The 106,798-nt window shown below is 38.8% G+C and overlaps 1 protein-coding gene across 1 annotated transcript; it reads left to right on the top strand.

Annotated features, from left to right (window-relative positions):
• Nucleotides 1–631: 631 nt before the first annotated feature.
• Nucleotides 632–92,781, top strand: GALNT2 (polypeptide N-acetylgalactosaminyltransferase 2). Its single transcript, XM_065631163.1, has 16 exons — nt 632–804; nt 50,733–50,823; nt 56,971–57,124; nt 61,852–61,950; nt 62,530–62,597; nt 63,504–63,569; nt 66,972–67,093; nt 73,046–73,133; nt 76,823–76,910; nt 77,683–77,786; nt 80,837–80,963; nt 85,092–85,184; nt 85,383–85,466; nt 87,261–87,387; nt 90,879–90,998; nt 92,297–92,781. Exons 1-16 carry the CDS (start codon nt 688–690, stop codon nt 92,450–92,452), a joined length of 1,704 nt encoding a protein of 567 aa, XP_065487235.1. The 5' UTR covers nt 632–687; the 3' UTR covers nt 92,453–92,781.
• Nucleotides 92,782–106,798: the final 14,017 nt, after the last annotated feature.

Here is a 106,798-nt window from a genome sequence, read left to right as displayed (position 1 = left end):
AGAGAGCGCTGGACGGGGTGCAGCCGCAGCCGGCACCACCCCGCACGTCAGAGGTGCCGCTCCCGGCGCTGCCCGTGCCCCAGCCCGCAGACGTGCGGCCACAGACACGTTCGGCCGGAGGCAGGCGGGGGTGGGAGGCGGCGGGCCGGGCTCCCCGAGCAGCTCCGAAACCCCACCGCCCCGCGGCACCCGCTGGCCGCCGCTCCGGGCGCGGGCCGGCTACTGTCCCCGCCCGCCCCTCGGCAGGCGCAGCGCGGGGCGGCCCCGCCGTTGCCCCTCACCGCCCGGCCGTTGGCCGCGAGGCGCGGCACCCGCCTCACCGGGCGGCGGCAGCGCGCGCCCCTCGGGCAGGCGCTGGGGATCGCGGCGGCCGGCAGGGCGGGGCCGGCCGGGCCGGCCGCGGGCGGGCGGGAGGGGCGGGCGGGGTCGGGCCGTCCCGCCGCCGCGGGGGGCGCGCCGCCCTCGGCCCAGGCGGGAGGGGGCGGTGGCCCGGCGTGCTGCAGCCATGGCGACGCCGGTGGCCCCGCCCCGCCCCGCTCCGCCCCCCGTGGGGCCGGGCGGCGCGGGATTGGTCGGGGGGCGGGCGTTCGCCCTCTGCCCCCTGACCCTGCGCGGCGGCGGCGGCAGGAGCGGAGGCTGCTGCTGCTGGCCGTTTCCTGGTGGCCTGGCGGCGGCGCGGGAGGGAGGATGCGGCGCAGGTCTCGGCTGCTGCTCTGCTTCGCCTTCCTCTGGGTGCTGGGCATCGCCTACTACATGTACTCGGGCGGCAGCGCCGCGCTGGCCGGCGGCGGCGGCGGGAGGAAGGTAAGAACCCAGCCCGGAGACAGCGCGGGGCAGGCGGGGAAGGTGCGCCCGCTCCGTGCCCCGGCGGCGGGGCGGCTCGGGGCGGCGCTGCCCGGTCCTCGGGGCGGGGGCGGCGGGGAGGCGCTCGTTTGCAGGCGGGGTGAAGCTCCCCCGGGCTTCTCCTTCCCCCCCCAGCCCGTTTCCCGGAGGCAGATGGCTTCTTTGTGGACTTCAGACCGGTTTCAGCCTCGTCACGTCGCTCCCTGCCCAACTGCGGCCGGCCACGTCCCGGCCCGGGGGAAGTTGGTGTGGGAGGGGAGAGCGGGGCGGGCCGCGGCGGGGCCGGGGCTGCGCTCCCGGCACGGAGCGGCTGCCCCGTCCTTCCCCCGCCCGCACCGGAGCCGCCGGGGCTCGTGTTCCCTGCCCGGGAGTGCGCGGGGATCCGAGCCGCGAACGCGGTTTCTCTCTCGGATGCACGGTGATTTCCTCTCTCGTCGCTACGCCTGCGAGACACCCTTTTCTGATCGGTTTTGCAATATTTCGGGAAATAGCTGGATTTGTCACGTTTCACATCTGCGGTGTGGAAGGTCCGTCTTCTTCTTTTTTTTTTTTTTTTTTTTGTTAAATCGGCTCCGTTAGTAAGGCTCAAGAAGTTGTCTATTGACAGTACAGAATAATTTTTCTTTATTCTGCCCATCAACTTATTAAGTCCATTTTTCAGTGTGTTGTAGTAATTCATTGATCAGGAAAACAGCTGGGAGTTAAGTTCATCATAGTTCACGTTTTTGTCAATCACAGCACGTTTTTTATGGCATGATGTGGGAAATGGCAACTTTATATGCTAACTCTGTTTAGAAAAATTAATTATGAATAAGTGCTTTTTTGGTTTTTTTTGGTGGACTTTCCACCCGCCCCCCCCAACACTAGCAAAACCAAGAGCTTTTAGAAACTCTTGTTTAAGCCTTATATTTTGGAATAGGAAAGGTGAAAAGGCACCTCATAATAGCATAATTTTTCAAAAAAAACCCCCAAACAAACCCAGAAGTGGGAAGAAAGCAAGTGAGCAAAGTGCTCCGCAGTTAGGCAGTGTTCTTTGCTAATAAATGTTAGTCTCCTGTTAAATGAAAAGTAGTGTTTATTGAGTCTAGCGCTGTGTAAGAAGAGGAATCTTTTTGTATTGCATCGATGCAGTTTGGTTCATTAATGCATGTATTTTCAGTAAAAATCTGCTGATGACAGGTTCCTGTGGCAGGTTGTGGAAGCAAATACTTGCATGATTATTTAGAAGATTACTTATGTGAGCAAGGGTCTAGAAAGTGAGTTGCTTCTTGACGATAATTGGCTCTCTGTTCGGATGTGTCCTGTTCTACTTTCGCCTTGTAGCTTAGGAATGTGTTCAACAGCAGCTTTTGATGTAATGTATTAAAGTGAGTGTTAAGTGTGTATTGCTAAATACAAAATCTTTGTCCCGCAAAGTAGATAGGTAGCAGAAATAGATCAAGCATGTGATAAAAAGTAAGGCAGTAGTGTAAACCCTTTCTTGAAGAACCACTAGAGTGTATTTAGAAAGTAAAAGCAGTCTTACACTGTTGCTGATGTGTAATGGGATAAAGAAAATCTACGCAGGCAAATATATCTGCGGACAGGGAAATACGTTTTTAATTCTTATGGTGTGTTTCATTTGGGGTTTCCAGGCAGATTCGCAACTCTGTTCAATTAATTTTTACTGCTGGGGAAACTGCAGTGTGAGGATAGTGATTTACCCAAGGTCATCTAGAAGACTAGGTGAGAATAAAATAGAAAAGAAACAAGATATTCTGAGTATGAGTCTGGTACTTAATCTACTATAACCTTCTGCTGTTTACTATTGATATTAGTAGGAGCTTTTATTATGGTTTCAAGAGGCCTGTGACCATGATACTTGCTTTGATAGTATAGTTTGTTATTCTGTATAAAATTTAGTAAACCTTACTAGTCTAGGTAATAGGGAGAGTTTAGTAAGGATAATTTAAAGAAAATGAGACATTTCATAGGCCTGAGTTGGAGCTCAGTGCTAGGTTTAAAAATATGAAAGTTTAAAGTAAGTCTGTGGTAAGGAAGAAAATAGGTACTGTGACCACAAGAAACAAATAGGGAAATTAACAATTATGTGTGGATTGGTGATTTAGGATTCTATTTTCTGTCAGTGAAGCGCAAAATTTAATCTTAGGCCTCAGCATAGGTTAGCAAATGCAAGTAGAGCAAGATGTGTGTAATGTAATAGCTTTTGAATCTCAATAAAAGGCTTATTAACTTAGTGTCAGACCCTGGTATAAAGCAAAACCACGAACTGTCTTAAATGTACAAGCAGAAAACCTGCTGTAGTAAATTTCTGGGTGTGTGTGACTTCATGTAGTCCTTATTACTTGCCCACTATTTCCATGTAATGGAAACAGAGTTGCTTACAGAACTTGACTTTTAATAAATTGAAGTCTCTGCCATGTTCAGTCTATAAAATTACAAAAACCGGGAGGGGATAGTTCTTAATTTGTTTAAGTAATTTGCATGTTAATTACAGACCTGGTTGTACAAACAATGTTTTTTTTCCGTAAGGATGATTTTTTTTTTTTTCCCCAAACACAGACCTAGTGTGTTATCCAGACATGCTGGACTTGTGTGGTACAGCAGCCAGTCCTGAGTAAGAGGAAAGAGTGATTTTTGGTTTATTTTTTTTTCTCCTTGCTTTCTTTATTAGAGTAGTGACAGAGTTAATGTAAACTTTTACTTATTTCGATTCTCCATTTGCAACCTTTCTAATGAGATCTATGGAGCTCTTTAGATATTGCAGTGTAAGGTGCAGCTTCGCTCAAGTTTTTGGCCCCTGGCAACAGTAGGAGAATCCATAGCCCTGTGTGCCGTGCTCTGGCCTGGTAGGAGCTAAACAAGCATGAACGGGTAGAAGCTGTCTCATTGGTAACTGTGTAAATAATAATAAGAGAAAATATAGAGAAGTGCAAAGCTTCTCATCCTGGACCTAGGCATAAGAACTGTAGTAGAAAGAAATTACATCTTCCACATCCAGGCTTTAGGGTGTGTCAATCTTTTTTTTTTTTTTCGAAAAGAAGAAAAGGGTAGAGTTGAAGCCTTTCATTCAAAATGTGCTTGGAGGGGGCAATGTATTTTTTTTTTCTTTTCCTTCTTTTTTCCTTCTCTCCAGTGAAAAATGTGGAGTACTTTTGTGTTCACTTAATGTATTTTATATTAAAAAGCCTTTGGAGTGGAGACTGGCACTTTCCTTCTTTTTGTGGATGAATTTCCTAACCCATAGCAAGAGTGGTTCATATGCTATGCCTCAGACTTGCGTAAACGGAAGCTACTCATACCATCCGACGCCAAAGTCATCCTGATGATGTGATCCCCTCCTAAGACTGGTGTGAATTTGAATTTTTGTATTTGTCACACAGGTTTTGATTTCTTTAACCACTAAGCTCTTGCACAACGGAGTGACTGGGTTGGAAAAAACAAAAAAAACAACTAGCCGAAAACCCCAGCTGTTTTCTGAAGAACTTTTAGGTATTAAGAAAGTAGCCCCTGTAATTGAGCCCTTGAGGCAGGACAGAAGAATGTCTGCATCTTGTTGAAAGCACCAAATACTTCATCCCTGCGGAGAGTGCAGTCCTCCTAGGCGTACCCTGAAGGAGAGTTGTGGGCAGAAAGGGGATTTACCTTTGAAAGCAAAGGCATCAAGAGAGGCCTGCTAGGTTAAGCTGCAGATGAGCCAAGGTTTGGAACCTTCTACATTTAGGTGCCAGAGTGCTGACAGGTTTTTGCTTTTGTTGCCATGTAAAGAATGTCAGTCATCTTCAAGTTGGACCTCTGTCCCCTCCCACACTATTTTGCTTTTAGCCGCCTCCTCTAGACAGCAATCTTTCAGTAAAAAGAGATGGATAACTTTTGCCACTGCTTCGTAAAGTTATGAACGTGTTTCTTTTTCATCAATTTCACCCCTCCCTCCCCCCCAAAAAAACCCAACAACCAACCCAAAACCCCAACCAACCAAAAACTAAGCCCCCAAAACACCTTGAGCTAGAAGCTTGTTACTTTCTTAGCCCACCAGATTTACTGGGTGTAATGGAATGAATTGGAGAAATCTAATTTACAGTTAGTTGAGCCACAAGGAGGCAGGCGTCTCCTGTGGAACTGGTTATTGCCCTGTATACAGTGTTATTTTTTTCTTTCCATATTCTAGTGTTTTTATTATTATTATTTTTCTTTTGGAGCAGGCTTTTGATAGGTAGCTGTACCATGGAGCTAGCTGAGATGAAATAAATCCAAAGGTAAAAGGTGATGCTTTGCTTTGAGTATGTGACTGATTAGAAGTAACCTGATCACTTTGGGGAAAGCAATGGAAAAAGAAGCAAGCTTTGTAAGTTCTTGTTCTACGAGAATAAAACTTCAGAATAACTCCTTTCAGCATACGCCAAGCTTTCTTTTCCTCACTCCTTTTTTGGAACTCATGAACTTTTACAGTTACTGTAAAATGAGGCTCTTATTGCCATTATACATAGTGATGTACATAGGAGAGCAAGAGTGCTACATATACTACAGATTCAGTGTGCTTAAGTTTCTTTTTGAAGGTTTAAGTAGGACGAAAAAGAAATGTGTTATAACTTTGGGTCCATTAACCTGTTTTTGTCTGTTTACACACTGTGGTGTGTAATTTCTTTCGACTTGTTTCTCTCAAGGTGCGTGAAGGCAGTAGAGCTGCTTTTTGGAAGGGGGTTAAAAGTAACCTTCCTAATAATGTTTTCTTTTGCCTGAGGAAGGCATTGCCTGTTTAATTGCTAGATACTAAGTTTAGTTTGCTGCATTAGTTTTAAATGTAACTTCAGTCCCTAATATTATGTGACACTGGATGTGATTTCTGATCCCTTGATCTTTAGGCAAGTGAAGATATCAAAGGTTAAAGTCAAATTATCATGTGTCTTTTCCATGGCATTCACTTCCTGGAAGGTGCAAGGAGATAGAAAAGGATGTTCCTCTATGTAACAGTTAACAGTTTCTTCTAATAGATGTTTTTCATTTATAGAATTCTGTAATAAATGGGAAAGAAATTAAATGCCCAGGCGTTTCAGCAATAGAGCTGTCCTCTCACTAAAATGTACAAATGAATCTCTGAAGTTTGTCATACATGTATGTTTTCTTTATCTGACATATGTCACTTGGCAAAATGACTGTCTTGGCAATTCACTCACTTATTTTTTGTAGAATACTTCATAAAATTTAACTTGGAGTGTGATGAAAAGACAGTTAAATGCAAATTTTTTGCAGTTTGTTTAGGTCTGTGGTTGTATTGGGCTCTTGCCTTTTTCCCCTCTGCTATTTGAAATGCTTCAGTGGAGATTTTTGCTGCTGATGTAGAGGGGTAGTGAGAAATTAATTCTTAGCTAAAAGACTGTGTTGTCCCCTGCAGCCTGCCAGATTAGAAACTGATGACTCTGGCTTTGGTGCAGATGCTACTGCTCTTAGATTACTGACAACTATTTTGTTTCACAGATGGAGAAGTGGAGCAGGGCTGTAGTGATGGCAGAAGGTATAGGGGAAACAAAAATGACTTCTGTAGTTTCATGTGAAACAGGGTAGTTAACCAGCTCTTCCCCTAGTTTTTCGCTTTCATGTGGGTATTATAGTAGTTTGCTGTGCTTTTCCGTGTTATCCTGTTGCTGCTGTGGTTTGCTGCTTACTGTGATCTCTGCATACAAAGTTTATAAGTTGTAGTGATGTCTTTTGACAGATATAATTTAAAAATTATGTAGTGCTCTAATGAAGTGTGCCATGTACCCTACCTGTTCTGTCTTGTCAGTCTTGTGTTTTGGGGTGTATTGCAAATAGATGCTAATTGTTCTTTCCATGTGTTCTAGATCCTTCCAAAAATACAACACTTTTTTCTAATTTAGAAAAGGCAGAATATTACTTCGTATGAAAAAAAGAATATTAAAGATCCATCTCAGTGGTGATTACCAAAATGCAATTGTCATCATTTGGTCTTTAGACCAACCTAGAAAAAACAAAATGTAAACAATTTAACATACATTAGAGAACTTTAATCTCATTTTTCAAAATTACATGATAATTCCACTTTTTCCGTAGAAATCCTGCTTATAGTGTCCTCTTTTGTCTTGTCTGTTCTTTTAGTCCTTTTCATTTTACAATGTTATGTGGTATCCAAGTGCTTCGTCTAACTGATACTGTTTTCTTCAGATGATGGTAGGACAGGTGAGAGATGTGCTATTGTCTGCTAGAAAGCTGCTCACGATACTCTACTACAGAATAGAAGCAATGCCTTTATATCAGTAGTGGGTATCGTGAGAGAGTAACCCTTGTTGCATGCCTAGAAATGGTTTGAAAATAATAATTCCAGTAGACAGCCTAGAAAGTGTTGTTTTTTGTTGGCTTTTTGGTAACTACATATAATTTATGTATAATTTAATATACAGTACTTCTGACTAAGTTAAATCTGTTTGAAAAGAAAGCATTAGGACACAGTTGATTCTGGGAAGCTCAGGTGATGAATGTAAGGTGTTCAAATGAAGTAAATGCAAATGGTAAATATAAACTTGTGTTTAAGTTGTTTTTGTCCACTTAAATCTTTTCTTAAATCAGTTAGAGACAGTAGTTTAGCTATAGTGGTACAAATCAATGTATAGCTAGCAGTTGTACAGGCTTTAAACTCCCTGGCTGTTGATAACTTGTTTCTGAATGCGATTTTTATTAGGACTTAGTGGAGAAGCCATTTATTGCTAATATGTTGGCAATGCCATGTGTTGGCAATACATTTGAATTCTAATAATGAATGTACAGGAAGCAACAAGACATTTGCAATTTTTTTTTTGCAGGAATATGGGGCTGAATGTCATTGCCCGAATATATTGAGGTAGTGTGGAAAGAGTGTATCGTTGTGGGCATTACAGAAGGAAGCGCTAAGCAGGTTGTTTTGTCGCCATCATGTAATGCAAAGCCTTCCAGTGTAGCTTGTGCAAATCACTCTCAACACTTTTTTTTTTTCACAGTTTCCTTTTCACTTCTGTCTAAACTGTTCATTTGCCTCACCATCCTTTTTTTTATACATTGGTTTTATTAATTGCCCAGGATACCTTTATTGTCATTTAAACAAATTAAAATATGCTAGTTCAAATAGCTCCACCACCTGACAGCACCTCTGTGTAAAGGAACTATCCAGGCAGATGTTAGTTTTGAGCTCAGCTTGTGAAATTCAAATGGGAAAGGAATGAAACAGTGGAAAAAAGTCTGAATTTTAGAGCATTCTGTATATCCCCAAAACTGCTATGTAGTGGATATCAAAGGCAATAATTTGGATCTGTCATCTTTATAACTATGCCTCTTATGGAGGGGAAAAAAAAGGAGCCTAATGAAAAGGTTGCAGGTTCAGTTGTTAAATAACTCTTCTGAAGTTGTAAAATTGTCATAAAACCTGGGTGCTTTAAGGAAAGCAGAGAATAACCAGAGATCGTGCTGAGTTTGGGCATTAGTGAAATGCAGTAGACTGTCTGTACTGAGTAACAGATCTGCTTGAAACAGAAACACTTTAGCCAAGGAAAGATTATGCAAAGAATTGGCACCCAGCTAATAGTATTATGTACAACTCCTCAAAGAGCTATGACTTGATGAGGAGAAAATGTTTTCTCCTTGTATGAAGTTCCAAATGTTTAGCCACCCTGGAAATAATCAGCACAGCTGAAATTAGATTTGGTTGCTAAAATAAATTTCCTCTAGATGGCCCGTTGGTTTAAGGATGGTCTATAAATATATGTGTGCATATATGGGTATAGGCTGTAGTGAGATGAAATGTTAAGGTTTTTACTTAGGTTGGCTTTTCTTTTTCTTGCTTTTCTTATGTGAAATGGAAAAGTCTGTTCATTTAGGTACACAAGTTCTTTCAAGACCTTGTTAAAGAAAAGGAAAATCTTCTCATAATTTCATTTGGTAGCAAACTGCTACCAACTAATGGTGGCCAGCCTATAAACTTACAGGTCTCTGCTCAACCATTGGAAAACATCCTTATTGCAATACTGCTACTGTCATAGGCAGAGTGACAAAAATGTGGGGGCAGTTCAATTACAGTATTTATCTGCTGGGGCATTTCACGAAGTCAGGGTTGTGTATGTTGTCCAGGTGGTGTAGTAAGTTCTTGTTATGGTTGGTGACATATCTTCTGCTACAGTCAAATGCGTCAGTCCTCCTGGTTATCACACAGACCATCCATCAGCAGCAGCCTTGCTAATTTTCTCCTGCATTATCTGTTTGGAGCAAACAGGGGTGTTCTTTAGTTGTCTGACCTGTGTGCTCTCAGCGCAGTGTGGGGTTTTACAGTGTTGCTTTGCCAACAGTCACTGACATGAAGATGTGCTATGTCATTGAGCCTCGACAAATTGGTAACTGACTGTTCTAGTATATGGAATAGTTATTGCCCATATACACTACATTCATACTTTAAAAAGTTTTAATTAAGGAAATGTTCTTTTTCATTCCACTAACGCAGCATCTGGCTTGCTTTTGGTGTTCTCTTGTAGATGCTGATGGTGAACAGGAATTGTAGCAAGTGCCATAAAGACTCCGTGAGAGAGCTGGAGCTTGGCTCTGTTACTTGGTGCACTCTTAAGCACTATTTTTAATACCTCTTAAACTGATAAATGTCTATCAAAGACAATCCCCCCCGCCCCATTTGCTAAGCTGTGTGTTTGCTGTTAATAAGCATGTCCTAAGAACTTGCAGGTCTCGGTAGTGAAATAAAAAGGCATTTGGAGTCTGAAAGAAGTATTTCAACTAAAAATAATGGGCAGTGGCCTAGCAAACAGTAGTACCTGTTTGCGTCCTTAGGTTTCATATTTAGAGTGGATGTGCAAAAAGTGAAGGGAGAGGGACACAGCTTCTTTGTAGTTAATCCATGGCAGCAAAAAGTGTGCCAAAAAGTTTGAGGGAACTTTTAAATTTCTTTTTCTTCACAGAAACATAAGTGCAAGTGTTGTTTAGCCTGGTATGTTCTTAGTGGGAAGATTGAACTGAGTGGAAAAGTGTTGATATCACCACTGAGGTATCACATTGGCTGGAATTAAATTAGAACAAATAGAAGCTTATACTGATCAAGGGAGAGAAAGATTTTGAAGGACTTGCCTGCAGTGACTGTCAGGTTTGCGAGAGACTCGGCAAGGATGCAGTATGTCTGGTTGAAGTGCAGTTGTACAGCTATTCCCCATACTTTCTGAATATTCTCTAGCAATAATAAGCAAGAAATTGATCTTGATGTTCACTTTAGACTAGACGTAAAGTACCTGGCTTTACACATGGCAAAAGCTATTTGCTTAAAAATCCATTTCAGTTACCTACTGAGATAACTAATGCATATCTGAGTGGCGTTCTAGGAAAAATACTATCTGTATCCTGGGAAAAATAGCTAGAAAATCAAATAATAAAACCATTCTATACTCATTTAATGTTTTTTCTCACGTGTGCTTGCAATCCCAAGAGCAAGAAATTGGGCAAAAAAATGGTTTTATACACATAGATGTTCTTGCGGTGTGATAATTAAAAAAAAATGTTTTATTTGTTGTTATTAGTTCTTAATGCTTGCAAATGTTTCAAATTTGGCCGTGATTGTGTCTGTCTTTAGTGATATGCCAAAATAGTTGTGTTCTTTAAGCATATATGAAACATTTTTGATAATTTCAACTAGTACATTTGCTAAGTTGTCTGTGTATAAGTAATTCTTTTCTTGATAAACTTTTCTGACAGTATTGGAAAGTCTAGTGAAAAGATACCACCACTTTTTCAGGAGAATGTTGACTGTTTGCATTATCATATTGTCTAGAGTCCTGGTTCTATTGTGCAAAAGATTCAATGATTTTAACAGGTTATTTCTACACCATGAGCTTAGAAAAGGGCTTCCTTCTGGTAGGTTTTAGATACCTGTGTGTGTTAGCTGTGATCTTATGGTAGAAATTCTTACGTGGTCATCTCTTGGTGTGGCCTTTCATTGAAAACCAAACTTTTTTGTCTACCTGTAGCTCAACAAGCTGTATTAGAGAATTGGCTTTTATTGATTGAAATTCAGTAATTGAATGGGCTTTAAGAAATGATCATGTCCCAAGTTATGTGTCATATGGAATAGAAAGCTGAAGCTTTTCAGTCTTCAGCATTGAAATGTGATGGGACCTCATGCTGCTAAGCTCGCTAGAATGTCTTGTGGGTCTGGATCTGATAGGGTAGTCAGGCTATCCAGTGAGCCTGATCTACTGTCTAATCGTAGTGTGGTTGATGTTTACCACTTCTGAAACCTCCGGTTCATGCGTGTTCACTTTTGTTTAGAATTGTGATATTCTAATGTTTATTTCCAAGAGCAGCTACAGCTCAGATGCAGGCGACAGTTTGGAAGTATCATGGCATTTGTTCAGATTAACTGTGATTGTGGCTGTCATCTTGCGTTATTGTTATCCCAGTTACTGAGAAAAGTTCCCAGCGACAGATCTGGATAAGTACACAAGAAAATTGATGTAAAAACTTCTACTCACTGAATGTTTTGTATCCTGTAATTATTATTATTTTTTTTAACTTACAGAAATGTCCTTGATGTTCCAAAAGCTTCATTAATAAAAAAGGAGCAGTTTAGGGATGTTGTTTGAGCCTTGAGGTATAGGAATAGTTTGCATGTTAACTTCCTTTGTATATTTTTACAATGCCTGAGCTGACTTCCTTAGAACCGTAAGTGGCTTTCAAGATGATTTTTGGATTCTAAGGGAATTGCTGGGTGAATGATTTGTTAAAGGTCTTGTGAAAACTTCTACAACTATGGAAAGAAACACAGGTTTTAGTGGACCCAGTTTGTGAGGAAAGCCAGTTCATATTGATGAATAAGCAAGGTGTTGAATGTTAGTGGGTGTATGTACTTGATTGTCTTCCAAGATGTTATCTTTTTGTTGTTGTTGTTTTAAAGATGTGACTAGTAGAACTTGAGGGGAGACCCTACACTTAAGATGGCAATTTCTGTTAAAATAATCCATAGAAGCACTGGAATTATGGCAATTCTTCAAAACTCTAAGCACTCATTTATGTACACAAAGCAGCTAATAAGTGTCTGCAGTTTATTTTGATTATTAATACTTTTCTGTTTGTGTTATGTAACATCTTATTTTGAGTTTATCCCTAATTCCCCTTAGCTATATGATTGTGTCACTTTCCTCTTATAATCGTATAATACTTTGTTAGAACATCACAACACATTTCTTAGGTAAGGCAGGTTTTTAGGTAGAAGTTCTATTTTATTGTACAAGTGAGGATAGATGTAAAAATGGTTTTGACAAAGTGCGTGTGAATTTTTTTTTAACTAAAGACAGTTGCCTTTTTGTAGATACTGATACTTTGCTACTGTTTCTCATACAATATTTGAACAAATCTTGACTTTCTTCTTTTTGCCTAGAAGTGTCAACTTTGCAGTGACACAGCTTGCTATCTGTAGTTTCAAGTGTGCTGGAGACATTTGTCTGCTTTTGTCTTCTGTAGGTTGAGGAAATGTGCTTCTTTTCCTGGAGGGAGGTGATAGAGAGGGACCATTAAATGATCAGTCTGTAAAAAATGTATTATACTTTCACATAAGCATCTTATCAGAATAATTAACAAGATGCTTTTTCTAGCTTATTGTGATCAGCTAGTGCTTGCGGATATCAGTTTTCTAGCCCTGAATTTGTTTAGCTGGCTCTTTTGTTAGCCGAAGGAAGAAGAGTCTCCAATTGGAGGGTTTTTTTGGAAGTATGTCAGTATAACTATTCTTCTGGCAACTGCACAATGTTTTCATTTAGACTGTTCTCATGCTCTTACTGGCAGTAGTCTGTAGCAGCTGGGATGTCAGCATGTTTGTGTTCTTGTGACATGGTTTAGTCTTCTTTTCCAGGCTTATCAGTTTAAGATAAAGATTTTGTAGTATTTTTTTTCTTTTGTTTGCCATTATACAAATAGTGAAGAAAATGGCAATGAAATGATCAGAAGTGCTAGTGCTGGCTTCCCTTTTGGTGTTGGAAGTTACAGTGGTTATTGCATACCTGAATGCTATTCTTTGCTCATAGTTCAGTGATCAAGCAGTTGATTCTCTTCTTTCCTCTCTGAATTCTGGGTTTTGCTGGGAAAATGAAGCTTTTCCCATCTGTGCCAGTAAACAGCAGTGGTTGCCAGTTAATGCAATGTTAGCATGTATAGAAGTACTGTTGAGATGGGAATTATCCCGATTGTACTGTTTGAATAGGTGGATATCATGAAGTGGGCTGTATTTCTACTCTTCCTTTGAGTGCTAGCATGCCTAAGTATGTCGTTTTAATTTGTCCATGTCAACTTTAATCCCCTAAATACTTTATCCAAGAGTTTTCCTGTTTGCTGTTGAGAAAATGGTAATTAGTGGCTCATGTATAGTAAAATGCAGATGCCTTTTAGCATTTTATAGTGGGAGTAATTAGTGCCTACCATGATATTAGTAATCACAGTTTTTATGTTTACTTCTCCTAGTATGATCTCTCTTACAGGTAGCACCATGTAGTTTTTCAACTGTTAACTTGATTCTGCTTTTTTTTTTTTTCTGGAAGTACAATTCTAGCTCTTTATGCCCATTCTGATAATAGAGGTGGTTTGTAACATACACTGCCCTCTTACTCCTTTGAGGATTGAAGATGGACAGCAGAAGTTGTATTAGTTCTATTTGCCCAATTTCTGCGCTGTGCTCTTGGGTTTGTATTTGAATCTCTAGTGGCTGTATTCTTTATATCATAGTTGAAATGAAGTACTGGGTAAATAAACTGTGTGTTCTCTTTTCCCTGCAAGTACAAAAAGCGGCTGCTCTTGACCTGACAGCATTCCTGCTGTTGAATAGAGAATGTATGGTGAATACTTCTTGAAATCTGCTGTCTAACTAGGATCTTATAAAGTTAGATGGTCACTTGGTTATTTTCCCTTAACAAGAACTTCTATCATCCTAGATTTAAGCATTAAATAGTTGGATACTGGCAGGATATGAAAAAAAAAAGCTCAGTGTTTCTCTTTCAGTAAGTAACTTAAAGTAGGAATTGGCTGCTTTTGTTTCTGATGCCGGAAACCAGTGTTTCCATGGAGGAAGAAGGGCTGCAAGAGTCTAATAATGTTGATAGTATCTGACACACACTTTATTTGTGGTGTGCAACAGAAAAGGGAAAGGTAATGGTACAGGCTGCTACTTTGTTTTAAAAGGCACAGTATCTGTTGCGCATAATTTTAATCGGTCACCAACAAAGCATCCTGTGTTAGAAAAATAAAGAAGCGGGGTGAAGATAAGCTGTGTATCAAAAAGCAAAGAAAGGTATGCTAAAGAAGTGTAGCCTTTACTTCTATTTTCTCTATCTCAGAAAATAATCTCAAGCCCTAAGAGAACAAGTGTGTATTTTACTTATCTTACCATTAGTATAAAACGCTGCCTGTATTACTTGGTTTCTACGTGAAAGTCAAATCCAGTTGAACTGAAGGAAATATGAGGAAAATCCAATGCTGCAGATGTTTTTTGGTTGATGTTAATTTGTACTAATGGCAACAATGTATAATTTTAGCAATTCTATTAAATTCACTTAGCGTTGAGGTTTACAAAACAATAGTCTCTGTGCTATAGAATAACAATGCAGGTATACCTGTTTACCAAGTTTACTTGTAGACAAAACCAATTATTTCCCATTAAGACCAAATATGAGTGGGAAGCTGTTCTCTTCATGTTTATGTGGGGTTTTTTTTGTTTGGGCTGTTGTACCCCTCTACTTGACTGTTTGGTTACTTCTTGACAACCTGACTGATTTATTTCTTCTTCAGTCACATTTGTGTTTAATGATGAAAATTGGGTTTTTTGTAGGCTATGAATAGAAACAGAAACTACATCCATTGTGATACTACAGTGTCTTTTTTTAGCAGGTAAAAAGTATGGTGTATAGAGAGAGAAATGAAATTTGTGGTGTAGGGATGTACAAAACTATGAAAAAAGATATGACACAGTCATAGTGCTTCATCCTAGGATGCCAGGTGATTTGGATTTTACCTGCTTTTTTTTTTTACATTAAAAAAAATCAAGTCACAGTAATCTATAAAAATCTGAGTTTTATGTAGCCACAAACCACACTTCAAAAAATCACTGGAAAGATTCAGTCGAGTGGGAGAACCTGCAAGTGAAGTTACAGCTCGAACTGTGGCAAAACTAAGGTACTGAGGAGGGTCAGTTTATGCTGTAACCATCACTGTGTCACCAACCGTTGAAATACTGGGCTTAGGTTATCTTTAAAGTTAGAACACACGTATGAAAGCTAAAATGAAGTTGCTTTTTTCCATTGGCTGTTTGAGAATTCATAGTAACTTTTGGTAGCATGGGACGCCCATGGCTCCCGCTGCATTCAGTGCCTCTCCATAGGACAAAAAAGTTGGCATTGAACTTTTATTTTTTCAGTCTTGGCACTGGCACTAGAAATGTCAATGCCTTTTTTAATGTTGCACAACTTCAGCTTATTACAAAATTGATCAGAAAGTGTTTTGAGAGAGCTGCAATTATGAAAACGAGGTGAAATTGCCAACTTAATTTTTTCCTGTGGTTGGGTGTCTACAAATTTTAACTTGTTTGCTATTGTACGATGTGGTTTTGAAATGCTGCTTCAATGGTAGGCTTGGGCTGTTTGAGAGAAGTTGTATATTTCACACCAATGTTCATTTGCCAAGGCTCTGGTTTGCAGCTGCCTTCTTAGAGATACAGCAATTCTGAATGTATTGCATGTTCAGCATCCCTCTCCATCCACCTTTTTTTACTTAAAACAAAACCTATCTTGTCACATCGCTGTAAAAGAAATTGGAATGGAGATTTCTGCTATTGCAACAAGAAATAACAAACACCATTTTTCAAAGTATTTTTACCATTTGATGTAACCACACTATTTTACTTTATAAACTGTCTTCATTGAGTGCAAGCGGAAAGTATTATGTCTTATAAATAAAAGCTAATTTAATCTACTTGTGACATTTTTGCCTTTGTACTGTGTGCAATCTCAAATATGCTGGAACTTGTTTCTTTTTCAGGATGGCAAAATGTGTCTGATTCCTTCTTTCACATCACTGTTTATGCTACAGTTTGAAGCAACAGGGGTGCCAGAGCCTTCAGTCTTCTACATAAGGCTGCAGACCAACACCTTATTTTCCAGATCTCGGGTTACTAGACAGTTGTAGTTGAACATGTTTTCCAAATCAGAGACATGTTGACCTGAAATGTCACAGAAATAAAGATATTGTAATAAATTCCTCTGTAAATGACTGACAAAGTAAAAGCCACGTGGACAGATGATTTGTATGTTGTTTTTGTTTATAGGAGGAAATGCACTGTTAATGAACTATCTCGTGGTACAATATTATGACCATATGGTAATGATTAATGCATAAGTAAGTGGTAACCATTGAGAGATGAAGTTGCTTCTGGGAGTCCTTGAAGAAGCATGTTGTTCTTTATAACTGAACAGCACCTTCTATATACAGGTGTCATAATAAAAAAATCTTGGTGTGTAGCCAATACTTGAAATTCAAGTAAGGTTTAGTAGGCTTTCTTTGAATCATTATATAGAAGTAGTACAGAGGCTACCAAACTTACAAGTTAAAATGAATATTCATTTTGAAGATGACACTTAAAAAAATAATTTTCCTGTTCAGAGGGTTAGTTCATTTCATTACCAAGGCACACAGTCAACTCTGCCTCAGGAAGGGACCTTTGATTTGGTTTATAAAGATCACTGAGTAGGTTCTCCTTCTGTTCTGACTTCGCTTTCTTTGTATCTGGTAACTGAGTATCTTCATACAATATTATGCTGGTTTGTAGTTTCAGGTTTTAAAGAATTTGGCTGCCAGTAGAATTATACTGGGTTATATATTTTACAGTAGTGCTTTTTCTGATGGCAAGCCACACGCGTAGGCACTGACTTAAAGGAAAATAGAGTTCTTGCCTGTTGAGGTTTTTCGGCCACCAGTGCAGACCAGTACCACTTGGGGGGGAAATTATGTAAAACATTGTCATAAAACAAGAATATTTTTTTCCCTTTTTGCTTAGAGAATCCTCAAATTAGTGTGAAATAGAGAAGTACAGAAACAAAGAAAAATAACATGGTTGTTTTCCTGCTGGAGGGGAAAGTGTGACACAATGCTGTGCTGGTGGTAACCAGAGCCTGAAGAATATAATGGTCTTACAAAAAAAGCAATTCTTTAGTGTGAGAGCGTGGGTGGTGGGAGAGTGGATGACAAAGCTTCAGTTTACTATGTCAAGCAATTTGATGTTTCAAACTGAACTTGTGTATGAATTTATATCAAGGCTTTCAAATGAAGGTTAACTTAAAGATGGTTTCCCAAGGACATTTTGAAAAACAGTTTCTGCCAGATCTGAATTTGTTGTCATTGTGGGCTTTCTTTTTCTAAAGAAATCTGCTCTGGTAGCAGTCTTGGAGCCTGTTTGTGTGGCATGGCATATCTCCAAAGGCTTGGGAATTTGTTTTTGAAGAGTGGTGATGTAGCTATTTCTTTATTCTACTTGCATACAAAATCAACCATCTTTGTTCTGCTCATTCTAATATATTCATTCCATAAAATAGATGTAACCATCAGTGTTTTTCCTTGAAGCTTCCCCTTCGTGACACTTTCAATTGCTTGACTTGAAGAACTGGTTTTCAAACCCAGGAGTTTGTATTTACTGAGAGGAGTATAAAACTTAACATTTCTGCTTTTCATGTCTGGGATTTGTCCATGGCAGGTACTGGTGACAATAGTACGGTATGTGAACTGCAGAGAAATATGCTCTGTTGGTATAGATTATCAACACAGATGTATGGGTAGAAATATTACAATGCAGAAACCCCCTCAAATTTAGCCTCTGATGCTGAAACTGTATGTCAACAGCTGGATTCAGAAACATCACTTGGTTGTTATAAGCAGTTGAGAGCAGCTGCTGCATTTTAAAATCTTATTTTAACATTTTTAACATCTTTGACTGTAAGCTATACCTTTGTACTTCTGTTCAGTGAAGCCAGTATTAGCATTAGTCTGATGTAAGAAAAAAGCAATCCACTCGGTAGCTTCTTTTTCTGAACAGAAACACACAGGAATTTTTGCCCGCTATTGCTCCCTCTATCCATGTGACTGCTGTTAAGGTTTTTTTGTAAATCTAGTGTGGTTTTCCAGTGAAAAGGTCATTTTTTTTCAAGCAGTCTTTCTTTCTTGTTACTGTAATAATAGTATTGCCATACTCTTGAGTGGCTTGTTTTCTGATGAGAAAGCAAGTCTTATGAAGTACTGCCTGGGTACTTATCTGTTAAATGGATGAATAAGTGTCCTGAATTTGTACGCAGAGCAAATAAACTGACATTGTTTTGTTAAGAGCCAGATTTTAAGTGTGTCCAGTTCACTGTAATTGCTGATTGGCCGGTTCAGTAATTGGCCACTTCTGCAGAAGGTGCATCTGGTAGCCTCAGACTGCTGGTGGGATGATCCTCATCTTGAAGTTTTGGGAAATTGGGAAACTGTTATGAGACTGAGAATTTTCTCTATATTTAAATTTCTCTTTACTCCATATTGTCCTTTATGGGAACAAGAATAGCTGTTTGTCAGTGCAGGCTATGTCTGAATCAAGTTTTTCTTTTGAGTCCCCATGTCCAGCCCCAAGTATTGTTATTCCCCCACACCTCCTTCCTCTCATTTTTAGGTAGATCGAATTGATTTCTTTTTAGCAGATTTTTTTTTAAGCTATAAATCTTTGTGATTTTTCCTGTACAGGAGGGAGAACATAAAGAGAGAGTCTGAAGAGGAGTGTTACTGAACTCAAAGGGAAATCCGGTGTTTAACTCCAGATAATTTTCCCAGTGTGTCTTGCCCAGACAGCTGTGCATGACAGACTATGTTTTTATAAGCAGCTATGAAGTTCTCTTCTTTTGAGGGGTGGAAGAGGCTGCATAGTTGCAGATATTCTTATTAGCACAATAATTTTTTTTTTTAATCCAAGCAGTGAATTTCAAAATTCAAGGGCTGAATCTGGCAACTAATATGGAGGGAGTTAGAACCTCTAAGAGTTCCTCCTGGGCAATCTGGATTTCCATTTACTCCCTGCTTTGGGGGTATGCAGTGTGACTGGCAGCATGTCGTACCTCATGTTTTAGTCTGTCTGGTTAGACCCCAAAGAGTAAGCTTATGAACAGCTTCACAATCCCTATGATATTTTGTATTATGTTGGGAGCTCTTTTGCTTTGAATCTAAAAAGTCAAGTAGTGAAGAAGAAATCCTCACAACCAGGCATACAAATAGCCTTTCTTCTTTGGTTTTGCTGTATTGTATAGTAATACATATAGCCTATAAAAGCATTCTGTTATTTCATAGCTCCTACTTTCTGTGAAGAACCTTTTTTGAGTAATGTGACAATTTTCCATTCTCGTATTGATGCTGGGATATGGATAGACTGTGAACTCCCTCATAGCTGCAAATGTCCTAAGTGAGTGCCATTGAGAAAGGCTGTTGCAGATGGAAATAAGTCAAAATCACTGCTGTTGCTTGCGAAGTTTGGCTGTGCTTTCTGTGAGATTTTATTGTTGAAAGACTGTGGGGTGAGTCCACAGTAGCGTGCAAGCCCACAGGACCACTGCAGCAGACATAGCTAGGACCTTAAAAACACAACAGTGTGTCAGTATCGCAGTGGAGATTAGACCTGCTCTTCCTCCTTGTGAATGACTGAGTACTGTCAGCCTTGTCTCTCTGAGGTGAATGGGATATGTTTTGCCCTTCCACACCACATTAGGATGGATTACAGGAAGGTTTTTGGGATGTGGCTTACACTGCCAGGAAGATTTGATGCTCTAATCCATGTTAAAAGACTGTATTTGCATGAGGGTATTATAGAAAAAATACTTAGCAGCACAGAGTAGAAGAGAGATTCTGGAAGCAACAAGGAAGTTTGAGGGGTATTCATTTTCAAGTCAAGCGAATAACTATAGCTCTTTATTCAGCTGTGCTCTGTGTGGTGGGTTAACCTTGGCTGGCCATGAGGTGCCAGCCAAGCTGCTCTGTCACTCTCCCTCCTTGACAGGACGGGGGGAAAAAATATGATGTAAAGCTCATGGCATGAGATAAGGACAGGGAGATCACTCTACAATTACCGTAGACTCAGCTTAGGAAGTGAATTTATCAGTTAATAGCAGAGTAGGATAGTGAGAAATTAGAACAAAACCTAAAAATGCTTTCCCTCAGCCCTCCTTCCTTCTCAGGCTCAACTTCACTCCCAACTCTTCTGCTTCCTTGTGGTTTTTTTGTCATGTAAGAGTACTGTAAAAATCAGTAGTTTTTTAATTTTCTGCTTGTCCAACGCTTAAGTAAGTAGGAACCCATGACATAACTTAAAAATGTGGAAAGGTAGTAAGGCAAGAGAGTAGTCAACAATCCTGGTGTATAGTTCATATGTACATTTATAGTGTAGTAAAGTGTGCAAGCTTGTCTTGAACACAGGAACTACAACTGGGGATAGGAGACTTTTGTGTCATTAACAGTGTGCCTAGGGATCTCTAACAACTTTGTACATTTTTATTGTAGGCAATGTTGGTACATGTGTTTAAAAGATGTATAATAAATGGCTAAACGAAGCAGCAGTGGTAATCAGAGCAGTAAGTGAATGTGTCAAATATAAAAAGATATGTTTGCTCTTACATTTTGGCGAAATAGAAGTGTACAGGATAGCACCATCGATATAAAATAGTTACTAGTCTTGCTAGAGGTCCAGTAAGCATGTATGTGAGACCTGTCATGTAATAACTGGGTTATTAGACAACTGCAAGAGAATGTGGTAAGCAGTCATTTCTCTACGGTGCCACACTGTTAAAGTTTTGTTGGATCACAGCATGTGTTGCTGACACTTATGTGGTTTTCTAAGAGTTTTGAGCCAGTGCCCTTTATTTTTGTCTAAAAATACTAGTAAGGCAATGCATTGTTTGGAAGCAAAGCGATACTGATGAGGAGACAATTTTCTGTTTACCTTGTGGCTGTCAGTCTAAGGGCAGTCTAGCTCATGTGTGAGCTGACTCCTCTGGACTTCTACAGGAACCCTTTTTTAATCAGCTTATTAACATTAATAGATTTATGTGGTATCAGTTACTGTGTATCAATACTTGGCAAGAACAGATAATGTAGTGGCCAGTACTGCTTGGCTAGTAAAAGAGACTTTGCTAGACTTGGCTATTTTGCAATCCCTAGAGCAAAGAAGGGAAAAAAGCAGAGCTGGGGGAGGGAGCATGAAAGAAGCTAAAACAAACAAACAAAAAACCCCACAACAAACAAACCAGAACAGTTATGGCTGAAGAAGGGCAGAAGAAGAAAATGTGAAAGGATGTCTACCAATGGGATATCGTCAAAACAGCAAAGTAGGAAGAGTTGCTCTGCTTTAGGAGAAAAGAGTTGGCAGAGCACAGGGAGTGGGCACTGTAGAGCTGAAGGAGCAGATGGGTCTTGGTGAAAAGAGGGTAGATCATAGAATGAATTTAAGCATGTTATTTTTGATCTCGTGCCTTTAAAGTGATAGTGGGTAGACCAAACACCTGTTCTTTATCATCACTTTTTAGGAAATGTAAATAAGCCTGAATGTTAATTCACTTTTAAACTTAACCTCAGCTTACTTCTAAAATATTTGCTGCTGTGTTTGTTCCATACACAGATGGGGTATTTTGAGGAAAAACAAATTTTTTGTGAAAACACCCCCAACCCTGACAACTTACTATAATGTAGGACAAGTTCAGGAGTTAGTTAACTTAGGAACCAATTAACTAATGTGAGTATTGCTATGTATGTAGTACTGATATAAGAAGTTGGTTGGGTGCATCTCTGTTGATCTGTGTGGTAAAGAGCAGCTGTTGACTATGTTCTACTGTGGTTTTAGGACTTCATATCTGCTTTGCATTACTTGTGTCAGGAAAGTTTGCATTAGGTGTCCTTGGAGTGCACTGTTCTTGTGGAGAGAGCAAACTGTTGGAGGATCTTGCATCTTTGTTAAAAGCGGGGAAACTACAGGTTGGGTCCTGGGGTAGGACTTCAGCTTTGGTTTCACCAGGAGAGGGGATGCTTCGAGTGTGCTTGGGATGTGCCTTAGTAAATGCTGCAAAACTCCAGATATAGACACAAAGCAAAGTTGCTCCAAGGAGTACAGTACCCTTTTGGCATGTTAAATCACTATTGTAGGTGCAGCTGGTGGGAGCAGTGTCTATTACTTCATTGTTGCTGTTTTCAACCAGCTGTAATGTGTTTACTGAGTGCTTAATTTGTTCCACATAAGTAAAGCAGGAGGACAGGGAGTACATAAGAAGTTTAGAAACTGTTGTGATGCTAATTCATACTTAATGGCACCAAATGCAGCATGTCTCCTTTCAAAGTTTAAATGGGATCCAGGTAGTTGGGATCTGCCAGAGCTGTCAGCAAAAAGTTGGTGCCAAAACAGTGTTGCTGGTTAGGTTTAATAGTTGCTTCTGTGCTATGAAAATATAGGCATTCCAGTCGAGTGCTAAATATTGACCATGCTGGAAATCTGTCTGCATTGATTATGTCATTGCATCTCCTGAAATCATGTTGTTTGGTATTTTCTTAGAAAGGAAATTGCATGACATAAATTTATGCAGGTCTCAGGAGATATGTTTTATTTGGTTCCTGACCAGAACTAAAGGGCACGAGGCTGGTCTGAACTCATGTGTATTCAGTAACTCTAAACAGCTCCATTTGTTTAAAAGAAAATTCCTTCTGGGGTTAAATCAGAAAGAAATTAAAACACAAACTTGGTGACTAACAAAACCCCTGAATGTAGGCCTTGCATGTTATCTGTGGTGTTTTTTCTGCATGTGTATGGTTTTTTCATCAGCCCTCAGTGTGTACATGAGTATAACCCTTGCAAATTTACATGAAGAAACAAGTAGTGCCTTTTTTATTTGTTGTTTGTTTGTGCCTTCAGAATTTCCTAGCACTAAATCGTTGCGCTAATTTCTGTGAAATTAGAACTCTGAGATTTCTATAAGGTACTGCTAGCTACACAACTTGAAGTTGCAATTTTTCTAGTCATTCTTGATTACATCTTCATTTCTTGCATGTCGGGGTAATTAAATGTTGACTAATTATAGTGCTTTAGATTTTTGCTGACAAAAACCTGCTTTACAAAGTGCAGATCCCTGTTCTAGTTATAGTTGTCGTCTTTCAGTCTATATTTTAACACATTAAAATATCACTTGGAGACTGTCTAAGCAAAAATGAAAGCAATCTGGATCACAGTGTAATTGGCTGCCCTGAACTACAGCAAGCTGTAGAATTAACTGCCTTGAAATGATGGTACCTATTGGACACATCTTTCTGTACAGTGGTTCTTTTATACCTGCCAGTCAGTTCTACACTTATTTTGCTGAAGTTGAGGATAGCAAAGGATTGGGCCAGAGCAACTGGATTTTAATTTCCATCAGCAGGACCTATAGCGTTGTCTTAGTAGAGAATTGGGTGGTTATGCAATGGTGTTTCCTACCAGAAGTTCAGCAATGTTATTCTTTGCACCATGCCATCCCAAAACACTGGACAAACCTCTTCTACCAGCAATCTTGAAATTCCAGATATACTTTTTTTTTCCTACAGATCAGTATTTTCTGCAGGGTACTTATTGACTAACTGAATTCAAGTGATGGAAAGTTCAGTGACATTTCACAAAGTAGCATATGAATTTGTGCCACACAAAGCCGGAATGTGGAGCAGCCATAAATGAGGTATCTAGTTGTGAGTTAGCAAGGTAACATCGCACTTTATTGTGAAAAGCAACTATCTGTGGAAACTGCTGGCAACTGATTAGTGTTTGAGGACATCTTTCAGAGATCTAGAAGAGGATGAAGTTGTAGTGATGCGTTTCAGCACTTCAGAGTACAAGACTTGCTTTTTGATATGCCAGCTGGCATAACTAACTTGTGCACCTGAAGTGAATCTCTAGAGGAGTAGAACATAACAGTTGATACTGCTTTTGTCAGTACATCTCTATGATGTTCTGTTTCTTAACTTGGCACACGTTTTCAAGTGTTACGATATAAACCGCTTAAGATGCACCTTTAGTTCTCCTAAACTAAAAGAAAGTTTTACGCAAGTTCAGTCATCAGTATCTCATGCACAATATAGTGAGTTATCATGCTAGACTGTCTTATTTTTTAAGTACTAACTCAATATTCCATAGTATTTCTGTAACAATTTCTAAAAAAGGATCACGTATAGTCCTACAGATTTAAAATGCTTCTTCATTTACTGTGAATATATAGGGTTATAATTTTAGATAAGGCAAAATATTCTTGGCACTTGTGATAATTCTTCTTTAGTTGACTTGGAAAATAGAGAGTTTGCACTAATTTCATGGCAGAGTGACCACAGAAAAATTATTTTTAGTACTGAAGTAGATCTTGGTTTTGGCTTTTTTGTCATTTTACTATAAGGCACACTCACAAGCAATTGTGAAAATAAAAATTTACTTATCTAGCCTGCCTGGTGTGTTAGAGGAGTAGTGATTGTTCTCAAAATTGATTTAGAGGTGCAGCTTGCTGCATGCCTCTGTGATGACTATATAAAATCTGTGGGTCTGCACCTAATTTTTTTTTTTTTTTTGTATTATAAACAGCCTCCTGACTCTGCTGGTGTGTGTTTTGCCCAGGAACTGAGCAGTGCTAGTGTGCCCTCTCAGCTTCTCAAGCTGGAAGGTTACAGTTAGTGCCATGTACTGCAATTTGTCTTTCCATTAATATTACAACCACTTCTATTCTACTTTCTTGTCTTCCATGGTATCTTAACTCTTCTCCTTACTCACTTTATCCCTTCCTCTCTGTCCTCTTACTGCAGGAAAAGCCTGGTAGATACATATAGTGGGCTCTGCCCTTGATTGACAGGTTATGTTGTTGCTTAGCATATTGGCTGTAAAAGCATCTGTGTTCAGTCAGTTCCCTGATACTGCACCTGCCAACTCCAGTGAATCTTTCACAGGCCTCAATGTTTCTGAAGACTCTGTTAGTAATCAGCATATTAAACAAAGGTGTAGTGTTCTGATTCTGGACTGTCGTTCTGGGCATAAATGGGTTTTACTGTCACGTCCTGCCTGCTGGGGCTCCAGAGGGCTCCGCAGATGCTGCAGTTTCTCTGGACTCTGGTAGCAGGTGTAGCATCCATCTGAGCTGCTACTCCATCTGAACAGGGAAGTGTGTTTTCAAGGGTAGTAGAAAAAGCTCTCTAATCTAAAACTGTCATTGTTTTTTATAGCTGTTGCTGCTATACCTAGTGGCCAGATTTTTGTAGGTTCCATAGTTTTCTAGATGACTAAATGTCTTTTTGGATAAGGAAATTCCCATTTCTCTAGTTGTTTGGGAAAGTTTTGAGCAAGGATATTGGGATTTGGGCAGGGATGCTTCACTGTAAACTTGCTTTCTCTTAACTCCTGAAAGATTATCTTTAGGAAAGGACAAATCTAATGTCTGACCCTCACAAAGGAGGCTGAGAAATACCCTGAGGCTTTGCCTTCATTTGAGGTGATACTCCTCTTCCTAGTGGTCTGCTGCTATTTTAGGAAGAAGTTTAGAGGAAATAGTGTGTGATCTAGATGGCAGCCCTAGCTGAAAATGACTCTAACATAGATAGGGATGTGCTTACTCCTGTTTAAATGCTCGGTGCGAAAGGCTTGTTCTATGTCTTCTAAATTTCTTTGAAGAATAACGTCTGTAGGAAATTAATTTCTAGAGCTATTTGAAGTTCTTTGATAATAATAGTTCCTTATGCTGTTACACTTTCATACGTTATTTCCCACAAATTATGTACAAGTTTTCCTGTACTTTCCTGTACTTTGTATAAATATACTTTTTTTTTAAACTAATGTGGATGCCACTTCCATGATGCTCTAAAGAAGTTATGGGGTTTTTTTAAGGCTGTTAGCTGCAAAATGATGTTTTTGAAAGTGAATTTGGGTGAGCAGAATAATGAAAGATGTGACTTCTAACAATTGTCAGATTTTTCGTGATGGAAGGAAACTTTCACAAATGTGTGAGAAACATGAGCGTATTCCTACTTTGTGTAAATAGTGTTCCAGGCTAAGCAGACTGTCTACTTAACACAAAGCTTGACAGTTCAGATTATCAGCTAATTAGGAGAAAAGATGCAAACAGTCTATCAGTTCAGTGAGAGGAGGAACGACTTCTTCCTGTACAGTTCAGTGAAGAAAAATGTTTTCTGCTGCTTTGTGAGGGTGCACTATTTTTAAGAGCTTTCTTCTTTGCCTGTGCCTTTTACTAAGATGTGGCAATTCATAGTCTATGTCCTTTGACGAATCTGAGACGACCAGAAGTTGATGTTTTATGCTTTGTTCTCTCATTTTAAAAACTTAGGGAAAACTTTTAAGCCAGAGAGCCATTTTGCAAACAAATCTTTTTTTTGGGTCAACTTTTAAGATGTTCTATAGAAAAAGACTTAACTTGGAAAAACTATTGTATCTCACTTCTTGCTGTTCTTTTATTGAAAGTTGTTGGGAATAGTGTTAAAGATATCTTTTGAAGTTTGTTTCTTTTTGAAGCTGTGAAATCTGCGGTGGTTTGGATTCCTAGTTATGAAAACATTTGTTCAGAGCATGGCTGATAAATTAAAACAAAGCTTCCTTCTTTAGCTTAAACAGGAAAGGAGTGTGATTACTTTTGAAGACTCAGGGGGTCTAGGTTAGGTGGCATAAAATGTCACTCTGAATTCTAGAGAGTTGCTTGCGAAGATGTTTCTTGAAATGTGCGTAGAGGAGGAAATACTCTTTTACTTGCAACTTTCTTCACTTGTGCCTGCAGGAGAAAAGTTGTTGTATATCAGGAGTTATTTTTTGATCTGTACTGAAACCTATGGCAAGGATTGTAATATTCTAGTGGCTCTCCAGAGCTTCTTTGTAGAAGCATGATAACTATTCACTTATATGGTATTTTGTACCTTTGTAGGTGCTGGATGCTTTAGACATCCTTCTGGAGTTAAAACAGTTTATGAAACTGCTGCTCAGCATTTCTGGACTGGAAACTTACATGTTTTATATGCATGCTTATAAATCTCCATGGTTATTTTGCAAAGTATTTATACTGAGACCGTGCCTTCTAAGGATCCATGGTATTGTCTGATTTTCTTCTGTTCCTCAGTTGTGAAGATTTTGAACTACTCTGAAGGCACCACAGAGATCAGGTTTTCCCCAAAGCAACTTTGCAAAACTGAGTTATTAGAAATGTCATTGTGCTAATCTTCAATATTGCTTTAGCAATTAGGGGGATCCTAAGTGCTCAAAATCCCTTTACAATTAATGATGACAGACTTCTGAGAACATGCATCTCTGAAAGGACTTTTATGCAAAGGACCTGCTTTTACATGATAAATTACTTACAATTGTCTTGCAGAGTAGGGTCTGGAATGGCTCTTATATAAAAGGTTTATCTTAAATTTTACCAAATAGGCCTAATGTACAGGGTACTTTATATATAGCTGCTTTTTTTTTTTTCCCTTTCCCCTAACTGTCAGAGTTCGAGTGTTGTTATTGTTTTGTGGCACTGATGAACACCGTTTGATAATGTTTTTCTGTGTGTGTCTGTGTAACCATATACCAGAGTTGCTTTGGCTTCTTTACTCTTCCCCAAAATACTCAGGATTAGCTAATAGTTTTAAAGTAGAGTAATTCTTATAGCTCTGCCTTTACTTCTATATCCCCTTCATAAATGACTTCTCTTCATCAAGAGCCCAGCTGTAGCAAATCCCTAAAGCTTTATTCCTTAGGCTGTTTTGTTAAATTTCATTTAACTTGATTTGTGTTTTACATGATACAGTAAGCCAAATAGTTAAGGTTTTCAAGCTTCAAACTTCTTACTGAATCTCAGTCCAAAAAAGTTTGATTAGGACTCTTGGTTTTGTATAGATAAACTGTTGGTGGAGAGGGAGGGAAAGTAGGGGCTTAGAGGATTGCTTGTTTAAGATGAGAAGGAGCTGTCTTTATTGACTCTGGTTAACTTTTTTGTCTCCATCTGTGTAATGTTGAAGGGGTTCTTAACTGACTTCTTAATTTTGTCTGTCTTTTATGAGAGGACCTGCCTGCTGTCTTGACTGTTATGCGATTTCTTTTCCTTGAAAGTATTGCATATGTATTTACAGTATAGTCTTCTGTCTTTTAATGCTATAGCATTTATTGTAATCAAGAGATCTGAAAATGAGGCTAACCCATTCTGCCTCCCCAAATCATTAATCATTGCAAGGAACTAATAGTCACATGAAACAGTGACGTTTGTCTTCTAAAAGTGCTGTGCAGCTTTTAAAGTAGTAAATGAAGTACTGTAATGCAAAGTTTATCTTTGTAGTACCTTTCTCTAAATTTGCAGAAACTTAATTCTGAAGAGTTTTAATATTTTGATAGAGTATTTCTGTGTAAGTACAGAAGTTTTGCCTTTATTAGGAAAGACTGGCTTCAGAAAAGTAATCCTTAGAGTAACTGAGAATTTCCTTTTGTCAACATGAACACATTATTTGGCTTTAAGCATTTGCTAAGTGAAATTAATTTAAATTGCACATGACTGTTTCCAAAATAATAATTTTGGATGTTTGACAAATGGAGTTGCCTTCGTTATCACACACTCATTCTGGGATAGTTTCCCATTAAAAATTAGAATAAGGCTGCCTGTGAATCTAACTGGAAGACTAGCAAAGTAGCTTTGTATTTAAGTATTCAGTAGAACTTAGGGCCCAGTTATGTCCTTAGATGTCATTTAGATTCTATAGCAATACAAGTTAAGAAAAATCTAATCTTTCATCTTTTGGCATGATACTTCACTGATTTGAGGTGACACCACAGCCCTGTGTGAGAACACACACTGTACAGTGCAAGATGGATTGCAGAACTGGCTGTTAGTCTTTCTGCTGCTTTTTATGCTATTTAGTTAGATATTTTTAACTTCCACATGTCAACAGGTGAGTCTGGAGGCCATCACTGGGGAATTGAAGGGTTGTCCTTTTTTGAGGCATGTTTATTCAGTTGCATGGATTGCAAGTAAGGAATGTATTTTCTAACAAACCGTTTTTCTATGATTCTGTGATTTATTGCTGATGTGGCTGATGAGCTGATCAGAAGTCAGGCTAAAGTCGTATTAGTCATGAATAGCCTCACAAGAGAGGCACGAAGTGCACAGCAAATGTAAGTGGGGCAGGCGTGTCCAGTCCCTTCTGTGTTGAAACAGTTAAATGTCATCAAAATCGCACATAATTGATTTAAGTGTGCCAAGTGTAGCAGTGGAGGAAAAGCTGATACTCCTTCTGACTGCAGTAAATTAGCGGTAGGAAGATACAGCTGGAGAAGAGCAATGCAGTCCACAGTGCTTGTTGCATTTAAAGATATTTTTAAGGAAGAATTGGTTATTGGTTGCTCTCTCCCATGGGCTTGTATGAGGCCACAGAGTATTGGCCGCCTGGCAGAGCGCAGGTCGAGCTGGCCGCTTGGAGCAGGTCTGTGGTGCAGGGGAGGGCCCGTGGCCAAGCAGCGAGCTGTGAGCTCTGGGGATCGTTCTTCTGTGGGTCATTGTGGAGGCACTGAAGTGAATTCCGCCCAAAACACAGCCTCTTGAATTAAGAGGAAAACTACCATTTACTCAAGCTCTCATTTGTGCTGGCAGATTGGCCGAGCAATTTAATTCAGTTCTCGCTCTTCAGTTAATGCCTCGGAAAGATATGAATCATGTTGCAGTACATGGCTGTTGTGCCTTCGTTCTAAAGTCTTAAAATTCTCTTGCAAAAAAATTAATGTCAGGAGTATCTGTTCTTCTTTGTTTAAAAAAAATCAAGGAAAATAGTATTAAACGTGGAAACATCACTGTTGGAAACATCTTGTGGAGAAGTGACTAAATACTTGATGCAGCGCTGAGAAAGTGAGCTAGAATCTATTAACTGCATGGAAAAGCTGGCTGCTACTGTACATTTAACAATACTGTAATATTATATCTTTTAGATAGTTGGAGTAATGTCCACAGTACGTGTTCTTCCAAGGGTTTAAAAACAAAAGTTGAAAATCCTTTTCTTTACAGTCACCTTCTCAAGATGGAAAGGAATGTTACTAGGTAATACTTTTATATAGTAAATTAGACAACTCTGACAGTTTTGCTAAGTTATTCTTCAGTCATCCATAAAACAGAATTATCAGACTAAGCAATGCCTTAATTGGTAGACCAAGAAGTATATCTAGTGTACTTCTCATAAATCTTAGTGTAAACAGAGTATTATTCAGAACAGGAATGTTGTCAACCCACAGATAAGCATTTGCACAGGAACTTTAGGGTTAGTATGTTTCTTGCATTTTCCCTATCTTATTTTGACAATGCACTTTTTCTTCTTGTTTACATGTATATAAAACTTATCAATAGTAATTTAATTAAAAACAGTTTAAAAGATGAAGATTTGTTTGGACGTGAGTCATTGGAAGACTAATACAAAAACTTGATAAGATCATGAGTAGGCGTGAAGATGAAGCCAAACTTGGTTTTGTTGTGCTGCAGTGAAACTTGGCAGCTTGAGAATTCTGGACTTCTCATTTCTTTATTAATACATTTCTCACGATGGATGACATGTGGTATGTTTTTCTAGGGTAAAAGAAGTATTGGCTGCCAGAACAGCTATTTCACTTTTTGTTCTCTACCTTGTAACTCTCTTTCCTGTGAAAGGAATGTGACCTTACAATTTGCTAGCTGTGCAACAAAAAAGCTGTTCATCTAATATTTTGTTGTTGTCCAGGGACTTCTTATGTATCTGCTGTGGTATTTGGCTTTATCAAAGTACTATGAGGAACCAATAGAAAAGGAGAAATATATTTTTTGTCAAATTAGTCAATGTTGCTGTGTAAGATGCTGTAGAACAACTAAGAATAGTTTCTCATAGCCTGTATTAGCTTCTGGAAGGGTAGGCCTCTGGGATGGAACCTGGTTTTACTTTTAAGCAGAAATCTTATCATGGAAATCTAGTTTGTTTCCAACAGATTCTTGTTTTGTTACAGAAGTTCAGTACTTAACTGCTCTTACAAGGAAGACCTTTTGAAACTTTACCTGTAAGTGGTAGACACCTGGAAATTTAATAGGACAAATGACATATTTTGAAGTTTTGTACCTTTTATAACTGTTAAATATGTACTGTGGTTTGATTTTTGCCCGCCCCTTCAGTTTCCATTGTTCTTGTGTGCATTAAAGTGTGGGTTTTTTAAAAGAAAAAGATTAAAGTCAAGGCAATTTTTGTGTAGAGAATAACATTCTGTTGAGAAAATACACCCCTTCTTTAGGTTCAGTAGGGATCACCAAAATGCAAGCGAATTTACTACCAGAAAATAGAATTTACTTACGTACTTTTAAATTGTATTGCACATCTCTGTTCTGGGTCAGCTTAATAGATGAGATTTAGTAGTTCTTCCAATGGCTGAAGCGAAAGAGAACAAAACTTCACAGGGTACAAACTCCTTTACTTCTAAGCATTCTGAGCAGTCAAGAGGGCTGTGCTCACAACTGAATTCTCCTTTGGATGATTCAAGCTACCTTGGCTGGCCCGTGTCTTCCCAGTACATTGTCCACATAGGCTATAATATTTTTGCTCAGATGTGCTGGCTCTGCCATGTGAAAAGGACTGGTGTAATTGTTCTAGCAGAATGGACATCTGCTGAGTGTCTGGGTTCACATCAGCACTTGCATGCTCTTGAGCTTCGCAGCTTTTACCTGGGTCGTAGGTGTTATAACATCGCTGTGCAGCTTGAACTCCAAAGTGTAATGCAGTGGTCACTTGGAGATGCCTGAGCCTGCCTTTAGTGGAAAATGAAAGCTGGAAAGTGGCACTTGTAAGAGGTAAAGTTATCTAGATGGAAGGCATGAGAAACTCTGCTTAAAAGTATTCTCTAAGAGTTTTGAGTCACTACTAGAAGAGCTGTATCTGTCAAAGCAGAGCTCTCCTTCGTTCTCTGTTCTGCAGAGCACTGATGAAGAGCTCCTGGACAGACATGGTCTTCTGTGTCTGCCAGCTCTGCTCCTTTGCCTTTATCTCATGTATATCCTTAGAACTTGCTAGTTGAGTTGGTCACTATTTGAAGGGACTAATCTTTTGATGGCATTGCGCATATGAGAAAACTAGGTTTGCTTTTCTGCATATGCAGAACAAGATATCTGAAGCTCATTAGAAATAAGCTTTAAGGTTTTCTTTGAACTGTTTTTCAGCTGTAACTAAACATTGCCAATGTGCAGGTATAACACATCCTTCGGTGCACTGAACCAACATAGAAAGTGGATTAAGAATACGAACTGCAAAAAGTCCGGTGCAAGAACAGGAAAGCTAATTTTAATCTAGTTCTTCATTGAAAGCCAAACAGGTCCAGTTTATCAGTAGTATGGAGGAGGAAGGTGATATTGTTTTTCCAGTAGCGCTCTCATTTGGGTTCCATGATACTTGGTGTTTTTCCTGCTTCCTATGCTCTATTTTTTTACCCTAGATACAGAAATTCTTGCTTTTAGTGTTTGACTGGCAATAAAGACATTATTTTCTTGAAAAGGTTACAGGATTTCAGTATACTGCCTAGAAAGTTCAGAGCCCTGCAGCTCATACTGATCTTCTCCAAGAAAATCTGTTGTCACCAGTGATGCAGTTCTCCTTTTAAGAGGATGAAAATGTGAGACCACAAAGTTAAGTAAAAATAACCTTTATTTTATTTCATCTCCAAAGAGATGATTTCATTAAGAGAACAAATATTTCCTTCCATCTGGAATATGTATTATTCATACCGTTATATAGTTTGTAGATATTCATGATTAAGATTCATTTTGGACTTCAGAGCAGGTTTGTTTTTTCTTGATCCTGCTCATGCAGAGCTCTAGGTTTCTTTTTATTTTGGAGGTTCATTCCTTATGTTCTCTGCTGCCTTCCAGGAGTTTGTGGTAGAAATAATCCCAAGGTGCTTTCCTTTTCCATAATTAAAGCTCTGTACACAGCTGCTTTTTTCTGTTCTTAGATGTGTGTGTTTGGGTTTTATGAGTAAGCAGTATACTATATAATTTTTTCCCCCTTTCTTCCAGAACATTTTTTCTGAAAAATATCTTGACTCTGCTTCTGTCAGTTCTGCAAGTTCTGCATTTTTCCTCAAATTCCTTTATCTATGCTCTTGCTACAGAGTTTCCTGGATTTTAACCTGGACAGATCCAAGTAGATACAAAGGACTAACCTGGTTAAAAAGTGAAAAGCATTATCTTTTGTACAGAAGAGACACAGTAGGAGGCTGATAACTTATGTTCTCCAGCTCTCCTTTAGTATCGATTCTCCTGCCCCACATGCTCACCCTCCTTCATATGGTCAAGATATTCAGTCTGAGGTGGGGGGGGGGCGTGGTGGTGGATATTCCCCAAAATTATCCTTGAGAATTGCCATCAGTTATGTAAACTGTTTGAGAGGTACTATTTTTCTTTGGGGAGGAGGGCAGGGAAGAATAAGCGTACAAAATAAAGAAATATTATAGAGGCAGTCTCTCTCTTTTATTTTAAATCACTTCATATAGAAAAGTGGATTTAAAAAAATAAATCAAAAAACTTTTTCAATTCAGAAAACTAACGGAGTGCAAGACGGTAGTAAAAATCCATTAACATGTAGGAAAACTGGGCTAAGAAATCTAAATTAAATGAGAGTGGAAAAACGTACTGCTTCAACCTGGAAGTGTTTAATGTGAGAAGATATAGGCATAGGTTCATCCCTCTGTAAAGGAACACTAAGAATTACAGGGTGCTGTTTGCAATTCACAAGGCTTAGTGTGGTTGCCAGCGAACTATTTCCGAATACTAAATTCAGTAGACAAGCCTTGAATAATTGTCATAAGACTTTGTATCCTAGGCTTAAAAAAAAATCTACTTTGCTTTTTACTTGCAGTGGTGTCAAGGGTATCTCATTATTCCATAAATACCATTCTACCAATAATTAAAGCACGTCTGAAAAACAGTGCAAAAGGGTATTTGAAAGTCTAAAAATTGAATAGCCTTGTTTCTCTTCAGTGATTCTAGCAGGAGTGGAATAAACTGATGCTTAAGATAGAATCAATACCTTCTATTAAAGTGAAGTGTAAACTGCAGTGTATGAGTTTTTGTGTTTCTTTGCTTCAAGTACGTTGATTTCATAAATGCAAGATCTTCTGGTGTCCAAAACTGATCAATAAACCTGTCTGTGTGCACTGCCTCAGGCTTACTGTAACCAAGCAATGAACCAACATTATTCTCAAAGTTGTGGTTTGTAGTCATGCATTTAATAAGATGTTTGTAGTATTGTATCTGAAAAGCATTTAAACTAATAGCCTGATTAAAAAACAATTTACTTATAAAGGTGTTCCTTAACAGAAAACCTATTGTTCTCATTGTAGGTCATGAATGTTAACACATATTCAATATTCTATTGGTTTTCACCTACTTAAATATGATTTTAAAATTCTTCCCACTTTTGACTGACAATTCACCTATCCCATCTTTAGCAATGGGCCAGTTTGTCGTTTTCAGTAACTTCAGCCAAAAAAGAGAATTCATTTGATAGTAATGAAAGCAGCTGATACAGGAATAAACCAAATAATCCCCTTGTGCAACAAGTATTCCAAACAAACTTATTATATTCTTGTGCTTATGAAGGGAAACTCTTTCCCAGTTGCTTTAATCAGGGTCATTTCTCCCTGTATAAGAAAATTCAGAGGCTACCTTTATATATAATCTCAGCATTATTTATAAATGTCATTGCAACAAATAGTTAGTATTGGATATGTAGCTGATAATGGTTTTTTGAGTGTTTGCCTTAAGTGCTGATGATAAGGGAGTTGCAAGCATGAGAAACTGTAAAATTGGTGGCTGCCAGGTATGTGGCTTTGAAGCAGTAGCAGAAAATATGTAAACAGTGTTTAGCACTTCTTTAGAACCAAGTATGGTCATCCAAATTAGAATATATAGGTTTTTCAGGTGCAGCTAATGCTGACATTAGGCAACTCCTTTTTATAAAGTCAAAAACGTTTGGAGAAAGGGGAAGGGGCAGTCTGTGAAATACAGGATCAGCCCAGGTTTTGGTGTTTTAAGGACTGATTTGTCCTCTTAGAGGGAAGCAGTGTGAGTGCATGAGTGAAACAGAAAAAAGGGAAGAAGGTCGTGGTCCCCAAGTAACATTGCTTGGGGCTGGCAAAAAGTACCAGATACTTGCTTTTGGAAAGTAGCATTCTCTAGGTGGAGAAGTTAATGTGTGTCTCCTCTTCCTTTGCCCTTTTAAATGATTTCTGAATGTTGCTTTTAGTACTTGTGTAAATTCAGGGGATTTTATCTTTCAGAATTTTCTTTAGCACTTCATTTTTTTCAACTTTAATCTCACCATGTGAATAATATCCATGAACAGAACAGCACATACTTTAAGAGCAGGTGTCTGTCTTTATCTGTGTTTTCTTGCAAGTGCAAAATAAATGAGTTTTCAAGGAGTCTGTGGTTTTAATAATAAACCTTTTAAAGTTGCTGTTATCTGAAACATATGTATCCAGCAACTGGAATTAAATGTCAAAGAAATACTTGCTTTGAATTGTTGCTTGGTGGTTCTGAAGTTTTTCTTAATTTTCTTTAGGAGTTTTTTTATCTGTGTGTGTCAGTGATGTTATTTTAGCCTTCTTCCTGACCTGAAAAACTCTTTTGATGAGCTGTCCTGTTCTTTCCTTCCTCCTTCTTCCTCCAGCTTTTGAATCTGTTGTTCAATTCAAAATAAAATTCACTATTTCGTCTTGTGTCAAGTTCTTTGAAGCTAGACAATGTAGTAGAGAAGGGCTGATCAGATTGACTTCGCTGAAGGAAAAGCTGTATTGTGAATTGAAATATTTGTAGCTCCTTGTGGGTTAAGATTACAAAGCCTAGTTTCTCATGGCTTTATCTTATAAATGCTGCTACTTGCATAGTTCTGTTATCTGTTCTAGCCTTACTGAAGTTTTAAATTAAAATGATGGTAAAGCTGAATTTAGGCTGCAACTCAACTATATATTAATCTGGCTACATGAATCAGAATTTAAGGAATTTTGACAAATCATATTTACTCAGTCTAGGAATAGCTTTTGAATTATTAGTCTGTGTAAGTGAGAAGTATGGCTGTGCTAAGTACTACCTCTCTGAAGCTCAGTTTCACTTGTGTGCTGTGGCTCAATATTTTGCTGCTTTTTTTCCAAAATACAAACAGAATGAGGTAAGAAAGTAGAGCAGTGTATGGGGTTTTTAAAATATGTTTGCTCTCTAGCTTTTGGATAGCATGACTGGTCTAAAAATTGAAGCCAGTTGACTATACTTGGTTTATTTATCCATGCTATTCAAAACAAGTCATTAGGAAGTTAAGACAGTCTCTGAGAACTTCTGACTCATGTCATTTGGATCCCTCCAAGTTTGAACAACTTGTTTTATATTCTCTCCTCTAAGTCTTTTAGGTGAAACAAACTGTTCTAGGTCTTAAGAAATATCTAGAAAAGTTGTTTTGATTTGAGTGTGGTAGGTTGCTTTTTTTGTTTGTTTGTTTGCCTTAGAGGATCTAGCTTTCAAGCTTGAGATACTGGATGGCTGCAGCTATAACCTGTTGCTCTCAGAAATATTATCATTCAACCTCGAAGTGAAAGAACTGGCCGATGAAATTGACACTTCAAATGCCTCCTTGTGATGAGAAATTACAATGATGCGAAAGAAAAATGATGAAGGAAGTAGTTTAAAAAGCCAGTGATGCAACTGTCTTGATGAGTAGTATCTTACCTTACTTCTTGTTCCCTTCATCCCTCTGTTTTCTGAACTGTTGGGGCTGGACAACTGTTCTATGTGTTTGTAAGGCTAAGCCTGCTTGAAGTTCTATGTAAAATGAGATTCTGTGTAAAGGGAGATTAAACAGTCTCTACAATCAGTTAAAGTGGAAAATACAGCCATAGCGATCTGCACAGTCCAGTGTTGAAAATTATTTTTGTGTGTGTGATGATGTCTGATAAATTTAGTCAACACAGTGGTGCTTCATAATGGAGTATGAGACTGATTTAAAGACCGCGATTGCCTTTCTAGCCCGAAAGAAGGTTGCTATCCCATAGAGATCATGTTCTAGTCAGATAACAAGTGGAAAAGAGTAGATGCATCAGATTTAAGGTGTGAAGTGGTGTTACTGCTGTGCAAAACGGATGACCACATCTGCAGTGTATGTGAAGGCATAAATAAAACCATATGTTCAGACTGATGCAAGGAAATAAAATGTCACTGTCTCAAATCATATATATCTTTTCCTGAGTATTTTGTGGAGTAGACAATACTAAAATAATCCTCACTCCTTTCCCGCAACACCAGCTATATCATTCTGTCAGTTCTGCTACTGTTTTGACTGTTAATGAAATAAAAAATAATGAGAAATAAGAAGTAGTATCCTATTAATGAAACAAACTCTTTATGGTCATGAGAGCTGTACTATTTTTTTAATTATTTGTAGTGTTAGATACTTACTGTGTTACCTGACTGTATCTTGCTTGATTGACCACCAACATATGAATGAGTCAGTATGTTCATGTAGAGTAATTAAAATGTTCACAGTGGTGCAGTGATCTTTCTCAATATGAAGACTGCTGTTCAGTACAAGCATCAGACTGGTAACTATATTCTTACTGGAGCTAATTTGTGATTTGGAGCTGCCTTTTGTTGTATAGGCATACACTGTCTTTCATGAGTATCATGTAGTCTTTACTCTCTCATCAAGAACTTTTCTAATCCCCATGACAATGTATTTTTCAGAAAGCTGAACACATGCTTTTATTCCACTGGCTAAATTTGAGAAGACTGCTGTGGCTTGGGTTCAAGACAGCTGATATTACTATTATTTTTTTTTCTCCTTGTTTTTTGTAAAATCTTGTTGCTTCTCTTTAGGTCTCCTCTTTGGGATAATGTATCTCTTAATTTTGTTGTTTGCTCTTGTGCTGTGGTCAGGATTTTAACTCTTCTTTCACTTGCTAGAGAACAATTTTTTTTTTCTTCTGTCTTCTACTGGTAGCTTGAATTACTTATTAGGATTTCTGTTGCACTTTTGTAAGTGCGCTTGGTCTCCCACCATGTGCCTGCTCCCATTTTTCTACCACAAAGTGAATCTGCGATTTGAGTCAACTTCTGGCCATTAATGTGAAAGGGTACTTCTCTTTGTGTGTATGTATGTGTGCACATATTTTTGTGTGTGCATATATATTAATAAGTATATGTGTAAGCATACACCTGAATTTAAGGAGTCTTTCTCTGCAAATACTTTTCTAATTTTCTCACTTACTTTGGGATTACTTCTGGTGTAAATGTCAGTGTATAGGAATATCTAGTGAGATGAGGCAGAGAGATCACTGTTGTAAATAGTGATGTAGTACATGTTGTGGAAACAGTAGATGAAAGGAGTGAAGTTTTGCTCTTTTATATACCATTCATGACTTCCAAAACAAATGATGACATTCACCTCATCTTTTGTATTTTCCAAAGTTGAGGCTAATATACCACTTCTAAGTTGGTAGTAAAACCCTTGTTTGAGCTAATGAGATTTAGAAAATGGTAGCTGATAAAATCCTGCAGAAGGGTTTAAATTTCAGCTTCTCAAAGTTTAATAGTCGATGTGTTAGGCAGCCTTAAAGTGGAATCTGAGTCATCTTTCCTGAGTTGTTAAATCCCAAGACTTTTCCTTATTGGTAGGTTTGAGAGCAGCACAAAAGCATTCTGTGCTGCACCTGGTGTAGCCGTCATGCTCGGATCAGCCTTTAGTTCTGGCTTAGGGCAGTCTCTATGATAAGGGCTCTTTGTGGAGGTTGTGTGAGATCTCCACGAAGGGTGCACAGTTGGTGACCTCTCTTCTGAAGGACTGCAGTTGAATAGGACATAACTTGAACACACATCAGCCCTGACCCTCTTCTGCTAGGCCTTAACATCCAGGAGGAGGTTTCCCATCTCTTTTTAGAATGAGATTAACTCCAGTGTGCCGGTATAGTGTGAAATTGCCTTCCAGCTTGCTACTTGCAAGTGTGCAGAATTCCTGGGATGCTTCAGTAAATTGCCCAGTCCTTTCTAAACATTTTCTCCTTAGTCCTGAAAAACTTGTTTTCCTATGAACAGGTTTGTGCATTGTTGGCTTTGTCTCACAGCTGAAGGCCATGTTCTCCCACGTCTCAAAGATATATTTGATACACAGTGGAAATCTTGAAGGTTTTGCACACAGGACTTAAATCATATCTAAAGAGCTCCATTTATACACTTCGTATAAAATTTAGCCGTATAAAGCTGCTGCTCCCCCCACTCATCACTATCTGCCTTTGCTCAGGACAGAACAAACGGGATCCCAACTGGAAGGAATGCGCTTTCTCAGAAAGTACAGACAAACTAAGGCAGAGCAGCTGGGAGGAAAAGCGGCGCTGTGTGCCAGGAGCAGAAGGCATAGCAGCAAGGAGAAATGCCTGATTTCCTGCCTTGTGGCTGTGGGTCTGTGTGTGGTCAAAATTTTACAAGTAGAGTGCTCTGACATTGGTTTCCTGTAGTAGCATCAGTTTGGGTGGTATCTTTCAAAGGTATAAAGTTGTATAGTTTTGTTCTGTGTTGAGCAGAGACACAAAGATCTGCATTGCCTACTTCAGATATGAATCTTAATGCTAAAATTTGGCAGAAAGAATTTGAAGGAAGTATAGATGTCCCTTATGTCTGTAGTGATTAGTATTTCTTCCTCCTCATGCAAGGGTCTGCCTTTTACACTTTTTGTCTGGTTTGTGATAGGCATTTGTTTTATTTGTCTGAGTGTTGCTTTGGTAGTCCACAGTATTTCAGATGAACAATGGTCTGGCAAAACTGAAAGATGTTATTGGCAATTATCTGTGTGAACTTTGTACTATGGAGCCTTTAATGTTTGAATGCATCAGTAGGTATCACTTATGACAATTTTTGGACTGTACTTAAACTTTACACTTGCTGTGGACAATGTTTCATTTTGATTTTTTTTTAGTAAGAATCTGCAGTTAAACACTGATGCTAAATAGTGGTACTACGTGATACTATGTCATGTGCCCAGAGATGCAGAGACTTGTCCATAAATCGTAGTATTGGGATGGACAGGCAAATATGCAGACTTATTGAAGGCAGAAGTCATCTGTCAAATACAAGCTCGTCATAAGATTCTTTAATTAGAGGAGTTACTAAGTAATTTGTCAGACTTCTGAGATTTATTCCATGTGTGTATAACCTCCTTGAAAGGGGTGGAAGGAAATAGTTCCCTTGTTTTTCAGTCTCAGTTTCTGAATCTGAAGATTAACCTTTTCCCCTTCTAAAAAAGATTTAAGATTTTGAAGTCAATCTCACTTTTTGTTTTCCTATTGTCGTCTTAGAGAACAAAGCAATGCTTTTGCGTGCTACAGAAAAGATCCAAGACATGGCAACTTTAATTCCCTTGTCTCAGACTATCTTCAGTTTCTTTCTATGCCTGTGATAACTTTCTGTTAGGGCTGAGAAAATGCAGTACAATGTTGTGTTGCTTTATTGCATCATAATCCTGCAGATCTGATCCAGCAAAACACTCAACCTGTTAACTGCCTCTCATGTTTCTTTGTTCTTTTTCTTTCTTTTTCTTTCTTTCTTTTTTTCTTTTTTTTCCTCATCCAAGATAGCTCTCTTGGATCCTATTTCTGTGTTGTTTCTTTATAATAGTCACCTCGTTACCTTTACTGATAAACTGCAGACGTGACTGGCACAGCTCTTTTACCTTTACATATACTTGCATTTCTGATATGTGTATCCTTTTGATATCAGTTGCCTTTGCAGATTGAAATATCTATAAAACAAAATTGAGCTGAAAAAGGTATCATTCTGATTGCTTTTTCTTTCTTCTCTCTGTGCTTCAAGATGTGTGTAAAGGCTATGGGAGTGGTTTGGTTTTTTTTTTCTTCCACTCTTCCCTTCTGCCCCTGGTTGTTCTTGTATTGCAGCTGAGGGATTGCCTACTGCTTCCTTCAGAAGTATATAGATGGAGAACTGGAAATACCTGGGTTATTGGAATACTTCAATTTACTTAAGTTATTGGATACACATTTTAAGTTGGGTTCTGCTTATTTATTAAATCCTTTGCTTTTCTTTCAATTATTTAACTCCAGTTTCCTGGACTTCCAGAAAATAGGAGACTTTCTCATGTGCATAAAGAATAAAACAAAGCACCACAGTCTTTGCTTTTGGTGTTGTGCCTTTTTTTTTTTCTTCTTTAGAGAGTCAGTCTTAGAGCTAAGAGCAAGCAGTGATGAGTTGAATTCAAAGAGGATTAGGGACAGGACTTTGAAATGCAGGCTAATTCATCAGACACTTCTGATATTGTAGAATTAACAAGAGATGGCATTAAATCATGCCTGAGCATTTGTTGGAGTAATTGCCTTCTTTCAAGCAGAAAAATATGTAGTGGTTTTGAGTGATGGGTGGTTTAATGTTGTAACTAAACTTGTAATCCTTTACTTGTAATCCTTTACAGCACTTTCTTTCCCTGCTATCCTGGCTGCTGCGTCCCTTGCATCAAAGACGTCAGGTAAACTAAAGGCTGATGTTGTAGTTCAAAAAAAAAAAAGCTCAAGTGGAATGATCAGTCCATCCATCCATCCTTGCCCCCAGCTCCCTGTCAAGTCAGCTGTATGAATCGGATCTACCGCACCAGTGTCTGTAAGGGGAGCAGTGGGGACAGACCGGCAGCTCAGGCTGGAGATGTGCTGGAGTGTGAGCAGCCCCTTTCGGCAGCGGCAGCTGGACTTGAGAGCAGCTGCCTTGTCAGGGTGAGCGGCACCAGTGACATGCTTGCTTTGCAAAGCATTGCAGCACTTTAAGATACTATCCTTCTGGTGTCTTCCCCTTACTGGACTAGTTGTTCTATGGGATCTGTAATCTACTCTTAAGTAAAATCAGCTGGGATTGTTAAACAGGAGTTTAGTCTAATCTTGTTAATTTTTTGAAAGACTGTGCCCACTGCATCTCTTGGTTCTGAATTGGAGTTTTTGTACTTGTATTAAGCAACTTTAATGTTCAGACTTAAGCAAGAAAATGAATATGCACAGTAATTCTCAAACGAGCTGTGGACTTCAAAAGAAGCACCATGGGTAGATACTGTTTGTGCATCAAGCCATGCCCTACTTTTTTAGGACCTGTTGCCACTTTTTTTGCCTTGTCCCATTCCAGAAACTGATCAGTTAAAACAATCAGACAAAACTTAAAATATTATTTGCAAACCTTATAAAGTGTGAGAAATGCAGTAGGTATGCGATAGGCACGCTAAAATTAATGCTGCTGCCTGAGTACGTACCTCAAAATACTTTTTAACCCATATAAGACATGATGACAAAACCTCCCTGGAGAGCGACGTACCAATAAGTTGTTTTTAACAGGTTGCATATGGTAAAGTTTTGTGACATCTTCCTGACTATTCTTTTTTGCTGTCAAAGTTGGTTTGTGGGGTTTTTTTGTGTGGTGGTGTTTTTTGTGTGGTGGTTTTTTTTTGTTGGTTGGTTGGTTGTTTTTTTGGTGTGGGGTATGTGTGGTGTTTTTTTTTTTTTTCCCAGGCACATGTATAGCAGATCATGTCACCTCGCTCCTTTTGATTGATGATGATTTATGATGAAATTATTCTTGGATTTTTTTTCCCAATCTAGAGCAACTAAAGGAGCAACATAAACAGTGTTGCTGCTGAGTGTGCACTTGCTGTGTAAAGTGTGGAACTATGCGCTGAGAAATTCAGAATAGAAGGCTGTTTTAAACATTATTTTTAAAAAGCCCCTGAATTAATTATTGAAAAAGTGTCTTATTTTGTCTCCATCAATCTTTCTTCTGGTAACTAAAATTGAGTGATAATAGACTTAGATGTTATTCTGAATTTGAATAAGCATTGCAAATATTTTCTGGCGTTTTATTTCCATAGTCTGTGGCAGGTAGTACAGACAAGTGATGATTTTTTTTTAAGACATGTTAAATTTAACATGAAATACTGGCTACTGTTTTTGACTCCCTGCTGACATCCCTAGAGAGAGTTTTTCCGCGCTTTCAAGGTCACTGGTACACTTGAGAGTTTACCCTTCCATCAGTCCCAGTACCCTTAAATGTTTCTCCTCTTTTTTTTTTTTTCCATCCCCACTCCTGCCATCCGCCCTTGTACATTTATGCAGCTTCATGAATCATGAGGATTGAATAGTCTTAGAAAAAAACAGCAAAGCCTTTCAATGTTTCCTCTGCAGAGTTTGAGTTGCATTAGTGTTCTCTCTGGCATCGATTTTTGCTCTCGCTTCTGCTGTTTCTGCGGAGACCTGACAGTCTCTTCCATGAGTCAGAGTGAGGCTGGGTTTCGCTTGCTGGTCCTTGGGCACGTCACAGAGGGTGCTGGTCCTACTTCTGTCTGTGGTGGCCTCTGCGGAGATCTGTGCTTGGCATGGTGGACTTGGAGTAGCTGATGTTGTCAGCAGTAGCCTCTCTGTTCTTATCCCCCTACACTTTATCTGTGCAGGGCTGTGTGTTATTGCACTGCCTTGACTGTCCTCTGAGTCTGACTGCTTCAGCTCCAACAAATTTTTTTAAACTGTACAGCTGAAGAAAACAAATGGCATGTTGTGTAGTTTTGGGGGTTTGTGGGTTTTGTGGGGTTTTTGTTTCTTTTTTCTGATGGTATATACTAGCTTGCCAATTTTGTAAGACAAGTAATGTTTGGTTTTCTATTTTCTTGGTAGGTTATAAGTTTGACCACGTCATTTAGATACTTATTACTAGAGTGAATGAAATCTGTAGGCAAAAAGGAACATGGTTTATTAGAAGTCACCTGGAGCTGTATACTTGAATTCTCATGGAGCTGTGTATGGTTTTTGGTGGTGTTTTTTTGTTTGTTTAAATAATACCTTTAAGATCACATTATATGATGTCAGATGCTTACAGAAGAATTTATCATTAGTTGTAAAATACTGAAATAGTGTAAAACTGCGTAGCATTTACAGATAATCAATTAACCCAGTGTATATTAAACTAATGTGAAGATTTGGGGGATGTCATGCTGTTACTTTTAGGTTACCTTCAAATATTGGTTAGTTCCCTAAAATATACTGTAATGCAAACCTATACTTAAAAGCTTACTACCTGAATAACCCTGCCTGCCCTACCTGGGGGTTTCTGTTGCCTGTTGGCTCTTGCCAGTTGAATAAGTTTACTGTGCCCAGAAATTTAAATTAAGCTGAACCAGAACTTCATTTAATGCCATTTGCTGTACAAATAAGTCTTCTGCTATAAAGCTGGATCAGACCTTCCTCAGCAAATATGTATACATATATAACAGAAATTTCAGATAAAGCATTATTTTTGTCTAGTCCATTCTGGATTTATAAAATGTCAGGTTTTATAGTTGTTTCGGTACTTCAAATAGCGCCTGTAAGCTCTAAAATATGTGCTTTCCCCTAAGTAAAGGTAAAATTTACAGAGCAAGTAGGGCACTAAGTAATTTAATTTTGTCTGGAGACTACAGCTTACAGTAGTTGACATTTTCGAAATATTCTGAGTGTATTCATGGAGAATATATCTAAACATATTTCCTATATATGGAGCCATCAAACTATAATCTCTATTACTTTTTCCTTTTTTTTTTTTTTTTTTTTTAGATTTTAAAATTACCTTCTTTTATGCATGAGGGATGTGTGTGTGTGTTTGTTACCCACTGCTGGAAGCTTCTGTTTTTGTTTTGAATATTCAAACATATGAAAGGAATGTACCTTTGGCATCAGTTTACTTAAACTGAGTAAAGGAATAAGAATGAAAATTAAATCATCTTTGCTGTAATAATTTCAGACATTACATCTAACAGTGGTAATCAAATATCATAAAATATGTGTTTTCAGTGGTTTGTGTGTTTCATGCTTTGCCTCTTAGTGTACTTGGAAATGTCTGTTTTACTAATGCTAAGCAAGTTGGCAATCAAAGGAAGTCAGCATTTGTTTATGGGATATTACCTGTATGAAGATAGCATTCCAGGCATTTTCAGATTACACTTTATCTCGGGTTCATACAAAATATTTTTGCTGATGAGGGAAGATGTGGGTGACCCGTAATATAATTACATTAAATTGCTAGAGGGCTTGTCTGGCACGTAGGAAAGCTGGATTCATTTGCTGCAGCAAGAGAGACTTGGAGTCTCGTTTCTGAAGACCTCTTGGAAGGCAGCGAGCATCAGGTCAGAAAGCAAACCACCGTGCTGGACTCTGTCCTCTGCTGGAGGTTCTCCTGGCTTAGGAGGAACTGGCACTTCAGAGCCTGCTTAGCTATTAGATAAGCATCTAATGTGATGTCTAATTAAAAGATTGTAAGCTGAATTAGGGGGGAAGGGGGGCGGGAGGAGGAAGATATTAAGTGCCAGCAGTAGCAAAAAAGATTGGGCAGGGACTGCGCCTGTGTCTTAGGCAGCTGCTTGACTCTGCTCAGCTCTGAGTCCTTTTCTTAGGTAACTGAGCTCTGTAAGGAGCCTTCGTTCTTGGTTTAGGCATCTGAATTGTAGCAGGCATTAAACTGGCAGTGTCAAGTGCTGCTCTACATGACATCAAAGTGCTCCTGTGTATCTGGCCCCAAGTACATGATCAGAAATATATGAAGTGCTGAGAGGGGTGTTGTCTGCAGCGAGAGCACCTCTTCCAAAATCATCAACTGGTTTGGTCTGTGCTGCATGATGCAGTGAAGTCTTGTATTAGGCCAGCTGGATCAAATTATGCTCTTTGAAGATGCTGCCAGTATTCAGTTTCCTCTTAGAAAATCATGAGTAGAAGAAAATCTGTCTGCAGTTGGCCCTTGGCCAACATCTTGAAAGTAAGTACCAAAACAGATATTAAACCTTAGTGTGTATTTTGTCCCATGAAGCCACATTTGTCAGTTGTTCTAAGTGAGTGCTACCAGGGCAAGTAGTGTAATTCCCCGCTTTGTATTCTGTGCGAACTATTTTCAAAAGTTATGCTGGTACATGATGATGAGCAAAGCGGTTGGTTTGACATGTGTCTAGGATGGCTGGATGACTTTAGCCCTTGGGTAGCCCTGTGCTTTAGCCTGTGAGATATTTTTACCTGGCTTGCTGCCATTTCCATGGAAGAGCTGGTGAGCAGCCATCCAGGTAGCACGTGGTGTAGTCACAGTTCCCAACCACCTCCTGTGCCCAGATGTTGCGTGTTGTTCAGCATCTGGGTTGTCTGTGAGAGGCGCGGCTGGTACGGAAGGCACACTCACCTCCCACTTCAGATGTTTTCAACCTCAAGAGCTTTGCTGAAGTCTGTGTTGACTCGCCACTTGTAAGGCGTGTGATGTCTTAATATATCTGATGATGTTACATGTTGGTAAGTTGTTCTGTTGTTGATAGGAAGCCGGCGTAGGATAGAAATCTCTACTATAGTGGGATCTAATACATAGCAGTTAAATGTCAAATCCATGATACACAAAACTTTAAAAGGAAAAAAAAAAAAGGAATGAAAGAAAGAAATAGGAAAAACAGTAGTGATTTATGTGTGTTTTATACAGGAGCAATACCTAGGGACTTGGATTAATTTAATATATTTTTTTGGGGCCAAGTGAAATACCAGTTGACAAAACCTTAATTTCTTTGCAATGCTTGTAAGGAGCATCGTATTCAATGCAAACAAATATATAGAAACCAGAAGGGTAAGTAGTTGAGAAGATCTAAATAATGGTAGTGAAATTATCCATTAATGCACATCTGCATATAATTACAGCTTTCTAAACTCAAATGGCACTGATCTTAAATTTATTGGTTAATATGATTGTATCTTGTTGTAGATGTGTGGAAATGCTATAAAATGTGTTTGAATCTTGCTTTGCATTTGTACTACCTCATCCTCCCTTTCCGCACCCCAGTCAGAGCAGCTGCAAATATGCAACTAATCATTTCATAAAACAAATTTTTTTGAGACTAGCTCTTCAACCCGGAGTTTCATATGGCGTCTTTGTCATATCTTAAAATCAATCTACAGCATAATCTTAATGGAGTGGGTGGGTTGAGCAGGAAAAGAAAAGTGGTAATAGCAAGATTTGTAGGCTGATGTAGGCTTTCTGGGACACAGAGTTTACCATATCCTTAAAGAAAAAGTTGCTGCTTTTCAGTGATTAATCAGTCTAAAAAAACCCCTACATTTTTCAATTTAACCATAATGAATTGTGGTTATGGCTTGTAAGGAATGTTTTTAACGAACTGGTAAATAAATGTGCATCACCTTAACTTCTGAGCTCTTCAAGTAGCAAAGCTATTTAGATAACTGAATTTAAAAATTACATTTAGTTTAGGTTTACTTGATACAGATTACTATAATACTGTTGTAAGATTTCCCACTGAATGGAGTTGAAACGTTGCAATTTTGTTTGTATGTCATCTGGTATTGAATTGGGAATTAATGAGAAACAGTGACATGATGTATAAAAGGAATGTATGCCAAATCCCTGCAACGTGTGCATTATAGCTGACATGTACTTATTTGATGTTGCCATATGTGTCCTGGCCTGAGAAAACTGCAGGAATAATGACCACAAATATATTACTCTAGTGGTGTGGTGTTCCATGTACATCTATTGTTTCATTAGTATCTCTGCTAGTTGGCCAGCTACCATTTTAATAAGCTCAATATGATTGTCCAGGTGTATTTACAGCATTTACATATTTAGGTTGTAGCCTGATATTGTCAGCTTTTATAGTATGTCAGGAAAATAGTATTTTTAAAGTATTAAGTACTTATAGTATTTTAATATAGAAAAAGGCATTAGCCTTTTCTTTTTAATTTTTATTTATTAAATTTCCCTTTTGTGCTCTCATGATTAAAGAGCCATGCCTCCTTTTGAACTGTTTCAGTTGCTTTCAGTCTTGCCTTAAGCTTAGCTTTTTTGTGTGAATTATTTCTGTTGGTACAAGCATCATTATCTTCTACCAAGATTACTCATCCAGTGCAAGTGGCTTTTTAAGATCACATTAGAAGTTGGGATTTTGTTTCACTCCAAGCAAGTCGAAAAAGCAACTCTCTCCTGTGATGATGACAACATAGGAATGTCATTTGACCGTATGATTCATTCATGTATTGCACAAAATTAAAATGCTGAATCAATTTACAGCTAGAGATGTAAAGAAACTGGTTGTATTTATGTCTTTGGCTTTAATGTATGCTTGGTTCTCCTTTTGTGAACTCAAATTCTCACTGAAGGATATAATGTTTTCTTTGCCCTTAAAAGACATGGGTTTCCCACATGTACTTTCCAGATGCTTTATTGGGTGAAAAGTTAGTGCACACAACAGAACATCAGTTTTAGCCAAGTAGTCTATAATAATTAAAATAGGCTTCTTTTGGAGAAGAAAAATACCACAAAGCCCTAATCTAGAACACAAAGGTTCAAGGTTAATATCGATACTCTGCCATCACTGTGCTGTTCTATAGGGAGTCCCAGGAGGCAAGTTGAACTTCCAGCAATCTGTGATGGGAACTTGCACCCTGGCAGCTTGGATCCCCTCAGCATGTCTGAAGGCTGGAGCCAAGTTGTTTCCTAGAAACCTCAAATTTATAAGAATTCAAAATCGCATTTAGCTATAAGATCGCTAAATCTAACTTTGCCTTTGGTAGTTTATGTTTACTAAAAAACCTAAATCACAACGATGAAACCCAAAGTGCAAGAACTTGATAAATAATTGTGTAATGGTATGTGCTCCTCAGTTAGGATCAACGGAAAGGCAGAGTTTCCCCCTAAAGACTTAAAGGGAAGGGAGAGAATGAGGAAGGACTTTTTTCTTTTCTTTTTTTTTTCTTAGTTGCAGGAGAAATCCTTGCAATTTTTTTTGGTTGCTCAATATATCTTTTGTGTTTACTTTTCAACTTATGTAGGTATTTTTTGACTCATTGTGTAATTTGGGATAGCGTAGAGCTTTGTGGAATTTTGCAAAACTCGACATACTTATTGGAAAGATTTTTCTTCCAGCTGCAGTTGATACTTGCACCTATTAAGTGTTTCCATAGTGTTGCTATCTTTAAAATGGTGCACAAAGCCAAGTAACTAGTGAAATACGGCTTTCCGGAACCATAGAAAGCTTCTGTTACAATGTGCTGATGGGACTTGGTGCATAGTGACAGATAATTTCCCTCACCAGCATAAATAAGCCATGATAATTTTCTCGAAATATCTTGCGTGTTTTTGTGGTGTGGTGGGTTTTTTCTTTTTTTTTTTTTTTTTCATTTGTGAATCTTTCTTTAGGCAAAGTTACTGACCTTCACAAGGCTCAGTGGCCCAAAGCATGTACCAACGTGGTGAAATGTAGTGTAAGAACCTGGACAAATTTCTTCTCTCTGGTATCCTCAATGGGTGATGCTATGAAAAGCGTGCATCAGTGGCGTTTCATTCTTAACTGATTTAGTGTTTATATGGCTGGCTTTCTCTGAAAATGGTTAATGATAACAGAAAAGCATCAGTATTCAGTTTCATATTTCAGTATTTTAGAAATCTGATGCCTTTTTTCAACATATCTCCAAATATTAGTGCCTACTTAATGTAGACACTTAAGCTGAATTTGCATTGGAAAATTCAGACATGCCTGAGGACATGCTGAAATGATATCATTTGTGGTTGAGATGTTCCTCAACATAAGTTTGGCCTGTTCCAACTACTTACTATTCTACCTAAAGAATTCCCAGATGCAGCTCAGGAGTCGGGATGGCAGGGATAGCTTGCGGTACCCAGTTTGTACACCCTGTGCTGGAGACTCACTGATTCCTACAAGAAATAAGAACTGTTCTGCACTGCTTGGCTTTGGCGCCTGGTAATTTTTATAGGTGCACTTATTGATTGGTATAGGCATAGTATTATATCTTCTAACATGATGTTGTAAAGGTGTTTTCTTTAGCAGCCAGTATTATGATTGGGACTTCTTCAGTGCGGATGTAGAAGAGGAAAAGGAATTTCCTTTGGCAAGTGTGCAAGAACTACAGAAGTCAATGGCACTTAAATCAGTTGGCTAAGTGTAGTGTGCAAATCAGCATACAGTTCCTAATTATATATATATATTTTTTAAAGTTACCCTTTTCTCTGCTTCTTCCAAATGCATAATGGGATAATTCAAGCTTCATATCTAGTATTTTTGTGGTAACGAGTGTGCGTGGTTTTCTGTTGATGAAAGGAAAATGAGATTTAAAGATTCAGAATAAATGTTGGAAATTGGAGGAGGGGGGGAGATCAAACTTTTCCCTTCTCTAAATAGATATTATCAATATTACTGGAATCACAAATATGGTGGAGTTGCTTGTGAAGCCCAGAATAAGCTATGCCAAAATGAACACACGAAAAAGCAACTTGAAGATATTTTGGAAGTTTTTTTCTTATAGTAAGGCTGCACTTTGGATATAACTGCTAGATAACCTGACTTCCCTTTTTCAGGTAACTTTCCTGTTTAGGCTGTTACTTGCTCGAGTAGGGTTTCCAGGTTTTGTTTATCTTTGTATCTGCATTGCTTACTTGAGTATTACTGACTTAAAAAAAAAGTGTATATATATTCCATCTTTGCGAATACATTTCCTTCATAAACATTTTATTTTCCAAATAAGAATTGATGCATAAATTAAGTGCAAAAGCCCGTCTTAAATTTTTGTACACTTTTTTGTTTTTCAAGTAATCGAGGAAATAATTATACTTTCTCTTGAAATCCAAAGCTAGAACTCTTGGACCGCTTCACAAGTTTTAAATCCACAAAACTTAGTTATTGCTGTTTGCTTTGAAAACATAAAATTAAAGCAATTAAAGAGACTATTTTAAAGATTATGTCCTTTTTTTCAGGAGGACCCAAATGATATCGACCCCAAAAGGAAAGATGTGCATGGCAATAATGGGGAGGACAAAGCACAAAGTGTGGAGACGCTACCTCCAGGTATTGCAGTAGTGTTTGTTATGAAAGATCCATAGCTGTGAAATGTTTATCCTTGAAAGCCATAAAACACAGCAGTTGTTCTGATTCTAGTACTTCTTTGTAGTTTGGAAGTGCTAGGATTATTTTAGCAATGTGTACTTCTCTATACTTAAAGCTTCAACTTCCTTAAATTTTAACTGCTTCACCGCTTCTTTGGGTTTAAAACCACAGAGAAAGTGACTCTTTGCTAGTACGTTTGTTTTGTCCTGCAGTAGGTTTGAGGTGCTATAAAAGCCTTTGGTACAAAAGTTGGTGCATTGCTCTCAGTGAATGGTGCTTGCAGGCAACAGACAAGTCTCCTCCAGACTCTGCTGCTGACTGAAGATTCAGCCAAGGTTCATACTTTCTTAGTCTTGTCTAGCTTTTGAGGTGGCAGACTCTCCTGAGTGGAGGGATGGTATACCTTATTTTTCCTCATACTTGCTCAGTATTTGTCACATGCTGGCAAATAACAGAGCAACATGACTTCTGTTTTATTTGAGGGAAATGGTCTAATGCCTTGAGGATGAGCTAGGAGATCAAGTGTTATGGAATCATTTCATGTGACTGCTTCCATCAACTTACTTTGAACTATTTCACATCAATGAGATTTAATATATAGCTGGAACTGAGGTACCATGGAATACAGAAATAGTAAAATGGATTTGAATATTTTACACTGTATTGAAAAAGTTTACCATAGAAGGACAACTTCTGATCAGATAGCTTCACAACATGTTTTATTCTTCTTCTATTAATCCTAATATTTGGCTTACAAATTTGTCTTAGCCAAACATTCGAAATACTATGAGGTCTTGAAGAAAGAGCTAACCAAGGTAAACTTTCCTTTAAGCAGCTGGAAACTTCCATCCTCAGTAACGTGTGAGGTATGATTTTTGTTTTACAGTCCTAGACTCCTTGTGCAGTATAAGCTGTTTGACATTCATGGCTTTTTTCCTGTAGCCTTTGGCCTACCTTGTTTTAACTGCTTTCTGGAGAGGGGAACCAAGACTCTGGCTATATATGCGTGCTTTTTTGGCAAAACCTTTGTGTATGAATTGGGAAAGAAATCCTAAGAAGTTGAAGAGTCTGGCTTATTTAACTTAGTTTCTGGCAGATATTCTCAAGTGTGGGTTTTTTTTTTTCCCCTTAACAGAAGCCTCTGCAAATATTGTTACTGCGATTATAGGTCAGCCAACTTCGCACTGTCCAGCTACTATTCAAATTTCCCCTTTTTGAATGTTTATGTATTCTGGGCCAAATCCTGTACAGTTCCTCTAAGACCTTCCTTTCCCAGTGGCCCTAAGTAGCCATTTGAGTATCAAAAGAAGTGGGAAGTGTCACAGGTTGAAAGGGAGAGATATCAGAAGCTGGAAGAGTTGAAGCTAGAAGTAAAATTAAGTGTAAAGTAGAGCAGGTCAGGGCTTTTTTCATTTCATCTGTTGATCAGGAATCTCTTATGGCTTTATTTTTAGCAGGCAGGAGAATCGTTACTGCAAAGTAGTATGAGAGTCTCAAATCAAATATCAAAGGCTACACATATGGAATTATGCACTCTTAAACCACTGGTTTGATTGTTTTCAATTTGTGTAAGCAAACTTGAATCCTTATAGCAATGAAGCTTGGAATTCATATTTCTGCAGATTCTTTGCATTGTTTTAAAGCAGAGTGATCAAATTTTAGGAGGGCTTTGTTTCAAAACTTTCTTGCTTTTCCACTGAGGTGAAGAGACCTGTATTTTAGGTTTCAGCATTATGCAGTGTAATATCTTTCAGAACTTCTCAGAGTTAAGTAATTGTTTATTATCTCTATCTTTAAAATGGCTTTGTATAAAGATAAAACTGTTTGTGTGTGTGGTGGGTTTTTTTTACCTTCTGTACATCAGAGTGTATCTATCCTTTGTCACTGGGTGACTTTTTTACATGCTGCAAAAGTCTGTCTTGTTTTGTGAAAAGAGTGATGTTAGCTCTTGTATAATAGTTAAAGACCAACCCTGAATTGTCTGCATGGGTAAATAAAGCAGAACTGCATAACCAGTTTTCTGTGATGACAGAAGTTTTAGCAGTTAGTCAAACAGCTCTCTTTGTTGTTTAATGAAGATTTAGAATCTCCTGATACCTGTTCGTCAAAATAATCATGTTGATATCAAGTATCCTACTGCTTTTCAGCTGTACCGAGTCAGTAAGAGGGAATGCAAGCTATTTAGGAGATTTTGTATCCATCTATTCCTATTCTTTGTTGCCTGCCACTTGGTTGCAAGCAGATACCTGTTATGCTTTTTTTTCCCTCTCTTATCTCACTTCAAGCTGCTCTTACTATTATCTGACTTTTCCCTAGAAGGTCTGAATCATATTGCACATGGTTAACAGGGCCTTCTGCTGGAGCTGGAGCCAGGCTTAGCCTCCTTCCTGGCTCCTGAAGCCAAGTTCACTTGTTCTTACATTCTGTGGAATGTCACTGCTTTTCAGTAAATTTAGCCTTATGAAGCAGTCTCCTTTCTTCTTGAATTTATGCTCTGTTTTCTGGACTAGTGTTTCATTTGCTGGTTTTAAAGTCTTTGGAAATGGTAAATGATACATTTTAAATTATTTATATCAAACTCTACTTGGATAGAAACTGGAATGGAGTAAAAAGTACCAAACTACCACTATTTTTTAAATACAGCTACTTATTACAGAGCAAAAAAAAAATCTGCTTCCTATTTGAAATCAATGAGCTTATTATTAAAAATAATAGCAGTGAATTACACTATTTTTGTTGATTGCCTTCCCTGAGACTTCAGAGTTGGGAAATACTTGGGACAAAAAGAAGCAGCTTTACTGGGTTTCACCTTTTCCTTGTTTCTACTCAGCCCCTCAGTCTCAGAGCAGTCTGTAAAATAAGCGCTTCTTGTCAAAACCAAGTTTAGCACTGCAGCATAACGCTGGTTCCAGGTTCTTAGCCAGTTCACTGATTTTTTTGTTTGTTTGTTTTCTTTCTTCCCTCCCACCCTCATGTAACTGTGGTAGCAAACTCTGCAGTTCATTTACTTTTGAGTTTAAAAGATTCATTTATTGTCATGTTAGGTCTTAGTACAAGTGAACACACATTTGCTTGAATTTGAAGTTACAAACTTGCTTGATATAAGTTTGAAAAACTGTAGCTGCACTTTCTGATTCTCATTCCACCTGGCAAAGTCATTGAAGCTTGGGAAACTACAGAGCCAGGAAACTACAGAGCCAGCCAACTCCCCAGAAGGAATTAAGTCAAACATGCTTCTATTTGTGTACCTCAGGGAAGCATACAACAGAAACAGTACCTATTATTGGAAAAGGTTTGTTACACCGCTTCTCACTTCAAAATTTCGTTGACAAATTGTCAGAAATAAAAGCTTTTTAGCAAAACTAAGACTGATCAGCCTTACATTTTCCAGCAGTTAACTTGAGCCTTTGGCACTTGTAACCATGCAGGGCGGGCAGCCCATTGCACGTTGTAGCTCATAGAGAGCACAACTTGTTTAATAAGAGTGACTGTGACACCATCACCCATATGTCTGTGATGCCCTCATGGCCTCTTGTGTTTTAGCTACTCTTTCCATGGGATGAAAGGCACCTGGAGGAGTGGATGGGGGGCAGTCCTGAGGCAGGCAGAGCATGAAATCTGTTGGAGTGTTTGAAAGTTGAAAGTCCTATATAAATGCATTTTAAGTGTGGATTATATTTTGTAAAATTCACTAGAATCTTTATTTGTAGACTGGAAACACAGTGACATGACATGTCCTGTATTTTAGAAAATATTCAACCTATGTTCCAGATTGAAGCTATATTATACACTAGAAGCACAGGTGATAATATAGTTTAGTTACCAACGAGGTTACAAAAGCTTTGAGAAATGCTAAGGGAGAGGGTTATACAGGTAGATGTTCTTGTGATCTTTGTTTCTTCCAGTTTCCTGAAACAAACCACTCTTGCATTTTGTATAGTTTTGTTGCAAGCAAGGTTTGGTGTAATTTCTGTAAATACCTCTGGATTGGGTTATTTGTAGTATGGTAGCTGCCTGACATGTAATCTTGTTTCAAAGTAAGTTTCTGGAAATACTTTGAAGAAAGAACTTGAAAGGCTAAGAAGAACTCTTGGCAGTCTGTGGACTACCAACAGCAGCTGCAAAGTTTCCTTTTTAGAGTTCTTTCAGTAACTGGAATTGGAAAATTGGTAGTTCTCTGTCTAGTTATTTTCCTATAGTTTTCCCTCGAGGCTGCTTCACCAAGTGTCTATTAAATCTTTTGCAGTCTGTCTGTGTTTAACTGTCTAGGTCTGGCTTCTGTGTGTGCATGTTTTAACTTCTTTAGGATGATAATTCAGATGTAAAAATAGTTATTTAGTATTAACTGGCTCGCTCTTAAACCAGTAATCCGAAAGTATGGGCACTTTTTTCTTCCTCTGACTTGACTTGGATGTTGGAAGTTTCTTGAAAACCAACAAACCCAAAATCAACTCCTCCCCAACCTTGATATTTTTGCCTTACAACCTCAACTACCATCTGATAACTAAATCATACCTTAGGTCCAAGTTGCTCTTGTAGATGAGGTCCTTGGATGATCCTGACATTATAGAGATTTTTAATCAAGTTGGTGGTATTTGTCTGGTTAAACAACATACAAGTATTTTGTTTAATGGTAGAAAGTGTTCTTTCAATACCAGAATATTCTAGTGGGAGTTAATGCACCATAGTTGGGGCATGGCCTATGGATAGAAAGCTGTAAGGGACACCTACCTTAGTTTCCATGCTGTGCAGGTTGAGAGACAAAGACAAACCTTGAAATGTCTGAGCAACCTCTGACTTTTGTGAACAGCTGCTTGAGTCATATTCCCTCTATGTATGTCAGCTTAGTTCAGTTTATATATATATATTTATTTATATATATATAAAGCGCCTATCACCATATCGATAAATATTCTTTGGAACCACTCTGACTTTTTCTCTAAAAGCTAAACTTGAATGGAGTGGCATCTCTGCAATCTGATACTTACTGAGCTTAATTGAAAGTAGCTCAAAAACTGTGTATGTGTAGTTATGAAAACAATGAATATGGACTCCTCTCATCTGTAGTAAACAGTGACCCCAAAAGACAGATTTTGCTTTGTATCTTTTTAATGCCAACAGCATACTGTGTTCAGCACATCGTGCTTGCAGGAGATTCTGATACACATCCATGTTAAAATGAGAATATCTGTATTGCATTAGAACTTGAGCTTCGATTTTTAGTTAAAGATGATATAAGTTTGCTGTAGGTAGCATACATTTGGTTGTAAATAGACAGAGGTAAGAACTGATAGTTTAAAGACATTTGGTAAATATACCATTGCTTTACACTAGAAGATGGCAAAAGTCCTGAAATTTCATTCTTGGGGCTGGATGCTAATTAATCTACATTTCTGTGTCAGTGCCACAACCAGTCACATAATACCACAGTCCTTGTTAAAGAGGGATTAATCTCTGAATCAGTTCTGAGTGTAGAGAAGGTTGCAGTTGTGTCATACTGGAGAGTCATCTAGTTCTCTGCCTACATGAAATACTGTTTTTTGAGAATAACCTGATCTTGTACTTCTAAAAAGCCTGATCCTCAAGTAGTTTGATTATAACTGACTGTATTTTTATTTATGTAATGAGACAGTAAATTAAAATGTAATGTCTTTGAAGCCTGGACTGAATCTTGAAAAGTAGATTCTTCTTGGATAACTTCATAGCCAGATCATCTGCCATATTAATGCCTGTCAATATGTGTTTGTTTTTGTGCATGTTTTTTTGTGTGTGTTTTTTTTGTTTGGTTTTTTAAATGGAAATTGTGGTAGCTGGCATTAAGAAAAACAACAAACAAAACAGACAAGATGAGGCACGGTCTGGTGATTACTTGTATAAACTGAGATCTGTAAATTGTTCAATTTTATATTAATTCGCAGGATGTTCTAGAGGAATTTAATATGCAAGAGTGACTGTTATACTGTTATTAGTAACAATGCTGGTGAGGTTTAATTACTTTGTTGCAAAATTTAAAAACAAGCTAATTCTTCACTTACGTTTGGATTGCTGTATGCTGTTCTTTGCAATATAAAGATTAAATTGGATATTTTCCTGTTTTTTCTATTGTAGGAAAAGTTCGGTGGCAAGACTTTGATCAAGATGCTTATGTTGGCGCTACCATGGTGCGATCTGGTCAGGATCCATATGCCCGGAATAAGTTCAATCAGGTAGAAAGTGACAAACTGCGAATGGACCGAAGCATTCCTGACACTAGGCATGATCAGTAAGTGCCAAACAGAGCCATGTTTGACTTGGATTAACCTTTTTGCTTTTATGGCTTTTGAGCAGCAGGTGGTTTTTCTAAAGCAGATCATTTCCAGCTTTCAAAATGACAGGAACAGTGAGCTGTGGTGCAATCCCTGAACAGTGGGTTAAAGAACAATGAATCTTATTCAAGTTTTTCTATTTCCATGACTTCCATCCGTGTGTATTCTATAATCCAAACTGGTACTGGATTTCGGTGTCTCTTTGTTCCTGTTTATCTGATGGCTTTTCTTGGTTTCTACATTTGTGTCTTTCACTGTGAGGGTGATCAAACAGTGGAGCAGGTTTCCCAGAGAGGATGTGAAGTCCCTAGGCTCAGGGATATCCGAAGCCCGATGCACAGCCTGCTGTGGCTGGCCCCGCTCTGAGCGGGGAGTTTGGACTACAAGATTTCCTGGGGCCCCTTCTGATCTCAGTCTCTCCATGATTCTGTTCTTTTAAGTGTGTGACATTGTCAACTCCAGACCTAAAAATTCATTTATGCACACCCTGGTGAATACAGGACAGAATCACACTTCAGATGCTTAAAAACTTAAGCTTGTGCAGATTCAGGAAGCAGTATACTTCAGAGTAAGGAAAAATATTATTTTCTTGTGGGTAGGGAAAACTTTAATTTAAAAAAGGGTTCGAGTGACTTACATTAACCTTGTTTAAGTAGAATTGATTAGTATTAAAGTTGCTCATTAGGACTTACATAACTTTAAAATAACAAAAGCAGGTTGAACTTGGTTTTAAAAACTAGGCAAATGTATTCTCAAAGCATAAAATTAGCCAGCTGTGCATAGCTAATTTGCCGAACTAATTCTGCAGTTTGAATGAACTTCACAGCTCTGTAGGTAAAAGTAGCTGAAGGAGACACCAGTCACCTTCCTTTTCTCTCTCCTTCTGGTTTTCCTCTATGAAGTTCTTTAATCAGGAATGGCATAGCACAGGAGATTTGTATAAAAACTCAGACACAAGGGTTTTAAAAATGACACATTATAATAGTATGGTTTTGGATTCCTTTAAGCAGATGATTTGTAGATAAAGCAAATATTGTATATTTTGCCATTAATTGAATGGAAAAGTAGGAAGAATCTAGTGTTTCACTTACTGCCATAAAAACAGTGAAAAGCATGATGCCCATGGTGTACTGAGGAGTTTAAAATGACTTTTGAATTTTCTTTGTCACATATACTTTTTTTTACAAGGAACACATTCTAACTTAGACCAGGTATTTTCCCACAAGAGCAGAGCTCAGCCACCAACTTACAGAAGCTTCTGTCATTCAGATATGCTGAATTTGGAGTTTTTCTAGGTATTAACCTCTGATGGGAATCTAACAGACAAATGCTCTCTTCTGAGAAGAATTTAAGTAAGAGAGATTACAAGAGACAAATTATGTTACAGTGGCTGTGTTTGTTTTAACTGTCTGTGTTATGATTATATGCTGACCTGCCTGTGATTTTTCACTAAATGGAACTGGAAAAGAACCCTGCAATAGAGAGAGACATGTTTCTGTGGAAAGGCTGTATCTGTGCTGTGATTATTACTTAGACTTTGCCATGGAGCAGATTTAAGTGCCCATCAGTCTGTAAATGGCCACCTTTTTAAAGAAAAAAAAAAAAAAACAACCAACCAAATCCCAAACTGAAGCAATTGTTCCTGCAAATTGTCCATGATGCTTTTCCTGCCATTTTGCAATTAGTTTTCCTTGTATTTTGGCAAGGACGTTTGCTGCAGAAACTGAAAAAGTCACATGAAATATTTGTTTGGGAACTGTCCAATGGAAAGATCAAGAGCAGTAGCTGTGGGAAGAATATGTTACAAATCTGAGCACATGACACTTGGGAGCATGTTATTTTCAATAAAATTGAAGGCAACTAGGTTAAGATTGAGATCTCTTATGGAGCTGCTACGATCTGTTTCTTTAAGGAAAGAAAAAACCTGTATGAGGATACACTTGTTTCTACTTAAGCAACTTTTCATTACTTGCGTTGATGTGTCTTAAGAGGCTGTTTGACTTTAAAATAACCATTTAATAATATTATTTAATTGCTGGAATTTTCTAGGCTATTTAGAAGCAGTTTATCAGGATTCTACATTAGATATGTAAATGTGTGTGCAATTATACGTATCTTTTAATACTGAATTGTTTAGTCTTTTCTACATTGGACAAACTTTTACTAGCATCAGGTTGAGACCAAAGTTTTCTGCTTGCTTTTTGTGAAAGCCTGCCAGCACTACTAGAAACTACTTTGGTTCACCTTTTTAAGCTGTTTGCCTTTATTTTAAGCAAGGGGGAGAAGTGAGAAACAGGCAGATAGAACATAAGAAAGGAAGCAGAGATAGGAGATCTGAGCAGGAGCGCATATTCTCACTCCAGCTGATGCTCACAGCTGCCTCTTCCAACAGCTTTTGAGAAACCTCTGGGTTTCCTTCCGTTGCAGTCTGTTTAGGATGTGTAACTGAGAGCTGTTGCTGTCATGGTAGATTTTGGAGATCCAGAAACTAAGTGTCACAGTGGTAATAGGAAACTTCCAGAGCTGTCGTGTCAGTGTAAAGTAGTCTCCCAAGTGGGATGAAGGGTGAAATATTCCATGTTTTTTCTGGACCATTGTCCATCATGCTTACTTTGGACCAGTGGTTTCTGATCACATCTCTTTACTTGATGTGTTGGCATGATTCTTGGGAATTACCATGTTTTCTTTCTCATTTGGCAACTATTAGAAGCTTCTGGCCTCACACTTAAGTTTTCTTCTTGAGTAGAGAAGAGACAAACTTTTCTGTCTCTTTGGTATCCACATATTTGTTGAGGTGAATGTTCTCCTTGCACTGAAGCAAGATGCACACTGGCATTTGCTCTCTGATTTCAAGTGAGTGTATCTGTCAAAAAATAATTTAAACAGGCCACAGAGATTTCAGAAAATTTGTTAATTGTATGAACTAGTCCACCGACACAGACTTCTGGGGAAAGCAATGTACTTTTCATGTTTTAACTGATTTTTATGTCCTATGCTAAGCTTTGAAGGTCTAGGCTGAACTTTTCAGTTCCAGTTCTTTCATCCAAATCTATTTTCTAATTCTGTGTAGTAAAATTAAGTGCTGTAACTTGAAAAAGGGAAGTTTAATCTCTGTGCCAAAAGTGCCGAGATTTGTTTCTTTTGGCTTGAGTTTCAACTGTGGCACTATTGACACAGCAAAATAGTAGGAGGACTGCTACTGAGTCAGTTAAAGCAGGGAGTTTTGTAGAGCTGAGACCAAAAATACTCAGTGAAACATTTCTCCAGTTTTATTGGGAAGTCTATAAATCTTAATTTTTCCCCTCAGAAATATGCAGTAGTGCTCTCCTCTTTAATTTGCTTAAAATTGAGAGGCTTCATTGCCTTGAGTAATTCTACCCTGAGTGGCTCAAGTACTCTCTTCTGCAAAGAGATCAGTATAAGTTTAACGTGACTTTTAAAATTATTCTAATACAAGTGCCTCATGTGATAACTGTGTGCACAGTAGGCCTGGTCTCTGTGAGCAATTTGAAAATGAACAGAAAAAAAATAATCTTTTTTGCTGCATAATAGCTGGATGTCTTGTAGCTGTCTAGATGAATTGCCAGAAGCTCACAAAAGAGAAGGTCTTAACTCTTTACTTTCCAGGAACACAGACACGTTTGGTGATTTCTTGCTTCAGCGCTGGGTGCTGGTGGCAAAGCCGTCTTGTACACCTGCCATTTGAGAAACAAAGCTAGATAAGGCCTTGCTAATCTGACACAGCAATCGTGGGGTTGGCATGGGCTTTAGAACTTCAGATAGCAATGTGACTTCCCTCTCTTCCTTTAAGAGCTAGTTTGATTAATACTGCGCAAATACAGAATTACTTGCTGATTGTGTATGTGTGTATGCTAGCTGGGTTTATCCCCTCTGAAGGCAACTAAGCCTGTTAAAACTATACCTCTAATATTAAATAAAGGATGTGTGAAGAAACACATCACAAGTATACGTTACTGCATGAATGAAAATCGCTATCGTGACCTGCCAGACTGTAATGCTTTCAGCATGAACTTGATATACGGTGTTTTCTAGTACTGTTAGTTTCTAATACAATGAGAGTAGTATCTTTTTTTTTCAGGCTTATTGTCAGTGGACTTAAACAGATGAACTTTATGTAGTCCTGCAGGAGGTATTTTGGGATTTGCTTCTTTTTGCTTACTGTATTAATTTCACGCTACTAGAGGTGATGAAAAATGAATTGACATAGACGAAATTTTTCATTACCTTTATGGTTTAGAAAGGATGTGGTTCTGTATTTAGTTGGCTCAACGTGGTCACAGCAAGCTTTGTTTTTCAAGTTCTGAATATTACAATCCTTACAACTTCTTATTAGACTAGAAAACTTTTTTTATCTATGAGCAACACCAGGATGTTACAGGAACTTTAAAAATGAAGGGAGAAGTGAACACGTGCCATTCTAAAGAAGAGACGTATGGTAGCCTGTGAACCTGGGCATTTTCATTGAAAATATGCTCATTTGATTAGATTTGTTGAATGCTTTTAAACTAAAATAAGCGCTCTGGTTTCATACTCTGTTATGTGAAAGGTATTTATGACATACTGCAGTGATGATAGTCTGGTGACTTTTCTGAACCTGCCAATATCTGACACTGCCACTTCAGTCTGGCGTGTACTAAGACAGCTACAAAATTATGTCTTCCAGATGTCAACGGAAACAATGGCGGATAGATTTGCCAGCCACTAGTGTGGTGATCACCTTTCATAATGAGGCAAGATCTGCTTTGCTTCGAACCATTGTCAGGTACACCTAAGAGAGACCTTGATGATTTTTTTTTTCCCCTCCCATAAAGGCCATTTGCTCCTGTCAGATAATAGCTTATGATAAAGAAGAGAAGTAACAATCCATCATGCTTTTCTGAAATATTTGCAGAGGGAAAGCTGAGCGTTAATTTCATTGGTGCCTCTAGCTCTTATGTTCTGAAATAGCGGCATTAAACAAAATCGCTTCCCTTAACTACAAATGCATGACAGTGTGGAACCAATTCCTATGTGATGATTGGAGGCTGACTATATAACTAGTTCCAAGAAGAATTCAGCGATGATGTATTCTCAGGGAATATTTGACCTAAAGCTATCTGCAAGACTTCCATGTTACGAGTTGTCTAATCCACTCATTTCTGGAGGCTGGAATTTTGGGGGGAACAATCCTACGTGTGCCTCTCTTCACAAATGCTTTCTGTAGGAATAAGTCAATAGCTGTTGTTGAAGATAAGATTCTTGGCTGGGTTCTACTACGGCTTAACAAAGTAACTGCTTTTATGACATTGTCATGAAAAGTTAAGGCTGTTTAGTATTGAATAATTTTTTTTTTATGTTTCAGTGTCCTTAAAAAAAGCCCATCACATCTTATTAAGGAAATCATACTAGTGGATGACTACAGTAATGATCGTAAGTACTTTTACAGGGTCTTAACATTATTTTGTTTATTCTAGTAACACTTTCTGTAGGTGCTAGTAGGTGACTCAGTTAAGAACAGGTCACATGAATAGGAGTTTGCAGGCACTAATCCAAAACCAGTTCTTAATTCTGTCATACCTGTCCTTGTGGAAATGTAAAGAGTTCTGATAAATACTTCAGATATATTTTTACTTCCTGCTAGCTGAAGGAGCAGAGTATATAATTGAAAACAACCTTTACATAGTATGCTATCTGATGTAAAAATAAACCCTGTGATGCTTGCACAAAATATTTTTGTAGCACTGCTCTAAATGTACTTTTATAAGTACTAAGATATCACAATACGAACTAGAACACTTGAAATGGACCTATGACTAACATTCCTTAAAGGATTTTAATGTCTGCATTTGCATTGTGACTTTATGGCTACTTTAGGATAGTTTTAAGCTTTAATGTTAGTTAAAAAGTGAACTTTCTTATGTGCAAATAAAGCAATTTATTCAATCCTATGAAAGTTTTTTCTTATGCAATATAGAAACTGTCTAAAGTAAGCAAAGAGAACATAATTAAATAAAAGTATTTCAAGAGTGTAAAATTAACTTAGCTTTAAATAACATTATAAGGGTAGCAATTTCTTAGCCTGATAACTTTTATTTCCGGTGAGACAGGTAGGTATTTGTTTTTAAGCATATGTCTTGTATTTAACTGTTTATGACCTTAAATGTTTTATACTACAAAGCTTTTGTTTTTCTTTGAAGACAGCCTCTCTTATGGGGGGCGTGGGTGGGGTGGGTGTGTGTATATATATATGTGTGTGTGTATATATATATATAAAAAAAACATTGGATATCAAACTTGTTCTCATATCTTGATTTTTGATTTTTTTTTTTTTTAAAGCTGAGGATGGTGCTCTCTTGGGAAAAATTGAAAAAGTGCGGGTTCTTCGAAATGATCGCCGAGAAGGTAGGCTTAATCTGAGGAAAGGATGATACAAATTCCACTGTACTGCCTTATCTGTTAATCATCATCAAGTCTTTTCAGGGAGGATTCTACTATACATTCCATATTGGAGGGGGAATTTTCACTTTGTAAATCAACTTACTAGTGGAAGGAATAAAACAACTCCATTTGTGCAAGTAAAAACACTAATTCTGATTAATTCTGTATTGTTTTGTGTGCAGTTACCCATTGTTGGCTTTCATCAGCTTGAGAAATTGCCTTTTACCCTCCATCTCTCCTTTCTCTTACTGTATTGAATCCTCAGTTAAGCTGCTCCCATTGTATGTAAGGTCTCACTGTAAACTATGCATGTTTGAAACTATCCAGCTTAAAAGTAGCCTTTTTTTTTTTTTTTTTGCTGGTTCCCTTACTAGAGATAGTTTTAAGGATCCAGTTGATGGGCAGCCCAGCAAAGAGTTTGTTTGGTGGACCTGAGAGGGTTTGAGCAGCCAGGAAGGCTGGGGCCACGTGTGCGCATTTTGCCAAAGCCAGTGTGCCCTGTAACAAACTGGTCTTAGGTTTTTGTTTTCTTCTTTGTTGCTTTATAAATTATGGTCTCATATCACTGAGCCCTTCAGTCCTGGCTGTGGAGCTTAAAATATTAGGTATGGGCAACTGTTATTCTACAGCTGTTTGAAATAATAACTGAGAGTTGACAGTTGAAATAGCTGACCGAGTTAGCAGAAATGTGCTTGTCTGTTTTTATAGGCACTGTATCTTCTAGACTGCCAGCCTGGCCTGGGGAGCAGCTAGAATGATCAGATTGTCAGAAACTGGAAATGACATGCACAAAACCTGTGTTGTCCTATAATTAGTTATTGCAAACTGATGGGCTCTTAGTGTTTAAATAGTTTATTTGGGATATAATTGTGAAAAAAGGCTTGTTAGGAAATCAGGTCTCTTATGACATGCTGTGATTGCAGGGTTCTGATCAGTACAGCACTTAAAGATGGAGGTAATAGTAATGGAAACATGGAACAATGTAACACTTTTTTGATTTTTGTTTTTTAATAATGATAAATATTAACTTTGTGCTGCATATACAGATGAACTGAATTTCCATTCATACTTAAAATATGCATCAATATATTTGAAAATGAAATAGGTTTTGATAAATCTCTTACTATGTCAGAAAAGAAAAACTATTTGCAAATTGAAGGCACAGTACTGCCGTACTTGCTTTTTTTTGTGAGATTATGATTAAATTATCACCTGTGGGATCTGCTGTACTGTTTATAAAGTTTTGCCTAGGCATGTATGTGTGTAACCAGGTGATAATTTTTAAATTAAAATATTTTAAGATTTCATTTGATTGCTAGTTTTGTTATGGTCAAGTTTTATACTCACCTTCCTTTTCGTTCTCAAGTGTAGGCTGATACTGATATCTTGAATACATATAAATTAAAATACGTATAAACTAAAATTTAAGAGAATTGGTAAAATCAACCAGTGTGTAAGACACTAAGAGTACTATGTTAGTATGAACAACAGAGGAAAGCAGTGTGTTAAATAAAGGGATAGTGTCTGTGTAGGGGATGACATCAACTGCCCTGTTTTCAGAAATGTGTGATAGTAGATTTTGGTCTCATCTGTAAGACCAGAGTTTGTTATGGAAACAGAGGTGTTTTGGGGGCATGGTAATTTGTGAATAAATGTTCAGGGAAACCTTCTGAAGTCTCTGTAAGGCTGAATGTGATTGTATAAGACTCAATGACGAAGCGGTCACCTCAAATTTTGGGGAGAAAACCCCTGAAATTATAAACATTGTGTGTTTTCTATGGAACTAGAGCAAGACAGTGGATTCTATAAGAATGTAAGTTAGAAATAAGCTCTGGAATGGAGGAATTGCAAAAGTAAAACATACATAGCCAGTGTGCTTGAGGAATGGTTTGATGGCTAAAAACTGAACAGAACACATTCAACTGTTGGAATTAAGATGACAGCATAAAAAACAATGAGGTTTAGTTACCTGCCAATATGCAACAGATAAGGCGTAGAAAGTGCTGTCAGAGAGTGTTGGCACAGTGCATTTCTACAGCAGTGATGGGCTTGCATTTGTGGTAAGAGATAGTGCAAGGATCTTGTTAGGCAGACCAAGCAAGCTTTTCCTCTTAAGCATTTTGTATTCTGTTTGGCAGAGTCATTTTGAAGGTTTATTTTGTAAAGGGAATGGAAAGAAATGGGGTTGACTCTTTCACAGTGCTTTAGTTAGGGGACAAAAAACCCAAACCAAATTAAAAAAACCTAAAAACCCCTAAAAAACTAAAACAAAAACACCCCCCCCCAAAAAAAAAATGAAAAAGCCCAAAACCCAAACCAACCCAAAACCCTAGAACAGATTTGGTGGGAAACAATGTAGAAAGAGGCGTGGGGGAAGTAATTACTTGACTTGGTCTTGAGTGCACAATTAAATAAATGAATTTTGAATAGTACTAGAGAAAAATAGGGAGGAAATTTGTAAAGGAATGAGAGGAAGCTTGCTATTTTCTATATTGGAGTAGATGGTAGGATGTTCTGAGGTATCTATACGTATAGCAAGGGGCTCTAAGGAATGGCGAGATCATCCAATGAAAGAATATTAAAAAAGAAGAAAGGAAAGGAACAGGGCAAATAAGTGAGGAGATCTGTGTAAATGAGATGTAGAGAAGAACCTTTTTGGCTTTACCAGAAGTTTCTTCCTAAAAGGGTCTTTGCAAGATAAGATTAAAAAACAAACAAAAACCTCCAAAACCCAAACCTAACAACCAACAAAAAACAAAACAAAACCACAACCAAAACAAAACCAAAATAATCCACCAAACCACAAAACGAGAGTTGCAAGAAACACAGGCAAAAGGCAGTTGAAAGGCCTGAGGGGCAGGGTCCCAGATATGAATTAATGAAGCGTGGTTATTTCTGGAAGAAGTTGGTAAAAGAACAGACTCTGAGAACTTGGATAGGGAGGCAGCAAAAAGGTGAGTAGGATACATAAGTGATGGGGCTTTTCTCAGTTCTGTTGTAGAACTGGGGGTAAGGTAATCATTTTCAGGACTGATCTTGAGTAACATCAGTATAAATACCGTTTATTGTAATGCAGACCCAGCTGTACTTGTGTACCACTTTTTTGAAAAGCTACTTTAATTCTTCCACTTAAATCAGATTGAAACCTGTAGGCTGGGGTGCAGTAGGTTGAAAGCTTCCAGGCTGTTTGCTGTGAAGTAATTTCACTGAATTAGTTAACTAGATTCTCATTTTGATAATGGAACTTGTGTGTTTGTCCTGAGTTAGCGTAATTCAATTCATGACTAACTTGGAATGCGATATTTTCTCACTAGTGTTGACTGTTTTCCTCAGTAAGTACTTTAATGTTTTATCTTCGCTTTTCAGGCTTGATGCGCTCCCGTGTCAGAGGGGCAGATGCAGCACAAGCAAAAGTACTGACCTTCCTGGATAGTCACTGTGAATGCAATGAACACTGGCTGGAACCGCTTCTGGAAAGAGTAGCTGAGGTTAGTAAAGAGTTCTTCTAAAGTAATTTCCTGAAGGAGTAGCTTTAAAATTTAAAAGCTATCTGGTTTATACTACATTAATTTCATGCATTTTTCTAAGGAAGATTTTTCTCTGAAGTGAGTTGATAGACATGATTGGAATGCTCTTTGGTTAAAACCTACTTTTTGTTCATTTAATCTGTGAACACAGGAGCATAAAAATGTTAATATTTATTATTATCTTTACAAGCAATTCACATCTATGCTGCTTAGGTTCTTTAGGGACCTCAGTAAGTGCTGAAAATCTTTAGAGCAAAGTATAGTTCTCCTCAACCAATATAATCTCAATGTAATTCAGTTTACTTGAGTATTTATGCCTCATTAAGATTCAGTGTGATAATAGAAGAGAGGTTGGGCTGTGAAACCAAAGTTCTCATGGAAATTAGGAGAGACTGTGGGCTCTTAGCTTCTATAAAAATTCTTACTTTGTGTCCCGGAAAAGCAATTGAGAGTGAAAGTATACTGTTTTGTCCAGGGGTTGATTATACTTGTTGACGTGCTCTGGAGGAACTCGGTTGAAGTGGAAAGTGAATCAAGTGTGATCTCAAAAAGCACTGGGGAATGCTCAAGACAACAGGGTCTTTCTTAATTTCATTCCCTTTCTGGCAAACTCCCCTTCCTGGAAGGGCTTCCTTTCAAAATGCTCCTTGAAAAAATGGTTTTGCTAAGCTATTCTGTCTTATTAATGCACATTTCTCCACTTATCCTCTCTATACTTCCCTTTGCATTTCCTCAAAAAAAGACAGGGACAAAAAAAAGTAAAACCCATTTATTCAATATGCAGATGGAGACGCTATCAATTGATGTCTGATATTCCTTATTCTGTTTGATTCTATGATGCTTTACTGCGTATTCCAGAAATCCTGTAAGTTGCCTAAGACATATTAGCAGTTAAAATCCTATTTTGGAGTAGAAATAACTTTAATCGGCTTAAAGCTGGACACTATTAAAGTACCTAGAGCCTACAAAGCCCTTGAGTGTGAGTAACATAGCACTTGCTTCCATTTTTGTGTTTGTGTGAAGTGTTGCAGGCTCAAAAGGCTTGGGGAAATTTCTCTATTAAGTAGGAAAATAAACTTGAAGGCATTAACTATATCTCAGAAGGAAGTGGAATGCTTGCAGCTAAAGCTCTGATGGATTCTAAGATGTGGGAACTGGTTTTGAGCCTTTGTGTGAATGGTTTGAAGGATCTACCTGTTTGAGAAATTAGAAAAGAAATGATAGTTTTGGTTAAAAAAAAAACCACCCTGCTTTTAGCAAGACACCTATTTTGCCATTTACCCTGTTTCTTGTCTGACTTTTTTCAGGGCATACTCATTTAGCTTTCTCTAACTGATCTGGGATATGAAAAAGTGTTACCTTTTCATCATAACAGAATGTAAAACCTCTTATTGATTTGCTAACAATTTTATGAAGATCCAGCATTACATGTGGTATAACTTGGTGAGAGAAACTGGTGGATATTTTACTTTGTGCAGCATCTACTTTTTAGCTACACATGAATTGTTAGATCCTTCAATACTTGCTCTTCACAATTGTCAGCATGATACACGCTAAGCATGTGTGCCATTTAATAGTTTTCAGCTCAATGAAAGCAGTTTTCCGTTCTTAAAAGCTTGATGTACTGTTAAATAGGTGGTGTGGAATTCTAGTTTATTTTTGTCTGAGAAGATTCCTAATTTAACAGGTGTGGGGGTTGATACAGTAGCTTCTAAGCTTTCTGCTCATTCTAGTAATTAAGGTATGGATAGTGTTTACATATAGTATATGTTATTTTTTTGTTATTGTAAATTGATTTTGTTCACAGTGCAGACAGTATGTTACTTGATGTTAATTGGCAGCATTTTCTTGATAGTCTCAGTGACAAGAAGCTGAATAGAAATGAACTTGTTTCTGCTCTGGCCTCAAAGGTAGCTTTTTCAGGTCAGGGCTACTGTACATTAATACAGTATTTTCTGATGCGCTGCTGCATCTCTTCTATATGTGATGGAAAGCATGGCTTTTTTTTCTTTTTTTCCTTTTGTTCCACAGTTGCCCACTTGGCATTTAATTCTGTTTGAGTTTTGGGGGATTAGTTGTGTGTGTCACAGTATAAAAATGTATGGCTTCCAAGAAACAGCCTGAATTGAATCAGTTCTACAATGTTCTATCTGATGTGCTATAACCACTTTAGAAAGCCATGTCTTTGACCTCTTGTTTGTGTTAAGAGCACCTGAGGCATCAAGCTCTCCTCTCCAGTTGACAGATGATCCATCCCACAGTTTTCTTTGAGATGATTTCCTGGTTAGAGGATCTTTGTCTATTGACTGCACTTGCTTAGCGTTCCCAGAGGGATCTGACACTGCTGGGGATTTTTCTTCAGCAATTTGAGCAAAGGTTTAAAGCAGAAGTAACATGCATACAAGGTGAATATTTATGAGTTCAAAACATACAGATGCCTGTGTAACCTGTAGCTGCTCCCTCCTGGAGAATGGTTTTCTGCCTGATTTGCTAAGGCTGCCTTTTATGTCCTCTAGATTTGTGTGTATGTGTACACGTTGGTATGGGGAGACTGAATAAGGAGCCAAAGGAGTTTTGATTCTCCCAAAATGTCAACATAGTAATAAGTCTACAAAATCTTGAAAACATTGGTGACTACTAGCTATTTCATGAACATTTGTTTACTTGGCTTTTTCCATTAACAATTTCTAATCACTTTGTTCTGTTCTTCTATCAGTTATATGAGAGAAATAAAAATTGGAAGATTCTGGTGCAGAACTGAACTTATCTGTTTTCATAGCATAGCTTTAAATCCTATATCACTTTTAGGAAGGTATTTTTAAACAGAAGATCTTAAAAGGAAGAAAGAGCTAAGATTAAGAAATGAGATGTGGATTCCTTTTTTTATATCTGTCTCAGATTTTGTGACCTTGAATGAGTCAACTTTTAACTGGCATAATGCTGAAAGGAAAATATTTTTATTTTCTCTTAGTCTTAATCTTTGAAGTATCTTGAGACTTTTTCAGAGGGAGGAACAAGCACTGTATGCAGAATTTTGAGGATAATTTCTGGTGATTTATGAAAATAATATATAATACTCTAACTCCCTAGAGCATACATAACCTCCTTATGAAATTTTAAAACGTAATAGTCTTCTACTAATGTCCAGGCCCTACAGACCTGCAGTATTCACATTATTTCTTTCTATTATCCTCACGGAAGAAGCACATGGTTTACCAGTTGTATGTTCCATTATAAATTATGATGTCAACCCCTCAGAACAAAACAAAATTACAAAAAGAGTAGTTCCTTTTTGCTTGTGTTTTGTTTCTAAAATGCACATCAGATTTCTAATTTAATCACACTATGGATAAATAAGTGTCTTGCTTTAGGATAATTTAAAGGGAGCAGATGCTTTTGAGTATTTTAAGTGAATGAATTTCCTGTACTTCAGAGACCCAGAATCTCTTTTTAGCAGACTCTGCACTAATAGCTTTGTAGTGCCCTGCAAAGCATCCCTGTAAGAATGTACAAGTCTTTTTGTCTGCTTTGCTGCTGAGTAAATCTATAATTTCAAATAATGGAAGGAACAGTATGTTTCCAAGCCAACAAAGCGGTGGTTGTACATCGAACTGAATGCTCACAGCCTGAGCATTTGTCTGTTGTAACAACTGTAAGTTGTTTAAGTAATAGGTGTAGCAAGTGGTGTTAGCATGATGTCGCACCGAGATGAACAGAACTAATCAGAGCAGCAATAAAAGCCTCAGCACAAGGGAGAGAAGTTGAAGCTCCATCTCATGTGATACCTGATAGCTTGGGCAGCTTTCACCACCACATTCAGCTGTGTCACGTAGAACCATTTGAGAAAATGCAAATTTTTGTCAGAAAAGGTTTTTGGAGATGGGTACAGATGTGTAAGCTGTCTCAGTTTCAGACAGAATAAGAAGGCTGGTTTCACTTTTGTATTTCATGCTGATGGATGTAGTGTGAATAACTGGTTAAGGCTGGATATCTTCTGTCTCATCAGTCTTTAAATAAAGGAGTTTTCTAGTTCTGTCACTGTATATAGAATGCCTAAAATAAGGCCATGGGTGTACCTGAAGTGCTGTAGTGGTGTAGGGGGGCACACAAGCACATTTAGTGTTTTGCAGTTAAGGTGCAGTAAATCATAATTGCCTCCCAAGCACAGCACAGCGAAACTGTATGCTTGCCATTCATTACAAACATGGACTTGGGCTGCAGCTCACAGAACAGGAGCTAAAGATGTGACTGATGGGGAAACGGGACAGGTGGGTTGTCTTTGTGTTTCTAGTTTGCCTTAGACCAAGCTAATTAATGCTTAGTAGCAGACCAGATTAGATGTTCTATTGCATCGCTCATAAAAGCTGATATTTGACTTGGGTGGTGTAGCTGCAGTGATACTTAAAAAGAATGTAGAAATCAGTAGTGAGCCTCTAGTTTTTCACTTAGGCTTCAGTTCAGATTCTCGGGGGTTCTCCTTTTGGCTGATACAGAAGTTAGTGACCTTTTGCTCACTCAGGCAGAATTACGTAGTTGTCATTTACTAGGTCATTAGGGCTTATTAAAATCAGCACAGATTGAATAATTAAGATTAAATAAATGAAAACAGGTGTTTAATGCACTTATTGGACCAAGCAAAACATTCGACTAGAAGAGTTGCTTTTAAGTCTCTTGTTATGAGCTCGAGCTATTCTCATACTAGTTTGGTTCCAGTCTCTTCTGTATAATGCTCATCAGCAAGGGGAATACATTGCTGAACCACTGTTGAGAATATATGTACTGTCATTTGAAGACAAACTTATGAAATAAATTCTTAAAATGGCAATGTTTAGATTGGTAGGATTTTTTTCAACTGTGAGAATTGTTTCGCTATAACAGTTACCGAGATCTCCTGTGTTTTCAAAACTTTTTTTTATATTCACAGATTTGATAATACAGTGTTCCGAAGTTATCTGTGCTCTCTGAATGATGTTAAATTATGGAGCTCAAAATTTTATTTTGAACGCAAGCAAAATGTTCCATAAAATTACTGTAGAAGTTTGCCTCACTGTATAAATGTAAATGTAAATGCCCTGCGATAAGTCACGGAGACAAACTGGCTTAACCGTGATATTGCATTTCTAATATTAGATGAGTGCTTTTTTTTTTTTTTTTTTTTAGACTACTGGTGTCTTGTGATCCTGCTGGTTGATGAATGTTAAGTTTTTGGAAAGATTTTTGGTTTTTTTCTTAAACTATTTTGACAAAAGCATCAGCCAAGGTAATTGACATCGCTCAGAGCAATATATGAGACCATGGTTGGTCAGAGGAATGTGGTGGTCTGTACTGCTGGAATCTTGGCTGCTGGAGATAGAGCATTCAGCCGTTTGAGGGTTTTTTAGGTTTTCTTTCCTATCTAAGTATCTGATTGTGAAGTGTGATTCTTCTAGTGTGAAATGGGGTAGCATTAACTTAAGACTTTTCTGATTGCAGGAAGGCCTAAGTGTTCCTTAAAGGTTGAAATAATAAGACCATAGTAGACTGCATGGCTAGAGATGTGGAAAATATGACTTGCCTGGATGCTTCTTTTCTTTGAACTGGTTTTAAAAGTAAGAATGGAAGCGCTGTTTGCTCGACTGCCTTTAGAACTACAAGTTTGCCTTCTTCAAGAGCAAGTCAGAAGAGGGCGATTGCTCTAAGTAGCCTGGAACAGAAAGAGGATTCACAGCCACATTGTGCGGTTTCTGCTTTCTGCAGCAGGGCTGAGCGATGCTGTTCACAGCACTGGCTCTTCAGAGCCATCAGCTGAAGTAGGGGGAGAGCTGGGAGAGACGTGCTCATGAAATCATGCTGAACTGATCAATATCTCATCCTACCTGCATCTTTATATATTGATTTCATTATTTCAATATTACTTTCTAATATTTATTTTAGGACAAGACCAGAGTTGTGTCTCCTATTATTGATGTAATTAATATGGACAACTTCCAGTACGTGGGGGCGTCAGCTGATTTAAAAGGCGGTATGTACCTGTACTGGAATACAAATTTAAAGGAAAAAAGCATCAAGAATCAAAGCTCATAATCACTGCAGTTGTAGAATGGGCAGTTAACGTACCGTTCTTCCTACTCATGGTTTAAGTTCTGTAGGTCAGTTGTTTCTAGGGTTGGATTTTAATTGGCCTTATTGTCTTTTGCTTTAAAACAGGTCATCTTGATTATACTAATTCTTATAAGTTTGTGCTGCCTTTTACCAATGTGCAGTGCTCACTCCAATGTTTGTAGGACTGTGTACATGTCAGAAGTAGCTTATGGCCAGGGCTTACGATTCTCTTTTTAGATAAGACAGGCTTCAGTTGCTCTCTAGCTTAAAAGCCCATCAGCAATGTAGTGCCTGTGAGCTTTTTCAAGATGCTGGTTTGCTTAAAAAAAATTTAAATCTTCTGGATAAGCAGAAAGCTTTGGAATGTGTTTTAAAAATAAATGTTTGTTAGCCATGATCTGTAATCGTGAAGAGAGTATCATGTGACCTTGAAATTTGTGGCGTTTATACCTTTACAGTTACAAAATTTCCTGTTAAATATAATTTAGAAATATTACAGTTTCACTGTGTCTAGCTAGTGTAAACCGTTGAGAGCAAATAGTAAAAAGACTTGTAAATCTCTCTCTCTCCCTCCCAAAAAATAAATCCTCCCCCTTTTTCACTGTAAGCAAGAATCTAGCATTTAAAATAGCTGTTCTTCTTCCCCCCCCATTATTTTTGGCTGAACTGTCTGCACAAAGATGTAAAATGAGCCACAATACAGAAATTATGCAGTGCTGTTTCTGCAGTGTTTCAGCTTTTTCTGAAAGGGCTTTCTTGAGCGTGGAAGGAAAAACTAATTCTAAGCCTATCCTGTCAGTTACTAGTCTCTAACTGGCCTCCAAGTGTTGTTCCAGTAAATTAAAATAAGAGCAATATTTGCATAATGTCACATAGGGTGCAATTTCCAGTCAGTGATGTGGAGGTGAGAGGTTCTATGTCCTTTTAATTAACATCCTGAAGTAACACCTACAGTGCATATATTCACAGTATGCTAATGTATAGTTCTGTGCTATTATCTGAGTGCCAGCTTTATTAAAACCTTAAGGCTTTTACCCAATCTATTCATTATGCCTCAAGCTTGGAAATCTCTATACCATTATGTGGCTTTTATTGTTGCCTGCAGTAGGAGGAGGAATTCTTTCACTGAAACCTTTGCTTGGTTCCTGCAGGGTTCACGCTCTTTAATTCTTCCCAAGTGAAGTGGGAGAAGATTTAGAGATCATTTCACTTGTTACTGCTTTTCATGCTTCATCTTTGGAACTATGTTTCCCTTTTTTTTTTTTTTTTTTTTTTTTAGATTTTTAGTGCTCATTTTCTCCCCTTGTACACAATAGAAACAGATTTTTTTAATTTTTTTTTTTAACGTGTGTGGAACCTCTGTACTTCTGGACTGAGGAGTGAGAAGCTGTCTTTTTTTTTTTAATATTAACAATAGAAATTTTGCACATACCAGTGTTCAAGGCTATTTGGGGGTCTCTTGAAACATGAACAATATATTTCTTTTCAGTTCCCAGAGGACAGATTACCATCTTAAAGGCACTACAACATTTGGTGTCATGGGACACTTTCGCTGGGCCAAGTCTAAACATGGAAAACCAAACTATGCTTTCAACCTGAGATACAGTATCTGAAGCATGGAGGGTTGGGACAGCTGGGACAGCATTTGTGCCTGGTCTGTTTTGAAAGGACTTAATCACCCAAGACAAGCAACCTAGCAAATGCTATGAAGTCTTTAAAGGAGAAAGGGCTAAAAAAATTCCCAAGTCTGGCCAATACTAAATCCATGCACTTCATGTTACAAATTTTTTGTTGAGGGGGGATTTGCAGAAGTGTTTATGCTGCTCTGAGAAACACTTTAATTTCTGGAATAAACTATAGTTAACTGAGGTCTAATAATTTAGAGTATGCCTATGATGCAGTTTACACTGGATAGTGTTTCATAGTGGATACGCACTTGTGTTTAGAAAAACTCCTTTTACAGAATTACTGATATTATCTGATTGAGTGCAGATTTTTCCCAGAGTCAGTGAAAATGGAGACAGTTTTTATGGGTAGACAATTTATACACATGTTCAGAGTTTGTAACAGAGTGCTGTGTTCCAAAAGAGACCCCTTGTGTTCACTAGAGTATATGTAACTCTATCTGTACAGCTTTTGCCAGAGAACAGTAGGGTTTTTTTTCGAGTTCTCCCAGATGCAAGTAATTTTGCTGGGTATGTATGATGAAATGCGACTTTTTAACTGCATGGAAATAGTGGAGCTCATTTTACTTTTCATGCTGGAGGCTTTATGGTACTATCGATTGTAGTCATTTTACGGTTTTGCTACTTGGAGTTTTGGAGTAGTTAGACAGTCTTTCATTTTTACAGTGCAACACTTCGTGAAATACTTAACTGTGGAGAGAAAGAGTTGGCATGCATGCTGTAAAAACTGTTCAGGGTAATTTCTGTATTGTGCGTGATAAATGTCTTGTGAGTTAAAATGAAAACTGTTTAGTTTTCAACTCTCCGCATCAATCATTAGTGTGCACATTTACGGATACAGACAGTTTGTACGACTGTACTTGTTGTCTGGTTACCTTCACTTTTCCCCCACTTCCCCACAAGGTAATTGCTTTATCTTTATGCTGGAGAAAGAAAACTATTGACATCTGTGCACCGGAAATCTGGAAATCATTCATTAGATGACCTCATAGGATGTAAATGTCTGGCAGCAGGCAGTCTGTATGAGGCTGGTTTGCTAGGTGTACTGGGAGAGGGAGATGGACCTTGTGTAGCTTTTTAATAGATATTCATGCTCCTGGGCATAACCCAGCTTAAAAAGGGTTGTGCAAGTGTTTCCTATAGGAAGTTTGTGTTACACCAGCTGTGCATCGTTGCCTAACAGAGGTGATTCAAATGGTTGTTGGGTAGAAAATTGCTATAGGTGACCTATTGGTCTTTATTCTAGTGACTGCTATGTGCTGCTGTGCTTAACTCACTGAAGGACCAGACCAGCTGTTGCTGTGCGTACACACATATAGGTACTTACATAAAGGAAGTAAGATTTTGGCTCTGTACCGCTTGCCTCAGATTTAAGAAAAGATGCACTTAGAAGTGTGCAGTGGGAAAGCAGGAAGCTAATTGAATGTTAATAAGTGGGAGCTACATAACCTGTTGTGACCTTCACCATAGAGAGCTCCTGCTGATAAAGGAATACTAAGTACTGTATAAAGCCTGTGTAAACATGTGTGATCAAGTTGAAATGCAATTGTACAGTAAAAGACTCTTGGGAGCATTTGTAATGGTTGGAAGATCATTGTATGATGTTCTATTTGATGTAAGGAGATGAGACATTGGATTAATATAAAAGGCTTTTGCTTTGTCGCTTGTTGACTGGGTTTCTTATGTGTAGTAGATGGCAGCAAGAGACATCAAAGCTATTTTGTATTAGATACTACTTTTTATTGTCCTGTCAACTTCTTTACCTTTTATCTGGACTCCTACTTGTTTGTTTTGTACATAGAAGTTTGTACACGTTTAAACTTTTAAATTACAGTTCCCAGTGTTTTCAGTCAACATTATGTTACTACAAGTTGAATGATGACCAGTGTCTTTAACATCCTTCTCTAATATTTTCTTCTTGAAGGCTTTGATTGGAACCTGGTGTTCAAGTGGGATTACATGACACCAGAGCAAAGAAGAGCACGGCAAGGAAATCCAGTTGCTCCCATAAAGTATGTCTATACCACCACTTCTCTCTCTATTAGATTGTAGTTTGCAACTAAACAAAGCTAGAAATCATATTCTCTGACTCTGAAAAGGATCTTTACTATATCGTTCATTAATATTGAAACTTTGTATTTCTGTAGCATTATGAGACTCTCAGAAATAAATTATATTTTAAAAAATACTTTAAAGCACACTGGTAGATTATTTACCCTTAACAAAAAGTAGATTGCACTTTGTTTAAAGTTGGTACCTTTTGAGGGCTAAAACTACAGCATCAGTTTTAATATTTTTATTGCTGGTACAAACTGCCACCTTTAACATAAGGAGTGCGTGAGCCAAATGGAGATTTGGAAACTGCCTCAGAAGGTGGTCGTAGTGTTACCCTGTTTCCCTGAAAATAAGACAGGGTCTTAAGTCTTTTGGAGCAAAAATTTAATATTACTTTTTTTACATGTATAGCTGCCTGGACACTAATTAAATGGACTTTTTTTATGAACTGTAACTAGGGCTTCTTTTTGGAGTAGGGCTTATATTTCGAGCATCCTGAAAAATCATGCTAGGGCTTATTTTCAGGGTAGGTCTTATTTTTGGGGAAACAGGGTATATGTGCCATAGAAAGTGTGTGCAGATGACATTTGAAGTGATAGATGCAAAATAAGTTGCATTTGATAGTATTGCATTTTTTTCAGAGAGATATTAACCTTGGGATGCAAATAATAGTTACATCACAGTTCATGGTTCTGTAAGTATTTAAATTAATTTTTCTTGTATGATTAGGACACCCATGATAGCTGGTGGATTATTTGTGATGGACAAATCCTATTTTGAAGAACTAGGGAAGTATGACATGATGATGGATGTTTGGGGTGGAGAAAACTTAGGTATGTATATTATTTACTTTCGGATCAGTCTTGAAAGAATGCAGGTTTCATCATTGAACAAAATCAGGAAGACCATGACTCTGTGACAGTAAAGGCAAAGAGTGTTAAAACCAGAGTTAAAACTTCACATGCATTATTGACAAAATCCAGGAGGTTCATTTCAATGAAAGAATTAAAGCAAGGTAGGATTTATGTGCTAAATATGGGACAATAAAAGTATTTGTTCATTAAGCAGTGACATTTTTTTGTAATGGAAGTTGGGTGGTAAAAAAATACAGGATGTAGATAGGAATTTGTTTTCAAAAATGCTATTTTATTTGAAAGTCACATCCTCATCTAAAGTTATTGATTAAAATACAATAATCTTTAAATGCTGGCAATTTACGGCATATTGTAAGATGTTGCTGAAATTTAATCTTGAAAAGTAGAACACAGGAGTTCACGAGTTTGATGATCTTAAATACATCTTAAGAAATCAATTAAAACTTAACTGACTGAAAAATAATCTGCTTCTTAACATTAATAATACTATACTGTCTGGCATCTAAACTTAGTGAATTGTTAAATTTTAAACCCTTACTTTAGCACTATGAGATAATTATGGTTGAGAAGGCATTTTTTTTCTAGTTCCTTATTTTCAGATGTTTAAGTGAGTGGGATTTGGAGAAGGAGGAGGAGCAGCTGAGAGAACTTGTGCTTTAGCCATTTCTTCTTTGACCTGGTGGTTAGATCTGGCTTTAGTAGGTTTTTTTGGCTCTTTGCATTACAGTATTGTACAAAGTTTTTTCGCCAGTTAAGACCACTATACTTGTATTAAAACAAAAAAGATTTGGGAGGAGCAGAACTCTGACATCTCAAGACATCCATTCTATCACTTAGTATTTTAGGGTAGAGATGCATCTTAGACATTCTAAGTAGCGTGTTTTAGGTCCAGTTCTTGAACTTGTAAAAACCCATGAGTATTTTGAGTCATTGAAATATGCACATGCATTGAGCATATGCTTGCCCTACAAGGCAGTGTTTGCTCTATACACTAAGTATGGAGACATGGTAACCAAATCATAGAATCACAGAATAATTTGGGTTGGAAGGGACTTTCAAAGGTCATCTAGTCCAACCCTCCTGCAATGAGCAGGGACATCTTCAACTAGATCAGGTTGCTCAGAGCCCCATCCAGTCTGGTATTGGATGTCTCCAGGGATGGGGCATCTGCCACCTCTCTAGGCAACCTGGGCCAGTATTTACCACCCTCATTGTGTTAAAAAAAAAAAAAAAAAAAAAATCTTCCTTGTGTCTAGCCTGAATCTCCCCTCTTCTAGTTTAAAACCATTACCCCTTGTCCTGTCGTAACACACCCTTCTAAAAAGTCTGTCCCTGTCCTTCTAATAGGCCCCTTTTAAGTACTGAAGGGCTGCAATAAGGTCTCCCCAGAGCCTTCTCTTCTCCAGGCTGAGCAACCCCAACTCTCCCAGCCTATCCTCGCAGGGGAGATGTTCCATCCCTCTGATCATCTTGGTGGCCTCTGGACCCTCTCCAACAGGTCTGTGTCTTTCCTGGATGTAGTACTGCAGGTGGGGTCTCACCAGAGCAGAGCAGAGGGGCAGAATCACCTCTCTTGACCTTCTGGCCACGCTGCTTTTGCTGTAGCCCAGGATACGATTGGCCTTCTGGGCTGCAAGGGCACATTGCTGGGTTATGTCCAATCTTTCATCCACATCTGCAGGGCTGCTCTCAGCCCTTCATCTGCCAGCCTGTATTGATAAACATGTTTAACACTCCTGTAAGGAACTTAAAGGCTGGAAAGAGACATCCTTACAGTCCGATGTCCGACCTTCCTATGCAACACATGAAGAAATCTCTTATGTATTTTGAACAATTACTTTCTTTGCTTCTGTTTTCTCACTATTTTGGCTGTATATTGCTAAATTGTATTAATATTACAATTTTTCTTTCTTTTTTTAATGTCCTGGAAAGTATTCGATTACTACAGCAATACTTGCATTTACTCTGAAAACCTCTTCTGCCACTAGAGCACTTAAATATCTGATTAGCTGCAAGCATGTACTTGAGTGACTGATTTTATTTTTTTTTCTAAAAATTTAGCAACTGCTTTTATGCTTTGATAATTGAGGCCTTGATAGCAGGAAATGACATAAGCAACAGCTCCTCACTCAAGGTGTGAAGACAGCATGCAAAAAACTGTTTTTTGTTCCTGCTGCATTCTGTTCCCCTTTCTCCATGGGAAGGAGGAGATGGAGACTTTGCCTGTTCAGGGAGCAGAGAAAAGGCACCCCAAAGTCAGTCGGTACAGCAGACAGCTAATGATGTGTTCATACCTACCAGACTAACTGAAGATGAGTAAAAATCACATGGCACATGATTTAATTGGCAATAAATGACACATGCACAAAGTACCAGAAATCTGTGATGTGCAGTTTAAAATTCAACATGCATACTCGTTTGGCACCTCTACTCTCTAGCTTATCTCTGGATCAGTGGCTTGATGTTACATTCAGATAACCTGCTAGATGGACTTGCAGAATAATTCTATACATTGTATTTATGCTTTATAAAACTTAGCGTTTTTCCTTCAAGCATATACAGAGCAGCTGTTATATGAAGTTTTGTTCTCATGTTAGTATGGTCTCAACTTCAAAAATGTCAAGATGGGCCTGCAGTATTTTACCTAAATTAGCTGAGAGACAGCTCTTACCATGAAGACATGGTGCATTTTCACATTGTTGCTAAATCTGACTGTAACACATGCTTGTTGTGCAAAACGTGGATCAAGGTTTGTTCACTCGTCTTGAATTTGTAAACTCAAGTTCTCAGAATCTTTACAATACTTTTTGATAAGCATAGGAGGATTGGAGTACACTGGAGAACTGGGTCTAATTTGAAAACCTGTAATAAATGTTCTGATATGCCTTTGGTTATCCTAGAATTTCTCAGAAAGCTATCTTATTGATCTTAGCAATAATCACTAAAAGCCTTGTATACTACAAAATTACAGTATTTTGTGATGGTGTTCTTTCATGTTTTTATTTCAGAGATCTCATTTAGAGTTTGGCAATGTGGTGGGAGCCTAGAAATTATCCCTTGCAGCAGAGTGGGACATGTATTCCGCAAACAACATCCTTACACATTTCCCGGTGGGAGTGGTACCGTGTTTGCAAGGTAAGTGTTAAGTCTTCTGCTAAATTCTTCAAATGATCAGCAGGTGGCAGTAATTTCATTTTAAGGATCTTTTATTTAGGAATATTTGCAATGTTATCTAGCATGAAAAAATATTAATTACAAGGAAACTAATGACTTGGAGGCAACTACACAGATTGAGAGAAGAACCTGAGAGTTTAAAAAGGGAAACGTCTAGTAGATACAGCCCGAGAATCTGGAAAAGGAGGAAATGTTTAACTTGGCATTCTATCAATTCTGAAAACTTTGTGTTTGTTTTGTTTTAAAGAAGGCTTTATTTTCAGAACTGTCTCATAAATCCTCATTTTATAGAAACAATTTCATCATTCACTAAGAGCCAGAATATGCTAAGGTACAAATACACTTTGCTTGCTTTTTGTTAATATATGATCAGTATGTGATATGCGAATAGTTATGTAGAGTGATTCTAGCACTTGTGCCAGTGTGGCAACTTCATTCTATATCATATTTGCTTTTCCTGTGCTATGTTTAAAATGCCTTTTCTATAGACCTAAGAAACTGCATTATTAAGATCTTAGATAAACATGTCTGTTAATTTTGCTGTTGATACAATGTACAGCAGTAGCTGAAATACTGAGCTATTTCCTTAGTTTCTCCTCTATAGAATGAAAATAGCGATTCTGATTTCATAGTGGATTTTGAGTAATATGGGTGAAGGTATTGCATAAACATATGGTGGATGTTTTGACCAAAGCTCTATCAGTTGTAGCTGAAGAATCACTGTGGGTTTTGGTTTAAAGAATTGGACTTGATACTCGGGGCTGAAGAATTAAAAGTCTCAGCTAAAGGTTCTGTGAGTTAAGAGCTGCAAATAAAATTATTTATCCTTGAAGGAATATGAAGCCCAGACTTTCTTTAACACAAAGCAGCACAGAGAGCACAGATGTACTTGAATTTATGTTCTAAGTTGCTGATATATTTGGACTTGTTTCACCTTAGGCTGAAGAACCTCCTTAGGGTGTAATTCTTCTTTTCCACATTGGTTATGCCACCAAGGTGACTCCAAAGAATTTAATAGTTTGATAAAATAAAGTCATTGTCCTGTTTCTTCCAGTAGTTATAGTAGGAATTTTTCTGCTCCCCTATTCTTTGGGATCTATATTTGATGCTACAGTGAAAAATGAAAAATAGTACTTATGGGAAAACAAAAGCTACCAATGAAATATCCTCTCTTAATACATCGTATCTTTATTCCAGTATTTATAGTTGACATCAGAAGGATAGGAAGATCTACCAGTTAAACTGTATTAATTATGTAGGCTTAGGATGCAACTGGTTTAGTTTCCTGGTAGGTTTTAAAATGACAATGTCATAACAAGGAGCATGGTTAATAAAAATAAATACATAAACTGTGCAGTTTTGCCACTTTTCCATCTTTGGGCTGTTCTCAAGATGCTGCTTTTCTTGTGGTGTAAATAGGTGCTTAAACATAATTCAGCTGAAAAGTAGGAAAAAGGTGTGGCTGTACGCATGCAAGGATAAAGCAGACATCAGAAGTGCATCATGTTAGCAGGGGCTTAGGATTCTGTGTTCATACTGAAATTATAGGTTTTGGATTTTGTTGTGAAGTCAAATCATCATTGTGATTTGATCATTTAAATGTCCTGACAATTAATATGACAGGGTTTTTAAAGTCACATTGTGTTTTCCGGTTGTTTGTGTTCAAAATAACTTTGAAAAGAGATCTAATGTGTACTTGAGTGGTGAGGATAGCTGAAGCCTGTAAACTACTGGTGTCTTAGGTACTTAGATCCCTTTCCAGATCTACCTTTCTCTGCAAGTGGTTAATGACCTGCGTCCTTAGCTGTCTAGATGTCTCAAATTCTGAAATGCCATTAACATTCTTTGTTTCATTGAAATTATTTTTGAATTGACCTAGAAAAGTTGCATATCACCTAAAAGCAGGCTTGACAAGTTGCTGTATGTTTGAAGTTTCCTCCTCAGTCAGCTTTCTTGGGTGTCAAACCAACATAACAGAATGCCTTAATATCCATTTGGGCAATGAGAAAATAAGAAACCTGAAGTAATAGGGTACCTTGTAATACAGATATTATCAGATATGTGTAGGACCACGGTGCCAAGAAACTTGGTGCCTGGGATCTGTGCTGGTCTTGTAGTTGGGACTTGTTTAGCTTATAGCATCATCTCTCCCATGACTGTATGCAGTTTGTTCTGGAGTGCTCTGGGTAAGCACCCTTTTTTCAGCTGACTAGGCAGTATGCACTGCCTTTTGGCAGCCAAAACAAATTGGTGACTCTGGATGAGAGACTTGGAGTCCTGTTTCAGGAGAGAGGAGACCACATCCTGGCTGTGTGGTGTGGGCAGAGACAGCTTGTGTCTGGCAGGATTTGTTAGACCAGTGCACATGGCCTTAATATACCACTTCAGACGAGCTAATAAACCTTGCAGACCCTGGTCTGCTCCATGCAAAGCTACCTCTGATCGCTCGCTGATGGGTTTCATTAGTTGTAACTTGGCATTAAGTGCTGGGTGTACCATGTTCCTCAGTTCCCTGCCGCCTTGAGGGTTTTATTACTTTAGGAATTTCTCAGCATCTACATAGTTTCCATATTCCTCAGCCCGACCTTTTCTTCCCCAAGGACGGAGAAGCATGATGCAGAAGTGGATTCTGGCCTTGAAAGTGCCTTTGGAGTCATTAAACTCTGGCGAACTGAATATCTCCTCTCCAGCCACCAAAACCTGTTTGGCCTGTGGGCAGCCAAGCTGGTCGCTGAGCAAACAGGGGCAGGCACTGACACTCACACAGGCCTGAGGGGCTGCAGGCGAAGATAAACTCAGACAGCTCTCTGGTCTGGATTGATTGGGATGTTGCTTACAGATAATTTAAAGGAATCTTTGCAGGGAAAAACCAGTCCTCAAACAAAAAAATTAATGAGCTCTGTCTCGTGATGTTTCTTTTTTCTTCCCCAGACCCTTCCTTCTCAGCGACCTGTGAGAAGAACTTGCTTTATCCTGACTATTTTTTGTCTTTTGAATAGGAAAATCCAGTAAAGTTATTGGCTTGACTCAGTTTACTCCACTTGCTTTAGATGAATTTACTGCCAAATGTAAAATAAGCTTCAGAGCATGGCAGTTACAAGTGAAATAAAACTTAATTTTCTAAGCCTAAAATTACAATAGAAGTAAATGAGTTTTACATGGAAGCCAGGGGATGGAAAAAGGCTTTACCCTCTTGCAGTACAAAAGGAGATTTAAAGACACCAATTACATAAATACAGGAATTTTAGTTAGAGATATGTTTGATTAGAAGTAAAGAATTCGGGTTAGTGTTTTTTCACGTTTATTGCGATAATTAATCGCTCCGATTTTAAAGCATTAAAAATATTTTCTGATTACTGGTTCTCCTCTGTTACCTCAGCTATAGCAGACTTGCTTGGTTCGGAGCCTTAAATGTCATGACAGCTTATGTCTTTTTGGATCTTTTGGTGCCCTGCTGGTAGGAATAGGACAAAGACTGAAAATACATCTTACCTATGTTAGCATATCCGTTTTCAGAAAGGTAAAAGACATTCTTAAATATTGCCAATTGTTGACACTTTTATGTTTCCAATTAGCTTGCTTATCCAGGTTGAATACTCACTGAATTTGGCTTCTGTCAAGTTACTCTTATAAAAGAAAAAAAAAAGACAACAAAAAGCCACAAAAACCCACTCAACTAAACAAAACAAACAAAAAAAACCAACCAACCAAACAGAAACAAACACAAAGAACAACAACAAAACAACCAAACAACCACCACCAACCAACAAACAAACCCCACAGTAATACCTAACAATTTCCTTGAAGTTTGCAGAAAGAACTCCAAGATGTGTATTAAATTCTGGATAAAAACCTGAAGCAGTGATGAGTGTGGAAAAGACATAACTGAAATCAATGCATTTAGAATGAAATTTGTTAACTCTAATGCTTTTCTATTACTTGGGTCTTTAACAGGGAATCTTCTGCCTGGCTTGAGGCAGCTGATTATGTAGTACTAGGAAAGGATTACAATCAACCCAAGGATAAATGACATGGTTAAATTGCAGCTACTTAAAATATAACCTATGTGTTTCATATGATTGTTCCTAGAAATACACGCAGGGCAGCAGAAGTCTGGATGGATGAGTATAAAAATTTCTATTACGCAGCAGTGCCTTCAGCCAGGAATGTGCCTTATGGCAAGTAAGTCACAAGTGCTTCTTTGCCCTATTCATTTATTCTTCATGAGACAGCACCTCCCAAGGTGATAGCAGTGCTAGCTCTCTTGTTATATCTTTAAGATACAGTTCTACTGTTCTTGTTTTTTCTGTGTATTCCTTAAGATGTATGAAGATAGCAGCCTGACTTTAAAAACTGCTCCTTTTTTTTTTTCTTCTCTAGTATTCAGAGCCGAATGGAACTCAGAAAGAGACTTAGCTGTAAACCCTTCAAGTGGTATCTTGAAAATGTTTATCCTGAGTTACGGTGAGTTTTGGCTGGATCAAAGATAGTGCGGAGTTCTCTTTTTTGGCCTCCCCAGAATCAGTTTTTCTTTCTCCTTCCTTGGGTGTAAATGATACTTTTTTTAATGTAGTTGTGAAAGCAATGCTTCACATGGGCTTATTTGCTTTTGGTTTTTGTTAGTTCTGTTCCTAAAGAGCCATTTTTCCCTAGTAAGCTGCTTTTTCTACTTACTGCAACTACAGCTGCAGCAGCAGCAATTTTAGAAAAGTGTCCAAAGGACCCAACTCATCTGAGCCTGAAGTTAGTCTCCTACACAAGCTGTTTGCTCAGAAGTGCACTGTTCTGTATCCTGTTGTCATCCCTTCAAAGCTTTTTGCCTTCATCTGAGCACATGCCTGGTTGAACGAGGGGACTGAATCTCAGTACAGTCCAAGTACTAGGAGGCAGCAGACCAGAGGGCCTTGTGTTTGATAGACAAGGGTAGATGCCAAAGACTCTTAAGAAGCAGAGTCTTCTGTTCTTTCTGTCTCTTGTTCCTTGTCACTGCATAGTCATTAACTTTTGGGGGTGTGTGAGAAGGGGGAAACGAGGGGCAGAATTGCTAACAGTTTCTGTAACATGGATGCATCGTAGTTAATGAAAAATCCTTGAAGAGAAACACTTTTTGAAAGGCTAAAAAGGGTTTTTTTTCAATAACCAGTTAGTAAGTATGTCTGTCAGATCTGAGTCTATAAACTAGTTTGTCTGCTGTCAGCCTAATATTGGTAGCATGATGGAAGGATACTGTGTGTGTGGCTTATAAGAATAATTGGCTTTTTTTTCCTGGGGGCACTTCATGTTGGTAGAATCAGGTAACTGCTAGTGGCATACAGGCTGGAATGCAAAAGCACCAGCCATTACAGCCCTAGCGAAACATGTACGGAAGTACACATACTAAAGAGTCTCATAAACCATGGTGATGCTGAGGAAGTTATTCTTTATTTTCTCTTAAAAGTGCCAGAGGATACTTATTTTTGCTTAATTCGTCAGAAAAAATGTCTTGCAGGCTCTCCTGGAAAATGTGCTACCATAAGCATTACTTCAGTGTAATGTCATCTTCCTCTATATTCTCTCATGTGCTCATTCTGCTGGGTTGAATTATTATACTCACATTATAGTGTGAAGTTTTAAAAGGAGGTAATGTGCACTTGCTTTACTGTTTGACATGAACTCATAGACTGTACCTCACAACTGTACTTTGTTGAATGGCTTTGCCTGGGTATTTCTATACTATATGAGTGTACTTTATGTGCAACCATTAGAAAACAGGTATCAGCAAAACACTGAGATATAGATGATTTTTTTTTTTTTTTAAATTCCTGATGCCTTTTCTAACACCTCAGTAAAAACAGTCTGGGAAAAATGTAGAATGTCATATTTCTGCCACAAACTAGCTTGACTGAAAAAGAGGGCTTGATGGCCTTAACTGATAGCATTAAGCTTGAGTGACCTTAAATTATGATGTTATCTTTAATTTGCTTTTTGTGCTGAGTTTGTATGTTCATCCTCATTCTCTGGTACAAGTCTTTTTCTATTTTGTCCTAAGCTTGCAAATTTACTCATGTTTGATCAGTTCATGATCAGATAATTGCCTTCTCTCCTCAGAAGATGATTGAGATTTCCAGATAGTAGTCATCACTCATCTTAAATCTGTCATTTTAAAAATACTCTGAGTAAAACAAGGAGATAAGAAAGAAAAAGGGGGGAGAAAAAAGAAAAAAAAAGAAAAAGAAAAAAGGAAATTGAATTAAGCAGATATTTCTGGTTTTATTTTAGGGTACCTGATCATCAAGATATAGCTTTTGGGGCTTTGCAGCAGGGTACCAATTGCCTTGACACTTTGGGCCATTTTGCAGATGGTGTTGTTGGAGTTTATGAATGTCATAATGCTGGGGGAAACCAGGTATGTATGCCATTTTTTTTTTTCTGCGGTATGTGATTTTCTAAAAATAAAAATGAAAAGTGAAACTTTAACTCAAGCAGGTATTGTCTACTGGTGATGGGAAGATGAACACAAATCAGCAGGTCTATTATAACAGATTAGCTAAATAACTTCTCCCTCAAACATAATTTTGCATTTTCAGGATTAGAATCTGACCCAAGAGATTAATTCAGTGTGCATCAGATTATCCCCTTCCTTTGTCTTTTAATATTTGCTTTTATGCTAGAGGCCAGTAACTTCCTTCCCATGAGTTTTTTTTCAGTGAATTAGTGTGTCTGATTTTTTTGGGGGGAATATTTTTACCTAAGAAAAGGGCTGTATCGAGCATATGCTATATAAGGTCAGCAAAACAGAAGAATGCTTTCCTGTGATGCCTTATTAGTAATTTCCAGTTTGCAGTAGTGGAGTATAAAAAAAAAAAAACTGTCTTAAATCCCTGTTTGGCTCTTCTAGAAAACAGAGGTGCTTAAATGTCATATCCTATTCATTCACAATAAAAGGAGTGTTTCAACAAATCCTGTTTAATCCTATTCTTAAACGAGTTAAATCTGCAGATGAGAACATAAATTATTTCAAAGCATCTATTTATGCAGTTGTGACTTAGTTATCATTCACAAAATATAGGCATACATGCTTATTGTTTTGTGTGCTGCTTTGTCACTAAATTCTTTTCAGAATCAACCTGACTATAAATCAAATGTAAGATTTGACACATGGTGTGAACTGTGGGGTTGTCATGTGCAGGGACAGGAGTTGGACTCGATGGTCCTTCCAGCTCAGGGCGTTCTATGATTCTATGATTAATGCTTCAAGTACCTCTATTAAAATAGAGGGCTGGCCAATTACAAATGTGCTGTTGAATGAGTATCAGAATTTTGCTCAACCTGCTTAAAATTAAAAGGGGAAACCCTAAAATTGGACGAAGCCTAAAATAAAGAAGTTACTGTCTGAAAGATGCATCATGTTGATTTGAATGCATTGCCATTATACATGTGATATATGCCTCTCTTCCCTATCATTAAAGAAAATGTATCTGGGGAGGCTTTTTCTATTACCTTTATGAAACTACGCTCCTTTTCCAAACACCATAAGCAGAATTTGTTTTGGGTTGGAGGGAATGACGAACATGGGAGAAGAGCGATAGGGAACAAACCAGAGTCTTTATATCTTTGCTATGTGTTTTTCACCTGTTCTTATCAAGGTGGCTGGGGGAGCTTGGGATTAAGAGTATTCAGATATAGGCTGTGGAGACTATCTCCTATAATTTGAAGAGGGTACCCTGGGTTATGCTCAGCACAACTTAAAAGGCAAAATTTAAAGTCAAAATGGGATTTATGTTTTTGCTCCCCTCCTCCCCTCACAGGCTCGTAGATTTCAGTGATTGAAAAGGTAGATGTGTACCTGTAAAGGGTACACATTGTGATATATTGTGATATATTTGACAATTATTTACAAATATGTAAGGTTTTGATAAGGAGCTAAAGGTAAAGTCAAATGCACTTAGGTGCAAGGGGAAGGTTTCAAGTTAGTGATGTTCTACTAACTATATTTCTGATTTATGACACAGGTTTTTTCAGATGTCCTGATTTTAAATTGTTATGTAGAGTTATCCTGTCTCCAGCTTGTGCCCTGAGCACATACACTACTTGCAATTGTACTTCTGGTGTAGTGGAACTTGCTTAATCTTGTCTCCGTTATAGCTGGTCAGAGTTCCTGCTCACTGGAGGTACATTGTGTTTCACACCATGCAGGTCCCTCATGTAGATGTCTCCAGCAGGAGACCTGGGAGCTCTTGTGAAGCGATACCTTTGGCTTTTCAGTGTGTTAATTTCTTGCCTGATTTCTGCTGTGTCTGGGGCTCTTGCAGCCTTTTGATGGAAGGGTGAAGATGTATAAAGCAATATTTTAAAGGTTCTGACTTGCCCTGACTTCAGGGTTCTCAAACACAAGTTTTACCACTTCCCTGGTGGTATTTTCAACTGTCACTATTCAGTATAAATCTTATAAGGGAGTCATCTGTTTCACGGGCATTTGCGATTCCTGATCAGCTCTGAAAATAGCTTACCGAATTCCTTAAGTTATTAAAAGTAACTATTAATGATTCTTGTTGACATCTTATGAACTGGACAGAATGGAGAAGGCAAGTAATTTCGATCTGAGATTAACATATTGATAGTTGAAAGGAAAATTTTTCATCTTAAGGGTTTGGGAGGCTAATGAAAGGATACACAGAGTTGTCCTGCCTCTGCTTTGTTTTGCATAGATGTTGTTATTCATCTAATGGCTTGCTACCTGTATAATGGTGATCAAGTGCATGGGTTAGAAGTTCTGATTGTTTCATGTGGATCTGTTCTCAAAGGAATTTAATTATTAAAGTTTGCTGGTTATTCAAGACAAAAATTTTGTTATGGTATCAGAAAAGAAAAAAAAGGGGGAGGCGTTGTTAGTCATTTAATTTCTTTCTGAAACACTGCTTAGAAAATAACATTTAAATGTAGCCGGGCTTTGGCCTGTACATCTAGGGTTTTATATTATGCAGCTCTGAATCCTCTTTAGTTGCTGGAGAAAAGCTAATCATGCCATTTTAAGTCATGACAAGCATGATTTGGATGATTAGTGTGGCTTTAGTTGATAGATCAGCTTCCTTCCTAAAGGATAATTAGACAAATGAAGAGCAATCTGGATTCTGGAGACCAGACTCTGGGGAGAAAGGCACGGAGAGAATCTGAACATCAGTGCAAGATCAGGCCCCGCGTAGAAGGACACTGAGATCAAACAAGCTGAGCAGCAGAACATGCAGAATGGGGTTTTCTTTGCTCCCCAATTAGAAGTTGCATATTTAAAGGAAATTCTGTTGTATGTCATGCCTTGGATAGGAAGTAATGTGCTCTCTCTGCCCCTGAGTTTGGCCCTCTTGTGTATTGCTTTCTGATGGTCTCTATCATATTAAGAACTACTGTTGCCTTGCTGTAGTACATGTGCTTTGGTTGGTGTGTGGGTAGGGTGGCCAGTGATGATGCAGACCAAGCTTTTAGGGTTTTTATATATATATAATTTTATGTATAAATATATATTTTACATTTATATGTAAATCTTTCCTACATAAGATATGGGAGGGAGTGTAACACATACATAGGTAAAAATACAACTGGACAAATACTTTAAACCTGAGGATGTGTGATTACGTGCTGTAGTTGTGTAAAGCCGGCAGAGGGAGCAAACAGCCAGCCCAGCCCAGAGCTCACTTGGGGATATTGAAGCAATTGGAATTGCTCTGTTTGAAAAGGACCTTTTTTCTCTCCTGCTCTATGGGAAACAGTGAACTGTTCTAATGCTCATACATGGCTATTTACAGGATTTTAACCTGTGCTATATATGTGGAGATAGCATGTGTACCTTCTGCATATGTTAGTATACACAATTTTGTACACTTTTTTCCTTCATTTTTCTAGGAATGGGCCTTAACAAAGGATAAGTCAGTGAAACATATGGATTTGTGCCTTACTGTTGTGGACAGAGCACCTGGTTCACTAATAAAACTTCAGGGCTGTAGGGAAAACGACAGCAGACAGGTCAGTATGTCGTGAACGCACGCTGCTAACGGTGGGCAAAACAGGGGTTGGGAATGGGAGTGCAGGAGCCTGCACTGGTAATCTTATCTTCTATCTGTTCTGCTCTTCGTTCTGTCTCGCCGTTGTTTGTGTGTGTGAAGTGAGGCTGTGTGACATCCGGGCAGAGCAGCAGGAATAGCTTGTGTACTGAGCTTTTCATAGACCAGCAGCAATCTTTTATGAACATACAGAGTTTTTACCACAACAGTGGCCTTACATAAAGGTTTCATCCAACAGCATTGATGTGTAACAGTCTTCAACTGCTACGTCTGTTTTCTGAAATAGAATATATGTTCCACAATGTATTTTTGAAAGGTCTTATTCAGTGAAGTTTGAAGATTATGCAGACTGTGTCTCAGAAGAGTGTGGTTTGGCTTTCCTTTCCTCTTTTCAGCTGTGACCTCTTTATAACAGCACTGGACTGCTTCAATTCATTTTTATTAGTGCAGCATTGCACCTTCATCTATTTCCTATGCCTGAGGAAAATCACATTTGCAGAGTCATACCCTCTTTTTGATCTAGTCATATAACAATTCATTTTTTTGCTAAGTCATCAGTTCTGATCGGCTGCCAACTGCCTTGCTTTTGTACCTCAGTTTTTGCAGACAGGTAACTAAAATACTATTCCTTGATGAAAGAAGAATGTTCTTGACACTTTTCAGAAAAGGCAACTAAGGAAGCAAGGTTTTCTTGATAAGGTTTAAAAGCACACTATGTCGGAAATACAACAGAAAAAACTTTTTTTAACATACTGTATTTGGGATTTACCCTATGCTTGGCATCACCTTGAGCTTCTGACAGCACAGATTGTCTGTCTTCTGTGTAGTTGAAAGGTGTCTGACAGATTTCTGGATTTCTGTAAAGTTGTCTTTAGTAATTGTGCTGCTTGATTCTCTACATTCGAAATTGTAGTTTTCTGTGGACAGGTTTCGTGATTTTTATGTTTTTGTTCAGACCAAAGGTTTCACACAGGTGATGTGGCGTGACAGCATATTTGAGAAGTGCTGAAGTAGAGGAAAATGATTTGTTGTATTCTGTATCTATTGCAGCGTGTTAGTTGAATGAACAGTTGTTTTGGCAAGGCTTGCCATAACTTATAGACTCTTACTTGAGGATCACCTAAACTGTGTACTATTACTGTAGTTTTCACAGCTTTCCCAAGCACGAGCCAGGGAAGCTTATGAAGTCTTCAAAGGACAGGATGTAGAACTCACCCTTTCCCTGCTTTTCCAGCTCAATAACTGTATTTTCTCTTGCAGAAATGGGAACAAATTGAAAGCAATTCTAAACTGAGGCACGTTGGCAGCAACCTCTGTCTAGACAGCCGAAATGCCAAGAACGGTGGTCTCACCGTTGAGATCTGCAGTCCTTCCTTGTCACAGCAGTGGAAATTCACACTTAATCTGCAGCAGTAGAAGGACTTACAAGCAAAACGCTGTTTCAATTCATAGACATTGGGCAAAGTTTTGATTGAATTACTGATGTATTTCTTAAAACTTTCCACGGAACTTATATACCTCAGTATTCCACCTTTATCTGAAAGTAGGAGAGTGCTGAAGCAGACACCGGGATCCAGGGGGCTTGGAGCACTGCAAAGGTGTCGCTGAACATGACTGCAGCACAATTCCTTCTTGGTGTGAAGACTTCAATTCCTTTCTGTCTTCAGTTATGTACTTGCACAGCAGATAATTAACTCTAGGAACAACTGATGTATGATAAAAAAAAGGATCTGAAGAAACACCTGTGGGGAACAATGTGGGAGGGAGGGTGGGAAAAATTACTAGGAGGTGGTCGTTTGAAAAATCCATTTGCATAGAAGTCATGGTTTGTCATTTCCAGAAACACAAGTGTCATTTTGAAAGTCTTTTTTTTTTTTCCTCCTGTGTGTACTGGGTAATTTGAATATGAACTTTTCTATGATGGACTATAAATATAAATATATAAAAGTATATATATTGTCAGCTCCCAACTATTTGTATGAAGTTTTCATCACCCTATAATTATCAATGAAGTGATCGACATATGTATAACCAGAAATTGGATTGGAATGTGAGGTGAGTGAAACTTTATGAAGGTGCAGATTTGTGCTGCTGAGTGTGATGTCCGTGCTAACACTGGATGCTTTTGCTTTGCAAACTGGATCTACTTCTTACCACTTCGCCCTCACAGGAGATCATGAAGCTCAGGAGGAGAAATAAAACAGCAGAAAAAGGCAATGCATCTGCACAGGTGGTTGCTCGGATTGTTTATTCCAACTTGGAAATTCATTATATGTGCTCTGGATAACGTTAAACTTGTACTTGATATTTGCGTTGATCATTTCTGTAGTACTTTGTCTTGAAAATACTTCCTCCTTTGTTACAAAATTATATAAACAATGCAGATCTTTCATGCAGCAGTGTGGGTTCAGCACAGTTTTATTCTGGGCCCTGATGAGAAAAAATTGTCTTAAACTCCCCTTTTGAGTTGTAGAAGTAAGACAAAATAGTAATGTCACTGTTGACAGTACAAGATCTGAATTTTAACTTGCAAGGATGAGCAGCTATGTAATATCTCTGAATTGCACTTGCTTAATTTATAGACCTACTACTGGGGAATTCTGTTTTGTTTCTGTAAATGGAGCTTTTGAATGGATTCAGGCTTGGCTCTGGGAATCAGCCTGGATACCAGCAGACCCTATATGTGTTTAATCCGAGAACCAGTGCATTTTGCAGCTTCAGTCCAGCTGATGTCATTTTTGTATTTAAATAAGTGTCGAAGTTAACCCCAACTTTGACCTGTTCTTTCTTATGTTTGCATAGACTATATACTTTTTTTTATTAAAAGCAAATGCTTTAATGAGCTTTTAAAATGAAAAAGGTAAATAAGTACTAAAAAGCGAGACAGCGTGGGCAAATTTAGTGCAGACATGCAGTGCCAGGATGTGGTTTTGGTAAGATGACGGATCTCGGAAAAATATAAGGGTTGATCCTAAGGAGATGAAAAACATCTGCTGTACTGCAGTGTACTGGTACAGTTCCCCTCTTTCCTTGTTCCTGCGAGTAGAGTAGTTCCTGATTTTTCAGTTTCCGTTGGCTGCATCTAGGCATTAGGTGTAGAAGTGGTACGTTTCTGGGCAAGATGGCTTTAACTGTGCCAGTTAATGTGCTGGTGAATACCTTGTGTGTCTGAAGCTGACTTGCAAGTACCTGCGTACTTTTTGGATGGGGGCATGAAATCCAGTTTCTCTCATCCATCTCACTTTTTTAATAAATAATTAACACTTTTTTTCTTCTTCACAATCCACTTTCTCCACAACTTGCCTGTTTTAGAGGCCATACAGTGGATAAATTATTTTTCAGCTTTTATTCTCCCCATATCTGTAGACTTCTAACCTAGCTCAGAACTTGAAGAACGTGATTCATAAACATAGCAGTAGATTTCTTCGTATTCTTGAAAAATGAACGCTGAAATATGGGCTCAGCAGCAACTCATTTTTTTTAGGCTTTGAGAAACAGAATTTAAAAGAAAAATCTCAACCAGTCAGCTTCTACCTTTGGAGGTATTTGCAGCTTTGATAGTAAGGGTAGTACTAAGTGAAATCAGCAGTCGCAACTCTGAATATTGACCTGCCTTTTATCTCTGAATCAGAATTGCTAGTAAAAAATCCATATTCCTCCTCTTACGTCTTTAATGTCAACTGCCATCGTGTAATGTAGGAATAGTTTCACTAATTCCCCATGGATACTGTGCATAGGGGTTTGAATATAGGAGCTGTATGTTGCTTTTCTTTGAGAGAACAGACAAGAAGTGGTATCCTTTTGTTATGTTTACATGACAGTGTGCCAAAGTTACTTACTGTGATCTTAGGGGTTTTTAATGTTGAAGAAATTTGCCCATTTGAAAGACAAATTAAGAGCCCTTGAAGCAAGTTGTGATGGAGTCTCCTGAGAACTTTTCTTACTGTCTTCAGAGCAAGAATGGTGATACTGTTTGTTTTGCAGATTTTCAAATCATAGTTTGGAAACTGTTTTTTCAGTTGGTTTGAAAAGTCTGCTGTACAGAGCTTGTACTTTGTTCATTTTATAGATGGAAACCATCCTTGAAAAATTGTTTAACTTAAATAAAGAAGAATGCTTTATAGATAAAGGTGTGGTGCTTCATATAACAGAAAAACCAAGAAGTCTGCCTGGAGCTTGTAGATTGAAGTAGTTTTCAAATGCTTCAGTTGACTTGGTTGTTTCCTAAAGTTCCTGTTCTAAAAGTGTGTTTGTGTGGGTGTATATTTGCATTTATGAAAAGAGAATTTGTATTTGAATTAGTATGATAACTTTGAGGAAATTGTCTTATGTTAGAAGCTGCTTTACATTGAGGAGTGAGTTAACACTGACTGTAGTCACCTGATATAATATACTGCCAAGGCAGCCTCCCTCCTGCCCCATCAGGCCTGATCTTCTTGAGGCTTCCACTGTCCCTCTGCTGCCAGAGACCACCGTGCAGGGTGCAGGGAGACCACCACATGCACCGTGCAGGGCAGGGGCTCCTGCAGCCTGGAAGGACTCAAAGATGATGGCAGCAGCAGCTCTCGGAGTTGATGGGGGTGCCTGTCCTCATCTGCTCATGTTGTCTCTCTGCTCTGTATTGTGCAGGGTAGTAATTCAGATGTCTGAGGTGCTCTTCAAGCTACATCTTAAATACTCCATATTTAAAACAAAACAAGAAGACTCTTTAACAAGGAGAAGGGTATTTGGGGAGTCAAGCACTTCACAGGTCTAGTTTAGAGAGCTTGCAAATGAACTTGCACTGGCACAGCTGAGGAAGGAGCAAGTCCTCCCTGGTGGGTGATGGACAGCTGTGAAAGTGTGTGATCCTCCTGCTGCTGTCCGTGGGGCTGCAGCCAGGCATGGGGCTCGATGGCAGCATCACCTGCCACGGGGGATGGTATGATGCTCTCCAGGAGGGTGAAGGGGAAGCAGGAGAATGAATGAAGTAAAAAAAAAAAATCTGTTTTGTCCGGCTTCAGAGTTGCCTCAAGTCAGTTCTTGGGGCACATCCTTCTCTCCCACTCTCCGTGGCACACGGGATGAGGATCTTTGCTCCTGGTCTAACTGACAAAACTGAGCTTTACACTTAGCTCAAAGGACATGACCAGCTGGCGTAACCTGCAGAAGCATTTATGGGAAATATTTAAACATTTCTGTATTGACAGGAACATTTTTACTTATCAGGCTATAGGAAAAGAGAGTTCTTGGGTACAAACTTAACCGACCTATGTGCCAGAAGTCAGTGACTAGTTGGCATGTTTCAAGAAGTTGAAGTTAAATCAAGCAAATAGATCTTTATGGCTGGCAAAAATAAAATTACCATGTCAAAATGCAGTGAACAAAAGAAACAACCTTCCATTTGCAGACTATATCTGAGAACTGAAGTGAGGATTCTGTATCTGAAATGCCCTTTGACAGCTGTGAGCTGACAGGTAGTGCTCACATAATTAAAACAGGCTTCTGGCAGTAGAATCTTTTAATCTAATCAAATGTTAAATGTAGAAGTCTGTCTTCTATGTCTCTGCCTAGAGTCGTATGCATTTTGTGTGGGTACTCTTCTCAGTAAGCTTCTTAGTATAAGTATTTGGACTGAATGAACCATCCAGCAAATTTTGCATTACTTCTCACCAAAACTCTATTGTTTCCTTTACCTTATACCCAAATAGATAAGAAAAAGTCTCCCATTCAGTGTAGTTTCTTTGCTGGAATTTCAGGTCATGCTTTTTAGCTGGTTTCTATGCATGGGTTTACTCTGCTTGCCTATCACTCTGCATAAAAATCAGATATACCACATTTGTAAAGGAACGTTTAATTTTTCCTCTTTGTGGATTAACTAAAACATATTTAAAGTCCAAACTTTCAAGAAGATGCCTGCATGTGTTTGGAAAGGAAGCTAAATATTGGGAGAGATTGAAAGGCTGTAATCTGCTTGAGGTAAGGACTGTTGTCTTGATTAAGATGAGTCCTGTAGACCATTGTCCCATTCCTGCCTGGATGCTACTGCCATAACCTTAGCTATTTTAAAATGTTATATTCTTGTATACAAATGCCAATGTCTACTTTGACTTATTTAGATGTCTATTAAATGTAGAAACTCTACAAAGTTTATGTAGTCCTCATCCAGCCTGAAATACAGTGAATAATTTCATAGCAAGAATTTGTTAGAGAAGACTCCTGCAAGAGGCTTGTTCCTGTAGAGAATGATTTCAAATTAATAGAAACCACTGAAAAAAATAGTCTGGGATAATAAGCCATGATTACAGAATGAGCGCAAATGTAAGGGTTGCATCTTTTATCAGACTGCACATTTTATTTACGGCTTAACATCCACTAGCTATTTTAAGATCTGCTAGTAATCAAGCTTAAAAATTGGCAATAGAGTCAGTCCACAGATGTTCTCTCTGTACAGCCCTCCAAAGGTTGTCTGAATGGGTGCAAAATACCATTTTGATTTGATTTCTTGCAGCACAGCAACATGTTGTTGCTCTGTAGGCAGGAAGAGGGACCCATTTGATATAAAGTCAGTATTTCTACCCAGCAGATGTTTTCAATCCAAGGATTTTTTTGGGTTTTTTGTTGTTGGGAGTTTTTTGGTTTGGGATTTCTTTTTTGTTGTTTTGTGTGTGCGGTTTAGTTTTTCTTGTTTGTGTTGTTTTATGTGGGGGGGGGTTAATTAAAAAGGATCTGGAAGTAGCAAACAGCTGTATTTTCTGCCATACCTGTATTAGTTAAACCTCACCTTTTGGTAAATCTGGGTATTATGGTAAAAAGAGGTTTAGAAAATGACTACCAAGCATCTGTTGTGCTCTGGTTGTGTGGTGAGCACCACTTCTGAAAACATTTTTCTCTTAACTCTTCCGCCACCTCCCTTCTTGTCCAGCAAGTTGGTTTTGAAGCAGATTTCTGGGTGGCAGCTCCGTGCTTGCTGAGCCAGCCCATTCGTGGCGGCTGAGAAGAGAGCGGGACGCAGACCCTGCTGCTCCTCCCTTGTGCTGGTGTCGGGGCCAGTTCCAGGGTATGAGTCCATAAAGCAGCAGGACAAGATTAACTTCCTTCCTTTCTGTCTGTCTTGGAGAGCTCAGCTGGCTTTTTGAAGGGTTTGGAATGCTGGAGTTGGCACAGAGTGAGTGGCAGAGTTCCATAACCAAAAGCAGGCAAGGGGGAAGGTGTTGGACTTCCCCCCTCCAGCACTAGTGGAACAGAAAAGCAGCCATCCCTTCCTGTGGAGCAGCGGGACCCAGCGTCCGCCTACGGTGTCGTCCCTCCCTGCTCACCTCTGTGAGGCTTTGGGCACGGTTTTGTCACTGTCCTGTGCTGGTCTGTGACAAGCAGCAGCTGGAAGGAGCATGAGGAGTGCCTGGTGGTGAGGCAGTGAGCCAATGCGGGAGGTGAGGAAGGCTGGAGAAAAAAAAGGTTACTTTCAGTAGCTGAAAACTGGTTGAGCTTGGCTTAACTATGCCATAGAGAGCCTGAGCTGAGGTATGTTCTGTTTTGCTTTCCAGTTGAGATGCCTTTAATAATAACAACAACTATTACTGCTTATACCAAAAGAGCTTTATTGTTGATATCTGAGTCTTAAGCCAGTAGTGCCTGTAGTGGCAGGAGAGGAGGGAATTAGTTTTTAAATTGCATCAAACTCTCAGTTTCAACATCAAGCTAATGTTTGATAGGGACATCCCTACTTGGAAGGGATGGTTTAGACAATCTTGAGAAAGAAAATACTCCATTGTGTATGCAGTTTGTGTTTTTGTGTGGTATGGCCCAAACCATACTGGTGTTAGGCTCTCTGCCAGCTGGTTTCAGAATTGTATGAAGGCGTCGGTTTTGCTTTTCCTATTGAATGAGTTATTTGGGAGAAGGTGGCGTCTTTAGGTCACTGGTGAGGTCCGGGCTTCTCTTACAGTAGGAACTACAAAAGAAGATGAAACTGCTACTGGTATCTTGATGTCTATGTAGAAAAGATTAAAAAAAAAAAAGTAAGGTAGAAGAGAAAGAGGTGTGAAGTGAGAGGGCGTGGAGAAGGAGCTGCAGCTTAGAATGTATTTCAAAGGCAGTAAATTTCTAGTTTAAGCTAAAATGAGATCTAGCTGTCCTGTGCTCTACAACATAAGCTGTAACATCTTTAGCAGCGATATCTGTATTAACTCCTAAGTTTCTGTCTGGATGTGACCTCCAACAAAGAGCATTCAGCTTGCATGTGAAAGACTGGCTACAATTTGCACAAGTGTTTAGGACAGTCAGTTTTTAAAAATAAAATGTAGGCAGTTAAACATCATGGGAAACCGAGGAATCTGAGACTTAGGAAATCTTATTCTTCAGCTGATCTACTATTAATAATTCTCGTCAGCTGTTCCAAATCAGTTTGTTTTGATGAGTAATTGGTTCCAGGCTGAATGTCCAGCTTCAACCCCCCAGCCATTTTCTCTGCTAATTAAGTTTTGTTCCTCAAAATATTCTTCTTTGTAGCAGAGCTTCTGGCGTTTTATTCTGTCGTCTCTCAACCTTTTTCCCCTTACAGACTGAGCCTCTTTTACTGAGAACCAGGTTTTCCAGACCATCCATTGCTGTTCCCTGAGCTGTCCTCAAGGCAGATGGAGGGATGGTGAAAAATGAAGGCCCTCCTCCTGACTCCAGTAAAAATAGGATGAGGCCCTTATTTCTGTTATAATAGTTAAGTAAGATTCCCACTGATGCTTACCACTCATGTTGTACTTTGGGCTCGGTAGATGCCCCATCCGTGGAAGCATTCCAGGCCAAGCTGGATGGGGCTCTGAGCAACCTGATCTAGTTGAAGGTGTCCCTGCTCATTGCAGAGGGTTGGACTAGGTGACCTCTGAATGTCCTTTCCAACCCAAACTATTCTATGATTCTACAGTAGAGACAGCCAGCTGGTCTAAAGACATGGCTCTGAGTCGATGATCCTGAGGGGTGGTACATCTTCCTTGACTTCAAGCAAATCCAGCATAGTGAGGGAAACCAATGTTGGGCCTGTAGGTGATAATACAGGGGGGAGGTTTGGGATGAAAACAACAAACAAAACACTGCCAGATGTCCCCGAGCAGTGCTTGCAGGCTACTGATCTGAACTGATACTCTCGAGGGTCTGTCAGTTTGTGTAGGGGACATCCCCAAAATTGTTCGTCCACCTGGGACCTCTGACCTGTTGTGGTTCCCATTTTCAGAACAGGATTATGTGCTGGAATAGATCAAAGTATTTGCACACAGTATGCTGGTAAATCTTGAGAGGTGTGGGGAAAACGGAGTAAAGGAGGCAGACATAGCTCTACTACAAGCCAAGTGGCATAGAGCGGATGCCATGGGTCATTTTATTTCCCTGTTAATTTGAAGTCCTTTATCGGCAAGGAGCAGGAATTGTCCTGTTCCATCTGATTTGAGCTAGAAAGGCCTGGTGACTGTACAAGAACAGGTCAGATCGTGGACAGTAAGGAGAATACAGATAGGGAGTTAAAACTTGGTTGTTCTTCACAAACGGTGAATGAGAAGGCAAAAAAAGGATGTTTTCGGATACCAAGTTGATGACATAAGTACATCACGCTGTTGAAAATTACTTCACAGATGTGAAAAGCCTTTCAGTGAAAAAAAGGGCGGTAAAACCTGCACACACATAAAACATGCACCAGGAGATCTTTAAGTCAGAGACTGATGGGAGCTTGGAGGGCAGGTGGAGGAAATATTACTTGGTGTTGATCTTGTTCCTTGGATCTCTCCTTAGGCATTTGCTGCTGTTAAAGTCGGGATGCTGGGTCAGCACATCCTTTGGTCCGTGTTGGCTGCTCTGTGCAGCTCAAACCTGAGGCTGGACAAACACACGGATGCACAGATTGTCTTGGAGAAGAGCAGGTGGGTAAGCAACAGAGCATTGCCAGGTATGTGCCAGGCAGCGGTGCCAGCTGAGAACACCCAGAAATAATTACCAAGCAGCTGATATTAAATATGTTAGGTGGAGAGTTCCATCTCCAGCTCTTGTTTCAAATTACCTTTCTTTGCTACAACTTACTGACCAAGTGGTCTCCTTAACCTCCTGTAGAAAATACAAAAGGGTTTTTTATTGATTTTGATTCTATATTTGCAAGCGGTTTTTAAATTTCAGACTTTCACCTAGAAAGATTAAACATAAAAAAATGAGCCTAGGAAAGGTCAGGAAATTAATTTTGTTTTTTATTGTGAATAGCAGAAATCTAGTGCCTTCAGGGATTAGATTCCATATGCCTAAAGATATAAACCAGTAAGAATCAGCATTCTCAATAGCCTCTTAGGTAGAAGACAGCATCTTTGACATTCTGGTGTCTGTTGCACAGTCCCTAAGGACAGACTTTGAGAGCTCGCACAGACTTCTGAAGAAAACAAGTTTTTATGGACTTCTGAAAACGTGCCATGGAATTTTCCATTACCCTGAATGTGATCATATTTGTGCTGCAGCTGAATTTAGACCTTTATTAGCAGTGCTTGGAGAAAGGCTTACATGAGTTTCTGAATGTCCTCACCTGGCACAAAGAGGGCCCCGGTTCAAGATGAGGCACGCTGGGCCGCATCGCTAGAGAAATGATGACAAAAAGGGAAAGCAGCTCTTGCAGCCTGGGGACCCCTGCGCTGTGGGGTTGGCGGGAACCAGCCCCACTGGTTTTTGTCAGTGCCAGTACTATACCGTTGTTATCCATTTAATGTGGATAAAAACAATTTCTGGCAATGAAGCTGAAGATATGCCCAGCCTGTGCGGAGCTGAGCTGAGCCTGTCGGGAACGAGCAATTCCTTTGAAGCGAGGACCATCGAGTGACTTTCTGGAAAGATTTAAAAAAAAAAAAAAAAAAAAAAAGCATTCACTTTAACATTGAGAGGAAAAGGCATTATCTTATTTAGACCTGGTTAAATGAAAGGTCATTTCATGGGGGACGTACAGGGTGGGCCCAAATCCACGTGAGTTGAACATGACCTTTTAGCCTCCTTGCTCCACTCTGGTTTTGCCTGACTGCCGGCGTTGGAGGTGACGTTCACGTCAGCCTCGATCCCTGAGTCTGCGAAGGCTGGAGCAAGAGCAGCCGCAGACGTGTGTTAAGCGTTTTGTCGATCTGGGGCTCTGGGGCTGCAGTGTGTGAAGAGCTCAGTTAGTGAGCTGACGTGTTCTGTTTTGCCAGGGCCTGAATTTCAGGGCCAGGGGCATTTTCCACTCTTCTCTCTTGCAAGAAAGATTGGGGGACTGTAGGTACAGAAAAGGCTGCCTGAGCATAAGGTATCCACAGGGAAAACGCTTGTCTGTCTGCTTCTCTGTATGATACGGTTATTTCTGTGTTCACCTATACATACCAGTCTCTGCTGCTTTTTTGTCTGTGGGAAGGGGCCTTCCCTGTCCCCGCAGAGCAGCCCCTGCTCGCCCAGCTGTTCTCCTGGGGGGCTCCAGCCGCCCCTCCTGCAGGCAGCTGCGTTTGCTTTGACTGGGTGCCCTGGAGCACAAGTTTCCATAGGAAAGACAGAAATGGCAGCAAGACAAGTTTCCTGCTGGTTCCCCTGTTCCAGTTTCTTCCTTTTGGCAGAAGAGAATTTGATTTTTTTTTTTTCTTGTGATTATTATGGGCTGCAAAGAACAGCTCTTAAATTAGCCCTGAGGAGGTGGAAAGGTAGAGAAAGCTCACTGCGGGGAGTTTGGTCTGACGCATGTAATAAGCACAAGCTCTACCTGATTTGACTGATGAACCCTGTCATATGCACAGTCTTCTCCTTTGTTTGTTTTTGTTGTTTTAATTAATTTTTGGCAGCCACACCAAAAACAAGTCCTCTGTCTTTTTCCCAATGCTGCTGCAAAGTTACAGCAAAGCTTTTTGGTCAGAGCTCAGCTCGGGAGTCTCAGGGAACACCCCGTGAAACTCAAGGCCTGTGTGAAGGTGCCAAAGGTCCAAAACATTCCACGATAGTTGACCCTTTACCACCCTTTCCTAAAACACTCCTATTCCACCTTCTCCCCACTGCTTTGAGCTGCTCAGAGATCTACACATCTGCTGTTCTTGCCACTTCTTTGGGACACAACTCCAGGTAAGATGTTATGCTTTATTTTCAATGGTGGAAGATGACTTTTTTTTAAGTAAAGCTGTCTTAAGGAGACAGAGCTGCTCATGCATCCCTGGATGCTTCAGCCTTTGTGTAAGGTCCCCAAGAACAGCAACTACAGCAAAACTCATCCACTGCTGAGTTTCATTAACCACATGAGAAAGTGGGTTAAACTACGTCAGGCAATAGAATCCTGCAGGCTGCTGCAGGGCTGGCGCTGCCGGAGAGGCTCTGTCAGCTGGGAGAAGGCTCTGCTGTCCTGCAACAATGAACTTAACCATGAATAACTCCTCGTTGTTTGAAAAGAAACAGTAGGAGGAAATTCTTTCCCTCTTCCTGTTCTAGTTGTCTCCCTTTTGGGTAGTGTCAAAGTGATTTGGTTATTTACAGCATGAAAGCAGGTCTGGTGGGGAACTGTAAAACCGAGGTGACAACAGGTAGGGCAAGCACATGGGGAGAAGAGTTGGGTCCGGCTGGTCTGGCATATCCTGGTGGTTAAACCTGATGCACAGGCATGAGGTTGGGTCCCCACCTACGTAGCTGCAGGACAGGATTTCCAGCACTGCTGAGGTTTCACTTTCAGGTTTTTTTTCACTTTCAGGCTCCTTTCAGGGAGCTCCCGTGCAGCCTGGTTTTGTCAGGTACCTGGTCGCCCTGCTCAGAGGGTGCCCGGTCACCTCTCCTGCGGGCAGCTCTTTTGGGAGATGATGATCAAAGAAATGTTCATCCCAGCACCTTGCGAGCTGTTCATGGTCTGTGGTTTACAACTGGTCTGCTGAACCACTTTGCCTCTATAGATGTTTCCATTTAAATTTGGTGGTGATGTTATTGGGCAAATCACAAGAAAACAGGTGGTTCGTGGTGGCCCGTGGGAACAAAAGGTCAGGAATCTCATTTGCTCGTTGCATGAGCAATAGAACACTGTTGCTGGCACCCACCGAGTCCACTTGAGTGGCTATGCCTGCTCTGTGCATACTTGCCCCAGGCCAGGTGGGCAGGTATGTTTTATGCAATGTAAAAGCAGCTTCTAAAATCACTGTAGTGCACAATGCCTTGAAATCAGCTGCTGTTATGCCAGGTAAGAGAGTGCTGCTGAATACAGATGATTTGTTTAAACTATCTAATGTCTGTCTATTTCGTTGGCCAAGACCCCTGTAAGGAGTACAGATGTAGAGCAGCTGGTCTGAGTCCTACTAAAGTACCTTTCAGATATGTCAGAGCTTTTCTAGTCCAGGGGTCACATGCACCAAGCTCCTGTTGGCAGTAACAAATTTTCTTCATTAAAAGTGTTAATATCTCTACTATTTCAACAATTTTATTAAACCTGACTTGCTGTATTTAATAGCACTGATTGCTCAGACTGGCTTCAGACCGTGGGTCATCATCCCTCTTCAGTTTAGTAAACATTTGACATTTTCTGGTGTCTGAAAAGACAAACTGTGGGACTCAGCAATTTTGAAAGTGCCACTGCATTTCTGAACAGAGCAGTGTTCTACCTGGTCTGTGTTAATCGTGGGATAGGAATGAAAAAAAGGTGATTATTTCAACACAAAAATGTTATGTTAATATTAAGCTAGTTGTTGGGATGCCTCTCCCATCCTGTCCTGATTTCAGCTGGGATAGCGTTAATTTTCTTCCTAGTAGCTGTCATAGTGCTTGGTTTGGATTTAGAATGAGACTAATGTCGATAACATACTAATGTTTTGTTGTTGCTAAGCAGTCAGGGACTTCTCAGCTTTTCATGCTGCGTCAGGTTCACAAGAAGCTGGGAGGGGACACAGCCAGTACAGCCGACCCTAACTGACCAGGGGATTATTCCATACCATATGATGTCATGCTCAGCATATATCTGGGGGGAAGAAGGAGGAATGGGGAGGGGGGAGGGCGTGTTCAAAGCGATGATGTTTGTCTTCCCAAGTAACTGTTACACATTACGGAGCCCGGCTGTCCTGGAGATGGCTGAACACCTGCCTGCCCATGGGAAGTGGTGACTGAATCCCTTCTTTTGCTTTGCTTGTGTGCGCGGCTTTTGCTTTATTTATTTAACTGTCTTTATCTCAATCCATGAGTTTTTTCACCCTTACTCTTCTGATTCTCTCCCCATTCCACTGTGGGGGCAGTGAGCGAGCAGCTGTGTGGGGCTTAGTTGCCAGCTGGGGCTGAACCATGACACATCCCATCTCAGAAGCAGCTCAGTACTAGGCAGTAGTGGGTTGTTTGGCACAGTAATGGAGAGGACTGAAAAAAGATGAATCAGAGTGACAATGGGAAGAGGAACAGCACGCACAAACTGGAGGCAAGCTGACAGGTACAGAATGACATTTTTCTTTGCCGGTGTTGGATGTGGACTTTCTTCTGTTGCGACATGGAGATGGAGTTGCTTATGTCTGGAGACCAGTTCTTTAAGTCCAAATGTTCAAGAGATACACATGTACATTAGTTCATACATTTGTCTTTATCACCAACAGTTTCAATGTTAAAAGGCTTTGAGATACATGTACACTAGTAGGCAATGAATTTTTGCAATTCTTGAGAGTGATTTGCAGTTTATTTCGGTGCGGCTGGCTGCAGATACTAATCTTATTTACAGCAAATTAATTGTATGTTTCTCCCTTCCCGCATTTTCCCTCACAAATTTCCATTTTTGTAGATTATTATTTGGCATCATTGTACCTGTCTGTGTTTGTTATGTGGTTGTTTTTGTTGGTGGTGTGGGTTTTTTTGTTTTGTTTTTTTAATTTTGTGTCTGTCCAGAAGAAATTGAAGTGGTTTGCTTTGCTGTTTCCCCAAAGGGTACAAGACAATACTGTGATTTTTAAATCGTGCCTTGCTGTTCTTGGGGAGGCCAAATCTGGCAGCAGGAATATCTAACCCTTCTTTTAAGGTTGCAATACAGCCCTGAGGCATGGCATTATGAAAAGAAGCGTATTTTGGCTTGTTGCACCTCAGCGTGTTCATGTCGCAGTTGACACCAGCTGCCTCTGGGCCAGTGCGGAGCGAGGGCTGCACTGCAGGAGGTCGGTCTGTCTGCTCCGGGGAGGTTACTCTCATCCAGGTCTGTGGACTGTGAATTCCCTGTGAGCCTGATAACCTGCTTTGCTTCTGCTCTTGCTTTTTGGCTGAAGGAAGGGTGGGTTGCAGGGTTCCCAGGCAAAACCTGTAACAGGAAACAAATTATGGAAAAAAAAAAAAAGCTAAAGCTGGTAAAATACTTGAATCCCATGCTGGTACTTCTGGTGCAGGTTGTTCCTGGGGAATCCCATCCGAGGCCTCCCCTGAGGAAGTGAGAACAGCAGAGGAGGCAGAGAGGTCTCTGGCTTCTCAATCCTTATAAACTTTTGGCTTCTTAAACCCTCATTCCCAAAGACAACACTGGGGCTGGCTGTGATGTGACCTTTGCTGTAATCTTAACGAAACTGGAGCACAGAGACAGTCTCTGAGAAGAGCTGAGGTGACTTTGCTTTGCAGGGGTCTGATGAGATGCCGTTCATTCCCATGTGCGAAGTGCTTTTTCAAGTCTTGGATGAAGACCACTGGTGCTTTGACTTGGTGGTGGCTGTGGCTCAGCATGCTTTTTGCTCTGCTCCTCTCTGGGGACGGAGGGGCAAGTGGAGCAGGATATTAGAAAACACCGCAAAATAGGACGTTAAGTATGGCTTAATTAAGAATGACTACCTC

The sequence above is a fragment of the Caloenas nicobarica genome, chromosome 3, assembly GCF_036013445.1.
Source record: "Caloenas nicobarica isolate bCalNic1 chromosome 3, bCalNic1.hap1, whole genome shotgun sequence".
NCBI classification, from domain to species: domain Eukaryota; kingdom Metazoa; phylum Chordata; class Aves; order Columbiformes; family Columbidae; genus Caloenas; species Caloenas nicobarica.
Note: the sequence above shows the minus strand (reverse complement) of the source record. Positions and strands in the feature narration are given on the sequence as shown.

Bases quoted from the DNA above. Each gene is read 5' to 3' on its own strand.
- GALNT2 (XM_065631163.1), top strand. From the start codon at position 688: ATGCGGCGCAGGTCTCGGCTGCTGCTCTGCTTCGCCTTCCTCTGGGTG. The intron at 77,787-80,836 runs GTATGTATATTA...TTTTTATTTCAG, and splicing joins TTGGGGTGGAGAAAACTTAG to AGATCTCATTTAGAGTTTGG. The intron at 85,185-85,382 runs GTAAGTCACAAG...TTTCTTCTCTAG, and splicing joins AGGAATGTGCCTTATGGCAA to TATTCAGAGCCGAATGGAAC.